General features: G+C 35.5%; 1 protein-coding gene, 1 long non-coding RNA gene and 1 pseudogene across 2 annotated transcripts; 1 reads left to right on the top strand and 2 right to left on the bottom strand.

Annotated features, from left to right (window-relative positions):
• Positions 1–59,125: 59,125 nt before the first annotated feature.
• On the bottom strand, positions 59,126–64,143 carry LOC136209767 (uncharacterized). Its single transcript, XM_066001350.1, has 3 exons — positions 63,955–64,143; positions 59,311–59,856; positions 59,126–59,204 (listed from the first exon to the last, which is right to left on the bottom strand). Exons 2-3 carry the CDS (start codon positions 59,846–59,848, stop codon positions 59,140–59,142), a joined length of 603 nt encoding a protein of 200 aa, XP_065857422.1. The 5' UTR covers positions 59,849–59,856; positions 63,955–64,143; the 3' UTR covers positions 59,126–59,139.
• Positions 64,144–66,540: 2,397 nt separating this feature from the next.
• On the bottom strand, positions 66,541–71,614 carry LOC136209332 (uncharacterized; annotated as a pseudogene).
• A 28,434-nt stretch (positions 71,615–100,048) lies between these two features.
• On the top strand, positions 100,049–101,526 carry LOC136208642 (uncharacterized). The gene is made up of 3 exons (XR_010677215.1): positions 100,049–100,233; positions 100,331–100,452; positions 101,418–101,526. It is a non-coding gene; the product is annotated as an uncharacterized lncRNA (long non-coding RNA).
• The last annotated feature ends 42,653 nt before the right edge of the window (positions 101,527–144,179 follow it).

Here is a 144,179-nt window from a genome sequence, read left to right as displayed (position 1 = left end):
ACGTCCTGTAAGGGCGATTCGACATATTGTTGTGGACAAATAAAAATACGAGTTTCTCGACTAAACAAGATAGAAAGTAAAAAGTAAAAAGAAATTATAGAAATCAATTTTCAGTATGTTCTTCCAAACTCAGTCTTCTCCTCTCACATTTCGCGATTTGCAGCATCAGAATCGTCAAATCGATCTTCTCCCTTAATACCAAAATCCATTTCCAGTAGGTTCTTCCAAGCTCGATTTCCAGCTTGGAAAAACCTACTAGAAATCAATTTTTATCCGTAACGAAATCAACGATCAATAGCTCAATATGGAAAAATAATTAATCATGGATTTAATCCTTAAAACATGTAAATTTCAGCGGCTTAATTGGCCTTATTCAATAGATGGTACTGTCTATAGTATATAGATTAAATGTATATATTGATAGTTTAACCATAAAATGGCTTAATACATTAAACCTTTCTGTTCAAAAAGTTTGATTGACCTCCTGAATTTACATATTGTCTCGTTGGTCACCTGAATTTGTTTAAAGTGACTTATTTACCCCTTAACTTGCTTATAATGATCCATTTGGCATTGAACTTGTTTAAAATGATATATAAGCAATTTGTCTAAATTTGTAAAAAAAATCAAAACTTAAAAAATAAAGGGTAAAGTACAAAAAAAGAACCATGTGGTTTCCGACTTTTGCAAACAAGGTCCCGTGTTTTAAAAGCGTACAAACGAGGGTCTGTGGTACCAGCCGTTAACAAAGAAGGTATTTTTTTAGTGTTTGTTGAAATGTCTAAATGAGATAATAATGTAGCTTTTTTCATTGGTGGCATTTTCCTCTTTTCACAGCAAATACGTTCACAAGGCCAAAATTTTACTTGACAAATTTAGTTCAGTGCATATAAAATTGAGAAAGAACTTTCCCAAGCATTAGCAATCCAACAAAGCCTACCAACTCAATACTTAGAACCATTATAAATACTTAAAGACATATCACAATGAACTGCAATCCTGGAAATTTTGAACCAGAGGCTGTATGGACCAAAAAAGAAGAGGAAGAGCGAATTTGGGGGATGAAATTTCTCAAGCCTTTTATACCACAATTGGGATGCGAAAGGACGAAATTGCCTTTTGTGCAATTTTCAGTCAAAGTGCCAGGTCAGCCCAACTTAACGGCATCCATAAAAAATCTCTTCTTTGTTAACGGCTGGTACCACAGACCCCGTTTGTACGCTTTTAAAACACGGGACTTTGTTTGCAAAAGTCGGAAACCACAAGGTTTTTTTTTGTACTTTACCCAAAAATAAAAGCATAATTCGTGATTCTAAGTCTTTAAAACAAATTAACTTTCTATTTTGTACATCTTTACAAGATTTTTATAGATTTAAGGGCATAATCATGACATTTTAAGTAAGCTTAGGGGGCTAATATGACAACATGTAAGTTTAGAGGTCAATCAAGCTTTTTGAACAAGTTCAGAGAGCAGTCAGCCCCATAAAACCCTTGAAATTTAAATCCACAACTAATAGTTGTATTATCTAATTATTAATATTTTTTAAGCCCCGTGGGTTACCCTTATCCATTATAATCAATAAACAAACAAAAAATATTACAAATTTAACGAAGTATGAATTTAATAAATCATCCATTTAACCATTAAGAAAATTGAACAAATTGAATATTAATCAATAAGAATAAAATAACTTACTTACTGATATCACTAAATGATTGAAAAACAAAAGGTAGAGGTCTAAATCTCACATCTTACATCTCAAAAAAAAATATTTTTTAATTTATAAAAGAGTTCTGGCGGGTAACGAGTAACTGTATTCTAGGGGTATTCTCATACCCGTCCTATTACCCTAATAGGTAATGCTTTTGATCTCATACCCATCTCATAGCTTTTTTATTCAGGATACGGGTAGTTCCATTAAAATTGGATAGTACCTGCTTACTCTCCCTAATAGCGAAGGAAAAGGGCAGGGCCAGAATTCAAACCAAACCAAACTCTTACTCACGGATATAGTACCCGTTATTATCCCTAGTTTGGACCACAAATTGTTCAAATATTTATATCAAGTTACAAATTTGATTTAATATTAATAAACACAGGAATTATGCAATTTGGTAATGGCCCTTTGCCATTATCCAAATAGTTTATTCTCTTATTGTAGATTTTACAAAAATAAACTTTAAGAATTGGTAGATTTACAAAAACAGTCTATGTGGTTTAAAAGTTTGCAAATAGAAGTTCGTACTTTATAAATTTTATAGTTAAAGAATATGTGAGTCAATTTTTCGACCAAATAATACTTTTGGTTTAGTTAATTTGCAAAGTTAGACATTAAGTTTTGGATAATTTGCAAAGTCGGTCTTTTAATTTGCTCCAAATCGCTCCATTTTGAAATAAATACTCCCGATAACAATTTTTAAAGGAATTATTGAATTTGTAAACTGCAAAAAAAAAAAAAATATAGACTCTTATTTACAAACTTTTACACCATGTAAATTATCTTTGTAAATCGGTCAAACTATAAAGTATGTTTTTATACGTTTCCCTTGTTTCTATTTATGCTTTTATCTGTAAAAAAAAAAACTATGTTTTATCCATGTGATTTATAGGAGAAAATACTATATATATATATATATGTGATAACACGGGGAAAAATCCTTGATCAGAGCACGTCCCTGTGAGGCGCCGTTGGGATCGGCCGGGGACACTCCGATGCCAAAGTCAGTAAGGAAGATCAAGAGAGCAAACTGAATTGACAAAGAATAAGTGAATGTGTGTACCTTGATAGCCTAGGGATGTAGGCTATATATAGTTGGGGAATTCGTAACCTCTAGGTAACTAGAAAGTCTCCATTAATGCTCATTTAATGGCGGTTACAAGTTACTCTTAACCTGGTGGTTTAAGACTATTAATGATTCGTTTAATGACCTTTATGGCCGAGTTGGCGGTTAGCCGTTACTGTGATGAATCAGGTGAAAGAGGAGATTCGCCTCATAGGTTCGCCAGCGGATCTCACTGTGCTGAACCGTGGAGATCCGCCATCTGGTTCTTCTTGCGGCGTTCTCAAGGTGAATATCCCTTTTGGTCCTTGGGATAATATTCTTTGATCCGTCAAGGCGTATGTACGCTCTCCTTGAGAGCTATGGCGGGTCTCCGCTACTTGCTCTCATCGGGCGTATCTCGTTATGGCGTATCTCACCATGGTCCACGTGGCGTGGCATAATGCTAGAGACTCCTTCATTTTCCTTATTATTTGCATATTCTCCCCTGCATTAATTATCATTAATGCCACATTAATCATGTATAAATATCTCTTTTAGAAGGAATAATGGTTTGCCATTATTTCTATTAATTTTCCCTTATTCTTTATTCAAGAATAATTTGGGTTGTTATCAGAAGCCCCCCTAAAGGTATAAAAAGCTCTTTAGGGCTGTCTAATCGTATTCCATGCTATTGATCTTTTAAGTGTTCAAACTTCTTCTGAATTTTCTCAAGGTTTCAAACTTGTTATGTCTCGAGGTAGGTGGCCAACCATATCCCTAGAGGCTTATGATAAGCTTTATGGATTTCTTTCCCTAGGATCCAATGTATGGAGATTTTTACGTTGTCTGTGAACTCTGACCGTTTATAAGGAGATTCGCCTTAGAGATCCGCCCGTGGATCTCATATGGCTTAGTCTTGATGATCAACTTGCTACCTATCTTTGAGTGATCTGTCCAAGGCAACTTAGAGTAGGTGGCCAGCCATACCCTTGTATGAAAACCTTTGTGAAGGCTTGAACCTTGGTGAAGGTTTGTGTGTTTGGTATTCCTTTTGAGGGAATCAAGCTACCGTAAGCATTTGATCTGCATCCTCTCTTTGAGGTGGATCAATCTGCCATAGGTGTAGAAAACTCCTCTTTTTGAGAGAAGTTTTGAAGGATGTAAAGATCTCACGTCTGAGAAATGTTTTAATCCTGGCGGTGATCAGGGCTTGATCCGCCGTGTTTTATTTTTCTATCTTGGAGGAAAGTGGACCCGCCCTAGATGGGGCCATTTGTTCCTACCGCATAGGATTATGATTCGCCTTAGGGACTTCTTTTCTTCAGTTCTGCCATATTGAGGAGAATGACCCGCCCTTAGGGATCAGTGAGAATGATCAGCCATTTAGGGACTTTTGTGCATTTTGTGGAGGTGAGACTTTGTTATTTCTATGATGAAGATGCGGATTAATTTTGATGAAAACAAGACTTCATTAATTGGATAAAGACGAGGCTTTATGAATTGGATGAAGACGAGGCTTTATTACTTGGAGATGAAGACGAGGCTTCATTACTTGGAGATGAAGACGAGGCTTCATTACTTGGAGATGAAGATGAGGCTTCATTACTTGGAGATGAAGACGAGGCTTCATTACTTGGAGATGAAGACGAGGCTTCATTACTTGGAGATGAAGACGAGGCTTCATTATTTGGAGATGAAGACGAGGCTTCATTATTTGGAGATGAATCCCTTAGCATGTAATTTTCTAGAATCTGGTTTACGATTTCTCCGATTGTTTAGGGTAGGTGGCCAGCCGTACCCCAATGTGTGAACCTTTGTGAAGGTTTAGAAGCTGTTCTATTCCTTCTAGAGGAAGTAAAGCTGCCCAGGGGATTAACTTGCTACCTATCTTTGAGGTGAAGCGATCCGCCCGTAGGACTTTGTGAACCCTTCTTTGGGAAGGGAGTGAGAGAGTGTAAAGTCCTTGCGTCCAAGGAATGTTTTAACTCGTTTATGGTGTCCAACAGAATGGTGTCCGACCGAATGGTGATCATCTAAAGATGGATCCGCCCATGAGAGTGTTCTCCTATCTTTGAGGAGAGAGTTGAGCTTATTTGAAAGCTCCTGAGGGTCTGTGCTTCTTACCTTTATGGAAAGGGGATCCGCCCGTGATGGGATCAATTGTCCTATCTTTGAGGTAATTGATCCACCTGTGGAACTTATGATTCGCCAGCCACTGGACGTATATCAGCACTAAAAGCTAGGCAAGTGAATATAAGAAGTATGGCGAGAAAGAATAAATTATAAAATATAGGATACTATAACAGTTTAATGCACATATAAGAATATGTAAAAATACTGATTTTTAGGCCCATGGTTCCGTCTTTTCTGAGCAACTAGAACCACATCCTTAATGATGTTTAACTTACGAGTGATCACATCTGGGCTTATTCCTGTACGGATCTCATTCTCCTATGCAAATAGGCTTTCAGACTCAATGATGTTTAATCCTTTGGCGATTCGTACCCGCTTTCCATCAGCAATAAGGAGTGTTTCTGTGTCGCCCAAAGCTGTAGTGACAAGTTAATATTTCTCACCTTCGTCCTCTTTGGATTATGGGCGAATTGATAGTGACGCTGAGTAGTTCTCTTGAACCGTCTTTTGGTTCCCGCTAATCATTACTCCTCCTTTGTTGGTGAGAATGTACCTACGGTGATGATATTGCAAGAACTGCCCGTGTCTACCATTATCCGCCTCATTTCATCTTCCATCCTTCAATTGTCAACGCATCTGTATGTGGAGAGATTACTGGACCTGTTTCTGCAAAAGGAGCAGTGGAGGGATGTTTTATCTAGAGCGGATATTTTTGCTTTTTCCACGGGTGGCTGATACCCTGGTCCATCCGCCATGACATTAATGACACTTTTGAATTTATTTTTGGGATCTGTCTTCTGCTTGTCATCTTGTTATTTGTTATTCTGGACAAAGCTATCTAGTTTGCCAGCTCCCAGCAAGCTTCAGTGTGGTGGCCAACCAAAGGGTGGTAATAATCTTAGATTGGGTACCCCCTCAAATTTGACCACTGGAATATTTATATTACTTGTACTAAAGTCCTGTTTATGGAGGAAGAACCCCGATTTTTGTCTTTCTCACGATCTCGATTGTGAGATTCGCCTTTGGTTTTATGTGATGGAGATAACGATTCGCGGCATATGTCATCTACCTCCCTGAATGCTTTTGCATCGTTCAATTAGATTCGCCATATTACGGGGTTTTCTCCGGATCAGATCCTCCTGTAAGCTTTTACATGTTGTATTTTTGGCCAATGCTTCTGCAGCTGATCCACCGCCGCCTGAACCGCCTATATGTAATCGGTCATGACCTCCTTGGTTTCCTACGGGGACATGACCAATGTCTCCTGGTCGGGAGGATGATGGTGGTGGGCCGGTACTCCGGGGTGTATCAATAGGCCTCTTACTACGTCAGCGTATTGGAGAGGGAGGTGACCTACCTCTGCGAGAAGAGCCCTGTCTTCGTGGCGAAGATGTTTTACGATGCTTCTCATTCGAAACTGACATTTGCACAGTTTTGTAGTTAGCTCAAGACATGAAAGTTTTGTTTATCCAATTTGGCAATCAACCCATAATGGCCTTAATAGTTAGGGACAGTTACATGATGATCACAAATTGATTTAATATGTTCAATTCTCTTACGTCGGTAAAAGAAATTCTAATAATGTCAGATAAACAGTTTTTATATGAATAAACACATCCTTGTAAAAAAAGGAATGAAATAACTGTTTGACAAAACGATATTCAAAAATATGAATTTTTGATATTAAAAGTACTAAATAGGAGAAAAGCCATATATAGATGATGAATTTTACAAGGAAAACCAAATATGATTTTTTGCAATTTCTTCTAATAGTTATATGCTTGTTCACCCAAAAGACCGACTAGATCTAAATCCTTTGCAATTACATGAGCAATTTTATGATATTTTAATATCAAATGACAAAATCACATCGAATGGATGATTTTTTCCTTTTGTAAATCCCAAGATCACGGGTCTTATACATGCGTTTGTACTGGTTCAATGATAATATCATATTACACTTGTCATGCATAAAAATATGAGGGCATAGTAAGCATGCAAGGTTTAATGAAAGATTTGCGTCTATGACTTCATCTTTTACAATTTATTAGATTTATCATAATAACATGTAACGATATTCATAGCACTTTATAAGAGTGAGGGATCTCAATTTTCTTTAATCAAAAATGGAATAAGAAATGAGAGGAAACTTATCTTTTTCATCATAAAATTCCAGATTTAATGTAGAAAACTCTTTCCCACCAATATATGGAGAACCGTATCTTTGGATAGATTTGTTGTACTGATTGAGCCAAAGTTGGAGATTGTGATTTCTATTCTGTTGACTTCATTGTTTTGTTCTTTGTGAAACTCTATACAATCAAGATTTTGTGATCTTCTGTTTGTTAGAGATCCACGTTCACCGCACCAATTGATAACAAGGGGAAAAATCCTTGATCAGAGCACGTCCCTGTGAGGCGCCGTTGGGATCGGCCGGGGACACTCCGATGCCAAAGTCAGTAAGGAAGATCAAGAGAGCAAACTGAATTGACAAAGAATAAGTGAATGTGAGTACCTTGATAGCCTAGGGATGTAGGCTATATATAGTTGGGGAATTCGTAACCTCTAGGTAACTAGAAAGTCTCCATTAATGCTCATTGAATGGCGGTTACTCTTAACCTGGTGGTTTAAGACTATTAATGATTCATTTAATGATCTTTATGGCCGAGTTGGCGGTTAGCCGTTACTGTGATGAATCAGGTGAAAGAGGAGATTCGCCTCATAGGTTCGCCAGCGGATCTCACTGTGCTGAACCGTGGAGATCCGCCATCTGGTTCTTCTTGCGGCGTTCTCAAGGTGAATATCCCTTTTGGTCCTTGGGATAATATTCTTTGATCCGTCAAGGCGTATGTACGCTCTCCTTGAGAGCTATGGCGGGTCTCCGCTACTTGCTCTCATCGAGCGTATCTCGTTATGGCGTATCTCACCATGGTCCACGTGGCGTGGCATAATGCTAGAGACTCCTTCATTTTCCTTATTATTTGCATATTCTCCCCTGCATTAATTATCATTAATGCCACATTAATCATGTATAAATATCTCTTTTAGAAGGAATAATGGTTTGCCATTATTTCTATTAATTTTCCCTTATTCTTTATTCAAGAATAATTTGGGTTGTTATCAATATGGGTGAGCGTGGTCCGGTTCGGTCCAAAAACCGAACCAAACCAAATTGAACCGAACCAAATTACCTCTATTTTTTAGGACCAAACCAAACCAAATTATAATTCGGTTTGCTCTGGATCAAACCGAATTTTTTCGGTCAGGTCCGATTTGGTTCATGTTTGGACCAAACAAAGCACTAGAGACCTACAACTACTTGTGCTTTCACTAACTAAACAATTATATAAAGACAATAATCATCCGTTACAAATAATCGGTAGCTAGCTAGCTTCCGATTAGCGACGGACAATCATAAATTCATAGGTGATTACTAGGGTGTTTGTTTCTGCTTTTCAGATAAGCGTTTAGCGTTTCACTTCAAACCGCATGAAATATATCGTTTGATTAGGTTTATATAACCGCATCGTTTAGCATTTTCTCTAGAAACTGCAGTGTTTTGTGAGCTTTTCATAAACAGATATTTGTACTTATTTGTTATTGAAAAAAATTACATTTCTTATTTCCATAAAATATGTTTCTTCTTTAACATTATTTCTATTTCTATAACATAATTACCGAAAGAACAAGTTTTTATTGCGTTCAATAATTCTTTTATTATTATTTTATTTTTTATTTAAATTATTTTTATTAATTTATTAATTTATGTAATATATTTTTTATTTTATAATTTATTTGTTGATTAATTTAAAACATGTCTATATTATATAGGGAAAAGTACAAAAACAAACCTTGTGGTTATACTTATTTTCGAACAACACTCATGTGGTTTAAAAGTTTGCAAAGTGGTACCATGTACTTCATTCCGTTAGCAAACACATACCAAATTGACTAACGGTGTTAAAAGTCAATGGAAAAAGAGTTAATTTGGTGATTATATTTATTTATTTTTATAAATTGACCCTATTATTATCTAATTATCATAAATAAACCCCAAAATAAAAAATAAAAATCAAATATATCATCTTCTCAATCTCTCTTTAATTTTTTTTCTTATTTCTCTCTCCCCTCTGTTAATTTCTCTCTCTAAAATCAATTAGAATTCAAATTCCGCATCGCCGCCATTACTTTCCTTCATTTTCTTATCTTAATTGAACTCAAACGGAAATTATCAGATGAAGAAGAAAAGCAGCTTCCGACTTGATTTTCTAAGCAAATCGATGATGACGACCTCATCAATCTCACGCTGCCCCAATTCATACTGTCTTTCTTTCTTCTTCCAGCGGCGGCCGGAGACAAATATATAAGAAAAAGATTGTGATGAACGGAAAAGGACAAAGTGACCTCTGGAATATGAAATGAACCACACACGCACACTTGTTCGTCCAATAATGCACCACTTTACTCTTTCCCTCTTCTACTACTACTGCTCATCGTCTTGTCACGTGCCCCTACCCACGTGCATAGTCAAATTCTACATTACTCAGCTCTAGCTCTAGCTCTAGCTCAGTTAGTAATGGAAATGGAGTTTTATGTAAATATATAATTTATAAATGGTAAATTAACTTAATTTTGATTAAATCGGGAATAAGATTAGTTTAATGAAGTCATTTCTGATTAGATCGAAAACTAATTAAGAGATGTTACATAATGCATTTTGGTGGGGTTGTTGTCTAGATGTATAGATGGACCGATTGAGTCAAATGATCACAGCAAGAGTAAGAGATGGGGCATGGAAGGGAATACAGATTTCCAAGGAAAGTCCACGTATTTCTCATTTATTCTTCGCGGATGATTTGATCCTCTTTGCAGAAGCAAATCAGAGCCAAATGACAGTAATTAAAGACTGTTTAGATTCATTTTGCACCCTTTCAGGTCAAAAAGTGAGCTTATCCAAGTCAAAGATATATTTCTCCAAAAACATTACCAGCAGCGTGGCACGAGCCTTGAGTTCCCAATGTGGGATTCCTCTCACGTCTTGCCTAGGAAAACACTTGGGGGTAAACATCCTTCACAAAAGGGCAGGAAAAGCAGATTTTCAGGAAAATGTGGAGAAGGTTAGCAGAAGACTTGATGGGTGGAAAAGTTCCACGCTATCTTTAGCAGGAAGAGCCACTTTAATCCAATCAGTTACGAACGCCATGCCTTCTCACCAAATGAATACAAATTTGCTTCCCAAATCCATAAGCAGAAAACTGGATAGTTTGAACAGATGTTTCCTATGGGGAGGACAGCCTAATGCACGAAAGATACACCTGGTTCCTTGGGATCAAGTTTGTCAACCAAAAGAGAATGGAGGACTAGGAATCAGACAAACAAAGGATCAAAATAGAGCCTTGTTGATGAAAATAATTTGGAGAATTATTCGAGAACCAGATTCACTGTGGGTCAAAGTTTTAAAAGGTAAATACTACCCAAATTCATATTTCTTCTCCTCCACGCAATTGTCAAAACGGTGCTCTTATGTTTGGCGAAGCCTTCGGGCGGTAACTGAAAACTTTCAGCTGGGAACAAGCTGGAGCATAGGTAATGAAAAACACGTCTCATTTTGGAATGACAAGTGGCTAGGAGATGTGGTGCTGAAGGATCATTGCTCGAACATCCCGATCGATCAGTTGATGTTGCGAGTAGCTGACTATGTCAACAAAGAAGGTAACTGGGTTTGGGAAAAATTTGAAAACCTCATCCCTCTAGAAATGTGTCTATATATTGCAGCTATCAAGGTAGATATATCAGGCAGCCAGAATGATGAATTAATTTGGGAACCCACTTCTAATGGGAAATTCTCTACCAAAACTGCACACGCAATAGTAGCAGGGGGGGACTCGCAGAGGAATTCTTGGGCTTGGAGCTTTATATGGAAAATCGATATTCCCTATCGAATAAAATGCTTTCTATGGCTAGTGGTACACAATCGATTACTTACCCAACTGGAAAGACAGAGAAGACACCTCAGTGATTCAGCGATTTGCAGTTGCTATAAGCAGTGCGAGGAATCAACTCTTCATCTTTTTCGAGATTGCCCAAAGACTTTTTCCTTCTGGATAGCCATCAGCAGGTCCATGGGAAACTCAACATTCTTTAATCAGAACTGGTCAGATTGGTTACATACAAATTTGAGAAATTCAAATTCCCTCTTTTGGGAGTCCAATTGGAACTCTATTTTTGCAGTGAGTCTATGGAGTATCTGGAGGTGGAGAAACAAGTTGATCTTTGGGAACGAGAGCGACATCCCACGAGACAAGGTTAATTTCATCAGAAATTATGTTATTAACTGTGTGGAGGCTGGGGTGGATACTGCAGATGTGTCTAGAGCACCTAATCAAGAGATATGGGTTAGTTGGCAAAAACCAAACAATCCCTGGGTTAAATTGAACACGGATGGGTCGTGCAATTCGGTTTCGAAAGTAATTGGAGCAGGGGGTCTTCTAAGGGACTCAAACGGAAGGTGGATAATAGGATTTACACACAACATAGGGAAAGGAGACAGTTTTGTAGCTGAGCTATGGGGAATATACAATGGCCTGAAGATCTCAGTTGAACAAGGATATGAATTTATAATTGTGGAATCAGATTGTCTAGAGGTTATTCAATTTCTCAATGGACGCTTTCAACAACACCAACTCCACCCACAAAGAGTTCTTATCCAGGACATCCTCTCTTTCAAGAGTAAGTGCACTGTTATTTTCAACCACATTTACAGGGAAGCGAACAAATGTGCAGATTGGCTTGCCAAATCGGCTCTAGATGCTAGCAAAGGAGTAACTTCCTTCAGATGCCCTCCAAGCGAGATTCAACAATTACTACAATTAGATTGTAGGAGCATAGGGGATTGCATATTGATTTCTGTAAATCCGCATTGATTTTCTGTTGTTTGCTTTTAGTAGCTTTCAATTCAAACCAAAAAAAAAAAAAAAGATGGATAGGATACCAGTGACGAAAATGGAAAATAATGTGCAAACGAAAATAAGAAAAAAAATAGGGGAGATTTAATTGAAAACATGGAAATTTAATTGATTTTAGAGAAAGAAATTAATAGAGGAGAGAGATGGGAGAGAGAAATAAGAAAAAAAATTAAAGAGAGATTGAGAAGATGGTATATTTGATTTTTATTTTTTATTTTGGGGTTTGTTTATGATAATTATATAATAAGGGGATCAATTTATAAAAATAAATAAATATAAGGACCAAATTAACTCTTTTTCTTTTGACTTTTAACCCCGTTAGTCAATTTGGTATGTGTTTGCTAACGGAATGAAGTACATGGTACCACTTTGCAAACTTTTAAACCACATTGGTGTTGTTCGAAAATGAGTGTAACCACTAGGTTTATTTTTATACTTTTCCCTATTATATATTTTAAATAATAACAGCAACAGTTCAATATTTTTAACAAACACTAATAATTAAACAACAAACAACTTACTGCAATCGTAAACAGCTAACAGCAACAACAACAACTATTAGCTAACAGATGAACCAAACAGGCTCTACAATACAAATCCATAATTAAATGAGTGTCCTTTATTCGGATGCTTCATAGAAATTAAAGTTGCATCAATCTTTAAAGTGCTGCCAGTAGTGGTTCCTGGAGAAGATCTTCAGCTCCGATAGAATTGTTGTGATTTTCAAACATTCGGGGTCCATTATAGTGCAACAATCCCATATCAGGTCTAACTTGTGCAACCGTGGACACAATCCTAAAACACTAAGCCTATATGTAGCAAAATATTAGGATTTCATCAACCTTACAATTCCAGATAAAATTTGCACTACAAGAAAAATGAGTTTTAATGATCAAAATTTAATGTGGGTATAATTTCCACTCATTAAAAATATGTTTTTAATACATTTAATGAGTGGAAATTACACAACCCTATTATTAAGGACTATAAAGTATATTTTGGCTCAAATTCACTCTGATTCCGCTCATTAATAATGAAATAAAAATCATTCCTTAATTATACCAAAAAAAAACCACTCATTAGTAACCTTACCGCCCATTGCTATCCATTCCAATTATTTCATTCCCCCTTAAAATCAGACATAAACTTCACGCTTTGGCCGAAAGATAAAAATCCCTAATTCCTGTTCGACCTAGGTTTTCTCCCATCTTCTCACGCTTTCAGCCAAAAATCCATCTTCATGTTCGGCCTAGGTTTGCTCCCATCTTCTGGAAATTAGGATCGATTGAACTTCTCTATTCAATCTTTAGTAGATTTTGGGTATTTTTCTCCTTCCCGTTGGTGGTATCTCTTATCCTCTCTTGTTAATTCTTTTTTCCTGTTTTCTTTCTTGTTCTCATGTTTTCGTCTTTATGGATTTAGATTCAATGTATGCTCTTATATATAATTTAACTGGTTGATCTTTATGGATTTATTATCCTTTATAAATAATTGGTAGCTAGCTAGCCTCCGAGTAGCGACGAACAATCATAAATTCATAGGTGATTATTAAGGTGTTTGTTTCAGCTTTTCAGATAAGCGTTAATCGTTTCACTCCAAACCGCATAAAATATATCGTTTGGTTAGATTTATATAATTGCATCGTTTAACATTTTCTCTAAAAACTGCAGTGTTTTGAAGCTTTTCACAAAAAGCTCTCTTTTTTAGAGCTTTTCATAAACAAATGTTTGTACTTATTTGTTATTGAAAAAATTATATTTCTTATTTCCACAAAATGTTTCTTCTTTAACATTATTTCTATTTCTATAACATAATTAACGAAAGGACAAGGTTTTATTGCGTTCAATAAATTTTTTTTTTTTTTTATTTAGATTATTTTTATTAATTTGTGTAATACATTTTTTATTTTATAATTTATTTGTTGATTAATTTAAAACATGTATTTTAAATACTAACAGAGTTCAGTATTTTTAACAAACACTAATAATTAAACAACAAACAACTTACTGTATTCGCAAACAGCTAACAGTAATAGTAACAACTATTAGCTAATAGATGAACCAAACAGGCTCTACAATACACATCCATAATTAAATGAGTGTCCTTTATTTGGATACTTGATAGAAATTAAAGTTGCATCAATCTTTAAAGTGCTGCCAGTAGCGGTTCCTGGAGAAGATCTTCAGCTCCGATAGAATTGTTGTGATTTTCAAACATTCGGGGTCCATTATAGTGCAACAATCCCATATCAGGTCTAACTTGTGCAACCGTGGACACAATCCTAGGTGTAAAATTTTCATTTTGCAATTGAACCGGAGTTCTAAATCTTCCATCTGCTCCGGCGAGCTGAACTTGTTCCGATACCGCATCCCACGAATTCTGATAGCTAATAACAACACCTCTTGGTCTAAATGCATCATTAACATTACCCTCAATCCCTCTCTGAAGAACTCTAAATATTGCGGTCTCTGAAACAACTTGTATAAGAACTAAAACACTTTCACGAATATTGGTGGTCACAACACCATTAAATAGTCGGAGATGATTGATTGCAGTCCTAATCGGAGTTGAAATTCCTAATGGAATTCTTGTTCTATCTCCTAAATTCGTATAATGAGTATCAAGTCCTTGCACTCTCACTTTCGTTGTTCCGTCAAAAAGTCCACTGTTTGGTGCTTCAACATTCGGTGGAGAATCTCTGAAGAAGAAAGAGCGACGAGCATCGGCTAGGTAGCCAATAAAATAAGCATTCTCCATATTTAATGCCATTGTGATTGTTTCACTGGAATTTGCGCCAGTCAACTGAACCAAAAGATACCGATTCTGGTTTGTAATGGTGGAGGGTCTCCGAGTTACTAGAATATCGTGGCTTGTAATTCCACTTGATAATTCTCGTCGGAGAGAGGTAATGAATAATTGGTAACTACCGACACTGGCACTGTTCGTCGTGTACCGAATAGTCGTGAAACTAGAAGTCATTGCAATACTGAAACATAACCATGTTGTAAACACAATCCAAGTTTTCATCTTTTCAACTCAGTGGTTCTCAAATTTTCTTCTCCTGAACAACAGAAAATTAGTAACAAATTTAAATTAACCCTTATTCCTAATAATATTAAACTTCTATTTATTTATTTTCTAAAAAAAATCCACATAAATAAACTCAACGTTGAATATAATATTGGTTTAATTTAAAATAAAACCTTATGGTTTGACTTTTTCGGATCGGTACTTTGGTAAAATTTTATTTTTCTAAATTTGATTGATAACGATTTTAAAATTAAAGTTTTTAAGAATTAAAATTGTTTAGCATCATATTTACTATGAAATCACATTTTTTATTTTTCAAAATCATCATTTTTAGAATTTTCTCTCACTAAACATTAAATTTCTCTCTCATAAAAAAAGCAACACTTCAAACCTAAAAAGTTGAAAAATTAAAATTGCTTAAAATATTATTTAATTCTTGAAAAGTTTCATTTTGAAATCGTTATTAACCAAATTTAGAAAAATAAAATTTTACCAACCATAAATACTGGCCTGTAAATAATATGAAACTACTGAGTTTTATTTAAAATCAACCCTGCAATACTATTAATTAATAATTAAGTATATCTCTATAACAGGGATCGAATCTTATGGGTTCAAAACTCAACCTTTTAATATTTTATTAAACAAAATATATAATACTATTAGCTAAAAAAATATAATACTATTAATTTCTTTCAAAGCAATTGAATATATATATATATATAATGGTAGATAAAAAAAACAAAAAAACAATTTTAATAACTTAAGGGTTAATTTCAAATAAAACTTTTTACAGATATCTGTATTTTTTTTTGTTACAAAATAAATCATGTGGTTGGCATCCATTAGCCATTTTGAGTTGACTTTACAAATTTGACCGATAATAACTTCAAAATAAAATTTTTGAAGAATTAAAGTTGTTTAGTATCATATCTATTATGAAACCATATTTTTTATTTTTCAAAATCATCATTTTTGGAGTTTTCACACTCTAAATATTAACTTTCTCTCTTATAAAAAAAACAAGATCTATATGATATCAGTTGAAGAATTAAAGTTGTTTAAAATACAATTTAATTTAAAAAAAAAAAATCATTTTGAGGTCGTTATCTGCCAACTTTGGTAAAGTCAATCCAAACTAGCTAACGATTCTAACTACATAGTTTGTTTTGTAACAAAAATACCATAAATACCGACCTGCAAAAACGTGAAACCACATAAAATTTTATTTAAAATTAACCCTAAACGTAACCAAATATTATAGAATTTTTTAATCAATAAATATTAAATGAAAATAAACCTTAAAATATGAAAGAAAGAAGAGAGAGATTTTGATGTACTTACAGAATTAGGAAGTGAGGAAAGAGATGATTTTTAGAGTTTGATATCTATTCCTTTTATAGAGAAAAATAATTCTACCTACTTTGTCTTATATTCATTTCTTAATTCTTTAAGGATAAGGATAAACACTAAATTTAAGGGTTAATTATAAATAACTACTCTATAATTTGGTCGATTTGCAGACCGGTACTTGTGGTATTTTTTTTTTGCAAACACAACCATGTGGTTGAAATATTTTACATGTTTTTCTACTTTGCCAAATTTGGCCGATAACGACTTCAAAATAAAAAAATTCAAGAATTAAAGTTGTTTCGTATCATATTTACTATGTAACCATATTTTTAATTTTTCAAAATCATCATTTTTGAAGTTTTCTCTCTGTAAACATTATATTTCTCTCTCATAAAAAAAACAACACGTAAATAACCTCAAACCTAAAAAGTTGAAGAATTAAAGTTGCTTAAAATATCATTTAACTCTTGAAAATTTTCATTTCGAGGTCGTTATCGACCAAATTCTGACAAAGTGAGCTCAAATGCAAAATTTTGCAAACCACAGGGTTGTGTTTGTAAAAAAAATTCCACAGGTACCGGTCTGCAAATCAGCTAAAACCACAGGGTAGTTATTTATAATTAACCCTAAATTTAATCCTAAAATTTGGAGGGACATGCATATTTAACCTTAACGTATATATAAAAATGGTTAAATTTAACTCTAACGTTTCCAAATAATATCAATTTTAGCTCTACGTTATCGAAAATTAGAAAAAAATTGGTTTGATTAGTATTTAACTGTCACTTTAGATCTTCCAAATATTAATTATGTCTAAAATATTTAATGTATTACAAATATTATGTGAAAATGCTAAAAAAACTAAATTTGCTACATATAAGTTAATCATAATATTTTAGTCAAACTGTCTAAAATATTTACCGTGTTGTTAATATAGTTACAAAAAAAACCAATCAAAATGTATGCTTCAATTTATCGACGACCTTATTTGACATGTCATATATGACTGTTAAATAACAGTCAAATCAGTCTTTTCAAAATTTTAATAGTGAAAGGCTAAAATTGATATTGCTTGGAAACATTAAAGTTAAATTTGTACCATTTTATATGTTAGAGCTAAATCTGCACTTCGGTTGAAAATATTTTTATAATAATCTAAATTTGCTAAAATGAAAATGAATAATAATAATATTGCTAAAATGAAATTGAATAATAATATGTAAAAAATAATAATATAATTTGCTAAAATGAAATTGAATAATAATAATAGTAAAGACTGGGGTTTTTTTTTTCCTAATCACTTCCTTTTAACAATAATAATACAGTAGAGTGGCTTTTTAAATTTATTTTACAATTTTTTTTTTAACAATATATAAAAAAATCCATGGCTTATCTAATTTGCAAATATTGTCTTATGATTTAAAAACTTGTAAACAAGCAGGGACGAATTCAGAGGGAGGTTTGAGCATCCACTAGTCGTGGAAAATACTAAAAATTATACGTGAACGGTGTACATGGCTTATATCTTGTAGGTAAGAACATCCAAAAAATATCAATTTAGCATCCTTAAATCACAAGAGACAACCAAAAGCTCCCTCTACCAGTAAATACTGGATCCGTTACTGCAAACAAGATTTGTGGTTTGTGCAGTTTGCAGTTAAAGGATTTGTATGTTATTTTTTTTTCAAAATATATTTATGATTTAATTATTAATTTGCAAAAGTAGAACTTATGTATGGGTAATTTATAAAGTTAGAAGTTTTAAATGCTTCGAATGGCCCTTTAAGTGTAAATTATGACAATATTTTTTTTCAGGGAAAATCTAAATTTACAAATTGCATAACTGAACTGCTATATACCGTAAAGGTTATACTTTGCACCGCACCCTTTTGACATTTATGCCCTCCTAACAATTTCAAACCAATAACCAAAAATTCTCAAATTCTCTCTACCTTTTGAAGCTTTTCATAAAACCCGACCTAAAACGACATGCCGCCAAAGAAAGGAAGGGGAAAAGGCTTAATGAATCTTCCAATAAGTTTTTTTTTTAAAATATGTCCAAAATCACGGGTTCCGCCTCACGAAATCGGAGGCGGAACCCGTTTTTTTTTGCCTAAACGGAACTCCGACGCCGTTGCCACCAAGGGCGGAACGGACGAACTGTTCGTTCCACCGTGGTGGCAACGGCGTCAGCTATGCTTTCCACCGTAAGGTGGAAAGCATGGCGCACTCGTTCCACCATCAAGTGGAACGAGTGGCGCACCCGTTCCACCGTAAGGTGGAACTGGGTTCCGCGCTCGTTCCACCTGATGGTGGAACGAGCGGCGCATCCGTTTAGGCTTATTCCTTAAAAAAATCAAAATTTAAAAAACGAATTTTTAATTTAAATTTATATCGTAAGATTACTTCGTGTTCGAAATCATGGTCTTCGGGAATACTCGGGTCCATTTTCGTCAAATTCGGGTTTTTAGGCTTGGTAGAGAAAGAGAGAAAAAAAATTTGAGTTTTTGAAAAAAATAAAATGAGAAGGGCATAAATGTCAAAATGGTGCGGTGGATGAAAAAAAAGTTGCGGTATATAGCAATACCCTTGCATAAACCATAAACTTTTGAATTTATAAGGGTTGTTTTATATTTTACCATAATAATAATATAGTGTTAATTATTTCATTCTGCAAATTCTCCAAAAGTTTAATTTTTATTCTAATTTTCTTTATCTCATGAAAGGTTAATTAAATTTTATATTTATTAAATTTAAATTTATAAACGAAAAGTTAGGCCTAGTGCCTCTAAAAAATTTTAAGAGTTAAATGATATTTTAAGCAACTTTAATTCTTCAACTTTTTAGGTTTGATGTCATTTAGGTGTGTCTAGAGAGAGAAAACTCCAAAAATAATGATTTTGAAAAATTAAAAATATAGTTATATAGTAAATATGATACTAAACAACTTTAATTCTTAAAAAATTTCATTTTGAGGTCGTTATCAACCTAAATTGACAAAGTAAAAAAAAATGCAAAAATTTTCAACGAAACTATAAGATATTAACCCTTATTTATATTATTTTTATAGTGTATAAATGTTTCAAAGATGCTCTCAAAACGAATAAATAATTATAATTTCAAAAAAAAACGAATAAATAATTATATGTATTTAAAAAAAATAAAAAGAGAAATTGGCACGTGTTCTTCTCATTGGGAAGTGTAGAAACGAAGATGCTTTTCTTTTAAAAACGTGATAATTATTTGAATAAATTAAATAAATGGCACTTGATAATTATTTGAATAAATTAAATAAATGGCAAGTGTAGAAATATATTTAAATCAAATTTGTAACTTGTTAAATATATTTGATTTGATTAATTTGTGGTCCAACCCAATACGTCCAATAGTGTCCTAAAAAAAAGGAGATGCTTTGCATATAAAAACATGATAATGATAAGGATTGAGAGTCTGTTTGGTCCAACAACCTTCTAGTTTTGCTTTAAGGGAGTGTTTGGTAGCTGCTTTTTCGACCTCTTGTTTACCTTTTCACTTTGAAAAGGAGAGTTTAAGGTGTTTGGTTAGACACCTCCTGTTTGCCTTTTGTAGTCGAAAAGTAGCTTTTTATAAAAGCAGGGAATCCCTGCTTTTTGGAACAGCAGCCTTTTCAAACAGCAAACAGCAAACCGTAACAGGAAACAGCAAACAGCAGCAGCAAACAGCAGATAAAACAAACGGACCCTAAGTTAAAATTTGACAACGTAGAGTTAAAAATTAACTGAACATTTTATGTAAGTTCAGGAGGCTATCGGAACACTTTAAAAGTTTAGGGGGCCAATTAAGTTTTTTGGACAAGTTGACAAATGATGTATTAAGCCATAAAACAATCTATTTAAATTTTATGTTAGGTAAGGATAAAATTGACATTTTTTGACAATGTTAGGGGTAAAATTTATCCTTCTTTTTTACAACATTAAGGGTAAAATTGTATCATTTCATATGTTAGAGGTAAATATGCACTTCACTAAAAACGTTAAGGGCACAGTTGCATCTTATCCCTTTTATTTTTTATACAAAGTACACATATATAATTAAAGGATAATAGTCAAATTTAACCCTAACTTTTCAACCCAAGTGCAGATTTAGCCAATAGCATATGCAATGATGCAAATGTAACCATAATATTTTCAATTAAGATCAATTTTAGACATGCGCTATCAGAAGTTTGAAAAGATAGGTTTGACAGTTATTTAACTGTCAAATTGGACTTTCTAAATGAACTTATCGATAAATTGAAACAGTTTCATACATTTATCGATAAATTGAAGCAGTTTCATACATTTTTTGTAACTACATTAATGACGATTGGTTTGCAACTGCTTTCATTCGAATTTGTATTCAAGAGAAGTATGAGATTTGTTGTCCTTTTATTTTAGTTGTACCTGTTATGACATTTTTTGTTTTTTTTGTAGTCTTTATGTTCCCTTTGTGGATCTTTTATTAAGCTTTAGCTTATATTTGGGTAAGGTTTTAGTCCTTACTATTTTCATGGTGTACTTGTATCTGCTTATCTAATGAAATATATGCATTTTTATATATATAAAAAAAATTATATACTTCCCCTCTATATGCAGAAAATAATTAGACCATAATAATTAGACTGTAATTTGTGTACTTGTCTCACTTTTAAATCTTATTTACATTTATTTATTTATATATATATATATATATATATATATATATAATTATATAGAAATTTGCCGTGTCCGACCGCGCCAGTATGTCATATTTTTTTAAAAATGTCGTTTGTTGCGCCCATATCTGCATCTTTGTCTGCACTCGAGTCGGTGCTTGATAGATGATAGTATGTTTAGGCCCTTCATTGCACAATTTTCTCACTTTAGAGATCTAACAGAACTTTATGTTTTTGCGTATTATGCTAAGCTTTTATATGTAAACCTCAAGTTTAAGTGCATCATTTAGTTTTTCAGTACCTTTTGGTTTGTTCCTAATAGATTTGTTCATGAGTTGGACCGGACCGGATCAGGTTTTGTATATATTTATATTGTTCAAGCCCAGCTCAGCCCGCACTATATTTATATCAGGTTCGGGCCGAGCTGAGCCTGTCCTACTAATATTTATTTTTATAAATTAATTTGTCTTTTTATTTATATCATTAAATGTTTAAATTTAGCTTAGCATAAAATATACGTGTCAAATTATTTCAAAAGAAAGTATATAGTTTCCCACTAATCTGATTCTGGTTTATTTTCTGTTTTCTGTTTTCTTTCATTTGATTTTCTTTATTTTTTTTATGTTTTTTTTTGTGAGTATCAATTAACAAAAGGGTAAAGTTTAAATAAAACCTATGTGGTTTCACTAATTTTCAGATAAAGAACTATAATTTACTTTTTGTCAAAACGAGGATTGAAGTTTCACACTTTTAATAATGCTATTAAAACTATCTTTAACGCCCTGAAAATGAAAATTTTGAAGAATTAAAGTTGTTCAATGCCATATTTTCTATGGAACTACATTTTCGATTTTAGAAAATCATCTTTTTTGGAGCTTTCTCTCTCTAAACATTAACTTTCTCTCTCTTTACCAAATATCATCTAAATAATCTGGAAATAAAAAATTTGAAGAATTAAAGTTGCTTAGAATATTAGTAGTTTTTAAAATATGTCATTTTTGAAGTCGTCAAGGGTGATTTTAATAGTATCAATCGAAAAAGTCCTTATTTTGCTAAATTTGAAAACCTCAATCCTCGTTTTGACAAAAAGTAAACCACAGTCCTTTATCTGAAAATTAGTGAAACCACAGGAGTTTTATTTGAACTTTACCCTTAACAAAATGTTGAAATGTTGAAGTGTGAGATAATAATTGATGTATCCATAATTAAATTAATGATTACAAAGAGTTGCCAAAAAAAATTTAAGCTTAGTTTCACTTTTCTGTGTTGTAATTTCATAATTTTGGTTTATCTATGTAATTGTTTTTTTTTTTTTTTTTTGTATCAATGTCTGTGCAATTGCTAATTGATGGGTATTGAGATGTAAGTAAAAAGAATATCAAATATTATGATTTTAATTATTGGAACATTTTGTGTTATTTATAGTATAATATAAAGCCGGGTCTGGCCGGGTCAAGTCGGGCTTTTGAGATAAATCCCAAACGCAACCTATTTTATGTGCGGGCTTGTGTGGGCTCGGGCCGGGCTGGACTTAATATCAAATAAATATGTCCAACGTCAACCCATAAAAGACGAGCTTGGACGGGCTGGGCAGGCAAACAGGCTCGTGAACATGTCTAGTTCCCAAGCGTCAAATATGTTTATCCAACACTGTTTTTGAAAGTTATTTCAGTAGTTTAATACTTAGTTACGTAGACATGTCCATAGGCCGGGCTCGGACCAGGCCTATCGGGTTTTTAGGTAAAAATGCTCACTCCAAGCCAGTCCAGCCGACTATTAATTTAGTTGGATTGAGCTCGGGCTTAAAAATCAAATCCCAAACCCAATCCATATAAACCCACCTAAGTATTTATATAAAATTGTTTAGGCCCATCTAACACTCTTTTTGGAACCTATTTCAGTAATTTAATACTTGGTTATGAGTTTTATCATAACTTATTATTATTGAATGAAAATAACAATCCACATGGTTACAAATTTGTTTTGTTACAGCTTATTGCAACCTACATTGGTACTTAAAAGCAACACATTAGACTTCGTATAATGTAAAATACATTATACGTTTTATCTACCATATCATCTTGCTCCTGGGCGGACCAACACTATGGCTGGGAGGGACCTTGCCCTCTACACAGTCTAAAAATACATTTTAGTATGGTGGATGAAAGATTTTGATCCCCAACTTCCCCCTAGTCTAGCAGCAACTCCTTTTAAAATTTTAATCTCCATGTAATTTTATTCTGCGTTCGCTCGTAATCTTGATGAACCAAATTGACCAAATTTGTTGCTATGATCTTAGATTTCCTTATTCCTATTGATACCTTCATTAAATTAATGTTGGATTGAGTAATTAAAAGTTACAAGCGGCTTAGACTAGAGATCTCAAATTTACATCTTAGTGTGCACTTGACGAGCCTCAGAATCATTGATAAATTATACAGAGGATCATATATGTTAAGACCAATATTTTAATAAAATAACATAAGTTGATTTTGTCTCAATAATATAACATATTTTTATTACTATACGAGGATAAAGTATCAAAAATTTTAAAGTTTTTTTTGCAGAATGTATGTACAAAATCATAATTTAAGTTTGAGAGAATGTATGTACAAAATCGCATAATTTCAATCCCAAGTTTATCAAATGGTGCAATTAAAAGTTTTAGTAATAAAAAATGACACATTTAACAACATAATTTCAATCCCAACAAGGTAATGAGTTACGCAAAATACTTCCATGTGTTGATTGGAAAGAGGGATGGAATTGTGCATGTGGTTCTATTGTATTTAATTATTTATATTGATCCAAGCCTGAAACAAATTCATAAATTGTCTTGTTCGTTTAGTGAATAATCTTGAAGAGGTGTTACCTAGTGTAAACCTTTCATGTCTAGAGTTTTCTTACTGTGTGAATAGTAATAAAATTGAACATTGAGCTTAAATTAATACCATCATTTTGAACTGTTAATATAACTATGCTGACATTTTTCTAATTGCACATAGCAATAATTAGCTCATACCTAGAATCGTGCAAGCCACAGTTCCCAAGTATAATATAAAGATTGAGATAATACATGTTTTCCATTTAATATATTGATACATGTTTTATTTTATAGGTATAAAAAAATTGAAATGATACAAGTGTTCCATTTAATATACTGATCCATGTTTTATTGTCAAAATCAAATTTGGTTACACAATAATTTCAATCCTCTAATAATATGCTTTCTAGGTTTCGCAACAAATCAAAACTAACTGCACCCAACCTCACCTCGTATTGATCTCTTGCTTTTGCTTTGAAATCTTTTATAGCCACTTCACCCTCTTCAGTTTCTGCTTTGTAAAAACAAGAGTGCATCCCTTTGCTAATATGTGACAGACATATTAACAAAAGGATGCACTCTCATGTTTATAAAACAGAGACTGAAAAGTGTGGAGTGGCTATAAAAGATTTCAAAGCAAAAACAAGAGATCAATATAAGGTGAAGTGAGGTGCAGTTAGTTTTGGTTTTTTTACAAAACCTAGAAAGCATATGATTAGAGGATTTTTGCAGGAGATGACATCGTCGGTGGCGGAGACTATGTGTTTCTTTTGAGAAAGATAAGAGAGAAAGGGAGAAAATGAATTATAATTGATGAATTTTCACCAACTAACTCTTTGCATTTCTTGAGGTAGACAAGTGCCCTTCTTTTAAGCCGACTATTATGTAGATATATTAGTCACTGTTGAACAAGTAAAAGTCAATCCAATGAGATGTCAGGTTGGTTCTCTGTTTCTTCCAGAAGTTTCTCCACACCACTAAGATCATCTCTTGCAGCACAATAAGTCATGCACATTCTATAGCTGTAATTCTCAGGGGAAATATCAAATCTTGCTATTCATCAACTCAGAAACCTGCAGGCTCCCACAACGCAATTCCACAATACTAAAAAAAAGAAATGCAGAACAAAAACAAAATTTGTTGGAGATAAAAGAAGAATATACAAAATGAAAAAAAAGGATGAAGCTTTTCTTAATTTTGTTTCTTTTTAATTCACGCTTCTTCACTTTTAGCTTATACAAGATAAGCTATTTATAGTACATGAAAATGTAACTATTACAAAACTAATAAATAAGCTTAATGACTCTTAATTACTAATTAAGAATTTAACTTAACTTAACATCACATAACTTTTTATAAGTTATTCTAAAGTAACTTAAGTAACTCTAATAGTTATAAGTTAACTTAATTTTGCTAACCATCAAAATAAAGATTATTAATTATAAATTTATTATTTCAAAAAAATTATCAATAGAATGAGATTTCATGCGGATATTTCAAGAAACCATATCATCCATGTATCAACAAGAACAATTAGATGAATATGGTAAAAGAATCTCATAGATAAATAACTTTTACAGTATGAATTAGAAGTTCTTTTCCATGTACAGCTAATAGGGGTCATTATAGGGGTCATTTTCAATTTCCGTGATTTGAAAAACCTTAAAAGAACAAGGAAATCAATATCCATAAGCATCAAGTATATCTGCTAATAAGTCAGATATTGGTTTAGTCCCTTTTAGGTTTGTAATTGGCTGATACAATTCTAACACTGCATAGAGAATCATTGCTTACCTACACAACACTCAATTTTCAAAGCAAGATTATATATAACTGACAAAAGAGCCTGAACTGAATTTTCTTTTTTAAGTTGTAACATAAAGACGCCATATTAAAGCATTTTTCCTGTATGCAATAAAAATCAGGAAAATCCTTTACTCAGGAGGAGTAGAGCAAAGACCTAAAAGGAATTCTGCAAAGGGAGCATCTATAGTCAAAACTATTACTTAAGTTAACTAAAAGTCCACGTTAAGCGAGTGTCCGGGGAAGACTTAAGTTAACTAAAGGATCATTGAATTTTATTATTGTCTCAAAATGGTCGCTCAACTTTAATTTTTTTCATTAAAATCATTCAACTTTGAATTTTTTTCTTAAATTATTCTGGGGACTTCAAGAGTTAAAGGACACCGGAGATATGACGTGACTTCCACGTCAGCACTATTCAAGTTTCACTGTTGATCGAAACGACATGCGGCTGATACTTAGGTGATCGAAACGACACGTGACTTTCACCTAACTAATACGTGTCGCTTCAATCAGCGATGAAAAGTTGATTATTGTTGATGTGACAATCACGTCACTTTTCCAGTGTGTTTTTGTTCTTGAAGTCACCAGAGTGACTTTATTGAGATAAAATTCAAAACTTATTAATTTTATTGAGATAAATTGAAGAAGAGTGACCATTTTAAAACAACTATAAAAATTTAATGATCAACTGTGTATTTAACTCAAGCTTAACAGGTAGTTGTTGATCCATGTGCATTTCGTATCTCTATTCATATGGACTTGGATGACTTACTTTGATCTTTTGGTTTTGGCCTAATATATTACCAGCTCCCTGAACTTGTCCAAAATAGTAGATTGGCTCCCTGAATTTTGCAAGTGTCTCACCAGCTCCTTAAACTTGCTTATTTCGTATCACCAGCTCCCTAAACTTGTCTATAAAAGTAGATTAGCTCCCTGAACTTTGCAAGTGTCTCACTAACTCTTTAAACTTACTTATTCTGTAACAACTAAATATAAAAACTTATTAAACCTAAATTCTAAAAATACGTCTTCATCAATTCGAGAGATATTTTTTTCACTTCTCCTACCTTTCAATCTATTATAAGAGTTAGTATTGCAGGTTTGAGGTGAGGATCGAGAGTTAGTATTATGGTTTTTGTATTTAGTTGTTACAGAATAAGCAAGTTTGGGGAGTTGGTGAGACACTTGCAAAGTTCAGGGAGCCAATCTACTATTTTGGACTAGTTAAAGGAGCTGGTGATTTATTAGGCCTTTGGTTTTATATCCTTTGATAAGTAAGGATGACAACGGGTAAGGTACCCGCAAGTAATGTTAATCCTATTTACTTACCCAGTTATTCTTTAATTACTTATACGCGTTTCATTACTCTAATAAGTATACTTCTTAAATTCCATACTCGTCCAATTTAAATCACGGGTACCCACAAGTATCTTCATTCGTTAAGAAGCAACACATAAAATAAATAAATTATAAATCCAACCAAATATAAATTTGATAAACCATTCACAAATTTAATAAACATTTAAATTCAATATTCAATATGCTTAATGGCTCAAATTATCAAGAAACTATAAGACATTAAAAACAATCATTAAGAAGTCCATTATGATACAATGATAATATTCATGTTTTCTCTCATTTGGTGTCTACATTCATCAACCTTCAAAAACTAAAATTTATGTGTTCAAATACATGACGGGTATCGGGTACCCTAGAGGTAATCCCATACCCACACTGTACCCGCCACAGTTAATTTTTTGGATCCCAAACCTTTTTGTACAAGGTTCGAATACTCCCATTAACATCAAGTGATGTCGGGTTGACGTGAACACATAATCGTTACCGTTCCTATTGAGTGGCTAACTAATGCATTATACTTGAATTCAATTTTTTCTTTTTTCTCTATTTGCTTGTTTCATATTCATATGGTTTTTAATGTCAAATTTCTGCAACAACTTAACTATTTAATACTAACTTAAGCACATTGGTAAAAGAAAGTGTTTTTCATTAATTATTTTTTTTTATGAAACTTTAACTAATTCGAATTTGTGTCGCTGACACGACTTGATTTCACGGTTTTATATGATGGTTCATTTTAGCCGACCTCGAATCATTTCGGGACTAAGACTTTGTTGTTGTTGTTGTATGAAACTTTAATTAATTAAATTAAAAGGGTTTTTGGTTTTTTTTTTTTTGTGCTTTTATTTATCTTTTATTGGGTAAATTACACCAATGGTATTTGAACTTTACCTAGTTTACACTTCGGTACCTAAATTACATTTTGTCCCAAAAATATACCTGAAGTAATAATGATCGGACAATTTAGTATATTTTACTGGTTAATGACCGGTCAATGCGAGTTTCATGAGTTAATTATATCAATGGTACTTGAATTTTACCATAATTCACACTTCGGCACCAAGATTTTATTTTACCCTAAAAAGATAACACAAGTAAAGGTGACTGAAAAATTTAGTTCATTTGATCGGTTAGTGACCGGGTAACGTGAACTAAACATTGGAACTCACCATACACTCAATTACCAATGACAGTATTGTAATTTTATGTTAATTGAGCGTATGATGGGTCTCAATTTTTAATTTAAAATGGTCAAACTCACGTCGGCCAAATGTACAAAAATGTTGAGTCATTTTTACTTTAGGTGTATTTTTTGGACAAAATGAAATCTAGATACCAAAGTGTGAATTAGAGTAAAGTTCATGTACAATCAGTGTAATTTACTCATCAAAATCGCATTGACCGACCATTGACCGATAAAATATACTAAATTGTCCGATAATCGTTATTTCAGGTATATTTTTGAGACAAAATATAATTTAAATACCAAAGTGTGAATTAGGATAAAGTTCAGATATCATTGATATAATTTACCCATCTTTTATTAATGGAAAGTTGTTGTTTTTTTTTTCTTAAAACAGCAATAACACTTAGACAAACTAGCCCTAAAACCTCAAAAGAAAGGAAAGTCCCTTGGCTGATATAAAAGGAGGAGAAGCTATTCATCAATTATAATTCATTTTCTCCTTTTCTCTTTTTCTTTCTCAAAAGAAACATAGTCTCCACCGCCGACCTTGCAACAATTATGATTCATCTTCTCCCTGTTTCCACCGCCGGCTTCATCTCCTGCAACCAGTCTCCACCGCCGACCTTGCTTCATCGTTGTGGAAGAAACACAGTAGTCTCCACCGCCGACCTTGCTTCCTCTTTGTAGATCTACTCAAACCGCCAGCCTCGCATCTTCCGCTTCAATGATTCTGTCGCCATCGTCGGTGCAAGAGGATGATTCCGATCTGAACATCTGTAGGTGAACTACTTTCCCGAACTCCCTCTTTCCGATTTAAATCAGATTTATGTGTGAAACTCGTTTTGTATCTTAAATTTCTGAAATACTTTGTTTTCTTGCCGTGGTTCGAAATTATTTTAGGGCTATCTAAATTCAGTCGGTTTAATTGTCTCCGTTGATATCTCTGCTGGAAATAAAGGTCTTGTTCTGCTTTATTCACTCTAGGTTACGTATTACTGGTTAAAAATTGTGTGTTTTATGTGTTAAATCTGTTCAATAATTGGTTGAAAGAGGCAAAACTAGCTCCTGCCTTTAATATTGATGATGCCCTCAAATAGAAGAGAAAATGTTATGGGATCAGTAAAAGTGGTAGTATCTAGAACACTGAAGGTATGTGGAGTTGCAGGAATTGGATACAACTTCCAAATTCCTAGTCTTATTTGCTTTGTGGAAAGTTAATGGCCTAAGTTATGGTTACATACACTTGAACATTTTTGTTTGAAGCATATATTCTCAAGCGGTGACCTGAACAATGAATCCTTAATGAACTTGATTCTTCATTAGGAATTGTGTTAGTACAGCTTTTAGTTAAGTAATAGTTTTGACCATATGCGTTATGCTCCCTTTGCAGAATTCCTTTTAGGTCTTTGCTTTACTTCTGAGTAAAGGATTTGCCTGATTTTTATTGCATACACGAAAAATGCTCTAATATGGTGTCTTTATGTTACAACTTAAAAAAGAAAATTCAGTTCAGGCTCTTTTGTCAGTTATATATAATCTTGCTTGAAAATTGAGTGTTGTGTAGGTAGACCTGGCAATTTCGTGTTCAAGTCGTGTTCGTGTCGTACTATTTTTGGATTCGTGTTGAAAAGAGTAAACCCAAACCCAACCCAACCCAAAATCTTTCGTGTCACAATCGTGTTAACCTGTTTAGGTCAGTGTCGATTTCGTACTATGTTTTCGGGTTACTATAACTTTTAAAAATATAATAAGATATGATAATATTTTTAAATACTTTACATCATTTTTATATTAGCATGTCAACACTAACCATCGAAAAGTCCGCTAATATCATGTTAAGAGGTCATCTAATGTGTTTCTAAAATTTAGAAGGTTGAAATCATAATAATTATAGTTTTATTATCTTTATTAATAAAATGACATATAAAAATATGAGAATATAACAATAATTTTAAATATTCGTGTTATTTTGTGTCGTTTTCGGGTTAGCATATCAATCCTAACCCCATCCAAAAATTTACGTGTCAGTTTCATGTCAAACCAAAAATGACACATTACCTACTAAGCTAAATCCAAACATTAAAATTGCGTGTTGATTTTGTGTCGTGTAATCAGGGCGTGTGTACTTTTGCAACCTCTATTTGTAGGTAAGCAATGATTCTCTATGCAGTATTAGATTAGATTTGTATCAACCAATTACAAACCAAAAAGGGACTAAACTAATATCTGACTAGCAGATATACTTCATACTTATAGATATTGATTTCCTTGTTCTTTTAAGGTTTTGCAAATCAACAGGAAATTGAAAATGACCCCTGTTACATGTACATGGAAAAGAACTTCTAATCCATGCTGTAAAAGTTCTTTATCTATGTGATTCTTTTACCCTATTCATCTAGTTATTCTTATTGATACATGGATGATATGGTTTCTTGAAATATCTGCATGAGACGAATGCAAGAGGCGAATCACATTCTGAGCGGATGAATAGCAAGAGACGAATCACATTCTCACCACCAGCTCATTGGGCTATGCAGTTGGATCTGATTGGTAGGGTTCATGGGGTGGAATGTGTAAAGAGCAGTGTTGTAAAAATCAGTCAAGTCGGCGACTAATCGGTCGATATATCGGTGATTTTTACAACACCGCCTGTTTTGTATAAGTGGTCGGCATAAGTTGGATGAACTAAAAGAGAGGCCACTTGTCTACCTGAAGAATGCGAAGAGTTAGTCGGTGAAAATTCACCAATTATAATTCATCTTCTCCCTTTCTCTGTCGGCTTCGTATCTCTGGCTTCAATGATTCTATTGCATGAAGTTTCGTCCAAACTTCCTTAGCAGTGGTTGAACCCATCAAATGCGGCAATAAGTTATTAGATATGGATGAGTATAGCTAAGCAAGAATTTTGAGGTCCAGTTGTTTCCAATCATGGAATTAGGCACTATCATGTGAGGGTGGGATCGTATCATCAATGTGATTTTGAAGGCGGCAGCTGTGCAAAACCATATCCATGTTTTATTGTCAAAATTAGGTTTGGTTACACAATAATTTCAATTCTCTAATCATATGCCATCTAGGTTTTGCAAAAATCAAAATTAATTGCATCTCACCTCGTATTGATCTCTTGCTTTTGCTTTGAAATCTTTTATGGCCACTTCACCTTCTTCAGTTTCTGCTTTGTAAACACGAGAGTGCATCCCATTGATAATATGTCTGTCATTGTGGAAATTAAAACCCTAGAATTAAAACCACAAGGACAGACATATTAGCAATGAATGCACTCTCGTGTTTACAAAGCATAAACTGAAGAGGATGAAGTGGCCATAAACGATTTCAAAGCAAAAACAAGAGATCGAGAGGTGAGGTTTAATTAGTTTTGATTTTTGCAAAACCTAGAGGACATATGATTAGAGGATTGGAATTATTGTGTAACCAAACCTAATTTTAACAATAAAACATGGATTAGTATATTAAATGGAACACATACTTATAAAATATGGATTATTAATCTTTATGTTATACTATATTTGGAAAATATGGATTATTAATCTTTATGTTATACTATACTTATAAAATATGTTTTGATTCCAGGTGTTATACACCAACTAAACAACACAATCTCTAAAAAAATTTCAGACTTGGATCACTATAAATAGTTAAATACAATAGAACTACAGATTCTATTTCTCTTTCCAATCAACACATGGAAATGTTTTACATAACTTACTATCTCGGTGGAACTGAAATTATGTTGTTAACAATAAAATCATTTGATGTGTCAATTTCTATTATTGAAATTTTTAATTGCACTATTTGATAAATTGGGATTGAAATTATGCGATTTTGTACATAAAACCTAAATTAGCTTCTCCAAAAAACTTTTAAGAATTTTGATACATTATCCTCATATAATAATAAAAATGTTATATTATTTAGACAATCGATTTATGTTATCTTATTAAAATATTGGTCTACCATATATAATTACGAACGATTTCGAGGCTCATCAAGTGCATACTACGAGATGAACTTGAGATCTCTAGCCTAAGCGACTTTCCCTCAATCCAACTTCAATTTGACGAGGATATCAATAGGAATAAGGAAATCTGAGATTATTGTAACAAATTTGGTCAATGTGGTTCAGCAAGATTAGGGGCGAACGCATAATAAAGTTACAGAGAGATCAAAATTTTAAAAAAAGTTGTTGCTGAGTTGAGGGAAACTGGAGATTTTGACGGGAGGTTAAAATCTGTCACCCACTATACTAAAATGTATTTTTAGGCTGGGTGGGGGACAAGCTCCTCCCAAGACGTAGAATGTGTTTGCATTACTTTTAAGTACTAATGTAAGTTGCAATAAGTTGTATTAAAACATATTTGTAACAATCTGGATTATTATTTCAATTCAGTAGTAATAAGCTAGGACAAATCCGTAACTAAGTATTAAATTACTGAAATAGCTTCCAAAAACAATGTTTGGACCTTTCAAAAAGAAAAACAGTGTTTGGATAAATATATTTGACGCTTAGGAACAAACCAAAAGGTACTGAAAAACTAATTTATGCACTTAAACTTGAGGTTTACACATAAAAGTTTAGCAAAATACGCAAAATCATAAAGTTCTGTTAAGTCGCTAAAGTGAGAAAATAATAAAATGAAGGGCCTAAATATACTATCATCACTAAAGCACCGACTCGAGTACAGACACGGGTTTAGGTGCAGGTGCGGCAAACGATAATTTTAAAAAATATGAGACACGTCACGATGGGACACGACAAATTATATATATATATATATATATATATATATATGGGGTTGTTTTCAATGGTGAGCACTAAATTATCACCATGGGTGGTGAGCGATTAATATCCATTGGATCAAGATCTAATGGTCCATAATTTAAGTTGGCATTTAATATAAAAAAGGTTTAACCTGCTGACATGTAGGTTGTAATTTAAAACCTTGTGCATTTAAAAAAACGAATTCTCTCTCATCAACTAATATCATCTTCTCTTTCTCTTTCCAAATTAATGCATATCGTTGAATTGTGGAAAGAAGGAATAAGGTTTCTCAACCATGGCAGCCATTGACAACGCTAAATGAACCTCAGACACACTATTTTCGACCGGAATCAATCTCAGGCAGTCTGAAAGTGATCGGAATTAACCTCGGGCAGTCTCAAAGTGATCGGAATTAATCTCAGACAGACTTTATTCGACCAGAATTAATCTTCGTATTAGATTAATCGTTTTCCACTCTATTTTAATACTCATTGATAAATAAATAGATTGAAAATGCAATGTTAAAAATATAATCGATATCATATTAAAGAAACATTATGGTTATTTTATGGTTGAAGTGTTAGATTTTGATGAAATCTTAAAGTTGGAATATACATAAGAGGTTGTCTTATTATCAATCAAATACGAAGCATAAATAAAATTCCAATTGTCTGTGTCAATTTGATATGAGTAAATATTTGTGATAAGTAAATAATATAAAACACAAACATGATGTATTCTAATTTGGTATTACCTTCAAGCTTATAGAATATGTTATCCAATTAAAACATCATCTTAAAGAAGATGTCTTCTTATGTGTTATTTACTACATATGATTTAATCTCAAATAAAACACTATATTAAAGAAGATGTCTTCTTATGTGTTATTAATACATACAAACTGTTATATATTTGGGTTTAACACAGATTGTCGAAATTGAAACAACCAAATGATAATTAAACAAACATAAATTTTCAACACAGATTGATTGCGAAAACAATTGTTTTCATACAGTTTCTCAAAATATCTATTTACAGTTTGTCAAAGTACTTCGTTACACAAAATGTACCAACAGTTCACAAATTGTACTTAAAAAATTTACAAACAGTACACCAAAAGACTTGGTTATACAATCATCTTCCACATCTCATTGCATAATCTATAGCTGGCTGCAATTTAGCCATTCGCCAATCATCCTGTCTAATGGGATCTTGACCGAATCGCTCCATCTCGATGAATTCCGCAACGTCATGTGCACTTGATAGTCTTTCCAAATAGTTTACAAAACCTCCATTTGGGTCTGCAAATTGCATTATTATAGTTAGATGAACATTTTGGTAATCAATTTACATATATATTGACACAAAGCTTTACCTAGATAATTGTCCCATCTGTTGCTTGAATCAAACGTTGTGGGGAAGATGAAATTGTTTGCCTACATAATCCAACAAAATGAAATTATAATGCATCATAATACAGGGTAATTACAATAAAGACAATACACTTACATAATTCAATAATGACTTGTAAGGTGTATCATCTATTAACACAGTATTTGAAGCATTGAACTGTGGATAGGCATTCCAAACTTTCTCCAAATTTTTAAACATTACAAATTTTTGTTCATTGGAGCCTAATCTGAAACTCCGCCTGTGAGGGTCACTTGGTGGCCTTTACAGCCGGTCCCAAGCCCGGACAAAGGAGGAGGGTTGCGGTAGGTTTGTGGCGGCCAACGTAAAACTTAGTCACATCTTATGACATGAACCATAATATAAATACCGTTGGGGCGTTCCCTACTCAGCGACGCGCTGCACTTCCTAGACCCAGGTGTAGTGATAAATGTGCAAGGGTTGCTAGGTCGTCGCCCCGAAGCGGCGCGCCACCCCAGGACCCGGGGGTGGTGTCAAATATGCAAGGGTTGCGGGTAAATAAGCTAGTCCACGGTAATGGTAGGGGTAGGGGTAAGGGTAGTAGGTTACGCTTTGGGACATGGAACATAGGTTCTTTGACAGGAAGATTAGCTGAAATTGTAGATGTTATGAAGAGGAGGAGAATAAATATATTATGCCTACAAGAAACCAAGTGGGTTGGAGCTAAGGCTAGAGAGATAGCTCCTTGGGGTTATAAGCTTTGGTACTCAGGAAAGGATAAGGGTTGAAATGGAGTAGGTATTCTTATTGATAGGGAGTATATTGATGAGGTAGTAGCGGTGTCTAGGAAGAGCGATAGAATTATGAGTGTTAAGCTAGTGATAGGGGATGAGGTTGTGAATGTCATTAGTGCATATGCGCCACAAATAGGATTAGATGTGTCTATAAGACAAGCTTTTTGGGATGACTTAGAGGAAGTGGTGCAACATGTTCCTAGGGATGAAAAAATGGTACTAGGGGGTGATCTCAATGGACACGTGGGTTCTAGGCGAGATGGGTTTGAGAGTGTTCATGGAGGGTATGGTTTTGGAGATAAGAATGAAGCAGGAAATGATATTTTGGAATTCGCATCAGCCTATGACTTGAGTATCATGAACACATGGTTTATGAAGAGAACATCCCACTTAGTGACTTATCGGAGTGGCGGTAATGCGAGCCAAATTGACTTCTTCTTAGTAAGGAGTGCTTGGAGAAAGAGTTATATTGATTGTAAGGTGATCCCTGGTGAGAGTACGACAACCCAACATAGAGTAGTGGTGCTAGATTTTCGAAGTAGGAAATGTATAAGAAAACAAACACCTCAAGTAGAGACTAAGATTAAGTGGTGGAAATTGCAAGGGGAGAATCAACAAAAATTTGTGGATGAGATGACCAAAAAAGATATTTGGACTTGTAATATGGATTCAGATATAGATTCGATATGGAATAAGATGGAGCATAGTATAAGGGAAGTAGCGAAGGAAGTTCTAGGGGAATCTAAAGGTAGCATGCCACCGGGTAAGGACACATCTTGGTGGACAGAAGAAGTACGACAAGCAGTAAAGAGTAAGAGAGAATCCTATAAACTATTGGGGAAATGTAGGAGTGACGAGAACTACGAAAAATACAAAGAGGCTAAAAGGGAAGTAAAGAAGGTCATACGAGATGCTAGAGCAAAGGTGAATCGGGATCTGTATACAAGATTGGATACGAAAGAAGGGGAAAGAGACATATATAGAATTGCTCGGATGAGAGATAGGAAGATGCGAGATCTCGAAAAAGTTAAATGTGTGAAGGATGTGGACCAGAAAGTCCTAGTTGGAGATAAGGATATCAAGGAACGATGGAGGTCCTATTTTGATGACTTATTTAATGGAGATCGCCAACAAGATGTTGGAGATATAAGTATCCATCACGATATGATAAATCATGAATGCCTGCGGAGAATTCAAAAGGGTGAAGTCAAAATGGCATTAAGTAAGATGAAGTTGAAGAAAGCAGTAGGACCTGATGGCATCCCTATTGAGATTTGGAGATGTTTGGGAGAAAGAGGAATCGAATGGTTGACGACGTTCTTCAACAAAATTTGGAGAAACAATAAGATGCCATCAGAATGGAGGAAAAGTACCTTAATCCCTTTGTATAAGAACAAAGGCGATGTCCAAGATTGTGCCAACTATCGGGGAATCAAATTAATGAGTCACACTATGAAACTTTGGGAGCGAGTGATTGAACAAAGGCTAAGGAGGACGGTGAAGATCTCGGAAAACCAGTTTGGCTTTATGCCGGGAAGATCAACTATGGAAGCCATCCATCTAATGAGACAATTAATGGAGCACTATCGAAATAAGAAGAAAGACTTGCATATGGTTTTCATTGACTTGGAGAAAGCATATGATAAGGTACCAAGGGAAGTACTTTGGTGGGCCTTGATAAGGAAAGGCATTTCGCGGAAATATATTGACATCATAAAGGACATGTATGAGGGAGTATGCACGAGTGTACGTACTAGTGTTGGGAAGACTGAAGAGTTTCCTATTACGATTGGAGTGCATCAAGGTTCCGCACTAAGCCCATTTCTTTTTGCCATCATTATGGATGAACTAACAAGTTCACTTCAAGATGGTATACCATGGTGCATGCTGTTTGCAGATGATATTGTGTTGGTTGAGGAGACGAAAGAAGGAGTGGAGATGAAGTTGGAACTATGGAGGCAAACTCTAGAATCTAGAGGCTTTAAGTTGAGTCGAAGTAAGACAGAATATTTGGAGTGTAAGTTTAGCAGCTGTAGGAGTAGGGAGGCAGGGACAATCATCCTAGATGGGAGAGTTGTTCAGGCCTCGGATTGCTTCCGGTATTTAGGATCTATTATCCAAACGGATGGAGAAGTAGATGGAGATGTTGCTCATAGGATTAAAGCTGGTTGGTCGAAGTGGAAGAGTGCTACGGGTTTCCTTTGTGATCCCGGCATGCCTAATAGATTGAAGGGAAAATTCTACCGGACGGCAATTAGACCAGCATTGTTATATGGTACGGAGTGTTGGGCAGTGAAACACTGCCACATCCATAAGATGTCGGTGGCGGAGATGCGTATGTTGAGATGGATGTGTGGTCACACGAGAAAGGACCGGGTGCGTAATGAAATAATTAGGACAAAAGTAGGGGTCACATCTATTGAGAATAAAATGAGAGAAAACCGACTAAGGTGGTTTGGCCATGTGAGACGTAGAGCGCTTGATGCGCCGGTTAGGAGAACCGAAGAGTGGCAAAGGGATGTAGTGGTGAGGGGTAGGGGAAGACCTAAGCAAACTTGGAGGAGGGTGATCGAGAGTGATATGAGTTTATTGGGAATTGAGGAAAATATGGTAGTGGATAGGACGGAGTGGAGGGAGCGAATCTGTGTCGCTGACACGACTTGATTTTCACGGTTTTATATGATGGTTCATGTTAGCCGACCCCGAATCATTTCGGGACTAAGGCTTTGTTGTTGTTGTTGTTGGAGCCTAATCTGACTCTTGTTAGAACACAATTCTCTTGACCCTGACAATCAAACAGTGTAGTAAACATTAATATAAGAAAACTGAATATTTAAATAATTGATTATGGAACGGAAAAGAATCCTAAAAGCTGGAAACAATTGTCTAACCCAAACAAACAACATTTGAACTTCATCAGGCAATGATCTTCTAATTTTCGGAAGAATCTTCTCAATATTTTTCCTGGAAAACAAATAAGAAGACACTAAAATTATCAAAAAAAATCAATGAACTTTAGAAGAATGTAAAAACAGAATCATATGTGAAGAATTCAATGAACCTAAAATACCTCATCTTTGATGACCAAATTGCAACCGTAAAATGATCAAAACAGAATTTCATGAATGGAGTGATATGTGGGCGACAGAGACCGGTTCTCGAGCATATAAGTACACCATTCAAGTCTAAAATCAGAAGCTTCTTCATTGGACAAGAGGGTGTCGGTAGTTCATCTCCAACGTAAACTACCAACTCCCTAACATTGCTGCCATCATAATATGAGCCAAGCGTATAAGTACGCCATCATAACATTGCTGCCATGTCGTACAAATGGCAGGACAAGTCTTGGCTTCAAATATGAGCCAAGCGGCTGGGGATCGAATGATTAGTTTGTTAACCGCAATGGCCGATTATAATATCGCCGTGGCGGCTGCTCCTCAACAACCTGTTGTTGTCTCCACATAACCATCGACTACTGCCGCCATATCTGCGCTTCCGCAGCCATCTCGAGAGCTAACCCAGATAGGTCAGAGTAGTCGCATGAACCCACGCAGCCATCCAAGCAACTACTCGTACCACGATCCTAGTATGACGATCCATCCGACCTGGCAAACATCCCAACCGACATCGGGAATGCCAGGAATCCTTCCCCTACAACACACGGAACCCTTGGTTAACGGGCATTCAGAATTAATGACGTCTGGGGCGAATACGTTTGGGCAGGAACACACCTGGAACTTTGATCCTATAACCGGACGACGGCTAGAACCACGGCGAGAACAAATCTCAACATCAATTGGCGGGTGGATGCCACATAGAGTTCACCAGCAGCGGATGGAAGAGGTTCTGCGAATACCCAATCTTGAGTTGGAAGATCAACTACGGAACATGATGGAGCGAATGGGGTACATGCCTAGGGCGAGAGCAGAGGTGCAGAGTGATTCGCCTTTTGCTCCGTCGTTGCGAGAATTTATACCGGATCACAGGATAAAGGCCCCGGCGATACCTAAATACTATGGGGATCCTAATTCTGATCCTGAGGCTCATGTCAGGAACTACAGAGAATTAATGGATGTTGCGGGAGCGAGTGAAAGTATAATTTGCAGATTATTCTCGACCACTTTGGGCGGAGCGGCATCTGATTGGTTTCGGTCTTTACCTGCTGAATCTATTCACAACTGGAATCAATATAGTCGTGATTTCTGTGCCAAGTTCATGGGCTGTAAAGCGGCAGATGTGACGGATAGGCAGCTGAAGGAGATCAAACAGAGGAACTATAATTCCCTAAGGGAATTTGTTGTCGCATTCAACGATATTCTGGTGCGGTTGCAGAACCCGGATATCGTGAGCATCCGCAACATCATGGCGGATGGAACCACGGATTGGAGCATGCGGGAGGAAATCATCCGCAACAAGCCGCGCACAGTGGCCGAACTCATGAAGATAGCCAAGGAATTCATGGAAGTGGACGATGTCAACAGAGAACATAGAGCTCAAACCCGGAGGGAGAGAGATGCTGCTAGATCCACTTCGGACAATCGACGCCAGACCTAGTCCAAGGGTAATTTTGTTCGCAGAGGCGATCGCTCCTTTCAAGGGGGAGGATATCAAACACCATTGAATACGACTCGCCATGAGGGGTTACTTTGGATCGAAAAGAACCCCCTGAAGAAGGATGTGCGGTTCCCCGAGGAGAAAGGCCGAACTAGTTTGGGGCGATATCCTAACAAATATTGCAGGTTCCACAGATTGAATGGCCATGACACGAACGATTGCTATGAACTGAAGAAGGAAATAGAAAAGCTGATTGAGAGGGGCAAGCTAGGCCAATTCGTAAGAAAAGAAACGATTGATGAGAAAACAACGCTCCCGCATGAGGGAGAAGCAAGGCCCGAAAAGAAACAGAAGAAAGGGGTGATAAACATGATAGCTGGCGGGATCTATGAGCCGCCAACAAAAAGGGCTCGCCGTGAACAGCGAAAAAGCAACACGCATAGGGGGGATGCCCTCAATTACTCATTTGCGCGAATCACGGAGCCGCATGCGGATGCTTTGGTGATTACGATGGCTGTAGAAGGATGGGACGTCAAGCGGGTCCTTATTGATACTGGCAGTTCTTGTAATGTTATTACTCGGACTGCATTCAACAAGTTGGGAATTAATGACGAGCGAGTGGAACATACATTCATGGATGTAACTGGTTTTGGAGGTCAATCGTCTCAAACAAGTGGACAAGTGGTGTTGGAAGCAGAAATGGGCGATAAGAATCTAAAATGGCGAGGTGATCTAGAATTCGCAATTGTTGATCTCCCGTTGGCCTACAACATAATTCTGGGGCGTCCGTTCCTATCGGAAACGGAATCGCTCATCTCAATGAAGCACTTGACATTACATTTGCCAACACACCAAGGGCGAGTCATAGTTGAAGGTGATCAACTTGTATCTCAACAAGCCTATACATTGTCACTTGAACCAAAGCCAGGTGAAGAGGATAAAGTTGATGAGAAGTTGCCGGCAGAAGCATTAGGAGAAATAGAACTATTCGCCATCTCAAATGATAAGAATGTACGAATAGCGGCAGGACTCCCCGAGGAAACGAAGAAAGCCATTACCGAGGTGTTGATCCAATGCGAGTCGGCATTCGCCGCTCCAAATGAAGTGCTGAAAGGAATAAGTCCAGATATAGCAACCCATCGTTTGAATGTGGACAAAGGTGCAACCCCAGTGCGACAGAAAAAGAGAGGACACGCTCCAGAGCGGCAGAAGGCGATTGAAAAAGCTGTGGCGGATTTGCTAAAATCAGATGCAATTCGAGAAGTCACCTATCCGGAGTGGCTAGCCAATGTGGTGCTAGTCAAAAAGCCAAATGGAACGTACAGAATGTGTGTCGACTTCAAGGATCTGAATAAAGCTTGTCCGAAGGATATGTATCCGCTACCTAACATTGATATATTGGTAGATGGAACTGCAGGATTTGAAGCTTTGTCGTTCACCGACGTGAAATCCAGTTACCACCAGATACCCATGGAGAAGGCGGATGAAATCAAAACATCATTCATAACTCATCAGTCAACTTATTGCTTCAAGGTGATGCCCTTCGGATTGAAAAACGCAGGAGCAACATACCAGAGGATGATGAACAAGATATTTTCAAACAAGTCAGGCGAGAACTTCTCAATCTACGTAGATGACATGATCATCAAAAGCAAGAAGATGCGAGACCACACGCAGGATATCAAAGAAATCCTGGAAGTGCTAATCAAATATGGCCTCAAGTTGAACCCAGAAAAATGCACGTTCGGAGCAAGGGCAGGAAAATTCCTGGGTTTCATTGTTAGTGGCAAGGGAGTTGAGGCGAATCCTGAGAAGGTTAAAGCAGTAATGGAGATGAAAACTCCGAGGAACGTAAGAGAAGTACAAAGACTAAATGGGCGGTTGGTGGCATTAGGGCGATTCATATCATGCTCGGCTAGAAGATGTCTACCTTTCTACAATGCCATCAAAAAATCTAAGTCCTTTGAATGGACGCCGGATTGTCAAGAGGCATTTGAGGGTATAAAGTGACTGTTATGCTATCCGCCCTTAATGAGCAGGCCGGAGGACGGAGAAGATTTATTTCTTTACGTATCCGTCACCAGTATGGCGATATGCACTGTAATGGTGCGAGAAGAAGAGGGCCAACAATATCCAGTGTACTATGTGAGCAAGGTCTTGAAGGATGCAGAACTTCGGTATTCGAAGTTGGACAAAATGGCTCTCGCGGTGATAACCATGGCGGCTAGACTAAAACCATACTTTCAGGCGCATACTATCATTGTGAGAACCAGAATTCCAATACGGAAGGTACTGCAGAAACCTGACGCATCCGGCCGATTAATGGAATGGTCAATTCGCCTGGGGGAATTCGATATTCGCTACGAAGGAAGACCAGCACTAAAGGGTCAAGTACTTGCCGATTTCGTGAATGAATTCACGTGGGATGAAGATGAACGTCCAAAGGCACAAAAAGAAGAGTGGAGCATGTTCACAGATGGGGCATTATCCACAGATGGGGCTGGACTGGGAGTCGTCATCAAAGGCCCGGAGGTTATTCGCCTGTACTATGCGGCAAAGTTAACTTTCAAAACTACCAATAATGCCGCAGAGTATGAAGCAATGATATGCGGATTGAAGCTGCTTAATGAACTTACGCCAGAAAGAGTGGTGATCTACAGCGATTCTAAACTCATGATAAATCAGATCACAAAAAACTATCTGGTGAAACAAGAAGATCTGGTCAAATACCATCAGATAGTCGGCAGATTGACGCATGAGTTAACACACAAGGGAGTCGTCTGGGAAATGGTGCATGTTCCAAGAGGCCAAAACACAAAGGCTGATGAACTGGCAAAAGCAGCGGCGAGTAGAGAACCATGGAATCAAAAAGCATGCAATTTGGAGATAAGATCCGCACCGGCATTTGAAGTCGATCAGATTATGGTCATTGAAGAGCTGGAAGATGATGAAGATTGGCGGATACCTATCCGCCAATATCTGGAGCAGGGAGATTTGCCAGATGACAAAAGCCTAGCCAGAAAGCTAATTGGACAATCAGCGAGATACTCAATTCGAGATGGAACTTTGTATCGAAAATCATACACATGTCCATGGTTGAAATGTGTTAGCCGCAATGAAGGAGACTACGTACTGCGAGAACTCCATGAAGGAATGTGCGGCGCACATGAAGCATCCGCGGCGTTGGCAAGAAAGGTCAAGTTAATGGGATACTATTGGCCAAAGGTGATGGAGGATTCCCAGAAGATGGTAGCGGAATGTCACAGCTGTCAAATCCATGCGAATGAAAAGCACGTTCCCGGAGCCGAACAAATCTCTATAATGACGGCATGGCCATTCGCAACATGGGGAATCGATATAGTGGGTCCATTCCTAGAAACGACAAAGAAAAGGAAGTACTTGGTAGTCGCAGTTGACCACTTCAGCAAATGGGTAGAAGCGGAGGCAGTAACCGCTCAAACACCTGAACGAATGATCGAGTTCTTACGAGAGAACATCATCATGCGATTTGGAATCCCGCAAAAGCTTATAACTGACAACGGCACCCAGTTCAACTGTGTCAAGTTCAAAGCATACTGCGAAAGCATGGGGATCAAGAATCATTTCTCTTCCGTAAACCATCCCCAATCGAATGGTATGACAGAGGTTACCAACAGGGCCATGATTCAAGGTATCAAGAAGCGGCTAGGTGATAAAAAAACAGGTTGGGCGGATGAGATACCCCATATGTTATGGGCATACAGAACTTCTGTAAAAGCAGCAACTGGCGAAACACCTTTCTCGCTGGTTTATGGAGCCGAAGCAGTCCTACCTGTTGAAATCAAGTCGCCTACAGATCGAATAATTTATTATTGCGACACACAAAATCCTATCAACATTAGAGATGCATTGGATTCTGTTGAAGAACGAAGAGAAAAAGCTCACATGCGAATGGCAGTGTACCGCAATAGAATCAAGAAATATCATGACAGAAGGGTGCGAAAAGTGATAATCAACGAGAACGACTTGGTCTTGAAAAAAGCGGACAAAATACAATCCAGAGATGGCAAAGGCAAATTAGGCGTCAACTGGATCGGACCATACAGAGTATCCAAGAAGCTGGGACCATCAACTTTTGAAATAGAAGAAATGAACGGAAAAAAGCTCCCGCGCACCTGGAATCTAGAAAATCTGCGCCTATATAAACGGGCCGGGTAGTTCAGGGAAATGACGAGTACTCTTTTTCCTTTTATGAGTTTTTTCCCACTGGGTTTTCTGATAAAAGGTTTTAATGAGGCTTTGATCCCGCACATTTCATATACCAATGTAACAAAAAGTCTTTTCTTTTATCAATAAAGATATTCAATTGTTGCATACGGCGTTTGAGTGCGGATCCTTTTTAGGACAACCACTTTAGTGTGTTATCCACAAACAAAAGGCGGGTAAATCGCGCAAAAACCTTATGGTTGAACTTAAAAACACATAAATGTGTTGCCTCTTAAAGAAAGGCGGATGCATGATTACGCATCACTCGCAAAACCTTATGATTATATTATTTTCGAAAGAAAAATTAATAGATAAGGCATAAAATTAAGCGAATTAACGAGTACTCAAAAAATTGCAAAAAGGGTCTGGCCACCCTAGCGGAAACGAAACTAAACTACGAGGAAATACAAATATGGAGTCGGCAAAAGGGCAAGGGTCACGTATGAAAACAAAGGGCAATAAGGAATAAAGCAACAATCGCACGTATAGGTAAAGCGGCAAGCAAAAGAAAATATATATATACGGGCAGTTTGTTACATACAACAGTCCAGATATAAATCAAACTATGCTACAGCTTCCTCTCCTTCACCACTATGGCCCTCCTCGCCTTCAGCGGCTCCCTCATCTCCTCCAGTGGGCGGATCTGCTTCAAGCGAATCCTCAACCCTCGAATCAGTAACCACTTCAGAGGGCGGTACCTCTTACTCAGGCTGAGAAAGGTCTTGTGGTGCCTCTTTTTCCGCGTTCTGAGTAGGGATCTCGCAGCTAATTGGAGGGTTCTGAAAACTCTGCCAATCTAAGAAGAGTACCTCATCCATATCAGCATCCTCGGCTTCCAGCTTGTCCCACTTCTCAGTTAGATCCTTTTCGGGGATGGGAACCTTGGGGCGGCTAAGTACTCGATCTGGATGCCCATGCTCATAAGCAGCATGAATTCGCTCCCCATACCAATAGATGCGAGCACCATCTTCGGCTAGAATCTCCTCAGCTTTCTTCTTTTGCATCTCCAGAGCCTCCTTGGATGAATTTAGATCATCAAGGACCTTTTGCAGCTCGTCGGACTTAGCCTGGAGGGATCTGAGAGCTTCCTCCTTCTCGCTCATAACCTTCTGACAAGCGCCTTCAAGAGCCTTTACCTTCCCTTGGACATCATCATAAAGCGACTTCTGAGTCGCCAATTCAGTACCAAGGTTCTCCAACTCTTTAGCGCGTTCAGCGTCCCTTAGGAGAGCACCCTCCGCGAAGTTAATAATCTGCATAAAAGATGATTCGCAGATAATAAGAGCGGATAGAAATGTGCGGTTACTACAAATGCAAGATCCTTGAAAGAGAATATCACAAGTAACAATATACCTCTATGGCCCGCTTCTCAATCCCCTCCATAGCAGTAGGAAGCGGCACTTGCTCTCGCACGCGGGAAGCAGAGGGGAGTCGCCCAAGGACATTACATATGGAAGAAACAATGTCCCTACACGAGAAGCTCACAGCCATGCCAAAGGTCCTAGTCCACCACCCGCTGATATCGGGAATTGGCTGCGAATGCATAAGGAGAAAGATCAGGAGAACAGCAGATAACTCATAAGGAAAAATTAACAACATAAAAAAGGGGAATAGATCAATATACCTCGTGGATTGGTGTACTGCTTTTTCCTTTGGACGAGGCGGATACAGGTGTACCGCCAACAGTGAGGGACACAGAAGCGTTTTTCTTTCTGGGACGAGAAGACTCTGTATCCGCAGTATTCTTCCGCTTCCTAGTTAAGGGAAGGTCCTCGGAAGCAGAAGCTGGACCTTGTGAAACGGAGGCCCTTGCAGGAGAAGCCGCCTCGATAGAAGTAATCGCCCCTCCAGGAGAATTCGCCCCTGCGACTGAAGTGTTTCCCTCCATTCGCCTCTTCCTTCTCGCTAGGGCTTTAGCCTCCCGATCTGCAGCGATTTGAGATAAAGGATCACCCCTGCAAAGGGTTAAAAGAAATCATCAACTTGGAAATAAAAAGTACCTTGTACAAAAACGCGATAAGGGATATAGACAACGTGATCCCCCTCGCGATAGGCAATCGCCACTCGGCTCCTTAGCATGTGGAAAGCCTGATCATACGTCCATACAAAGGGAGGAGTACCCTTCAAAAACTTGATCACAGCGGATTCTTCCTCGCTGGGGTAACCGAAGTTCAAACTCTTTACATTTGGTCGGCCCCAACGGCGAAGGAAGTTCGGATTCCCTTCGTGAAACTTGATGAAGAAATAAGATCGGTCCCACTCGCGGATTTTGTTCAGCTTCTCGTCAAAACCATAGTAACCGCTCTGCCGGATGAAAGTAAAATACCCCGCCGAACTTTTGAAATGATGAAGCTTGGAGAAAATTTTGAGCGAGAAGGGAACCTCCAGACACTCCGCCAGAAATTTGTCCAGAGTTAAATCGGCCCATCCATTGGGATGCAACTGACCGGGTGCGATTCCGTAACCGCCAAGGACGGAGGCAACCTCATCCGCCAGCGGATACGTGAAGCCGCAGATGATCTGGGCGACGAAAATGGTGAAATACCCCTTTGGGTAGTCGCCCGGTCCTTTATCCTCCCCAGGAATAAGGGTTTCGAGGCCTTGGATCCAAGGATACTGCTCCCGCAAATCGTCAATTGTCTCTTGACAAACTAGACTTCTCGACCTGTCCTTCTTCGGTAATAAACGGGGGGTTGGGACAGGTCTTTTTAGGGTCAAAACCTAGGCCCTCATCGGTTGTATTCGCCAGGTGGAGGAAGTCGGCGGGATGAGAATCAGACCCAGGAGAGCTGGTTGAAGCTTCATCAACCATCTCCTCGACCTCATGGGAGACCTCGCGGACGTAATTTTCATCGAATGGTGCGAAGTCGAGGTCAGGGTTCGACATATTGATGAAGGAAAATGAACAGAAGTAAAGAATCGAGCGAGGTACAAATTCTGGAAAGGAACACTTACATATGGAAGACGACACAGAGAAGAACGGACGCAAAAAGGTTGATGCCGGAAGAGAAACGACGCAAAAGGTGGATGCCGGAAAAGAAACGACGGGAAAGGGAAAGTCACAATTTTTGAATTTTGAAAATCCAGACAAAAACGAAGAGTCTCCTATAAAAAAGACCCTAAAGGGCTCTTGCCAAACTAAGGGGGAGGCATGTGATGATCCGCGAAGCCAAACCGGGCCGAATTCATTACACGGGCCCAGCCCATACTTAGATCCATGGTCTAAGATGGGATGGGACCCGAATAGAGGAAGCGGGTGAAGTGAGTAACCGCCCCGAATTCCTAAATGGAGCATTAAAACTCCCACTCAGGACAAACGATACCACGTTTGTTGCCACGAAAGCCACGAGAGGGGGCATGACCTAAAAAGGAGTAACCGCCCTCGGAACATGGCCTGGAAGGGGTAACCGCCCTCGGCGGTTACTTAAGAACACTTATAAAAAGCCCTAAGGCCAAAGGGGGAAAGGTACATTCACATTTTTCCCACAATACTATTGTCAATTTACCAACCCTCCTACAAAAACTGACTTGATCGTCGGAGAGTTTTCCCGGAGATCCTGTCTCCGGTTCTGTTTTGCAGGTAACTACGGCGGAGATCATCAAATCGGATCCAGCAAGTTATCAGTAGTGAAATCGTGATTATCACTTAATTAATACTTTACGGTACGTTACATTACGTCTGGTGGTGTAAGCTTATAATAAGGTTTCACGACCTTAAAACGATAAACAATATTATTATACGATAAGGTTATTCACAGTGACTAAATTCCAATTGTTATTTTTGATATATATATCATGATTTATTAGAAACGATTTACGAATGTATACTATAACCGCTTAAATAACTAAACTTAGAATGTAATCATGTATATTCAGAACACTATTGTCATTGTTAATTAATTAGTCACATTACGATATGAAATAATAATCCATATCGTCAAAGATTTATGCAAAATTTATTAATATAAGATAGGCTATGAAATAATAATACCCATAATAATAATAGAAATAAAAAAAAACATTTTACCATAATTTTTATTGATTCAACCTAATATATTTCTTATTGTACGTATGAAGTTTTTTCTCACGCTTGAATGCAACTTAATCAGTACGTTACGATCGTGAAATATAAGATAATGTGAAATAATAATATTATCAAAGATGATGCAACTTTTATAATTTGGACAACCATATTGTCAAAGATGTACACAAACTTTTATAATATTAGATACTGTGAAATAATAATATTAGTAGTAAAAAAATATGGAACATTAATTGTAATTGAATCAATGTAATTTATTTCTACTTGTATGTATGAGGTTTTTTTTTATCTTTTTATAAATATTATAGGATGCGTTACATGACAGTAATTGTTCATAGATCTGTTGGTAAAACACATCCTCTTAAATCATTGGGTCAGTGTTTTGAATCCCCAATTTGTCAATTAGAAGAAGCCTTCTTATGTGTTTTATTTTTCCAGTTATACATGTAAATTTAGGTATGGAAGCAATTAGTCACACTAATTAATTTATATACTAAGCCAAAGAAATCAAATTATTTATAATTTAATAAAACCCTAATGATTTACAATTTTTTTTATAATCATTACGATAAGGCTTGATGACATCAAATTTAAAAAAAAATATAAATTATTAGATAAATGATTGATTAAATGAATTATAGAACGTAATCGTTCAGGTAACGAGCTGAGAAACCCTGGGGACTTATGTATTGAGATCGTGATAATTACTTAAGTTGTACATTACAGTACGTTAAGTCGGACGACGTTTGGTTACAATAAGGCTTCATGACATCAAATTAAAGAAAAATATATAAATTATTAGATAAATGATTGATTAAATGAATTATAGAACGTAATCGTTCAGATAACGAGCTGAGAAACTTTGAGGACTTATGTATTGAGATCGTGATAATTGCTTAAGTTGTACATTACAGTACGTTAAGTCAGACGACGTTTGGTTACAATAAGGCTTCATGACATCAAATTTCAAAAAAAATATATAAATTATTAGATAAATGAATGATTAAATGAATTATAGAACATAATCATTTAGATAACGAGCTGAGAAACCTTGAGGACTTATGTATTGAGATCGTGATACTTACTTAAGTTGTACATTACAGTACGTTAAGTCAGACGACGTTTGGTTACAATAAGGCTTCATGACATCAAATTAAAGAAAAATATATAAATTATTAGATAAATGAATTATAGAACGTAATCGTTCAGATAACGAGCTGAGAAACCTTGAGGACTTATGTATTGAGATCGTGATAATTGCTTAAGTTGTACATTACAGTACGTTAAGTCAGACGACGTTAGGTTACAATAAGGCTTCATGACATCAAATTTAAAAAAAATATAAATTATTAGATAAATGATTGATTAAATGAATTATAGAACGTAATCGTTCAGATAATGAGCTGAGAAACCCTGGGGACTTATGTATTGAGATTGTGATAATTACTTAAGTTGTACATTACAGTACGTTAAGTCAGACGACGTTAGGTTACAATAAGGCTTCATGACATCAAATTTAAAAAAATATATAAATTATTAGATAAATGATTGATTAAATGAATTATAGAACGTAATCGTTCAGGTAACGAGCTGAGAAACCCTGGGGACTTATGTATTGAGATCGTGATAATTACTTAAGTTGTACATTACAGTACGTTAAGTCAGACGACGTTAGGTTACAATAAGGCTTCATGACATCAAATTAAAAAAAATATATATATAAATTATTAGATAAATGATTGATTACATGAATTATAGAACGTAATCGTTCAGATAACGAGCTGAGAAACCCTTGTGACTTATGTATTGAGATCGTGATAATTACTTAAGTTGTACATTGCAGTACGTTAAGTCATACGACGTTAGGTTACAATAAGGCTTCATGACATCAAATTAAAAATATATATATAAATTATTAGATAAATGATTGATTACATGAATTATAGAACGTTAATATGAATAACGTGTCACATTTTATTATCGAGATTTAGATTGATAGGTATTTTTTAAACGTTAAGTTTATATTTGTACTACTTTATACGTGGAGCCTAAATTAATAATTCTACAAAATCTATAAGTCTATTTAATAATTTAATAAATAATTAGTCATACAATAATTTTAATTTATTTCATGATAATAATTTATTTAATTATTTAATTTTATTAAAATAATAATTCGTATTGAATTAATTATTACATTAGATAAATATTTTTTGTATTAATAATTAGTATTGAATTAAATATATATATGTTAATTAAGTAAATATAGAGTGTTCCATGACAAGTGGGGTCTACTAAACAATGAAACAACAATGTATTATAATGGTATGTAACTTTAGAGTGTTATTTTTGATGATGTGTAGGTACAAATTAACTAGTTTTGTTACTTTGCACTAAGCATGCTCTTAGATAACTCGGTGTCATACAATAACAGTAATAGCTCCTTGCCCTGTTGGTGAAGTGACTCCCCTTCAATCTTATAGTCACGTGTTCGATTCCCCTTTTAAGCAAATTTTTAGTTTAATGATTTTGATTAAATTTAAAAATTCTATATTGTTAAAGATGTATTCAACTTTTTTTAATATAAGATATGATATGAATTAATAATAGTAATTGATTAAACCTAGCATATTTCTTATTGTATGTATGAAGTTGTTTTCCTGTTCTATAAAATTCGCGTGACTTATGTGACAGTAATTGTTCATAGATTTGTTGGTAAAACATCCCCTTACGAATCCTTAGGTCACTGTTTCGAGTCCCGTTTTTTGCAAATAATTTTGCTCAGTTTTCTTCCATTTTAATCCTTAAGAAAATACGTATGCCTTGTATGTCCTGATTGGAAAAATCAATACTAGTGAGTAAAACATAGCATTAAATAGACGCCTTCTAATGTATTTGTGAAATCCAAGCTGTATTTATTTATCTATATTGTGGATTCGGATTTAAGGTAAAGAAATCCAAATATTTATAAGTTAATAAAACCCTAATTGTTTTCTACCAAAAAAAAAACCCTAATTGTTTGTGAATTGTTACTATAATTCTTAGACCTAATACACAAATAACCCCCTGAACTTGTCCAAATGTTGCAACTTCCCCCTTCAACTTTCAATTGTAACAACTTACCCCTTAAACTTGTCCAATTATAAAACATAACCCCAAATTGGAAATTTTTTTACCCCGTACTTGAAGAAACCGTAAAAACGTTTTCTCGGATTCGTATCACGCCAAAGATCTGATTATCACACTTCACGAGCGTTTCCAATTTTGTATTTCACGTGTTTCTTCAATTGCGGTCCATGTCAGCAATTTGGGGTTATATTTTACAATTGGACAAGTTTGAGGGGTTATGTTTTACAATTGAACAAGTTTGATGGATAAGTTGTTACAATTGAAAGTTGGAGGGGGCAGTTGCAACATTTGAACAAGTTCAAGGGGTTATTTGTATATTAGGCCTAATTCTTATGATATGTTACGTCCGAATGCGTTGGGTTACCATAAGATTATGTGACCTTAAAATTAAAAAAAAATATTATTAAATAAATGGCTGATTGAATAATTACAGAACATAATCATTCAACTAACGAGCTGAGAAACCATATGAGTATTATTGAGATCATTATTTATATAAGGGAGCAAGTAGTCACACTAATTAATTTATATAATAAGCAAAATAAATCCAAATATTTATAATTTAATAAAACCCTAATTTTTTGTGAATTGTATTCTTATGATATGTTACGTCCGAATGTGTTTGGGTTACGATAAGGTTACGTGACCTTAAAATAAAAAAATATTATTAAATAAATGGCTAATTGAATAATTACATAACATAATCGTTCAAATACCAAGCTGAGAGCTCAAAATATAAAATATTATGAGAGTAACCTTTTTATTAATTAATTAGTCGCGTTACGATACGTTATGTCCGACGAAGTTAGGTCATGATAAGGCAACGTGGCATTAAAACAATTGTTCAAATAACGAGCTGAGAAACCCTGTGGTTTTTAGTACGTTACATTAATGTTAAAAATCCAAACACTAATTATATTATCTTAAACTTAATTACATTACTTTGTTTCAATTGTGTTTTATATGTAGTATTGTATCTTATCTTTATTATTATTCAATGAAACTTGAACAGTAATTATTCCCAGTTTAGCTGTTAATACATAATCTCACAACATGTGAGATCATGAGTTCGAGTCACTCGTTTATCAAATATTTTTTTCCAAATAATATCTTCTATTTTGACTGAACATTATTTTATGAATGCCGTTTTTTTTTGTGTGCCATAAATGCACTAGAAGACGCCTTCTTTTCGGTAAGTGTGAATATTTATAAAGCTGTACACCAATTTTCAAATACTATTCGTTTTTTTTATTCCCAAATTATAAACATAAAAAACGAAGAGTCACATTTTTTTTAAAAAAAGGGCTGTATTTAACTCATATATAGGAAGGTGTGCATTTTTTTTATTCAATCAATACTTTATCAATTAAAACCTTCTTATTTTTAAAATAACAAGGAATCAAACTCTATACAATACCAAAACATATAGATTCAGACTTATTCATCCACATAATCCATACAAACCTATTTGTTAGAATTCGAAAATGGGTAGTGACAAGAAATGGTAAAGTTCAGTTGAAAGGAGGGTGTCACCTTCAAATAGGCGAATCCAAGGTACAAGTAACTGTAAGAAAGAATTACTTTGTACAAGATGTGGTTCTCAAATATATGGAGTTACTAATGAACCTGTGAACAACAATATATCGACAGAAGTTCCTAGAGCGGTAACATTTTCAGAATTTAAGTTAAAACAAAAACCATCTCCTAAAGAAATACCTTTGTTGGAATACATTTTCTCAAATGCAAGTTCCAGGTATAATTTTAAAACTCTTTTTGAAATTTCTCTTTACATTAATTGTTGGAGTTGTTATTGTTTTCTAAAAAAAACGATTGTATTTCATCTAATACAGCGAAGTTATAGCTCAAACCGATAATTGTTCACTACGTCGGTATGATTTTCGTTTTCTTGGACCAAATGAAGAATTAGAATTGGAGGTATTATTTGTAAATAAATATCTAAAATATTGAATACTTTTTTTTGGTAACTCTAAAATATTGAATATAATATATGGTGTTGATCTTTTTACATATTAACAGGTTGTTACAATGGTGTCATCATTATTGACGGACCATGCAAGGTCAACAGCAGGAAAAGGTGGAAAAAGAAACTGGTATCTACCGACAAGAATTACAGTAGACTTTTTTTTATAATTTTTGTTTTGATACACTTATATGTCATTGTGAGTACCAACCTTTTATATTTCTCCAAACACAGCAACCACACTTGCCTAATTACAATATACCATTGTCCAAAACATGGGAACGTTTGAAATATTTCGAGCGCTACATGGGGGAACTTCATGAATGCAATGAAGTAAGCATCTAGATAGAAATAACTTCAAGTTTTGTATATAATTCTAATGCTCAAATTCTAATGTTGAAGACGTCTTTCAGATTTATATCCCTATTTTACATAGCAGTCACTTCATTCTAGCCCGAATTTTAATAGACAAGAGAGTAGTAGATGTTTGGGATTCGTTGGCTCTTCCCGATAGACCAATATTTCAAAAGAATTTGATTGTTGACATTGTAAGTTTTATTTGTTTTTTTAATGCTACTCCAGTTCACAAAATAATTATTATCTTGATATAAAATAATGTATATGAATAAATGCAGTTACGTGCTTTAGACATGGGCTTTAAGGAACAACTAAAAAGCAAACCCGCAGATTACAACTTCGCTAGCTTTAAAGTTGTCCGTGGAAAAAATGTTCCTAGACAACCAAATAATTTCGACTGTGGAGTGTTTGTCATTTTATTTATGATCAAGTATTGTCAGTTTGATTCAAGCACTTTTCAGGTAATATTTATAATATCAATTGAGAATTCAGTTTTTTTTAGTACATACATTACACTTTATTAATTATATTTTTCTTCCGTTTGTTTTGTAGTTCAATTCTAATAAAGAAAGGTGTCGAATAGCTTGGTGGATTGCGAAGTCCGACTACAATAAGATAAAAACCGAACTATTAGAAAAAGTACAATCATTTATTTGAATTACAATCGTTATTGTGTTTTTTTGAAAACTATTGTGAACGAATTACTACGTGCGGATTAATTGGTTGTACGTACCATTAGAATCGTTTTGATATATGTATTTTTTTTTGTTGTTAATATTTATTCTTAATGCTTCACAAATTGCCAATTCTTAATTCTCTAATACTTAAATAATTCAATTATGTTAGAATAATTGCACTTATTTGATAATTAAAAATATTTAACATAAACATTGTAACGACTTGCTCCGTTCTTTTCGTTATGCTAATACAATATTAGTGATACTAATAACATGAATAATTTACCACATTAATTTTATACAAAACAACATGTAAAAAAACACAAATTAATATTTCTAAAACGTCATATAATACCAAATGGATGGATTACTGTTTCATATCATTTTTAAAAAGTGAAGTTCAATCATATAGTACCAAAGGGAGTGATTAATATTTCATATTCAATCATATAGTACCAAAGGGTGGGACTAATATTTCATATTCTTTTTAAAAATTATAAGTTCAAAAAAATATAAATAGGGAGTGATTAATATTTCATATTCTCACTAAAAATTATAAGTTTAAACAAATATAAATTACTCAAAAAATAAAAATGAGATTTTTGGGGTTCGAAACACCAACCTCTCTATTTTAAATGAAACGTCCAAACCAACTCTTCCAATTCAATTCATTGCAAGGATTCTACATAATCTAAAAATAAAGGTGTTTTGGGGGTTACAAAAAGTAATTAATCTTGACTAAACTGTCCATTATTATCGTTGGGGATACGAAAATTTCAATTTAAATTAAACACAAACCCTATATCGGATTATTGTAAACATATTATCAACAAATTTCACTTCCACTACCATTGTTTTCATATCTCAAAGAATTCAAAGAACTGCCATTGTTTAAAGGATATGGAGAGCTCCAAACAGCCTGTTGATTATGAAGACGCTGAGGGAGACATGAGGAAGGGACAACCGAGGTCATCGAAGATGAGTTGATTGTAGAAACTGGGGCTGATGGAAAATGGATCGAACCAGATATTGCAGAATGGAACAGCCTCCTTGCTTTTCTGCAAATCGACAAAGATCCAATGAACATACAGTTATCGGACTTCGATAATAAAAGATTTGTAAGTGTTAACCAAGCTGAATCTTTTTACACGTTATATGCAAAGCTTGTGGGATTTAGTGTTAGGAAAAAGTTAAAAAGGAAAGACAAAAACAATGATATAATTGTTAGAAGTTGGGTTTGCTCTTGCGAAGGTAAACGAGAAGCAAAATATTGTAATACAGAAAATAGGACTCGGGAAGTACGTCCTGTAACAAGATTGATGTGTGAAGCGCAGTTCAGAATTAATATGGATAAAAAAGAAAAAAATTGGATAGTTAAATGCTTCGAGACTAGCCATACACACAAACTAGCAGAAGAGAGCGAAAAAATATTTCTGAGGTCTCACAGAAAAACCGATGATTCTACCAAGGAGCATGCATTTTCAATGAAAAAAGCCGGAATTAATACATTTCAATGTTACAATTACTTTGTAGAACAAACTGGTCATTGGAAAGATGTAGGATTCCTGAAAAAAGACCTGTACAGGGCAATTGCAAAAGATAATTCAAATTTGGATGATACGGACACAAATAGAGCTATGTGTTTACTTGAATAAAAAAAAAAGGATCAGATGATAAGTTTTTCTACAAGTTCGAAGTAGATGAGGATAGACGACTAAGAAATTTATTCTGGTCTGAAGGGAGTTGCCAAATCGATTACAAATTGTTTGGCAATTGTTTGTCTTTTGATGCTACGTACAAGACTAACAGGTATGTTTTCATAACCCCTTTTTTATTTACAATAAAATCTAATAAGTTTTTATTATTGGATCTCTTCTTTGTATCTGATTCATAATACGCCTTGCAGGTACGGAAAACCTTTGGTTATTCTACTTAGATCAAACAATCATGACAAGACATGTGTGGCTATTGGAAACATTTTTAGGGTGTATGGATGGCAAGATGTCGAATACAGTGCTAACGGATGGTTGCAGATCAATGAGTAAGGCACTAGAATCTATAATGTCGGGAATTCCACGTCGTATTTGCTCGTGGCACATATTGAAAAATGCAGTTGCACATATTAAAGCCTCAGGTTTCAATACAGAATTTAGAAAGTTTATTTTCAGGTAATAAATTGTATATATGGTTTTAAGTTTACGATCCCTTAGATACTAATTTAATTACTGATTTCAATACTGATTAAGTCGTTTATATTTTTTTGTAACATACTAGATACTACGAAGAGGTCGAATGGGAGATTAAATGGAATGAGATGGTAGAAGGATACAATTTGGAAGATAATGCATGGATAGAAGCACAATATGCAACAAGAAAGCAATGGGCAGACACTTTTCTTCGTGGTCATTATTTTGGCGGTGCAAAAGCTACGGGCCGATGCGAGTCAATGAACTCTTTGTTGAAAAAAGACTTGGATAACAGAGTATCATTGTGGAAGTTCTTCAGACATTTTGAGTTATCTCTGTCAATGTTGCACTTCAACGAGATGGAAGAGCACTACATAACCAATATGACCGAAACATTGCCCAACCAAAATTCGATGCCAAGTGTGGAGGATGATGTTTCTTCAATTTTTACGAGGGAAATTTATAAAAGGATAAAGCGGGAGATGCAACGCTCAGACAAATATATTACCATCATTGCCCGTGAGGAGAATCAAACTGTTTGTAAGTTAAAAACATTCGGGAGTAAAGGGGCAAAGCGCACGGTTAGGATTTCTGATGATCGAGCAAAAGTCTAATGCGATTGCTATTCATTTGAGACGAAAGGAATTCCATGCAGACATGTTTTTGCTTGTATGAAGAATTTGGAGATACTGAATTTCCCTGAATGTTTGGTGAATCGTCGTTGGCTGAAAGATGCTAAACATTTTGATTATTTAAACAACCATTCGGAAAGAAAGTACCCTCATCCAGAATCAGCTAGAAATTTGAGGTACGGAACACTATCAAAGAATTGTGGTATAACTTCATACCTTGCTTCAAGATCAGACGAATCTTTTGAACGGGCTATGAAAGTTATAACTGATTTGAATGTGGAATTGTCCAAATACCCCCCAGAGGACGACAGCCAACATCGTCAAAATGCTGAAGGAACGTTTCATGATGATGTTTTGGACTCCAATCTTAGCAAACCAAAGGGTCGACCTACCAATGCTACGTCGCTTAAATCAAAGAAGGTTGCTTCTTCATCAAATCCCTAGAACAAAGGCCAGACCAAAAGAAAAAGAAGTACTCCTAACCATTGTAATACGTGTGGTCGGACTGGTCATGATTCAAGGAATTGTCATAAATTTAAGCAAGACGATTCGGGAGAGAACTCTGATAGCCATTGATTAGTTCATCAAATGTTATTATTAACTTTTTGTACCTTTTTATTGCTCATTTAATATTAGTTACAACATAATTTAACAATGTTATATGTCATGGTTGTTATTTTTAGTTACAACATAAGATCTATAATGTTATATCTCGTGGTTGTTATATCTTTCATTTAATTAAACAATTTTTAACTCATACTGGAGTTAGAAATAATTGTGAACAATTGAGTTAGACATATTACATAAGGAGATTACAAGTCTAAATAGTATAGATTTTAGTAATAGTTATACGCTTTTGATATGTATTGCATAAGAAGACATCTTCTTCTTACTTATGTTTCAAATTTCTGCAAAATATGTATAGATAATAGTTATACGCTTTTGATATGTATTGCATAAGAAGACATCTTCTTCTTACTTATGTTTCAAATTTCTGCAAAATATGCATACATCTTCTTGATCATATTCCTGGTTACAAATTGTTGCATTTCACATAATTGAAGCATCCACACCTTCATATATCCATAGTTTTATCACTTCCATAGTTTTATCACTTCCATGTAGACATCTTCTTGATCATACTCCAATCCCAAATTTCCAATTCTACTTGTATATCCCAAATCAGAAATTAATCGACTACAGAATTATATAAATCAACTTAAACCCATAAGGACATGAATGAAATCAGAAATATAAATATTGGTCGAAATCGGAATCCAAAATCGATTTATAAATCAATGATAAATATCAAATGAAATCGAAATACCTTCCATATGTATTTCGAACCAGAAAAATTTAACGATATGGATTTCGAATCAGCCAGAAAAAATTAACAAGAGGGATATGTATTAATTATAACGATATGGATCTCAAATCAACCGGAAAAATTAACATAAAAAGACCGTAAAGAAAGAAATGGATTTAGTATCCATGAGTAAGATTAATACTCGAATTATTAAAGAACCAGACACCATAGCCATATCGATGGATGGTGAAGAAGAAGAATTTATTGTGGTGAGAGAAACCTTTATTAAAAAACGTAATAGTATTTATCATGGAGAGAGACATATGCATCTAGGTAACTTGGTAACCTGCTATAGCAGGTTACCTAATTAGTCCCCATGGGTGGAGAGTCACCATTGAGAACTCCTCCATATATATATATATATATATATATACAAATTACAGTCTAATTATTTCCCTCCATATAGAGGGTAAATATGTCATACAGTCTAATTCTGCTAGGCTCCTTACTCGATAGGGATAATCTCTTTGGTTTTTTTTTCTTTTAAAAAAAAGGACACGGGGGACACGTTTTTTCTGTGTCGAGTGCGATTCCAACCATGTTCCCGACGAGTCCGACACCGGCACTCTAACCCCTCGGAAAAGTCGCTGCTTCATAGACTATCATAAATAAAAAGAACCTAAAACATAGTTGTAATAGCAAGAAAAAAGTGCTCTTATCATATGAATCAGATATGGCTGTTAAATAGAAAATGCCATTTAGTCCTTGAAATTTGAAAACCTTGAAAAAGAGGAGTTAAGCTTTATTATTAGCAAGATTATCTAAATTGATCTAAAAAGTTATCTACTGATTATATATGCTAATTGACTTCAAACTCTTTTTGTACCCTCAATATCAAATCGTGACTCAAACTCCTGAAAAAAAAAAAAAAAAAAAAAATCTACGTAGTTACTAATCGTCTTTTAATATGTCTAAATACCATAAAATTCTAATCTTAAATTGAAACCGAATACTCCCATAAGTTGACATCATACTTTGAGATGAAATCATCCTTGCATCCTACAAATTAAAAAGAAAGATTCCATAAGACAAATATACTAAAAGAATTAACATATAAAATAGCAACAATATTAAATAAGATCTGAGTTGATTGAGTTATTAATACCTCTTTTTAAGGCATATCCATCAATTGAAACATCATTGTCGCTTTCATATTTACTTGCAACAACAGAACGATCAAACCCGATTCGTAAAGGACATGTTGTTTTAGTATGTCCTGGTATTCTGCAAGTACCACACTTTTTTGCTTGTCTACTTTTAGTTCTCACACGTTTTGGATCATGAACTCCTTCAAACTGTCCACTAGGCATACGCAAATGGTTTTCTTCTTCCAAACGCCTAATCATTTTTGTCACCTCACTCATAACTTCGTTGAACCTTGTAGTGGATTTGCAGGCAAGTTGGCACATTCTCTTACAAATAAAAGTCAAAGCATCGTATCGCATCAAACACAATGCATCATCAGAAATAGCATCTTTAGCAGCTGTATCTAACGAATCAAATATTTTTTTGCTAATTTCATCAATATTTTGGTTTCCTACACTTGGTGAACAACAAGTACTTGCATTTCCAGCAAAATTTTCTTGGGTAGACTGAAAATCTCCGGTACATTCTTCTCCATTATGCATATTGTCAACATCCATCGATTTATCTGAATCATAAGTTAGGCCACTTTTAACTGTATCTCCCATCAATTTGCATACGTAAATGAAATGATTAATCAACAACCTAAGTAAATCAACTAAGAAATTGATAGCTAGTCTTTTTTCTAAACAATTAAATCAACAATAACTACAAACATATATGAAAAATAATATATATATATTTCACAATATAATGGAAACCCATAGACCAAATATGCAAGGAAAACAAGTATCCTAAGACCGAGGCCTGTGATGGTTTGAAGATTGTTTAAAAGATGTTTAAAAGATGTTTTGATGTGTAAAAGATTAGTATAGATTTGAATTTCATTAGCTTGAGTGATGCAGAATGTATTTTACTTGAGAAATTGATTGGGATTAGGATTGTAAATGAGCCGAGTCGCTTATGAGCGGCTTGGTGGTCGACTCGATAAAAGCTAGGTTCGACTCGGCTCGATTTGTAAACGAGCCGTTCGTGAGCACGATTGGCTTGCTCAGTTCGTAAACAAGCCGAGTTTGAGTAAGCCAAAGCTCGTGAGCAAGCTCGATTAGAACATTTATGAACAAATTTTAGTTTTGTAGAAAACTATATAGCTTTGTGTTAGTTCACAAATATCTAAACTTAATATTGTTTCATTTGCTATTAGATGAGTTTGTTCACTAACATAATAAATGAGAAATAGACGAACTATTTGTAAGCATCTTGTTTATTTATTCATGAACTTTACTTGTAAGTTTGTTTATGTACATATTTAAGGAGCTATTTGCAAACAATTCATGGATAGATAATTTTCTTAATGAACCTAGTTCAAAGAGGAAGCTATTTGCATATGGTTTTCATTGACTTGGAGAAAGCATATGATACAGAGTGTTGGGCAGTGAAACACTGCCACATCCATAAGATGTCGGTGGCGGAGATGCGTATGTTGAGATGGATGTGTGGTCATACGAGAAAGGACCGGGTGCGTAATGAAAGAATTAGGACAAAAGTAGGGGTCACATCTATTGAGAATAAAATGAGAGAAAACCGACTAAGGTGGTTTGGCCATGTGAGACGTAGAGCGCTTGATGCGCCGGTTAGGAGAACCGAAGAGTGGCAAAGGGATGTAGTGGTGAGGGGTAGGGGAAGACCTAAGCAAACTTGGAGGAGGGTGATCGAGAGTGATATGAGTTTACTGGGAATTGAGGAAAATATGGTAGTGGATAGGACGGAGTGGAGGGAGCGAATCTGTGTCGCTGACACAACTTGATTTTCACGGTTTTATATGATGGTTCATGTTAGCCGACCCCGAATCATTTCGGGACTAAGGCTTTGTTGTTGTTGGAGAAAGCATATGATAAGGTACCAAGGGAAGTACTTTGGTGGGCCTTGATAAGGAAAGGCATTTCGCGGAAATATATTGACATCATAAAGGACATGTATGAGGGAGCATGCACGAGTGTGCGTACTAGTGTTGGGATGACTGAAGAGTTCCCTATTACGATTGGAGTGCATCAAGGTTCCGCACTAAACCCATTTCTTTTTGCCATCGTTATGGATGAACTAACAAGTTCACTTCAAGATGGTATACCATGGTGCATGCTGTTTGCAGATGATATTGTGTTGGTTGATGAGACAAAAGAAGGAGTGGAGAGGAAGTTGGAACTATGGAGACAAACTCTAGAATCTAGAGGCTTTAAGTTAAGCCGAAGTAAAACAGAATATTTGGAGTGTAAGTTTAGCGGCCATAGGAGTAGAGAGGCAGGGACAATCACCCTAGATGGGAGAGTTGCTCAGGCCTCAGATTGCTTCCGGTATTTAGGATCTATTATCCAAACGGATGGAGAAGTAGATGGAGATGTTGCTCATAGGATTTAAGCTGGTTGGTCGAAGTAGAAGAGTGCTACGAGTTTCCTTTGTGACCCCGGCATGCCTAATAGATTGAAGGGAAAATTCTACCACACGGCAATTAGACCAACATTGTTATATGGTACGGAGTGTTGGGCAGTGAAACACTGTCACATCCATAAGATGTCGGTGGCGGAGATGCGTATGTTGAGATGGATGTGTGGTCATACGAGAAAGGATCGGGTGAGTAACGAAATAATTAGGACAAAAGTAGGGGTCACATCTATTGAGAATAAAATGAGAGAAAACCGACTAAGGTGGTTTGCCCATGTGAGACGTAGAGCGCTTGATGCGCCGGTTAGGAGAACCGAAGAGTGGCAAAGGAATGTAGTGGTGAGGGGTAGGGGAAGACCTAAGCAAACTTGGAGGAGGGTGATCGAGAGTGATATGAGTTTACTGGGAATTGAGGAAAATATGGTAGTGGATAGGACGGAGTGGAGGGGGCAAATTTGTGTCGCTGACACGACTTGATTTCACGGTTTTATATGATGGTTCATGTTAGCCGACCCCGAATCATTTCGGGACTAAGGCTTTGTTGTTGTTGTTGTTGTTGTAACCTAGTTCAAAGAGGATTTTGGGTCCGAAACAAGCTCGAAGCTCGGTTCGAACTCATTTATTTTCTAATGAGCTGAGCCGAAAGCTCGGCTCGGTCTCGAGCTCGTTAATTTTATAGCAAACCAAGTTTGAACAGGCCAAACCTCGGCTCGGCTGATAATAGCCCTAATTGAGATAGTGATGACATGGTCATCAAACAGTAGCATTTCTTTGATTTTAGTTATCTAATAAGTTGAGTGGAATTTTCAGAAAAATCATGCTTTCTATATATATTTTTGACATTGCAATTAAACTATGGATGAAATCTATTTTTGAATTTCACTTGGACATTAGACATTTATTCAGAGGTTTTAAACATTCAGCAGGTTGCAGGTTATAATTTAGGACACCATTGAATATAGATTCTAACTAGCCGATGGGGTAATTAACATGACGCTTTAATGTTCGCAAATGTTCTAATAAATTAAATGAAAATCTATAGCTTAGAATTCCATATTAATCATGAATGATAGTGTTTGCACCATAATTAAAAGATATTTAAGCTTCATTCTGAATATCCTAAATCGTCTAATTTTGGATGACATATAAACTATGTTGCACAGAAACTCTTTGTCACTAGCGATTTCACGTTTTTTGTCCGTTTCCATTTCCGTTTTCTAACTATATTTTTATAGAAACAATGTTTCCCGGTATCCGTTTCTGTGTCAGTTTCCGCACAACATAGCATATAAATAAAACATCATCTCCTTTATAGATGTGCTGAAATATTGAAACTTAAATTTTAAGTCGAGAATCATATAACATGGCTCCCAAGTTCTATGTTTAACAAATGAAGAAAAAGAAAAAAATATTAACTACAATTACCCTGTATTTGCTTTCTTACTCATAATTAATCATCAATTAGAAAAACTGCCAATAAAATATTAAAGAACTTTCCTCTAAACTTATCATCATTAAGCAACTAATAAGTTCTGGTTAAACTTAAATTTTAATCTAATCTAATCTTGTAAGGATCTAATCTAATCTTGTAAGGAAATGCAGATTTAACCTTAATGTATGAAATAGTGCAAATCTAAACCTAACGTTTCAAACAAAATTAAAAAAAAACTGGTTTGCCTATTATTTCATAGTCAATTCAGACTTCCAAATATAAATTATGTCTGCGATATTTAATGTATAATAAAATTACAAAAATTCTGTTACGAAAATGCTTCGACAAACTTGTTTGGAAGTTTAGATATGTCCTTTCGAATTTTTCACAAAAATTGGTTATATTTACATCATTTCAAACATTACAACTACATCTACACTTCGCTTGAGTAATCATGCCATTTCAGAATATATATTTTTGACGAATAAGAAACACCAAAATCTTATAATTTTCAAATGTTATTTCACAGAATCATGACTTCTGCAGCAATTTGGTTGGTTATATGAAACTCAAAGTCAAATTGATTCTAAAATTGGTTAGGTCAAATCGTAAAACCACCAAATCAAAACTCAATTTCAACATTTAAACTCAATTTGAAAGAAAGAACTTGCAAGCTTCAACAGTTAGGGATTGGGAAGAAATTATACATTTCAAGTGAATTTGATTAACTGATGCAACAATGTAATTGAAAAGTTCATTCACAAAACAAAATGGAGAGGAGAGCAAATCACAAACCTGCAAAACAACTCAGAATCTGTTTGCCTCAGTCGACGGTGAGAGAAGCGGCAGTAGTGAGGAACCACCGGTGGAGTCTGAGTCCTAGGACCAGCGATGAACAGACGACCGTTTAGGTTTGGGATTTCTGAATCGGTGAAATAAGATTTGGATTTGATGAATCGGTGAAATCGCGTAGATAGGATTTGAAAGACAATCCTATAGAAAAATTTCTCTGTTTCTGTTTAACAAAACCGCCCAATTTTCGTTTAAAATGAGAAGGGATAAGTTGCAAATTAACCCTATCATTTTTTAGGAAGTACAGATTTACCCTAATAAACTAAATACAATTTTATATTTTTATTAGGGATAAGTTATCAAAATAGGTCTATGGTTTTTGAGAAAATATCAATTTAGCCTTTACATACGAAATTTAACATTTAAAAATAGTATCAATTTAAGACTCGATAACATCATATTACTTCGTTAAGTTCTGTCAATTGTACGTAAAGAGAGAAATTACAACTTAACGGAATAATATGAATGATGTTTCACATTTCGTTATCAAGGTCTAAATATGTACATTTTTTTAAACGTTAAGTCTACATTTATGTTATTTTGTACGTAGAACCTATATTGATACTTTTCGAAAAACCGTAGATCTATTTTGATACCTTATCCCTTAATATTATCAAGCAAAATCAATTTTACCTACATCTATCATAAAATTTAAATTGAATGATTTACTATTATTTGACTAGCTATTTAATTGTTGTAAAGTGAGACTTAATTTAGGTAAACTTGTTATTTTATAAAAAAAACGTCAACTTTATGGGAAAAAAAAGAGTTTTACATTGGGTAAATTACATACGTGGTGTACAACTTTTACCCATTTTCATACTTTGATGTACAACCTTCTAGTGACATTCCACTAAAGTGTACAACAGGTAAAAATGACCGGTCAACCCTGTTAACTACTTGGTCAACGTAACACCTCATCAATTTTCACAACTTAAAAATTAAATATGGTCCCCACATATTATTAAATTACTTTTATACCCTTAATAAAAAAAGAATTCCCTAATTCTATCTTTTCTATTTTTTCACATTTTCTATCTCTAAATTTTATTTTATTCAAATCCATTTTTTCCACTGATATCTCTCTCTAAAACCTCTCTCTCTCCTCTCTCTCTCTCCTGCTTATCTCTTATATGCTCTGCTCTCCTCTCCTTGTTAAATATACCAGCTTCGTTCTTTTTTTTTTTCAAATGCGTTCTAAAATTTATTAGTTACCTATAAATACATTTTAATTTCAAAACAAAAAGAAAGGAAGAAAAAAAAAAGGAAAAAAGAAAAACCGACAGCCATTGAAGTTGAATCACACGCATCGCAGCTTGTTGAAGCCTTCCCCGTTTCGATTTCGGATGCGAATTCTTTCAAACCTGCAATTGAATTACGAGTACTAATTTCCCTCACTGCTGATCTCCATGTATTGCTGCTTTCCCATGCCCTCACCTCCACCGCCGTTGAGATTGCTCCCTCATCTTCTTGTTCTTCGTGTTCAAGTCTCACTACTGATCTCCACGTAGTGCAGATTTTGGAAGAAATGATTCCAAGAGTCAAGATGTGGACCATAAGAGAGAAGGAAATGAGAGGAAAGGCCACAATGATTTTTCTTCGGTTCCTGACTATGAAAAAAAGGAGAGTATATAAAAGTAATTTAATAATACGTGGAAACCATTTTTAATTTGTAAGAATTTAAAATTAATGAGGTGTCACCTTGACCAAGTGGTTAACATGGTTGACCGGTTATTTTAAACTGGTGTACACTTTAGTGGGAGATCACTAGAAGGTTGTATACTTTAATGTGTAAAATTGAAGGTTGTACACCAAAATGTGAAAATAGGTAAAGGTTGTACACTACATAGACCTCTTGATAATTGAATTTAAGGGTTAAGGGTAGATGGAAAGGGTAAAATTGAATTTTACCTTTTAATCATTGTATATTGTTTCTTTTACATAAAGTTGTTAATGGTAAAATTATATTATTTTAGACGTTAAGGGTAAAATTGTTCCCGTCTATAAACGTAGACAATTTTACACCTTATTATCCCTTCTTTTAATTTGGTAAATATGGATAATGTAGATGCATAATAATTGAAGTAATTTTAGATGAATACATGTGTCCGTAAAAGTTATTTTTGCTAAATCAATTTTTTTTTTTTTTTTAATTATATACACATATTATCATCTGAGTGATGAAAAACCAATTTTTACGTACCACTATAAAACTTTTCAAAATTAAACTTAGATTTAAACTATAAACCTAAAATTGAATCATTTTTATTGTCTATCGTATATTAATGAAGTTAAATTTTGTAACTAGATACAAACTCAAAGTTTTAATTAACCATCATAAACTTTAATTTATTGGAAACAAGACTACTCCAACTAACTCAAAAGAATCCTCATTAGTAGCAGCAGACCACCGAAAAAAGAAATCTCTGGAAAGCCAAAAGGGTAAAGAGGCGCGCCATTTCTCTTCTCTCTTTTTACGGTCCACTCTAGACCATGAGATACGTCAAGGGGCACCAACTGTGCTGATGACCAAGGTAGGCTACCTTAAATAGCCCACCTTGAGAGGCAAGAGGGGAGCTTCCTGCCCCTAAGGAAGAGGAGCCGAAACCATCAATGGTAGGGGTCCCCCCCTTGTTTATAGGTATTGCAATCGAGATAGCGTTTGAGATTATTTATGCGTTGAGGTATTTTAATCAAGATGCATGCACTCTTCCCTTGTATCACTTGAATGTTATTTTCCTCTACAAATTATGTTACCTGATGCAACGAGTGTGTATTCTAGAATGTATAATCTTGTTAAGGTACTAGAGTTGAATATTTGACGGAAAAGAATGCCCGTAATTGTAAGAAATGAAGAGAAGGTATAATCTTGCTCAGGTACTAGAGTTGAGTATTTGACAGAAAAGAATGTCCGTAATTGTAAGAAATGAAGAGAATGAGCTACCGTGCAGACATGTTTGAATCCTGATGCATGGAAAACTTAATTAGATCTCACAAAAACGGACTAAAATCATGCGTGAATTTCTCTCCCTATATGTACAATGTGAGGTTGTTTGAGGCTCAGACAAAGGAGCATATCAACAGATATACCGAACCATGGTAAATGCGTACCACCGTACCGTAAGCGTGAGTATAGAAGTAGAAAAAGCAGCAACTTCATGATTAATCAAGCTTTTCGGGGAGACGGTCAAGTCGTTGACTACCAGATACTCGGGGCCATGATGTATACAAGTGTGGTGTGGACCGTAAATTGTCAAATGGCACTCTCAATAAATTACTTCACGTGGATCCAACACTTCTTTATTATCCACCCCATTGACAAGCCTACTTTCAAAAGTTTACCGATTCTTCTTAAGATTGGAAGTGAAACTCGATGGTTTTGCATCCTGTCTCCGAGAAGTTGTAATGATGAAAAGGAAAGTTTCTACGAGCATTCCACCCACTAATCCAAGTATACCTCCAGCTGCACTCTGGATTTAAAAACGTGTAATAATCAACAAATCCAAATACTCTCTGAAACTCCATATTGTCATACATGGATAGATTTCGGTAAGAATATATATCGAAAGTGTCTTACCATTGCAGGACTGCGGCCAAATAATGCCCTGAATGCTGCATATCCCACCAGGTACCCAGTAAACATGATAATGGCAACATGTAATCCTGCACAGATTCATAAAAGCACTCGAAATTAGAAGAAAAATGAGACACAGCAACATTGTGATTTCTGGAATTGAGTCCCAGGACCGATCATGAGATTTTGGAGGCGTAGGGGCAAAGTAGCAAATAAAGGTCCTAATGAATAAATACAAGTAAAAAATAAATTGAAAAATCAATTATAGAAAAGAATAATAACTTAAAAATGATATATTTTTATTACAGATAACAAGGAATCTAAATACATCCAATTTCATATAAAAAAATATTTTTTTTTCTTTTGCATTCAGTACCGAGTTGCTCATACAAAAGTTTATCTACGAGCATTTCTAGATGAAAAGCTGTAACATATTTCTCTCAATAAAAAATTGTTAAACCATTTAACATTTCTTGTAAGGCTGATAATCTCAAATAGTTTTTCAATAATCTAAACTTTGAAAAATTTATTTCAGCAGATACAATAATGGTCACGGGCATAGTTAGGAGTATTTGAAAAGCAATTGAAATATTTCGATAATAATATACTGGTTTGACAAACTCAAAAATTTCAATTGCAACCCTTTCGTTTCTGAAAAAAAATAAAAATCATCCCCATCAACTTGCGAAAAGTTATTATAAGAAAATGTAATCATAATTATTTTTGGTGCATCTTTTGGAATTTTAATTTGTGTACTTTATTTTACAAAAATTTATTTTTGGACCCATCTCCCCCTTGTTTCTAGAGGTCTGCTGCTATTTGTTTAGATTTAGAATTATGTTTATAGCCATTACATCTTTTAAGATTTAATTTTTGTATTGTTATTTTAAAAATATGTTTTTGGGCCCCTCCCTCCCTTGGGCCCTGGGCAGCCGCTCCTCCTGCCCATGCCCAGGAACGGCCCTGTTGAGTCCTAACAACTCCTAATATGAAGACCCCTGGCGAAAGTTCTAAGGGGTGTAAAAGCATCACGTCAGTCTAAAAATGAATTTTAAGCTATGAAACAAAATCAAGTATTCAAGTGCAAAATGTAGATGCATAAATGACAATATGGGGAAAAAATTTCTCTTCCCACATTGTTGATATCAAAACATCTAAATCACAGGCATAGTTATTAATGGCGCGCACAAGGCTCAAGGCCTAGCGCCTCACCACCCTCCATGGCACGCACTAGGCGCGCCTTTGTGCACCAAGGCACGGAGATCAGAGGCGTGCCATGGTGCGCCTCGGTGGCATATGTATGTATTTAGGGTTTTTTAAAGTGTTTTATTGTAGGTTTATGTTCACCCTTGGATTAGATACATCTAAGGGTAAAAAATAAACAAAGAAAGGAAACAAAAAAGATACACGTCAACACAATGATCTAATAAACTTCCGCTTTTTTTACTGTTTAGTTCTAGTGCTATGTGCTCTGATTCTTAATTGATATTTGATTTATTCCACTGTGTTTGTACTTAGAATTGTGTTTGCATTCAATTATTATGCACGTGCACAAACAGAATTGAGATTGATATTTAGTTGATTCCACAACGTCTGCACTTTGTACTTTGTTCATACAAACAGAATTATCTTCGCCTATGCACACAATCATTATGCTAATGCAGATGTACAAACACTTAAACAAACGTTACAATTATGTTATGCATGTGTACAAACAGAATATTGTCATGGTTTACTTAGTATTTATAACATTTTGATTTAGAATTTAGAATTTCTTATAGTTTAAATATTATCATTTATAGTTTTATAAATTTTATTTTTGTTAATGCGCCTTCTGTCGCTTTGGCGCACGCCATGGCTCCAGGACCCCTTGTACCTTAGTGTGCCATGTGCCTTTACATGATTGAGAATTAGGTTTGTGTCTATTTAGAAGACATCAACAAATTAATTACAAGTCACAAACACTATATTGCACTTCAAACACATGACAAACGAAGTTTGAACACTCACTGAAGCGATGAAACAAATACTTATATATCAGGATTGGATAGGATTGAAATTATCAAGAGTTCTTCGATATCAATTCATAAGGTTATACAGAAGCCAAATTATACTCTCAAGTATTAAATTAGCTTTTTGTGAGTTAGTAATGGATTGAACTTTTAAGACCTATCCTCACTGTTGTTAGAATCGTACAATTCACGATTCGAGTCGAGTCAGCTCCATTTCAAGCCGACTCTATAGGCAGAATTGGAAATCATCAAGAATCGGTGGTGAATCGGACAACTCGGTTCATGAGTCACGATTCACAAAATGAGGATTTCGATTCACGAGTCGAATCTCGATTTGACAACTATGCCCGTCTTACATATGATCATACAATACAAAACAATAAGGACTCTCCTTACCCACGCTCACACCATGCCCTCAGCAATCAGAGGACTAATGCAATGATCCAACTAAGTATGTTTTATACAAACTGAGGATTTGATTGAGCTAGGAGGATAGATAGTCATGGTATGTAAACTAGGAACACTCTAAAATTATGTGAAATGAGAACATTTACGACAACATAAAGCATTTTCCATAATGAAACCAAAACTAAAATTTAGCTAAATAATAAGTATGAATTCAAATGATACTAAAATATTTAAAATAATCAACGTGAGTATAGTAACAGTTACCAAAACCAAGCTGATCCTTATAAGAGGAGAAAGGCTCGTTGTCATCTTTCCTGGGTGTAATATCCTTTACAAGCTCTTGATATGCTTTCCTCTCTGCCAATTCCTCAAGTTTCCTAAGTCTAGCTTTTAACTCTTCACTCTAAACCAATCCCAAAAGAGAGAAAAGAAATTACTGTTAGACAAGAATTAAGAATAAAACTGCTGACAGCTAGACAAGAATAAATATGACAAATTATTTACGTAATTTACACTAAGTACCACTGTTATTAGAATCTGACGATTCGATTCGATTCGATTCAGCTCTATTTCGAGCCGAATCTATAGTGTGAATCTAAATTAGAACAACAAAATCTTACTATTCGCGATTCGAATCATCCGATTCGATTCAATTCAGCTCTATTTCGAACCGGATTTTCATCATTGTTCATCAAAACTTCAACAACACTAACTACTAAACCCACTTCCCTCTAGTCCGATTGTTATTTATCAAATTATCAACTCAAACTAGTTTCATTCTATCATTATCAAGAGTGAGAAGCTCAAACTCTAAATATCCACTAAGCTATAAACAGAGTTCGGTTTGTGAATTAGTTTTATTAGGATTGCATTTGCATTAGATTTGAAGTTTAAGTAATTGGTTATATGATTTCTTTTTTGACTTTAAAATTGTATTTCTAGTCTAAAATTTGATAATATTTTGAGTTCAACATGATAAATATTTTTTTTTATAATATTATGAATTTGAACCAATCTTAAGATTCGATTCAATTCACGAGTCACGATTCACAAAATGTGGATTTCGATTTGACAACTATGCTATGTACAAGTATTTTCTGTTCCATTTTTTGTTAGTGAAAAATGGAGGAAAAGTTTAGATTGTAAAATAGCAAAAACATTATTGACAAGCATTATAATACCTCTGAATTTTAAATGAAAACAGATAGTACATATTTTAATTGCAATTTTCGACATAGCCCTCCATTTTCAGGAAACCAAACAGAAAGCATTGATAGCATATACGTATATAAGAAACAATATAACGATTACTAAGGCTAACCTTTTCTCTGGGCTTTGGACTGATAAAAATGAGTTCAGATCCAGATAAAAGAGAGGTCAAGTGAGGTCTTGTTGACGGCTGAGACGCTATCCATATAGTACGGAGAGAGTTATAAGGCAGTTTAGTTTGAGGGATGAGGTCAGAAGCAAGATCTCGTAGTTGCAGAGAGAGTTTCTTCTTTGGTAGCTGAGAGAAGAAAGGAACGAATAGGTTCGGTGGATGATATGGTCAGTCCAACTGGGTTTACGGGCTCTTTCATTTCGTATGCTCCTGGTTTTCAGCGAGAGACAACCTAGAAACTCAGAGAAGATAATGAATTAAACATTAAATATCAATCCATTCAATTAAATTAATACATTTAATTTTATAGGGATAAGGTCCAAATTTGCTTCCAATAGATTATAAAATGATAAAATTTTGTCCTCAAATTTTCCAACATAGAGCAATTTTGAGCAACCATTGACTGCTTGTTGAAGTGCAAAAAATACAGCCGATATGAGTTGGGTTAAAAATTCTTCTGCCCTTACCCAGGCCAAAGATGATGCTGTTTTGGCCTGGGCTGGGGTAAAAGAAACTGCAAAGCGTTTCATCTGCTGAAGTGCAATCAACAACCCGCAGATGAAGATGGAAGGGGTATTTACTGAACCACCCTTATAAAGGGTGGTTCCCGATGGTTGAGAATGCTCGGACACCCCATGCCCCTGCCTCCACCTATAGGCCCCAGGTAAGAATCCCGTTTTATAAAATCTATTATTTGGGCCAAAATTGCACTGTTTACCATTATCTACGCCAAAATTGCTCCAAGTTAGAAACTTTAAGGATAAAAAGTTTACTGTTTCTTACGTATATATGCACATCCCCAAAAATATTAAAGGGAAATTCAGACCTTATCCCAATTTCAAATTGAGATTTGAGATATTAACAAAAAAAAAAAGTGGTTGTGCTTGTCATAAATAATTCACAAGTATATAGAGACTGAAAATAATTGGACAGCAATCAACCAACAAGTATACTAAAAAGTAGAAACTAAAAAGATTTGGAAAGTTTGAATATCGAATTTATATCTATCAATCTAACATGAGACGTCACTCATATTACTCCAGTTTAACTATCACCTATTTGTAATTGTTGCTTCAAGTTCTGAAAAAACCACCCGCAATTGCATGAACGACGTGTCAAGTTCCGTTATCAAGACCTAAAGTGGTACTATTTTGTACGCAGAGCCTAAATTGATACTCCCAAAAACCTTAGTACTATTTTGGTATCTTATCCCTAGTATAATATTAAAACAACCAATTTAGCATAGGTGTCAAATTAGCATAGTAGAATCTACATTAGAATACCAACATTCATTTTCCCATTCCTTTTCAATTTCCTCTTTAACTCGTATCTTAAATTCAGTATTGATTGTGTAAGAAACCCTTCCTCTTCCTTTTCCTTCCTACTCACATCTTAAATTTAGTATTGATTATCTTAGAAACCCTTTCTCTTCTTTTTCCTTCCTACTTAAATTCTGATATCACCCATTCTAAACCAAGATACAAAATTCCCTTTTCACTGAACCATTTCCATTACTGAATCAAACTTGAACTTTTGGCCACACAAATTGATGAAACCTCAGATTGTAATCTATCAAACAAAGAAACTAGGCTTAATATATTATTTGCCCCCTGAAACTTTCCAAAAAACTTCATTGACCCCTTGCACTTTCAAAGTGTTCCGATAGCTCCTCAGCTTGCTTAAAATATCGACATAGCTTCCCCAACTTGGTTAAAAGTGTAGTCCATTAATAACTTGGTTGTAAGTTGCATGCATAATACACATAATAGATTAAAAAATTCTCTCATATTAGACCCCATACACTGACCTTAGTCGTTTTCCAAGGTACGTTTTCCGGGTGCAACTTACTTTTTTGCCAGCTAGTGATAAATTGACTACATTTAAGCAAAGTTGAGGTACATTTTAAGCCAGTTGAAGGGCTATTGGGGGCCAATCAAGGACAAGTTCAAAGCCAGATGATGTATTAAGCCAACAAACTAAATACACCGAAATTATCGATTGAACCTCTGTCAATGAATAATATTACTGATTTAATTGTGTTTCAAGTTCATCCTCACATATCACAGATAAGTACTGAACTATACTTCAGGAATTTCTGCTTAGTCAACAGAATTCAAACCCCTAACTCCATATTTATGCAAAATCTAAAATCAAAAATCACATGATGCAACCATAACTAAACCAAAGATATTTAGGGATTACTATTAGTACCTTAAACCAAAATTGATCTACTCTAGTGATGCAGATGCTGATGAAGGAGTCAGGACTCTTCGGCGATGGAGGTTCAGTTGACGAGTGACTAAATCGATCAAAGATGAATCGCTGCCTGTAACTGTGATCTGCTTGCCAGAAACGAGGGGTCTCCACGAACGATCGTCGTTTTTCTGATGGTTTTTCCGCTTCTCACAGCTGCTCTTTTCACACCTTTCTGGATATCTTTGGTTAATCGGATTGAAAGAGAAAAGTAATTTGAAACTGTGAGTCGGCTTGTTAGAGCATCTCCAGTGACGATGGTCAAAACTTAGCCTTTGTTTAGGTGTTTGGAGGTTAATGGATGTGAGAGCTAAAAGAGCTAATGGAAAGGCAAGAGAACTGATGGGATGGAAAGTTAAAAATTAACTTGTTTGGAAGTTTATAGGATATAAATGGGGTTAAATATTTAACCTTGTTTAGAAGTTTAAACATGGAAGAGATGGAAGGTTAAATTTACTCTGCAGAGATAAGAAATTTTAAAAAAGTTTACGTTATTCCCATTAACCCCTAATTTGGAGGTTAGAGTTTGGAGGTTAGAGGGAGTAAATATTTAACCTCATTAACCTCCATTTACTCTCAAAAATTAACTCACAAACAAAGTTAACTTAATACTTAACCTTCCATTACTCTCATTTACTCTCATTAACCTCCTCCCAAACAAGGGCTTAACCCCTAATTCTAAAATATAACTAGTATTATGCCCGCGCGTTGTGCGGGTGGATAAATTTTTTGTACAATTATTTAAGATTGTTTAATTTTTTTTAATTTTATATCATTTACATATAATGATATTAATATTATTTTTAAAATAATCGAAATTTATAAAGATACCTTTATAATTGTTTGATAATTGTTTGAAAGTTGTTGAAGTTGTAATCTATTGCCCATGTTAACATATTTGCAATTTCTTTTTCCATTCTTATATAATGTTTTTTCGAAAAAATCTTGCAATTCTTAAAATTGTAAGTATCATTAAAATTGAGGAATATTTTTGTAAGTATCGTTAAAATTGATGATAATATCTAAAATTGAAAATGAAATTATAATTTTTCATTTTTTATCGTGCTTGAAAATTAAATTACAAATTCCCAAACATAAATTATATTATTGTAATTGTAAATGATAAATGATAACTGAAACCAAACCAAATAACTTAAATTGTAAAAACACACAAACTTTTCATCAAAAAAAAAAAAAACACAAACTTCAAATTGTCTTATTAAAACTATAAAGTAGTAATTCAATTGAAATCCCCTAAAGTTGAGACCAAACTTAAAGCTTCTCACGAAAATAATTTCATTGAAAAGCTAAGTTTGCTTATTGCCGACTTTGAAATGTCATTCCTTCTCTTTTTTTCGCATTTGAATTGTTTTCATCTTCTGATACCTGATTCCTTCATTTGAATCTTTTGGCTCTTTCTCTTCTCCATGCTCCTAATATAAAATAAAGAACAAAATATGTCATGTTTGAAAGTAACTTTAGATACAATAAAATAATTGATTATTAGTGTAATTTTACTTGTTCATAATTTCTTCGACTTCGAGAATGTTGAAATTCAAATATATCTTGGTTGATGTAGTCGAAGATACTGTATATTGACCTCCAATTAAAAAATATTTTATTTATTACATACATATATATTTGTATCTATTTAGTAATTGTGCTTACCCAAATACTTCTTTACGGTCATTGATGTTAAAATAAATAACCAATGGTTGATCTTTTGTGGAAATTGACATTCCATCAAAATCTATGGCTACTTTCCCTCACATTGTGGCTCTAATCATTTTTCCTCTATAATTAAGCAACCAAGTATAAATATATAGACTTATTTTGATAAAAATAAGGAAAATTAAATTAAATTACAAAAAATTTAATTACATATCGTACTCATAATTCATCCGCCCGAGATCTACTTTTTTTTCTTTTCACTAACATCAATTTCATTGATCGAGATTATTGCTTTGATTCTTCCAACAATATCTGCAAAATTAGCATCGTAAAATCAATTGAAATTAATATTTAAATTGAAACTGAATTAAATCATAAAACTATATTTCAAATATCTCACCAGTTAGAACAAAATGATTTTCACATCTATCAATAAGCTTGTGGGGATCTAAGTTTGTGAAGAAAAAAACAATTCATAAAAAAATCATATAACTCTAACAAAATTTATCATAGCCATACCTGAAGATTTAAGTTTGTTGGGATGTAAATTTGTGAAGAAAAAAAATCACAAACTCCTTACATTATATAGTACAATAAATTATAACAGTTAATGTAATAATAATACCTATTAAATACAATTAATTAATACAATATCTTTTCATCTACCCTGAATTATTATATGATTAAATTTATTATTATTACTTAATTAATTAAATATTTTTTTATTATTATTATGTTCAATTTTTTAAACCATGGAATATTATTACTTATTATTTTTATTAGATTTGCTATAATAAAAATGATTTCAATTTAAAGAGAATACAATAATTTGTGTTCCAAATGAAAAAAAAATATATATCCAACAATGTCTACACCAAGCGTTTACAAATTCTTTATTATTATTAACTAATACATCCACTTGAATTTTCATTTATCATCTACTTTCATGTTTTATTATCATTAATTAATGCATATCCACTTAATTTTCATTGATCATCTACCTACATTAACTCATTCGAAATTTTCATCAAATTTAATTATATTATTTTATTTTATTAAATATAAAATTTTAATTAATTAAAATCATTTTTAATCTTGATTTTTAATTATTTGACAACTCATAAAATAAGCCTCTAAAACGCTTCTCTCATTTTCTCTCTGCTTCCGCAATTATATATAGTATAAATATTTTATTGTCTCTTTCCTTCACAGCACTTTTGGTAATCTTTATTTAAAAAAATACTCATAGTTGTTTGAAAAGTTATCATTATAATCCTACAAATTATTATCTATACTTACTATATATAATTACGGAAGCAGAGAGAAATGAAAAGAAGTGTTTTAGATGTTTTTTTGATGTCAGATTAAAAATATTTAATTAATTAAAAATAACAAATTTATATTTATAATATATTAAATAATTACTATCCTATTAATTAAAATAATAAAAGAAAGCAAGAGTTACGGAAAGATGAAAAAACACAAAGCAAAGTAAATCCAAAAGTCACAAATAAACTTCAATATAAAGCATGATAGATAACATTCCACCATTATATTCATTGGTCACAATAGATAATATTATATTTCTGAAGGTAAATATTCAATTTTTTTCATATGTTGTAGTTATTTTGTTCTTAATTATGTTGTTACCAATGTTCTATACCTCTCGCTATCTTATCCATATTTTCTTTTTTATTTGTCTTTTTTTTTCCAAACTGATAGCTTCAATTGAAGAAATCCGACAGAAATAGAAGATGCATAAACAACTAAAACCAGAAAACACAAAAGTGTCAAAAATTACAAGAAATTCTTATGTTTCTCAAGGTAATTATTCGATTTTTTTTTCATATGTTGTAGTTATTTCTGTTCTCAATTGTGTTGTTGTTTTCTTTTTATTAAACAATAGTTGTTATAGTTTCATTTTTCAAAGATGAAATTCCATTTGTGTCGTTACCCAGGTTCCATACCCCTCGCTACCTTATCTATGTTTTCTTTTTTATTTGTCTTTTTTTTTCAAAATGACTAAAATAAAGATTTTGTAAATTTGTATTCTTTTTTAGTATATGTTGCTAGGTGTTATCGTTTCGATTGCTAACTCTTAACTAAAATTTAGATTTTCGGCTTTATATGAACTCAATTTTTGGCTTTCTCAATTGTGCTGTTGTTTTATTTTTATTAAACAATTGTTGTTATAATTTCATCTTTCAGAGATGAAATTCCATTTTTATAGTTATCCAGATTCCATACCTCTCGCTACCTTATCCATGTTTTCTTTTTTATTTATTTATTTTTCAAAATGACTAAAATAAAGATTTTGTATATTTGCATTTTTTTAGTATATGTTCCAAGGTGTTATCGTTTTGATTGTTAATTCTAACTAAAATTTAGATTTTCGACTTTTTATGAACTCAATTTTTAGTTTTAATTGAAGTTAGATTAATTTTTCTAATTCGGAACATGTTGAAATCCACTCATTTTTTTAGTTTGAGTTTAGCTAATTGATATGTATTGTATTTTTTATTTTTATGCATTTTGGTACAAATAGGTATAAAGTTTCACACGATAGTTGTTCATTGAAGTTTGAGACATATTAAATAAAATATTAAAGAGATATTGGAATATTATACTTACAATGGAGTTTATTTCAATATAAATTATGTTATATTATTATTATTATTATAAGCGTCTAATACGCTTGATAAGATGTTTATTCTTGAAGAATGTGGATTATGCTAGATAGGAATTCAAAATCAAGGTAAATAAAAATAAATTTTGATGCTAAAAATCCTAAAAATGTACATTAATTATGGATATTGAGATAATTACTTTTGCAACATTGGCTTATATAATTTTTAACTATTATACTATGGTTCGTACAAAATTGTTAGTATTTCAAGAGTTTTTAACAGATGAAAATGAAATATGATCATAGGACAAATTATTGAAAAATATTAATTAAGAAAATATTATTATTTGAATCTCTTCAAATTCTCAAATGTTGAGCATAATATTCTAATTAATATAATTAATAATTAATTTCACATATTAATTATAAAACATTTTTTTTTTGTACTGAGTGGTTACAATTGCGATTTAATTCTATTTAACTAAAATTAATTTATGGACTTAATACTTCATTAACAAAAAATAAAATATTTAATTAATGGGCAAAAAATATTTTCACTCTCCTCTTTATACGCTTATGCCTCGACATTCTCTCTTATTTTCAAAAAAAAAACCCGAGAGGAAGATGGTTCTCTCCTAATTATCTTTTTCGTCCCTTCGTTTTTTTCCAATTCTTTTGTTTGTTTTTCTTACTTACAAAATTCAAGAATATATAATTACTAGCGTGAACACCCGTGCAATACACGAGATATATTAATTTTTTTAAAAAGTAATTACTTTAAGTTTTTCATCTTTAAATTAAGTGTTTTTATTCTTTTAGGTGTACCAGTTGCGGGGTATATTTAATTAAAATAAGTAGAGAATAAAAAATTTAAAATTTTAATGCAAAAATATTAGTACAGTAACATGATCAACAAAATATTTTTTAAAGTGTATAGTTTATAAGATTTAATAAAAAAAATACAAAACTATGCAAATGTGATTTTAACACTAAGGGCCCGTTTGGTAAGATGTAATGGGCTTTGTAATGGAATGCCCATTACATTGAAGGGTCATTACCATAATTTGGTTGCACTTTAAAATTTTGTTGTAATGGAATGAGAAATCCATAGATTAAATTTTGTTTAACAACTATTGTAATCCCCATTACATAAAAAAAAAAATGGATTGAATTCTCATTACATCCAACAAGTAATCCTAATTTCTATCTTTAAAGTTCCATCTAGCCTCTCATTTGTCAAATCTCACTTTTCATCATTCTCAAAAACTAGAAAACGAAAAAAACGAAAAAAAAGCAAAAAAAAAAATGAAAAATGAGAAAATAGAAAAAAACGGTGAAAATGGAAAACGAAAAACGAGAAAAATGTAAAAAAAAAACTATGAAAACACGAAAAATTATATACTAATTTCACGATTTCATGTTTTTTTTGTTGATTTTAATTATGTAAATAAAATTTTGCGATTATATTTAACTATGCAAACATAAGTAATGTAATGCTAATTATATTTCATCATTTTTTAACCAAACATGGTAATGGAATCACCATTCCATTCCATTACATTACAAGTTTGATTATATTACAACTTTGATTACATTACATTGCATTACATCATACCAAACGCACCCTAACAGTTTTTAGGCCTTCAAATGCAATATACTTATGATTTATCACTTACTTTAATTTAATTTATATGTGGGACTAAAGTCTCAATTTTGTATCTACTGTAACTATATATAAAATTATTAAAGTATTATTGAGTATATAAATTGGAAATTGTATTCATAATACTAATTTTTGGAAAGCATCGGTTTATAGCAATAGAGTTTGAGGATGGAATACTTATGGATCATTAAAATATTTGAAACTCTACTCAATTAATTACAATTTTTTAACATATTAAGCACCTAATATTTTAAATGGATAAATTAAATTCTGATCAATTATTATTTTAACATATTAAGCTCATTTCAAACTTTATTTAGCGTATATAAAACTGTTAATTATTCCGTGATAAAATCTATGTCAATTGACATGTTAAAACAATGACATGTTGATAATTCGTTTGCTCCAAATGAAAATTGAATCACATGTAGGGGCATAGACAGGGGACCTGGGGGACCTGGTCTCTCCGGCCGCCATAACCATAAATTGGCTATTATGTGTTAGGTTTGTCCAAAATTCAAAATTTCAATATTTTCGATCTATTAGGTACTTCCTAAATCCAAATTTCTATTTTTTGGTCTGTTAGGCTTCTATAGATCCAAATTTCTAACTTTTTTGGTCTGTTAGGGATCTCTAAATTCAAATTTCTAGTTTTTTTTGCTGTTAAGCCTTACTAAATCCAAATTTCTAATTTGTTTTTTTGTCTGTTAGGCCTCTTTAAATCCAAATTATTATTTTTTTTGGCATGGTAAGCCCTCCAAAATCAAATTTTTTAATTTTTTTTTACATGTTCAGCTCTCTCTAATTCCAATTTTTTTTACATGTTAGGACTATAAAACGAAATCTAGCTTAATTTTGAAAAATTGTATATTAATACTTAAAAATTGGTTATTGCTCATTCAAATTATAAAACACATATATACAAAAAAAAATTGAGCAAGTTCGATTTAGTAGATTTTTTTTTTGCAAACCCACGTGTAAAATCGTCCCCCAACCATATAATTTTGTATTAGCCACTGATCACATGCATTAATGGATCGTCCAATAGAGGTTGAATGTGTGTTAAAAAAAAATGACCAAAAGTTAATTTTTCTATTTAAAAAGATTATGGTGTTCAAAATTAATATCTTAATATATATATCCATTAAAAATATCAAAAAGCTCAATAAAAAAAATCTAAAATCATAAGAAATTAACCAATTTTGTTATCTTTGTAATTCATTGGATTCTTCACGAACCTATTTAGAATGGATCATGCATCTTTCCTTTTTCTTTAAATATAACATTTTTTTAAACAATAAATATAACATTTTGAATCTCACATTTCTTATTCTTAATGTTTATCAGCCCCATAACGAATTTTGATGAGTTTTTTTTATAATAGGGAGGCAGACGCCTTAGATAATGGTTCGTGTCATCTGGGGAAGACATGTGCCATTGATATCAGAACCTAAAATAACCTGGATGCCCACAGAAAATTCTTCACACTCGTGAAGATCTAAAGACAATTGTCCCGTATATCCGGGGAAGACATGTGCCATTGATATCAGAACCTAAAATAACCTGGATACCCACAGAAAATTCCTCACACTCGTGAAGATCTAAAAACAATTGTCCCGTGTAGTTTGGCATCCAATCAGCAGCCCTATTCCCCTCTGCATGTACATCTTACGACATTGTTCAATAAACCAATAGAATATGTGACGACTGACCCCTCCTCATTTATCATCCTAATAACAATCAAAGAGTCAAGTTCAATAATAATTCACCGATCCTCCATCCCAAGCAAACCGTAATCCAAATACAAGATTAAAAAGAGCACGTAAAATGTTAAACTTTCTGGAGTCATTGTCCATTATATATGTCAATAATCATATCTTCATTCATATATTATTAGTTCAAGCTCACTTTTGATTAGAATCGTTCTGCAACGTGAAATTAAACAATTTATAATTTACTAAACAATTACTTTTAGTAGGATAGTTGCTTTACATTATTTAATATATATTTATCTGGGCTTTAATTCATTCTGTACTTTAATAGTAAGTTAGTCAACGTGAAATAATATAGGAAATTATATCTCATGGATCTTGTAAATGACAACCACCTTGGCCTCAACACTCTTTCAAATGTCCTTTCTCATTTCACTTGCAGGTGTGCATTTCGTCTCTTAGAGAGATAAACAGTCCCTTTTTATCAACCAAAAGAACCTATCAAGAGAGCAATCAACAAAGAAATATATCATACTTAGCCTAATGTTTTATTGCACAAACAAAAAACAAATGGAGAAGTAAAACCTAATCCTACCAATGAATAAGAAGATCAAAATAGGAACTAAATGAATTTACAACCATTTAATTATCAAATTAATAAAGGGTTATACTAATATTAATCAAGCAAATAAATCCATGACAATAACAATTTCATAAGATAAAAATAAAGCTACAATTTAGCACGCAAATTGAGTTTCAAGCCCTTCATTTAAAAAATAAACATTTCAGTTGACAACTTGACATATGACTTCTCCATAAATTTATATACCTCGTTCAAACAAACATGAAGTATCAAATCTAGAAAATCTGATATATACTTAGAAGTAAACATAAGTCAGTGAGTCATAAGGTTTGCCAATATAATTGATGCTGTAATTTTGAAAACCAAAGAAAACACAAATCAATAATGAAAAAACCATATATGAAAAGGAATGGAATTTGAGAATTATAACAAAAATTCAGCAATGACAATGATGATTCAAGGAACAGGTTCATATAAAAGAAGAATCAATATGATGATTCCAAATAAAGCAATATCTAGATGTAAAAACAAACACAGTAATGGGAAAAATTAAAATTTGGATAAAGTTATTGACAAAGAAGTGAAGAAGGAAAGTGACAATTAAATAGAAGAGTCTGAGAGATAAAACATTACTGTAACAACCAAGACTAAGAGGATGTGCAGAAATTAAAGAATTTGAAAAGGGAATAAATCAAGCATCTCGTCATTTTTCTTCATCCCCTCTTATATCTGCATATGATGATGAAACTGATTAAGAGAAAGATTATTGAATATTGAATAAAAGAGCAAGAGGAATACATAGTACCGGGAAATGGAAACAGTTGGTGACTTCGAGAATGACATAAGAAGTTGGCGGGTGACTAAGGCTGGAGAAAACTCATCACATTGTTGAATAACCTTCAAATAAGAAAATCAGTTAAGTAAGCCATTATAATTGTTACTAACTAACAGTGCAACAAAAGAATAGAGGGAGAGGATCACAGAAACAGGGAAACCTACAACAAACCAAAAGAATCAATAACAAAATGAAAACCTAAATCACTGAAAAAAGAGATAGCAAGGACATATCAAAAGGATACTCACCAGTGAAAGATCGATAAAAAAAATTGTGGAAGAGGAAACCGTCTAACACAGAGGAAGGGTGTATGCGATTTTCTACAAACATAGAGGGAGGAGTCAGGAAGACGGTACTTTGAGGGAGGAGATGAGAAGCGGGTTAGGGTAAGAAAAGATAAAAGTGAGAATCAGTTTTTCAAAACATAGCATTTGAAAGCAAACAACAGTTGATGTAGAGGTTGAGGGGGGCGAAGATTGAGGAATTAGTGGGGAAGCAGTTTGTGTAATTTTCGGAGAAAGTAATTAAAAATCTTAAAATTCTACAAATTTTACACATCAGCAGTGAGTATCCTGCTTTAAGTATAGTTATAGATAGATAGATTAGAAAATATTAATGAAGTCAAATAAGTGATATCTGCGAGTATGGCTGATATTCTATATAGTGAAAGAATGAAGAACAAATTGATTGAATGTCTTGATGAGATATTACGAGATGAAAATAGGAGAAATCATCATCTTAAACTGATTCAATTAGATATATTGGGTTATTGTAGCAGAATGAAAAATTGAATTCGAATACTTGGTGATCATGAAATTCCATCAACCAAAATAATTATCATCAAGATGAATTTGTGACTAATTCTTACGAATTTTATTTTTTTTATATGTAACATATTGAATTGATAAAGTTTCTTCATATGCAACATTAGAAAAGTATTGATTGTAATAGTTTATAGAATAATATATTGATGTTGCTACCATTTTAACATAGATTGTAATTCTTTTGTATCGTAGATATAAATATTTAATTTTAATTGTAGTTTAATTCAATTTTTGTTTAACCTATATATTGTAATTCTTTTGTTTTGAGTTCTACCATCCATGGGAACGGGATAGGGTAATTCAGGGTGGACCTTGGGCTTTTGAACAACAATTGTCGATGCTAAAAAGGCTAGAGGATGATCAAAATCCTTTGGATATTCACTTGTCTCACACTGATTTTTGGATGCAGGTTTATGATCTCCCTGTCGGTTTTATGTCTGAAAAGGTGGCTGTCAGTATAGGTAACTATGTGGGTGTTTTTGTGGAAGCTGACCCGAATAACTTCACTGTGGCCTCTCGTACCTACCTACGAATTCGTGTTTCAATTAATGTACTTGCTCCACTTAAGAGGAAAATGCAAATAAGTGTTTAGGGAGGAAATATTTTTTGGGTAAACTTTAAATATGAACGACTTCCAACCTTTTGCTTTGTCCGTGGACATATAGGGCACGTAGATAAATTCTGTGACGCTCTATTACAAGTGGCTGATCCGATGAAAGTAGAGAGAGTATATGGGCTCTGGCTTAGAGCCCCTACTCGTCGTTCCCAAGTCCCTAAGCAATCAAGGTTTCTGTTTAGCCGACCTCTCCAGAACCTCACTCAAACAAACAGTGTCACTTCAGGGTTTGCCCTAGGGGCCGGTCCAGGTGAATGGGAGGTTAGTATTCCAAAAATTGCTACAGTCGTTCCTCCGGGTTTTAAGACACTATATAAGGGTAAGGCAACTTCTGAACACAAGGAGTATATCCATCAGACGCTAGAAGATATTGGTGTTGAAATTTCTGACCCGAAACGCAAGCGCTCAGGATCATTAGCTGAAGATACACAAGGAAGCTTAGAAAATCTTATGGATTGTGAGGAAAACAATACAGAGAGATTGTAGGCAGGTTTTGAAAATATCCCAGAAGCGAGTCGTGGTAGCCCGACTCGTAAGATAGCATGAGTATATTGTCCTGGAACTACCGGGGGATCGGGAACGCCCGGACAGTTCGTCAGCTGGTGGATTTATCTGCCAATTTACATCCCGAGTTCATCTTTCTAATGGAGGTTAAATGCAGTCGACTTAAGGTGGAAGCTTTGAAACAAAAGCTTTCCTTTGAAGGTCTGTTTTTTGTTGATCCAATTAATAATGGAGGGGGCTTAGCACTCTTATAGAGAACTGTTAATTCGGTTCAGTTGCTTGGTTATTCTTCTAATTTCATTGACTTCAGGGTCACTTTATTAGGTTTGCCGGAGTATCGATTAACCAGTTTTTATGGCTTCCCCGAACGGTCGCGTCGGGCTGATTCTTGGCAATTATTGAGGAGTCTTAGCTTGAATAATTCTGATCCCTGGGTTATTATTGGGGACTTTAATGATATGCTCTCTCAATCTGAGAAGAGAGGAGGTAACAGACACCTCCCTGCCTTGCTAAGGGGCTTTAGTGATGCTGTTACAGATTGTGGATTGTCAGAAGTTAGTATGAAGGGTTATCCATTCACGTGGGAAAGAGGCCGTTGTTCAATAAATGCTATAGAAGAGAAACTTGATCGGGCCCTTGCTAATAACAGTTGGTTTTCGCAGTTCAGTTCGACATTGGTCTTGAATAAAGATGCTCAATGCAGTGATCATACGGTACTCTTCTTGTCTCTAATTAACACTACAGATACTGTGTCTCGCCGCTTTCGGTTCGAAAATGCGTGGATAAAAGAAACTGATTGCAAAGACCAGATAACTTTGGCCTGGCAACATTCAAATGCTAGAGGACTTCTAGTTAAACATAAAAAATGTGGCGAAATACTTGCAGCTTGGGGAAACAACATTCGCAGTCGGTTTAAGAAAGAAATTCATTGCTTCAGATCAGAAATTAGAAGACTGAAATCTCATACTGATAGGCTGGCGGTCGAAGCACTATTGGCTGCTAGGAATCGCCTAGATGAGCTTCTCCTCCAACAAGAAGCCTATTGGAAGCACAGAAGCAAGACCTTTTGGCTCAAAGCTGGTGATCAGAACTCAAAATTTTTTCACTCTGCTGCTAACAGTAGGCACAAAAGGAATGAAATTCGGCGACTGAAAGATGAGGACGGGAACTGGGTCGACTGGGAGACAGGGTTACCTTCTCTAATTTCAGACTATTTTACAGAAATCTTCACTTCTTCAGGGTGTCGCTCTGAATCTATTTTGAACAATATTTAGTCAAAAATCTCAATAGAACTAAATGCTGAACTTCTCCAACCGTATACTGCAGATGAGATAAAGCGGGCGGTTTTCTCAATGCATCCTGATAAAAGTCCCGGTCCTGATGGCTTTAATCCATGCTTCTACCAACAATATTGGGACTTGGTAGGCCCTGATGTGATTCAATCATGCATTCAATGGTTGAATGAAGGGATGTTTCCAGAGAGTATTCATGATACAAATATTGTTCTAATCCCAAAGAAATCTTCTCCAGAAAAAGTATCAGATCTCAGGCCCATAGCTTTATGCAATGTTATCTACAAGATTTTGGCAAAAACAGTTGCTAATAGGTTGAAGAAGGTTTTGGATATTATTATCTCGCCTACACAGAGCGCTTTCATTCCCAGACGGCTTATTATGGACAATATTATGCTTGCGTTTGAAGTAAACCATTTCCTGGAGCATAGAACTCGAGGTAAACAAGGGTATGTTTCTCTTAAACTTTATATGGCTAAGGCTTATGATCGGGTTGAGTGGGCGTTTTTGGCACAAATGATGCAGAGGTTAGGCTTTGCTGACAGGTGGATATCTCTAGTAATGCAGTGTTACAAAGGTCAGATACAATGTTACTCACAATAATCATGTGATTGGACCAATTCTGCCACAACGTGGTCTACGTCAGGGTGATCCTATCTCTCCCTATCTTTTTTTAATTTGTGCAGAAGGTTTATCAGCATCTTTGCAAAGTTTAGAAGCTTAGGGTCAGATCCATGGTTGCCAGATAGTTCAATCAGCCCCGTCAATCTCTCATCTCTTCTTTGCAGATGACAGCTACTTGTTCTTCAAAGCGACAAAGGAAGAGTGCTTAGCGGTTCAGGAGTGTTTGCACGAATATGAAGCAGCTTCTGGGCAGAAGGTAAACTTCTCCAAATCCTCAATCTCATTCAGCAAAAATTGTAGCGCGAGTCTCCGTTTGACCTTGAGTTCAGTTTTTGGAGTACCAATGGGGCTGGGCACTGTAACATATCTTGGTCTCCCAGCTTTAGTTGGAAGAAGTAAAACACAAGTGTTCCAATACATTGTAGACAGAGTTAGAGCAAGGGTCACATCATGGAAGGAAAAAATGTTATCTCGAGCCGGTAAGGAGATTCTGTTAAAATCTATTATCCAAGCCCTCCCCTCCTATTCTATGAGTCTATTCCTCTTACCTCAACTTCTGTGTGATGATTTGGAAAGAATGATGAACTCATTTTAGTGGGGAACTGGTTCTGAGGAGAGAGGCCTGCATTGGAAGTCATGGGAGAAACTGTGTGCCCCAAAGAGCTTAGGAGGATTGGGTTTTCGAAAGTTACACCTATTTAATCTTGCTCTCCTAGCTAAACAAGGCTGGAGGATTCTAACTAACCTAGATTCATTACTTGCACGAGTATATAAGGCTAAGTACTTTCCCTCTTCTTCCTTCCTTGAGGCTGATCTTTGCAATCAGCCCAGCTTTATATGGAGAAGTATACATGCTGCACAGTCACTTGTTATTTCTGGTGCTAGACGCGTTGTTGGGACAGGGGAGTCTATTAACATCTGGGAAGACCATTGGCTACCTGACCCTGACCATCCTTTTGTCGAAAGTGAGCGCCTGCCGGGCCTAGAAGTGGAAACTGTGAATAACATCCGACAGCCTTTGGGAGAGTGGAACTTGGAATTAATCAATGGGATCTTTGTGGATCGGGATATAGAACTTATACGGAGGATTCCTCTAAGTCTCCGTCTGGTGTCTGATGCGTGGGAATGGTACTGGGGAAAGAGAGGCAAGTTTTGCGTGAAAAGTTCCTATAAACACCTGTGGGCTGAAAAATATGGTAATAATTCTTCATTGACAAATGCCGGTGTAAACTGGGATTCGGTGTGGGCACTTCAGGTTCCGCCCAAGGTAAAAAATCTAATTTGGAGAACTTTGGCTGGCTGTTTACCATCGTTGTGCGCTTTATCTGCTCGAAAGGTTCCGATCAATAACCTGTGTCCGACATGCCTACAATCAGAGGAGGACGACTTTCATGCTTTAGTTGGCTGTCGTCAGGCTCGGCTTTTCTGGGGTCTGACTAGCGTTGCAGGACTGGGAGATTCTTGCTCTTCATTTAGGGAGTTCTGGGAGAAGCTGGGATTATTGTTCCCGTCAGAAACTGGTACGGTGGCGGTCTGCTGTTGGTTCTTATGGCTCAATCGGAACAATAAAGTATGGTCAAAACAAGTCATGCCGCCTACCATACTCTTCTCCGCTGCCATGCAGTTCATTTCAAGCTGGAAAGCTGCTCAGAGTCAGGGACGTGATGCGGTTGTGACGACTACTGATGTAACTCAGAAATGGTGCAAACCCCGCCAGGTATGATTAAACTCAATATTGATGGGGCTATATTTTCTGCCTTGGGTACTGCCGGTTACGGATTCATCTTGCGCGGCAGCAGTGGTGGGTTCCAGGCTGCAGGTAACGGTGCTATTTACTGCTCTCTAGACCCTTTTTTAGTGGAGGCGATCTCATATCGTGAAGCGTTGAGTTGGTTGAAGGAGTCTGGCAGGCAAAACGTGTTGGTGGAATCGGATTCACAATTGCTAGTGTATGCTATTCAGCGAGAAACTAGTGGCAATTCGGCTCTGGATCTAGTTATTGAAGACTGCAAAATCCTTATTAAGGATATAGTTAATGTGTCAATTTCATTTATTCGTAAGTCAGCGAATTCCGCTGCTCACTCTTTAGCCCGTGCAGCTACACCTGCTTTTGAGAGGATGGTCTGGATTTCAGAACCTCCTCCTTATGTCTGTACTGCTCTTGTTACTGATATTTAATAAAGATGACTCTTCCTTGTCAAAAAAAAAAAATTCAATTTTTGGTTTTTTATTATATTCTAATATATTTTTTAATTAATCTGCTATTTTATTATTATTGTTTCACAGAATATTTGGAATATGAAAATGTATTAAAATTCCTAAAAAGTACAAATCATTGAATTTTGTAAAAATAAATAAATCATTCATCTTTAGTTAAAATTCTATAAAAAAAGTAGTCAATTATTTTTAAAATTAATTTAATTTGAATTATCATTAAAATATATATATTAATTTCTAATATACATAATATAAATTTTTTTCATAGCATGATATAAAAGTATTTAAAAGTAAGTTTGTCAATTTATTTATTTATCTAAATTATATAAAAGTTTCATACCCACGGATTTTCGACTAGTTTTATTATAAATATTAAAAATAAAAGGTTACAGATTTTATTTTTTCTAGAAGAGGACTGCATATTTTATATTAAAAAATAATAAACAAGGTTGCTAAGAGGTTGCCAAAAATTGGCAACTTTCCTTGACACCCACAATTACTCTAATAGTGTGTACCTTTTAAAAGTTGCCAAACCTGATGCCACATCAGCTGACACTCTTTTGGGCACCATCTATTGGAAATGCTCTTAGAGCTTGTTTGGATGGAGATCAATGAAAGTAAGATAAAGTAAGTGTATTGAGATTACCTTATTTGTTTTGAGGGTAAATTGAAAAGTAAGGTAAATAAAGGTATGTGAGAGTAAATATTTTCTTATTTTCTTTGCATCCCAATTTGAAAGTGAAGCATGGTTAAGTATTTTCTTTTACAAAGTTACCCATATTTCTTTTATGTTTCATCCATGGAAAGGCTAATTATGTTTGATGTATATGAAATTTTTCTTCTTTTTCTTTTTTGTTTTTGCTGTCCTCTTTTTTCCTAATTGTAATAATAAAAAAAAAAAAAATCTTATGTACCTCAATAAAAAAAAAAAACTAAATTCCATAGATTTCATTAAGGTTGATGCTTAATTTAAAAAAAAAAAACTAAATTAAGGTTGATGCTTAATTTCATAAAAAAAAACTAAATTAAGGTTGATGTTTAATTTCAAAACTAATTAATTAACGTTTAAAAATAGTACTAATTTAAATTTTAGTAACAGAATGAGACACTTCATTAATATTATTCTATTAAGTTCTGTCAATTGTACGTAGAAAGAGAAATCAGAGTAATTTGGTATATAACCTTACCTTACTTTACCTTCAAACCAAACACAATTACATTATTTAACCATCACCAGGGCCGTCTTAAACATTTTTGGGGCCCTATGCTAAATGGAAAAAAATGGACCCTATTTATTAAAAAATTTAACACTTTCATATGATAACTAGAAAGATACCCTTGCTTCGCTTCGGGAAAAAATAAGTTGATAATTTTTATTAAATTGATTTAGGTTTCTTCTCTAGATTGAGAGGGGATATTTTCTTTGTTCGTCGTCTCGATCTACTTCACCTTTATGCTTAACACATGTAGTGACGTATCTAGGATTGTTTATCGTGATTTATGAGTGTTAAATTAATATTTCTTTAGTGTTTTTACATAAAAAAAAGTTAAATCTTTGTTTACAGTTTCCATAGAATTTTTAACGTTTTTCGGTAATCAGTGGGTGCCAAAGCCTCCAAAACTCCCTTGACCCTGTCCCTGAACACACGCTAATTCGAATAGAATTTTTTTTTTTTGGATAAGGTGCCAAAACGGTCTATTGTTTTTGGGAAAGTATTAATTTAGGCTACATGTACAAAATAACACCAATATAGGCTTAACGTTAAAAAAGATATCAATTTAAGCTTTGATAACAGATTGGACACGTCGTTCCTATTACTTCATTAAGTTCTGATTTATTCTTCCACGCATAATTGACAGAACTTAATGGAATATTATCAATTAGCAAGGTCTAAATTGGTACCATTTTTTAAAACGTTAATCATATATTAGTAATATTTTGTACACGGAGCCTAAATTGATATTTTTCCAAAAACCATAGGTCTATATTAATAATATTTTATACGTGAAACCTAAATTGATATTTTTCTAAAAATCATAAATCTATTTTAATACAATATCTCTTTTGAATCTATTATTTTTATAGATGTTTTTGTCCTTTGAAAAACTCAATTTATTTCTTCCATTTTGAAAGACAAAGAAAAATTAAAGATTTAGTGTGTTGAGAAGTGTGTTGAAAAAATTAAAAAAAAAATTAAACATTCTGTGGCAGGGATAGCCAAAAGAAAATAAAGAGTAAAACAAAATAAACAAACCCAAAAGAAATGTGGAGGAAAGAAAGAAATGGCATGGGACAGTTTGAAATTCGCATAGAGGAGGAAAGTGTAGAAGGTGGAGAACGACGCCGTTTTACTTCTAGGCAGCTGAGGTTTTCAAGTGATTTGGAGAGGCAAAATTGTAATCTGCCTTAAGGATGAGATGGGAAAGACTTCAAAAGGGTAAGATTGTCAAATTTTGGAATAAATTTGAAATTGATACTATTCCAATCTTTCAATTTTATATATATATAGATAATTATGTTTCTACAAAATGAAACACCAAAATACTTGTAACTTGATTTTTAGCATTATAAATATAATAAAATAATAAAATTAGATATTGTATAATAACTTCTACCAAAAAAAATATTGTATAATAACAATAAAAAAAATTGGGCCCCTTAAAACACTTAGAGTGTTAATTTTCTCGATAAATTAACATTCACTTAATTTTTTATTTAATAACTAATAACAATAATTTAATTAGATTTGTATAATAATAAAAATTGGGCCCTTTTAAATTTGGGGCTCTGTGCGGAAGAACTTTTTGTACACCCTTCTCCTACTCCCCTGACCATCACTTACCTTACCTTCCATCCAAACACAATAAGTTATTTTTATAAACCTCACTTACCTTACCTTACCTTACCTTACCTTACTTTACCTCACTTTAATTAATCTCCATCTAAACAAGCCCTTAAAGTAGGGGAGGGAATTTGAGTAAAAAGGTGATCCTGAGTTGTTAAAGCAATCTCTAATTAAAGTTATTACTAATTTTATAGTATTGAAATTGTTTTTTTTTTTTTACGCACGGATAAGGTACCAAAATAGACCTATGGTTGTTTTTGGAAGTAACCATTTTACTCTAACGTTTAAAATGGTACAATTTTATCATTAACTTGAACAATTTTACCCTAACATTTAAATGACTTGAACATTAAAGGTATTTTTCGGGGAAGTATCAATTTGGACATGTCATTGATATTACTCCGTTAAATTCTGATTTCTCCCTTCACGTACAATTGACAGAACTTAACAGAGTAATATCAATGGCGTGTCTCGTTCCGTTATCGAGATCTAAATTGGTACATTTTTTTCAACGTTAAGCCTATATTAGTGTTATTTTGTACATGAAACCTAAACTGATACTTCCCCAAAAATCATAAACCTATTTTGGTACCTTATCCTTTTTTAAGGATAAAGCGTAAAAATACACCGTTATAAATAATTTAGCCAAAGTTAATGATAAAATTGCACCATTTTAAACGTTAGGGATAAATTTGCTCCTAAATGTAAATATTAGAGGTACTTTTAAACCTTATCCCGGCTTTTTAAAGATTTTTTTTAACACCAATTTAAACTCCATCTAACCTTGAAAAAATATTGAAGTACACAAAACTTTTGAACCGCGATGACCTATAAAAATCAATAGTTCATGACAATAGTTCATTTACACATGACATCTTTTTGTGTTCTCTAACCAAATTGCTTCTTTACTAAGACAAAGAAGCAATGAATTCCACATCAAATAATTAGGAACTATACCTTTTTCTACCATTTCAAAAAAAAGACATGAAGCCTTTTGAAGATTCCCTTTCCTACAAAGAACATCAATTACATCACTATAACTTCCTCTATCAACCAAGCAACCTCTACTAACCATCTCATCAAGTAGCTTCAAAGCAGTCCCATCGTTTCCTTGCTCACAAAATCCCCGAATAAGACTATTAAATGTCGAAGCTATGGGAACATAACCGCGCTCAATCATCTCGTTCATCAACTTGAATGCTTCTCGAAGACGCCCTTCTTCACATAATGCGCGAATCAAGCTATCGTAAGCAAGAACGTTCGGATTTCCACCTTCACTGAAAACTATCTTTGCACTATCAATGTCACCTATTTCGCATAAGTTTAATACCCTTAAGCTCCGATCAACGGCTTTAGTAAACAAATTTCTCATCTTTATTAGAAATTCAAGTGCTTCATCCCACATATTTTTCTTATAGAGACCATATAATACGCTATTGTAAGGACTAATTCGACCTGTAGAGCCTTCTTTAGATTCCTCCATTAGTTCTAGGATCTTAAACCCTTCTTCAATCCTTCCTCCGGAAAACAAGCCCTTGATTAACGTATCAAACGTATCGAAATTCGAGGTAATCCCGTCTGATTTCATGTCATTGAACATATCAAGAGCTAAATCGAGCATCCCCTCATTGCAGAAACCGAAAATCAATGTATTGTAAGTGTCTACATTAGGAAAACATCCTTTTCTCTCCATCACCTTCAACAAACCATACCCAACTTTCACTTTTCCTAAGCTACAAAAGCCCTTTAATAATGTGTTATGAGCAACAACATCAACCTTACCCCCCTTGCTTTCTACTCTATCGAAAGCCTCAACGGCCTCCGGTAACCGACCTGCATTGCAAAGAGTTTCAATCAATTTCGTAACCGTTATAACATCCGGCACGAATCCGGATTCGAAACACTTCTCAAGCATCACAAGAGCTTGTACAAAATTGCCTTCTTTACAATATGCAGACATCAAAATATTGAAAGTAACATCATTAGGCTCATCTATCTCATCCATCAAGCTCCTTGCTCGTCCGATTTTCCCATTCTTACATAGGGCATGAAGCAAAGTGTTGTAAACAACAACATTAGGGTTTATATCTCTGGTTTTCATCACCTGCAATAGCTTAAATCCATCCCCAATTCTATTCGTTAAACAAAGACCTTTCATTAAAATTCCATAAGTATAATCATCACCATGAACACCACTTCCCATCATTTTCATTCTGTAAAACTTTCTAGCCAGATCAATATCTTCCTTAACAAGAACATCGAGAATTGAATTGAATATTTTCAGAGATGGTTTCTCACCGAAGTTAGAAATCAGGTCAAGAACTTTAATAACATCTCGGATCCTTCGTGCTCGTCCAAGACCTCTAATGATTGTTAGAAAAATATGTTCATTTGGGGAAGAGTTGATTGAGTGAGGCATTTCGTCGAGCATCTGGTGTACAATATCAAAACGACGGAAGGAACATAGTTTTTGAATTATAGCTTGATATGTGGATTGGGAATGAGTGAAATTGGGAAGATTTGAGGCCCAATTGAAGGTTTGTAGAGCTTGATCGACTGATTTTTGGTCTAGAATTAACTGGATTATGTGTTGATGAGATGGAACAAAATGGGATTGTGTTGATAATGAAGAACAGCTTCTAATTTTGGAAATGAAATGCAATTTACGAGAGATTAAGCTTGTACATACCTTAATCTCCATGTAATTGCAGAACCAGTAATAGGATCAAGAGTATATTGAGAATGAGGAAGGTTTTCAAGTCGTGAAAGAGGATCAATATCTTCTATACACCTTAACCTGCATATAGATAAGTTCAGGAATTTCTGCTTAACCAACAGAATTCAAACCCCTAACTCCATATTTATGCAAAATCTAAAATCACAAACCACATAATGCAACAATAGGCAAAGATATTTAGGGATTAGTCTAGTGATGCAGGTGCTGATGAAGGAGTCAAGACTCGTCGGCGATGGAGGTTCAGTTGACGAGTGACTAAATCCGTCGAAGATGAATCGCTACCTGTACCCGTGATCTGCTTGCCATAAACGAGGGGTCTCCGCAAACGATCGTCGTTTTACTGATGGTTTTTCTGCTTCTCACAGCTGCTCTTTTCACACCGTTCTGGATATCTTTGGTTAATCGGATTGAAAGAAAAAAGTAATTTGAAATTGTAAGTGGGCTTCTCCAACTCGTACTTAAATAAAGGGAAAATTACAAAACTTTGCATTTACTCAATCTACTATATATCTAGACAGTTTTTATGTGATTTTTCTATAATACTTTTAATATTTACGGTGCGGCCGTCTTCCTCCCGTCTGACTTCGCAGATTCCAGCATATGCGAAACCTGCGAAGCTAATGTTTGATTTAGTTGATGATTTTAATTAGCATATGTGAAGTATGGTTGTGTTTTAAACAAAATTCGCTAGTATATAGCAAAAAATGTCAAACAACAACGAATTCTAACATTAAAATCATAACATTATCAAAATTTACAACAAGATTGCCACAATAAACTCCTAACAAATTACTTCATAATACATGGACTCTTATTCACCACCGATGGATGGATGGATGTGTCTCACGGTACAGGCTCTTATTCACCACTAATGGATGGATGTGTCCCACGGTACAAGCTCTTATTCACCACCGATGGGTGTAAGTCCAGACCTTTTGGTATATGGATGTCTCTCATGGCACCCCAGTACGCCGCCTTCCAGAAATGAATGTTATGTATTCAACCACCTTCAGAAAAAATTAATCGTGTTAGGCAGAAAAAAGAAAGATTTGGCTTCGCCTAAGTATGCGAAAATAAATGTGTAAGGAAGAGGGTGATTTTACTTAGCGAAACGATGATTTCGCGATGTCTGCGAGGAGAAATGTGACGCTCTGACTTCGCGAAACGATGATTACGCGGAGTCTGTGGGAGAAATTTATCGAATTACCTCGCAAACTTCGCGTAATCATCCTTTCGCGAAGTTAAATCGATAAATTTCTCCCCGAAGAATTCACGAAAACGGCATATGCTAATGAATTTATGGGAAAAAACGCAGAGAAAATAGTATATACTTACATTTTTCGACGAAAACAATATAATAAACTGGGAAAAACGATGAAAATAACGTAGAATCATCATTTCTTCGATGGTCACAAGAAGAAAGAAACAAAAAAACGAGCAGGAAATGGAAGATGAAGAACCATGGCTTCATTTTCTAGGATTAGAAAGATGAATAATCAAGAGATGAAAAGAGGAAGAAAAGAAATACATGGTGATTTGGAGAAATTATGCAGATTTCGTGCAATTTAAAGGAAGATAGGAAGATCAAAAGTCTAGGAATCATTAATGGAAGAGTTACCAACCGTTTCGCGTAACCAATGAGAAGGGGGGCGTGACCGTTCGCGTAAGGGAGAAGAGGAAATGTTAGGGGTATTATGGAAAAGTCACACAAAAACAGTCTAGATATGTAGTAGGTTGAGTAAATGAGTTAAATATGCAAATAGGCCTCTCATTTGACCTAGTTTTATAATTTTTCCTTAAACAAATTGGTTTTGTAAATAATAATAATAATAATAATAATAATAATAATAGGTGATTCAAAAAATAATAATAATAATAATAATAGGATGAAAGTTAACTCTGACGTTTTAAGAAAAACGTAAATTTATCTTAAACTTATGAAATTATGTAAATTTAATCCTAACACCAGTACAATATTTAAAATTAGAAAATTGATTTGATTGGTTTTTAACGGTTACGTTATACCTTCTAAATATCAATTATGTCTCCACGCGGCATTGCTCCGTCAGGCTTTCGTCCATTGCGGAAAATTCCCCACTGCTGCCTCCCGTAGGAGTCTGGGCCGTGTCTCAATCCCAGTGTGGCTGATCATCCTCTCGGACCAGCTACTGATCATCGCCTTGGTAAGCTATTGCCTCACCAACTAGCTAATCAGACGCGAGCCCCTCCTCGGGCGGATTCCCCCTTTTGCTCCTCAGCCTACGGGGTATTAGCAGCCGTTTCCAGCTGTTGTTCCCCTCCCAAGGTTATTGATAAAAACCTTTAAATACAAAATATAATCTAATATAATTTTCAACAAAATAATAATAATAATAATAATATAATATATAATATAAAGGTGGGTTGGGTTGGGCTGGGCCGGGCTTGGGATTCTGAGGCAAATCTCAAGCCCAACCCATTGATGTGCGGGCTTGAACAGATTTGGACCGGACCGGGCCAAACATAAAATATACATGTCCAAGCCCAACCTATACAATACGGGTTTGGACGGATTGGGCGGACTAGCGGGCTCTTGAACAGGTCTAACCTTCGTGGATATTTACATCAAACCAAATTTTATACTACCTAACATTTTTTTTATACTACCTAACATTAATACTATAACTTCGTGTTAAATATAACACAAGGTAAAAATATTAATTGTGTTCTAAGTAATTACATTTTTCTTAATGAAAGAATAAATTTAATAAATGAATCGATCATATGCCTATGGGAATAATGTCTGTTATCATTAGCTCAGTAGAAGATTATTCTAGTTTAGCTGTCTCGTTAGTCACTTGATTTTCCGGACCTTATGATGAATTGAAACTCACAATGCGGAATTGATTCAGTGATAGTACGACAATCAGCTAACACTAGCTCGATATTTGAAAAATCGTCTTCTGGTTCTTGACATAACGCGTTGATAATAATTTGGACATCCCTCTCCACACATACCATATCATCCCCTCTTTCTTTAATCCAACTTAGAGCTTTCCGGCACGAGATTGCTCCTGTCATTGTTGGCGATTCTCGGCCTTGCACTTCATGGAATAATTACATTGTATGCCCTATTTGACAACTTTATTTAATAAATTCTACACTTGCTTATTTTAAATTTATTTGAAAATTGTAATTCTTTAACTTAAATTATCCAATTAAGTATCATTTGCGAAAATAAATCAGAACATTTAATTTAAAATTTAAAATTGATATTATCAAATAGTCCCTTCATTTCAAAATAATTGTCACATTTGACCAAATCACACGTATTAAGGAAATGATTGATTTGCATTAAATTTATGTAATATGGACTAGAATACCCCCTATTTCTCTTCATTAATAATTCTCATTTTTTGTGTCACTCATTAAATTGAACCACTGTACATACACTGAAAATCTAAAATAGCAAAAAGTGTAATTAATATTAAGCTCGTTAATAAGGGTAAAATAGGAAAAAGTTGCATTGAAAACTAAACCTGACAAATAATAGGAAATGAAAAAATTTGATCAAAAGTGACAATTATTTTAAAATGGAGGGAGTAACATTTTTATATTCATTATTTATTTTCTATATTTAACAAACAGTTACGTCATTTACTATTTCTGACATTCAAAATATTTAACACTTAAAATTTAATACTTATTTTATCGGCGTTTTAATTTTTAAATTTATCAAATAACACTGTATCAAAGGGCCAAGGTGTAGGTGTGTGTCTAAGTGATATAATATAAAACGCACCGAATAAAAACAACATTTAAAATCATAAGTAACTACAATTTTAGAATGCGACATATAAAACCACAATAATTACAATTAATATTTCTAAAGTGCAAAGAAATAAATAAATACTAAAGTATTCAATTACCATAATTTTAAAGCAAATGATACATACAACCGTAAAAGTCGTATATAAGAATTAATTCTCCATATATTTTCAATAAAATAAAATCTTAATTCTAAAGCATTTATTTGTATTGGAAATATAATTAATTTACTAGTTTTTATAAGTATTTAATAATTTAATTTTTAAATAACAAGAAACTTTATTATAAGATTATCTTGGAAAACTAAATTAACACTAATAATAGTAATTTGTGGGTTTTATTTACAGTTCTTAGGACTGTTGTTAGATAAGGTGCCGAACGGCCTCGCCCGGGCGGACCGGGAGGTGGACACCTCATGGCGACGTAAGCGGTAATTGGCGCCGAAAGCAACCAATCGTGGAATCAAGCTGCTCGGCAGGACCGGAGCTCGGAGTATGGAAGAGTCGCCACCCACGAATGGGAAAATGAACACCGATCCCTTGCGGGAGACCGGTGAGGGTTCGGGAAACTTAGGTACGAGCCGAGAAGGCTAGCTCCTTTCCGGAGAAAGGCTACTAGACACCCCGACATCGCCCGGTTATGAACCACCGGCCTCCTACTCAGCGTGTTAGGCGATAACGGACTAATCACATATTTCTTTAAGTTTAAAATTCATTTGAAACCTTTTCTTTCTCGCTTTGAAAACCGTTTTGAGCATGTTATTGAAAGTCATTTTAATAAAGAATCACCCATTTTGCATAACGGATTTATAATATGAAGCTAGCTGGCTACCAATTATTTACAACGGATAATAAGTAAGATATCAAATTTTATAAGGTTGATGAAATTCTAAATTTGTCCAAAAAGCTTGATTAGCTTCCTGAACTTACATGGTGTCTCGTTAGCTTCCTATAAAGTGTTATAATTAAGTTCCTAAATCTATAAAAACGCCATAAAGATGTACAAAATAGAAAGTTAATTTTTTAAAGACTTAAAATCACGAATTAACCCTTTATTTTGTAAGTTTTGATTTTTTTATAAAATTAGACAAATTGCAATGTATATCAATTTAAATAAGTTCAAGGGGAAAATAATCACAGTAAACAAGTCCAGGGAGCAATAACTTTAAACAAACTCAGGTGGCTAATAGATTATTTTAAATAAGTTGGGGAGGCTAATGAAACATCATGTAAGTTCAGGAGGTCAATTAAATTTTTTAGATAAGTTCACAAGGCTTTTGATATATTAAGCTATATATATATATATTGTATTTTCTCCTATAAATCACATGGATAAGACATAATTTTTTACTTTTTTGTTTGTTTGTTATAGATAAAGCATAAATAAAAATAAGAGATAAGTACAAATTTTTTTTTATCATTTAGTGGATTTACAAAGATAATTCTCGTGGCTTAAAAATTTGTAAATAAGAGTTGTGTGTGTGTGTTTTTTTCTTTTTATTGTAGTGAGTATTTATTTCAAAATACAGTAAAACCTCTATAAATTAATAAGGGTTAATACACATATTTGCCCTTATATTTGTCCGTTTTAGCACATATGCCCCTATATCAAATAAAAGCACAAATATATCCTTATATTTTTCAAATTGCAGCAAAATTACCCTAATCTAAACGGTTTGCTTATTTAGTATGACACCGTTAGTCTAGTCATACATTACTGATAAAAACTAATAAAATATTGATGATGTGGAAATGATTATTAAATTATTTAAACATTTAATTACCCAAACCCTAATTTATCCCTCGAATCAAAATGACCTTTCACTTTCCTAGATGAAGAACGAAGACGGCTGGGAAATGACGAGGAGAACGATGGCGACCATGAAAGACGATACTTTCTTCTCTAAGAAACAACCGGCAAAGTGGAGGAGACTTGAAGCTTTCTCCGATCCAGACTATCTCAGTAAATTAGCCCGACCGTCGGATCTAGCATTGGAGATTGCCCAAACTCTGAAAATCCGTCTGGTTTCTGACAGTGGTGAGGTATTTGCTGCATACACTTCTCTCTTTCTTTCCGTAGTACTTCTTCTTCAACCATTTTCCAGTCACCTTGCTGATTATATTTTGCTGAATAGTCTCTCTTCAGATTTTACCCATGAAGCTGCTTCCTGTTTACTCCTCAAATCTCAACATGACAAAACCCTAATCTTAAAGCTAATCAATTGGGCAAAGTCCCGTCCATTCTTCAACCCTCCCTGTAAGTGGCTTGCCTTTCACATTTTGACTAAATATAATCTCTTTAAAACTGCACAAACTCTTGCCCAGGACTTGGCTGTCGATACACCCAATGATTCTGGCACTTTCATCTTTCAGTGTCTTAAAGATACATATCATATGTGTGGTTCCAGCTCTGCGGTTTTTGATTTAGTGGGAAAATCATATTCCATTTGAATTTTACTAATAAGGCTTTAAATATTGTTAATTTAGCTAAAGTCGATAGTTTTATGCCTGGTGTTTTATCCTGTAATGCCATTATTGATTCCTTAATTAGGTGCAGAAAACCCAATTAGATTAGCTGAGCAAGTGTACAAAGAAATGATAGCTAGTGGTATTTCTTTAAATGTGTTTAGTTACAATATTTTTATTAGAGGATTATGCGGGGCTGGAATTTTGGATATGGGTTTAAGGTTTTTCAAGGAAAGGGATGTTTGCCTAATGTGGTTAGGTATAACACTATGCTTGACGGATATTGTAAGTTGAAAAGAGTTGATGAAGTAAGGATGAAGGAGTCGAGTGAGATTCTTGCAGAAATAAATAGGAAGGGTTATGTTTTCTGATAATTGTTCATTAATTTTTGTTCAAAAGGATCATAGGATCATTGGTAAAGCTCTAATTAGGCCCATTCAAGCAATATACTAAAAGTGCTAGATAGTGCTTAAGCATTTGATATAAATCAAACCACAATAGTTCAAGTGCCATATCTTATAACACACAGTACTTTTTGTATACTATTGCCAAAGTCCATTCAAGCAATATAATAAAAGTCCATAATTCCACTTAAGATAATTCAAGTCCATAAGTCTATAATTCCACTTAAGATAATTCAAAGCCTTCAACTGGGTATATTTTTATCCCCATTTGAATTTGTTCTCTCATTTTCTCTTGCTTTACAATCCTGTGAATGGAATAGTTAATTGTGTAATCTGTGATTTTTTTGTGCAGGTCCCAACCCTACATGCAGAAAACGGAACAACTTCATAGCTGAAAGCTCTTGAAAAATGTGTCTCGAACTGCAATTTCATGTCAGATGATCTCCTCTGGCTCTTCTGATGGTAATGAGAGATATGCTTCGTTAAATGCCTCACAGAGGTTGAAGCTGTTGAATTTTCTATGTGATGAACCTCTTAACACCAAGTAAGAAAGGATGTGTATATTTTTTTCTAAATCCATGTTGATTTCTCTCTTGATTATTCTAGAATTAGAAAATCCCTGATCTCTTTGATATATTTGTAGCAATTTGCGGAGTTGGATTGATGATGAAGATTCAAAATTTGTTGACAGAAAAAGAAAGCAAAAGAGAAAGTTCTTGCTGCAAAGGATAAGGTATATAAGTATATTCAAATTTTTGCTACCAAGTAACCTCAAACCAGATAGACATTGAATTCCTAGTTAATGATAACAAGGTTGAAAAAGTTGAAACAATGAGTTGTAGAGAAGAAAGACACAGAAAATTTGAAATCCTACAAATGCTATTATCCATCTTAGTTTTGATTTATTTCATCTCTTTTCCATCTTAGTTTTGATTTATTTCATCTCTTTTTCAATGCAGGAACCTCAGTAGGAGGCATATAACGATGATCATGACGACATGCCTAGTGGTGCATAGAGTGTTTAATGTGCTCAGCAGTGATTCCAAACAATGCATGGCAAAATGTATATTTGTCAAATGGAGACAAATATATATTTAGAAATCAATTTTATCACTTTTGTAATTTTAGAAATAAAACTTGTAATATATTTTTTTGGATCCATTTATAAAATTTCTTAAATTTAGAAATTTATCAAAATTTGAAAATTTTGATATTTTATTCTCTTTTCCAAATGATTTGAAAGTTGTTGATTTAAATTTAAGTAATTGGTCAATTATTATTACTAGGTATAAAATTTATCTATAAAATATAAAATAAAAACAAATAAATTATTAAGAAGGGCGCTTAAAATCGTCCCTACAACTAAAGCGGCAAATTCTGAATTATTATAGAGGACGAATTTTGTCGCTAATTAGTAGATATGGTCTCATTTGGCAACAAATTTTGAGTGATTGTTGTGTAAAATTTTGTCGCCTAAATATTTGTCGCGAAAAAGTTTTTGCCGCAAATTGTTTTGTCGTTAAAGATCTAATGTGATATTTTTTAGTTGATGTGGCAGGGGATGTGGAGGCTGACGTGTTGCACCGTTAGTGCCACATCATTAGTCTGTTAGATTATGGTATTTTTGCTGTAATTTGAAAAATATAAGGATATATTTGTGCGTTTATTTGATATAGGGGCATATGTGCTAAAACGAACAAATATAAGGGCAAATATGTGTATTAACCCAATTAATAATGTTGGGACCATGGAATTTTATTAATTTACAGAAATATTAATTTAATGAACAGACCCAAGTAGGGACAAAAAAAAATTATTATTTTAAAGAAGTTATTAATTTATCGAGTATTAATTTATGAAGGTTTTACTGTATAGTGATTTGAAGCAAATAAAAAGATCGACTTTGCAAGATATCCAGAACTCAATGTCTAAAAAAAGTCTGGTCTAGTTTGAATTCTGGCCATGCCCTTTTCCTTCACTACTAGGGAGAGTAAGCCGGCACTATCCGATTTTAATGGGACTATCTGTACCCTGAATAAAATGTATGAGACGTGTATGAGATAAAAAAAACCATTATCCGTTAGGATAATGTAACAGGTATGAGAATACCCTTAAAGTACAGTTACCCGTCATAACTTTTTATATATTAAAAATTATTATTATTTTTTTAGATATATGATGTGAGATTTGGACTCCAACCTTTTATTTGAGGAAGGATTCTTGCCTCCGAGTCTGGCGTATGAGGCAGCTTCCAGCTCATTTCCTTCCTTTACCTCGCACGAGGATGCAAATCAAGTGGTGCGGAGCATGGGGTCCATCCTGGATGTGAGCATTGATGTCGGATTGGAGCTAGATATTCCAGCTAGCCATCTGGGGTGCGATGAGAAGGGAAATGCTTTAGTGGAGCCCGTGATGGAGACCGCCAAGGACGAGGGCGAAAGGATCGACGAGGTGTAAGAAAGATTATTTTTAAGGCTAAAATTGATTATTTTTCTTAAAACGTTAGAGTTAAATTTACACCATTTGGTACGTTAAGATTAAATATACTTCCCCTAATTTTAAGGTTAAATTTTTTCTTTATATATATAAAAAAATTAATCCAGGCTAACAATTTTTTTAATTCTAAAGCTGACATCTCCACATGATGCTTCAGTTACATCCAGTTTATTAATTTAGATAAATTAACAAATTATTTAGTATTAATGCATCCGTACTAGTCAAAAAGAGGAGGCTGATAAGATCCAAATTTATCCCTAATGTTTTCGGGGAAATGCAAATTTACCCATAACAAATAAAATAGTACAATTTTATCCCTAATATTGTCATGCAAGTTCAATTCTACCCCTACACAACAAAACTTTTAAACTGGCTGATTCGATAGTTATTCGACTATCACATCGTATTTCCGAAAAAGTTTGTCAATAAAATAAAGCAGTTATGTATATTTTGATGGGTTATTTATATCTATTTTAATAATATGTAAGCATTTTATGCACTTTTGCGATTAATTTGTATCTGGCAGATTTAAATATTGTTATTTCGACAGATTGTTTGTAACTATATTAGTAACATAATCAATATTTTAAACATAATTGATGTTTGGAAAGTCTGATGTGATAATTAAAAAATGAGTTAAATAACAATAAAACAATCTATTGATCTTGTTTGACAATGTTAGGGGTAATATTGATTTTTCTTTTATAACGTTAATGTAAAATTGCATCATTTCATATGTTAGGGGTAAATCTGCACTTCACCAAAAACGTTAAGGGCACATTTTCATCTTATCCCTTTTATTTTTTTTATACAAAGTAAACATATATAATTAAAGGATAATAGTCAAATTTAACCCTAACTTTTCAACCCAAGTGCTGATTTAGCCAATAGTGTATGCAATGATGCAAATGTAACCATAATATTTCCAATTAAGATTAATTTTAGCCATGGGCTATTAGAAGTTTGAAAAGATAGGTTTGGCAGTTATTTAACAGTCAAATTGAACTTTCCAAATGAACTTATCGATAAATTGAAGCAGTTTCATACATTTATCGATAAATTGAAGCAGTTTCATACATTTTTTATAACTACATTAATGACGATTGGTTTGCAGCTGCTTTCATTCGGATTTGGATTCAAGAGAAGTATGAGATTTGTTATCCTTTTATTTTAGTTGAACTACCTTTTATGATATTTTTTGCTTTTTGTAGTCTTTATGTTTCCTCTGTGGATCTTTTATTAGGCTTTAGCCTAAACAGTAAAACCTCTATAAATTAATAATATTAGGACATTTTATTAATTTATAGATATATTAATTTATCGAGTATAAATTTACTGAACTGGTCCAAGTCGAGACTATAAGAAATTATTATTTTAAATAGATTATTAGTCTATCGAGTATTAATTTATGAAGGTTTTACTTATTTTTATGAATCTGAAGCATAACGAGATGACAGTAGCTGAGTATGAGAACCGTTTTGCTGCATTATCCCGGCATGCATCACTTATGACTGAAGATGAACGATGTAGAAGATTTGAGCGCGGCCTGACCCCTAAAATCAAAGCTTGCGTAGCCAATTGTGTCAAAAATTATCGTATCCTCCATGAGACAGCTGCTAAAGTTGAGAAGGATTTTAATGAAGGGGAGACACTGTCATCTAAGAGAGCTAGATCTGAGAGTCAGGGAGAGCAAGGTCGACCAACCAAGAGAAGTGGATCGCAGTCCTTCTCTAATGGAAGGGGCAGTTTTTCACAGAGTGGTAGTAGCTATCGAGGAGGAGGTAGATTTGGGGGTAGCAGATCAGCGAATTCTGGCCAAGTTTTAGGTGGACAGAGCACTTATAGCTCACCATCTGTGGGGAGCAACAGAGAGCCTGGTAGTGGATTAGGGCGTGGTTTTAGAGGAGGTACAAGATCATATTCTGTTCCGGCTTGTGAGATATGTGGACGACATCATAGAGGAGAGTGTTGGGAGCTTCAAAAGATCACTTGTTTTGGGTGTGGCGAGTTAGGCTATTATAAAAACAAGTGCCCATATGTCATAGGGACTGGTGGTGCAACTTCATCTGGAATAGCAGGTCGAGGCAACATAGTTGACAACATAGTTGACAACATAGTTGGTGCTGGAAGAGGTCGAGGTAGAGGTCGTGAATCCGATGTTGGTGGTGGACAAAATGGTGTGGCAAGCACTCAGGCTCAGACACAAGGTACCCCGAGTGCATTCAAGATGACTAGAAATGAAGCGACCATTTCACCTGATGTGATATCTGGTACCATTACTATCTTTGATACTCCTGCTTTTGTATTGATAGATTCTTGGTCAACCCATTAATACATAACATCTATTTTTACTTTGAAAGTGTCTGGGAAAGTAGAGCCTCTAGGTTATGATTTGAGGGTACAAATGCCAACTGGGGATAGTGTAGTAGTGAATAAGGTTGTAAAAGATTGTCCTATAAGAGTGAGTGAAAGAGAATTTCCAGCTAATTTAACTGTTTTAGATTTTAACGAGTTTGATGTGATCTTGGGTATGGATTGGCTTTCACAATATAGGGCAATAGTGGACTGTTATTCTAAGGAGGTAGCATTGGGTACCGATGAGGGTAACAGGGTACTATTTGTAGGAGAAATGTCAGTAGTACCTTCGTGTTTAGTGTCAGCAGTTCAGGCTTTTAGGTGGATTAGAGAGGGGAGTGTAGCCTTTTTGGCACACATTATTGATACAAGTGTCGAGGATACGAAATTAGAAGTTATCCGTGTAGTGAGGGAGTTTCTAGAGGTATTCTTAGATGATCTTCCTGGATTACCACCTAATAGGGAGGTTGACTTCACCATTGAGACCATACCGGGGGTTCCCCCTATATCCATTGCACCATATCGAATGGCACCGGTGGAGTTACAGGAGTTGAAGAAGCAATTGGAGGAGCTATTGCAGAAAGGATTTGTGAGACCTAGCACTTCACCTTGGGGTGCACCGGTCTTGTCTGTCAAGAAGAAGGATGGAAGCATGAGGTTATGCATTGACTATAGGCAGCTAAATCGGGTAACAATTAAAAACAAGTATCCTTTGCCCCGAATAGATGACCTTATAGATCAGTTGAAGGGAGCTCGCTACTTCTCTAAGATTGACCTGAGATCAGGCTATTGGCAGTTGAGAGTGGCAGATTCTGATATCCCAAAAACTGCTTTTTGCACGAGGTACGGTCACTTTGAATTTCTTGTAATGCCTTTTGGACTTACAAATGCTCCTACATTTTTTATGGCAATGATGAATAAGACCTTTCAGCCATACTTAGACCAGTTTGTTTTCGTTTTCATTGATGATATATTGGTTTACTCGCGAACGACAGAAGAACATGAGCATCATTTGAGGATAGTGCTGCAAATCCTAAAAGAACAACAGATGTATGAAAAGCTCAGTAAGTGTGAATTCTGGATGGAGCAAGTGGTATTCTTAGGCCATGTGGTATCCGGTGAAGGTGTTAGGCCGGACCCCTCTAAGGTAAAGGCAGTTATGGAGTGGGAAGCACCACAGAATGTGATAGAGGTGAGAAGTTTTCTTGGTTTGGCTGGTTACTATAGAAGGTTTGTGGAAGGTTTTTCATTAATTGCGGCGCCTTTAACTAAACTGCTGAAAAAGGGAGCTGTATTTCAGTGGAATGAGAAGTGTCAAGAGAGTTTTGATGGGCTGAAGAAGAGTCTGACATCAAATCCAGTTCTTGTGCTACCATCTGAGGGTGGAGGATTTGTTGTGTATACAGATGCTTCAGGACAAGGGTTAGGATGTGTTCTGATGCAAAATAGGAAGGTGATAGCTTATGCTTCTAGGAAATTGAGGCCTCGTGAGAAGAATTATCCTACATATGATTTGGAGTTAGCAGCAATCACTACACCAAAACCCTCTTCAGATGACGGTTAAAAACCATCGTCCCGTATGATATAAATCTATCACAGGGCTCGCTGCCGTTTGTTAAGGCATAAGACGACGGTCACGTTCTGTCATCCGTAATAGCCTCACATGACAGCGACCAAATAGTGACCTATCATCTGACCACTAATTATATGACGGTTTATCTAATAACAATTGTCACCGAATATATGTTCTCATGACACCATTTTTTAAATAATCTGTCAAAATATTAAGTTAAAATGGAGGTGTTATGTTAATGTTATGACAGTTTTTGTTTTCTCGACTGTCATCATAACGTAATTCACATGATATAATTTGTATTAAATTCTGTCATTGGAGCGTAATTAGTATGGCAGTTTGTTATCAGTTCTGTATCGTTAGATAGAAAGTAAGATGACATTTTCTTATAAGAATTTTGTCATTGTTTTTTTTTTTGGTTTTTACCTCTTCCATGAACCTGTATATATAACCAAAGTAGATTGCAAATAATGTGCAAATAACCTTTATATATAACAATAAACTTGTACATATATGAAGATCACAATCCTAACCAAAGGTTTCTCATTACAAAACTAACATTTAACTATATAAGAAGCCTAAACACCTAAACCTTGAATCTCCTGACTTGTTATGCCCATTCTTTGCATGTTTCCTTCCATCCCTTTGCTCTCTGCAACATAAAATACACAAGTTAATTGAGTGATGAACTTAATACCAAGTGCCTCTATTGTGCCACACACTTTAATAGCGTTATTAGAGCCATTATAGGTAATTCATATTGACATAAACTGAGGGTAAAAGAAACGGCTCACTAGAGATGCATGAAATTCTGATAGCACATAATCCTTAGTTTATTGAAAATAGTCCAATCCGTTCTCAATGCCTAAATTGATACTCTTTTTTAAACGTGAAGCCTATATCGGTGTTATTTTGTACGTGGAGCCTAAATTGATACTTCCCCAAAAACCATAAACCTATTTTAGTACAAATTGGGAAAAGCATGCAGTAATTGCAAGGTAAACTCAGCTGAGTAAAGCATAGAATTCTGAAACTACACTAACTGACAAGGCAATATTAGCTCGATCTAATTTTTTCTTAGACTACAAATGTACCTTTCAGATTCATTGATCGACCAAATATTAACCTAATGATGTATCATGTATGGTATTAATTGTATAATACAAAACTATCATCATAATAGAGTTGAATCAGATCATCTGCAAACAAAAGGAAATAGTAGTAGTGCAAGATAATTTATGATCAACTGTATGGTGTATGGAAAATATTACAGTATTTAGGAGTTGCAAAAGGTACTATAGGGATAAAATGGAAACTAAAGGAAATAGTAGTAGTGCAAGATAATTTAAGCAAATGAGCAAAAGTAGGAATTGGAATAATGCTTGAGATTCGAGAACCTTGAGGCATGATTCTAAATTCTAGAAGGTAAAGGATAGTTATAATTACCTCAACGTTTTGGAATTCTCTAATATCCAGCTTTGTCCTATACCACAACCCCAATTAAGATTTCACAAATACATAATTGTTTTTTTTTGAAGACAAATACATAATTGTTTAGTCAACTACATTTCACAAATAAACATGACTCAACATATAAGAAATAAACTAACAGGTCAGGTTCAAAAATTCTGTACTTTAAAGAAACAGAACATTCCCAAAAAAATGAAATCAACTTGAATTGCAGTGGTTGTTTGATGCATTAACTCTTGAAAGCTACCTTTGCTTCATTAACTCTTGAATTTCAGAACATTCCCATAGAACATATTCTTGTTTTATGATGCCAAAGATATATAAAGGAAACCAACATATTCATGTAGTGAACAATTTGACAATAAAGCTTGATCAGTCAACCTATTACCAGAATTTCATTTACATAAGGCATGTTTGGTTGACCAATTTGTGGGTACAAGTTAGTTGAATTTCTTCCAAAATAGCTATAAGAAGATGTTTCTTAATACTAACCAAACACTTTTATTCTGCGGTTTTGACTCAAAAAGTAAAAAGGAGCTACAAAAAGAAGAACCGAACAGACACATAGATCAATCATACAAACCCAAGACAACTGAATCAAGTAACACGATAGAGAATCTAATAACATTGAGACCTAAATTGGTACCTTTTTTAAACGTTAAGCCTATATTGGTGCTATTTTGTACGTTGAGCCTAAATTGATACTTCCCTAAAAACCATAGGCCTATTTTGGCACCTTATCCCTTTAAACATATGAGCTCTTTGATTCAGCCCCTGATTCGTTGATGTCTCCAACTACAATACACCATCCAAAAATAGCAAAAATTTCAAAATCTCACCCAAATTCATAGCAAATCCATTAATAGAAACCAGACCCAAATTCATTTGGGGAACAAGAACAAAGGTAGAATTTATTTGGGGAACATGATCTCTACCAACAAGAAATAAACTCATATGGACAAAAACATGACAAACACAATTTAGGATAAAATGGATCTTATGTTATTTTAAGTTTAAAAAATTATTCCGATCATTGTGCATATAAATATAAAGAAGCAAAAGGGTTGCTTCTCTTACACCATTTTTCATTTCTTGTAAAGAAACATTTCATATAATCAAACCCTCTATTAACATAGCCAAATGTGAAAGAACATTGACACAAACTGAAATCACATATCAGGATGAAACTGAAGCAATCAGCAAGCACAAATATTATGATGAACATATCTGCAGCATGTACTAGGAAACTTCAATATATGTTATACATATTGCTGCATCAAGTTCAATGACTGATCAAACAGAGATCGAAAAATATGGTTCGAGATCAAACAGGGAGTGAAAAATAAAATTATCCGGACTAACAAACAACAAAGCCACATAATTAGTGCATTAAATACCTGGCCAGGTCTTAATTACTCTCCATAATAGTATACCATGACAATTGTTAGACGAGGTGCCGCGGCCTAATCTCCCGGGCGGACCGGGGGGTGGACACCTCATGGCGACGTAAGCAGTGATTGGCGCCGAAAGCAACCAATCGTGGAATCAAGCTGCTCGGCAGGACCGGAGCTCGGAGATATGGAAGAGTCGCCACCCACGAATGGGAAAATGAACACCGATCCCTTGCGGGAGACCGGTGTGGGTTCGGGAAACTTAGGTACGAGCCGAGAAGGCTAGCTCCTTTCTGGAGAAAGGCTACTAGGCACCCCGACATCGCCCGGTTATGAACCACCGGCCTCCTACTCAGCATGTTAGGCGATAACGGACTAATCGTATACTTCTTTAAGTTTAAAATTCATTTGAAACCTTTTCTTTCTCATTTTGGAAACCGTTTTGAGCATATATTATTGAAAAGCCACTTTAGTAAAGAATCACCCATTTACATCAGTTCAATATACATATAAAAGAGAGGGGAAGAAGGAAGAATTGATTTATTTACCACGTGATTTACATTTCGTGTTGCATGTTAATTCTATACTAACTCATTTCCCCAAAACGAGTTTATTTACATGGTTCGCACCTTAATCGCCGTTGGAACGATTTAGGTGCGTTTTTAAAACCCCGTTTGATGAAGTTCACCCAAATCGCCGTTGGAACGACTCAAGTGTTTGAAAACGTTAAGGCAAAAATCTTTAATAAGAAAACGTGGTTAAGCATACAAGTCAATTTATTTTGTATAAATCATTTAAGAAAACGATTCAAAAACTCTATTATTCACAATGAAAACGATTTTAATTACAAGGTTCGCTTAATCCATCGTTGGAACGGACTAAGGTTTTAAAATGTGGTGTTTTAAGAAACGATTTGAAATGTCAAGAAAACACTATTTATTTACATTAGGAACTTCTAAAAACTCATTAGTTTAAATAATTAAATTGAAAACTCTTTTTGTGATTTATTTTCCCCTTTTTCCTTAGTGGATTCTCTACTTGTTATAATTACAATAATAAACATATTTAAACCAAAATTCACTCCCAAATAAAGCCCATTTGAAACATGGACCCCTAAATGGCCCAAAAGAATAAAGAAAATAATATAAGCATATATATATACATTTTAATCCAAAAACGAAATATGAAATAAAAGTTAATGAAAAGAGACTATATAATACATATATGAAAATACTAAATATAATACATTTATACTTTAAACGTGTGAAAATAGTAAATAAAACTCCTAGATAAGAAAATAACATTTGTCACCAAAATAGTTTTATTTAATAATAACTAATATAGCCCCAATATCCCAAAACTATATATATACATAACTAATGTAATTTTAAATGTCAAAAATAATATATATTTATCCACTAATATTTACTAATTATCTCCAAAGTCAAAAATAATATATATTTATCCACTAATATTTACTAATTATCTCCAAAATGCTCAAGTAAATAACATTTAAAATAAAATCCAATATAACTCAAATGAATGAAAAAGGAAATATATATACATATACTTATAATAGATCAAATTAATGAAAAATAATATATAGACATTCTAAATAACTATAGGTACCGAATATCTAAAAAATAGTTTAAAAGTATATATTACATAACTATATATATGTATACCAAGGATCAAAAACTTAAAAGTTGAGAAAGAGGGACTAAAACAGCATTTTTTACATTCCAGCAGATTTACCGACGGAAAATCCGTCGGTAAACAGCAATTAGTGACAGAAATGGCAAATTACAGCAGCACTCCAATTATTTCCAGATTTATTCAAAAGCTTTAAATTAAATCTAATTCAATCGTTTTGGATTTCCGAACTACCAAAAATGGATCATAGTCAATAACGGACGTTCCTAAAACGACGTTTTTATTTTCAAACGTTATTTGGAAATTCTTTAAATTACAACTTATAATTACAATGTCTTTAATACCCGAACTACATTTTTATCGGATCACGGTTCGTATTGGGATATCAAAACGAGGTTTTTTATTTTAAAACAAAACCAAATTTTATTCAACACGAGACAAAAATTAAATAAATACGCTAAATTAAATAAAACGTGATAAAATAAATGAATAACTAAATAAATAAAAACTATAACATAAAAATAAATAGAAGAAGGAAATAAATTAAATAAAATAAAAGAGTCTAGTCCTCGGATAATACCTTAAATTCGGTATCTGACAGTCGAAGCCGATTGATTCCACGAGTCGTGATTTTCCGGTTTTTTGTGTTTTTTAGTAAAAATTTAACTTTGGGAAAATTTGGATTTTTTTGGGAAAAAAAATATTTTCTCCAAAAAATTGACTTTCTCTCTCTAAAAATGTTTAGAGTGAGAAAGCTCCAAAGAATCTCCTCCCTCCCCTCAAATGCATGGGGATCCGTGCCTTTTATAGGCAAACGGGTCCCCGGACAAATGGGCGACGCCCGAGTAAAATCGAGCGTCGCCCAAGGGGGTTCGGCGGCCGCCTAACCTTGCGTTGGGCTACCGCCCAACAATTGTTGGGCGATAGCCCAACAGCGTTGTGCGGTCGCCCCCTGCGGCCGTCGAGCTCACGTTCCGCGCCGTCGAGCGTCCACGCGTCGTGACCGCCGAACGTGTGTTCCGCGCTGCCGGGCGCACACGCCCCGTGGCCAACGAGCGCGCGTCTCGCGCTGCCAAACTCGTGCATTGCTCGGACGTCGAGTGCGTGCTATTCCTGATTGGATGCGTGCGTCCGACGGGCGTCGAGCGCGCGCTTTGCGTCGTCGAGCGGGTGTCCGACTGTCGTCGAACGCGCACCGACCGCCGCTAAGTACTCGCACCATGCCGCTAAGCATTCGCGAGCCATCCAATCAACAACAGCGACCCACCGTAACTTATTTATTTTATTATTTTTTTTCGAAACTTCCGGAATCAATCGCTTCCACCGTCTAGTTTTCAGGTTTTCGTCACAGGTCCTCCGATTCGGTGTCTATAGTTGCCCCTACTTTGCTATTTTGACAGTGATGTGTATGTTTTGAAAACGTTTTTTTGCTAACGCACACATGCAATGTAAAACATATAAAAAGTAAAAGACACGTAAAGAGTAGGAGGGAGAATACATGGCCTTCGCGCTGCGCGCTCTGGTGTTGTTCTCCGATTCTTTCCATCCTCGCCTCTGAAGCGGCCGTCGGTGGATGTTCTTTTCTCAGAATCTAGCGCATGTTGACTATGGGTAAGAATGGCTCAAAAGCAATTTCGGTGCACGATCGTGGGTAAGAGGGCTCGAAAGCGATTCCGGCCTACGAACGGGGGAAAATGGCTCAAAAGCAGCTCTGGTCTATGACCGCGGGTAAAGTGGCTCAAAAGCAACTCTGGTCTACGACCGTGAGTAAGATGGCTCAAAAGCGACCCTGGTCCGCGACCGCGGGTAAAATGGCTCAAAAGCTACTCCGGTCTGCAACCGTGAGTCAGATGGCTCAAAAGCAACTCCGGTCTGCGACCGTGAGTCAGATGGCTCAAAAGCGACCCTGGTCTACGACCGCGGGTAAAGTGGCTCAAAAGCAACTCCGGTCTGCGACCGTGAGTCAGATGGCTCAAAAGCGACCCTGGTCTACGACCGCGGGTAAAGTGGCTCAAAAGCAATTCTGGTCTACGACCGTGAGTAAGATGGCTCAAAAGCGACCCTGGTCCACGACCGCGGGTAAAATGGCTCAAAAGCAACTCTGGTCTACGACCGTGAGTAAGATGGCTCAAAAGCGACCCTGGTCCACGACCGCGGCTAAAATGGCTCAAAAGCGAGGATTGTCTCTGGATTCTTCTACAACACTGTCGCCTGTATTTTCTCACTGGAGCTAGCGTCTCGGAGGTTTAACGGAAACATGTTTTAGTCTAGAATGATATAGACTAACGATTATTTTTCTGTTGACTGTCGTCTGTATTTTGACTGGTGTCACTGTTCTGTAAAAATTGGCTGTTGTCTGGAGTTCATATCTTGACAGTATTGGTTGCTGTTTGGGAGAAATGCAGGCTGAAACGGACTGCAAATCAGAGGTCTGTGCATCTGGTAAATAATTATTTACTTTTTACCTTTATGTCACATCGTACTTTTTTCACTATTTACGGGAATGCCATTCCCTCTTCCTATATAAGGTGGTGGGGTTTCATTTCAACCCCACACCTTCTCTCTCTTCTTTCTCTCTCTGGACTTTGATTTGGATTATCCTCGGGATGGATTTGGATGAATGCGATGGCACGAGAGGCATGGATGAGGTTTACGTGAACCTGGATAGGGTGGACCCTTTCCACGACCATGAGACGCATCTGAGCCGGACACGCTGCAACGAGGTAAGTGATTTCTCACTTTCGTTTGATTCAAATGCTAGGCTTTAGTATTCCTATCCGAACATGATTTGCATGCTAACTTTTAGATTGCCTTAGAGGACTTTAGATAGAAAACATGAATTTCTTCACTTACAAGTAACACTTGTTTGTTTCTGTGTACGAACGCGCGTTATATGCATGTGAGTAGTAACCTTGCGAATTCCTGCATGCTAACAGTAAAAATAACGTGAATAGTAAAAACGTGAATAGTGCACGTGAATAGTGACAACTTAACTAATGCACGTGAATAGTGAAAACTTAACTAATGCATGTGAATAGTAAAACTTAACTAATGCACGTGAATAGTAAAAACGTGAATAGTGAACATGAATAGTAAAAAACGTGAATAGTGAATGTGAATAGTGAAAACGTGAATAGTGAAAACTTAAGTAATGTACGTGAATAGTGCACGTGAATAGTAAAAACGTGAATAGTGAAAACTTAACTAATGCATGTGAATAGTAAACGTGAATAGTGCACGTGAATAGTAAAAAAATATGAATAGTGAAAAGTTAACTAATGCACGTGAATGGTAAACTTAACATATGCTCCTTGTCAATGCGGACGAGAGTGGACTAAAGAATTAACTAAACCTTACATGAGCGACCCTAAAGGAGAGACTTTTATAGAAAGTTGGCCCTAATTGACCAGATGTCTCTAGGTTAGATAATGAAAGAATACCTAGTCTTAACGCGTTTTCATCAATCGTACGCTTTAGGAATCGTATTTAAATTTTCCTGTCTTGTTCTTTCTAGTTCATCGAGATTTCCGGGACAACGGTCGAGATTCATTCGTGGTATGCTAGGCTAGGCGCCGCGGCGAGAGCCCGTGTGCGCGAGTTGGGCTTCGAGCCTTTTATTTCAGCGCTGCCCCGCACCAACGGGGTGTGTGATCGTTTTGGCCTACGTGCCTTATGCGAGCGGTGGGTTGACTCGACCCACACCTTCCATCTTTCCTTTGGGGAGATGACCATCTCGCCCAGAGATTTCTCTTTGTTGACGGGGCTGCGGGGGAGCAGCACTCCAGTTCCCTTTCATTTTGACCTGATGCGACCGCGGGTTGACCTCGCTAGGCTTGCTGCTTTGATTGGGCCGGGAGTTTGCCCAGGCGCCAGATCTACTCCGCCGAAGTTTGTTTCTACTGCGAGCCTTTTGAGTCGCCGGGATTTTTGCGAGACAGACGATACTGACTTGGCAGTTCGTAGTTTCTTAGTGTATACTCTGAGCGAGACGATTTTCCGCACCAAGGGCGGAAAGGTACACGCGGGTCTTATTCAGGCACTCAGTGATTTGGATACGGCGGCTTCCTATGATTGGGCGGGGGCAGGTCTAGCCTTTCTATATAAATTTTTGGATCTGAACGCGGAAGCGCAAGGACTTCGGTGGTTACACCTTTGCCCTGCTAGTACGTGACGCGCCCTTGACTCGCCCATTTTATCTTTTTCGCGCTTTTCACACTTATTATCTTTGTTTTTACCGCAGGTTTGGGCGTATGAGAGGCGGATTCTTCCCAGTCAGTCTCGGCCTCGGCCACGAGTACCGAGGCTCCCTCTCATGACCCGATGGAGAGATTTTGACCTAGGTGCTGAGAGGAGACGGACGGTGGCGCGGCTCCTAGATTGGATTGACTCGCGGACCCTGGGACAGGTAGATGTCGTCTAGTCGTGCTAGATTCTTGTTTGAACCGTTCTGACTTTCTCTTTGTGTTTTTTTTTATAGATTAAGTTCAGGTGGGACGACCTCGACTTCGGTCCCGATTACATGTATGTATCTGTGATCCAGGAGCAGCAGTGCGTGCTCACCGGCCCCTGCGTGTGGGCATGGTATTTGGGGGACCGAGGCATCATCGGGGTTAGTGACGCACACTGGACACCGGGCGAGATTCCCGTTTCTATGTTCGCGGTGCGGACCATGCCCCTGTCGGTCATCCATCCGGACTTGACCCGTCGGTTTGTCGGTAGAGAGGTGTGGGTTCATGTCGGGGGCCGTGATCCCTACCTATCGACTCTGTTGAGCGCGAGGGATGCCCCGACGGCAGCGATGGAGGTGGATCCGGTGGCAGACGTATTTTCGAGGGAGGCTGTCGCGACAGTCTTTGGTCAGGAGGAGGTCCCGGTAAGTGATTCCGCTTTTTACCTTTTATTCATGAGATGGTTAGCGGTATTTATTGTGTTTTTATTTGCAGGAGGGGTCCTGGAGGAGTGCTCATTTGTCGGACTTCTTTGATGGTACTCGAGCTCAGACATCCGTAGACGAGCCACCCTACTATGTCGGCGAGTCCTCTAGTGCCGCCCAACCGGAGAGGTCTTCCCTAGGCGTGCCCGTACCAGACTACGGGAGAGATTTTGCCACGGTTTGTTACGATGAGTCCGGGGCAGCTTATGCGGGGGTCGAGGCGGCTCCTTCTATCTTTACCTCGAGGGTCCTATTTGATCCTTCAGACGCTTCTCTGACCACGAGAGAGACCTGTACAGATTATGTGGGACTGTCCGGTTACCTCCGAGACCGCCTCAGCTTGCGTTGCGCCGATCACCTGGTATGTATCTTTATTTTATTTCAGTGTAGTGGAATGCATGCATGTATGTATGATTTCTGTTCTTGCCTATACTGCTTCTTATTTATTTTTCCATCTGTTTTTCTTTTTTTTATAGAGATCTTCATGCCCATGAGCGGAGACAGAGTGAGTTGGTGCGAGAGGCTGACGCCAGGGTTGGCTAGGTGTACCAAGAGCGGAACGACCACTGGTCGGAGGTGATGCGGAGGGAGACTGCTGGACGTCTTATCGTTGAGGAGAGGGCGCGTGATGAGACAATTGGACGCCTCGCTGCCGAGGAGAGGGTGCATGTTGAGACCACAGGACGCCTCGCTGCCGAGGAGAGAGCACGAGTTGCTGAGGAGAGGCTCCGAGTTACCGAGGAGACCTTATCTGCGGAGCGGGCATCGCATTTGAGGGGGTTTAAGGCCTACTGGGACTTCCCTCCATATTAGGCTTATTATGTATTGCCTTGTAGTTTTCATTAGAGTTACCCCGATGTATAGCTGATGTATAGGGAGTGGGGTGGATAGTAGGTAGGTTTTTTTTTTGTTTTTTTTTTTTTGTGAACAATAAGATAGGAAATGTATAACTCATGATTCATATTCCCATACATTCAGTAGATTATGATGATTCCAATCATTCTCGTCAAATATGTTCACGCCTTTATTTATTTACAAACAACAGAAATACTTAGCCTCTTATACATTGTTTTTGTAACTGCTCAAGTTATAACTATTGTTACCAGGACCCGCCTTTCGGTTTTCGGATCCCGGCGATTTTTCTCCTCTCCTTTTACTATCCCGGAATTTTTAAATGAGTGCCCTTTTGGGTTTTCACCCATTGGGATTTCCCTTATTGTTGCATAGGTCGCCCTTTGCGGGTTTTCAACCTATCGGGAATTTTTCTTTCTTTTTCTCTTTTTTTTTTTTTTTACGAAAAGTATTTCTTAAGCCTATCCAGGTTGGTAGGTTCGGAGAATTCCATGCCGTCCATGGTAGTTAACTTCACCGCTCCTTTGCTTAGTATCTTCTTCACGACGAATGGCCCTTCCCAGTTAGGTTTAAACTTGCCCCTAGGGTCGGTGTGCGTCACACGAATCTGTTTCAGCACCAAATCTCCTTCTTTGACCTTTTTATTGAAAGCTCGAGCCATCCTTCTTTGATATAACTGTACATGGTAAAGGGCTTCCATCCTTTTCTCGTCAACCAAAGCCAACTGCTCATATCGCTTCTTCACCCATCCCGTCTCGGAGATTTCTGCTTCCACTGCGATTCTCAACGGTCGCTTTTCGATCTCAATCGGCAGGACTGCTTCTGTTCCGTATACCAAGGAGAACGGCGTTGCCCCAGTCGAGGTTCTGACTGTCGTGCGATAAGCCTATAATGCGAGCGGGAGCTGCTCATGCCAATTTCGATGTGATTCCACCGTTTTTACGAGAATCCTCTTAAAATTCTTATTAGCTGCTTCTACTGCCCCATTAGCTTGTGGACGGTACGGAGAAGACCTGTGATGTTCAATGTCATATTCTCGGAAGAGACTTCTTACTTCCCCCTGAAACTGAACCCCATTATCCGTGATCATGTGATGAGGCACTCTGAAGCTGGTGACCAAGTGTTTCTCAATGAACTTTCTCATCTGCTTGGATCCCAATTTGCTAAACGACCCTGCCTCTACCCACTTGGTGAAATAATCGATGGCGACTGCAATAAACTTGTGCCCGTTCGAAGCATTAGGCCTTACCTCCCCAATGATGTCAATGCCCCAAGCCGCGAATGGCCAAATAGGTGCTAACACATGTAATTCCATGGCTGGAAGATGACTACAATCGCCGTGGATTTGACAATCGTGGCATTTCTTCGCATACTCGCTACAATCTCTTTCCATGGTGAGCCGATAGAAGCCTTGTCTGATGATTTTCTTGGCTAACACTGCTCCTCCCATATGGGCCCCGCAAATTCCCGAGTGTACTGATTCCATTGCTTCGCGGGCTTCTTCCGCATCCAAGCACCTCAGTTGTAACCCATCGGTGTGCCTTTTATAAAGCAAGTCGTTGTGGATGACGAACTGCCGAGCTAACCTTCTAATCACAGCTTGATCCCTCGGTTCTGACTCTACCGGCTTCTCCCATTAAGGTTTCCGAAAAATGTTCATGTAATTCACACTGCGGGAATCCGGCGTCATACATATGATTGCGGAATAACCTCGCATGCTCAACAGGATCCTGGTATCCACCATACCTAGGCATCGCTAACACCGCATCAGGTGTTTGGTAAGACGGGGAATCCGGGGTTTGCTCTGCCAGCATCCATACTGTGTACTCCTTGATAAATCTTTTCGTCATTGCCGCCCAATCGGTCTTAACATACATCGGCAACGACATGTACCACATTAATGGTTCACCCATCAACGAATTACAAAACAAGCTAGTGATCTCTTCTTCTTTAAAACCCAAGGGCGCCATGGCCGATAAGTAGAAGTGAAGGTGCTCCATAGGGTCCTTGTTGCCATTATATTTGCTAACCTTCGGCAACGGACGCTTGATAGGTCCAATCTACATTGCAAAGCGCTCCGCGGCCCTGTCCTCAGCCCTTTGATACTTTTCTAGAAATAGATCTGACAATTGATCCCAATCATACTTGCAAGAGTCGGGTAATGAGTGAAACCACCCCAAAGGTTCGCCTATCAGAGAATGGTGGAACCACTGAGCAATCTCATCCACTCCGAAGGATTCAACAAACATATCGCGCATATATTCACGCAAGTGCACCTCGGGATTTCCCCCTCCACTAAACAGACCCAAATTAGGCACAATAGTTCGAGACGACCCTTCTCCGGTCTCTTTGGCACTATCTTCATCATACGGTGCTCCATGACGGGTGTCGAATCCACCAAAAATAATTAATACTTTACTTGACCGAAATATGGATTTGTAACAAGGGTAAGCAAAGGTCAAACCCAAGAGAATATTACTGACTCAAAATAATAATGACTTGATAAATAAACAAAGTAAATAAACAGGGGGTTTTGATTTGTGAGATTTAACCAATTGAGAATTTCAAATAAAATAAAATTAGCAAGAGTAAATACGATTTGTAAACAACGTTTTAGAGAAATCCGATCAAGGGGGTTCGCAGGTAGGTAATTCACTCAGTATCGATCACAGACAGATAAAATAGACTCTCATACATATACCAGATCAGTTTGGAGTATTCTTCTTTAATATTAAACTGGTCAAGCACGCGCTTATAACCAGTTCCTAATCAATAAATAATCCTGCCTTAGCGGTCAAGATTTAATCTATTGACAGCCTGATGAATTAGAAAAACCCGACCTTAGCCAACCGACACTCAGCGTAGACGATTCAGAAACTAAATTACTTGTTCATTCGACTCAAATAAACCTAATTAATTTTGTATTAATGTCACATGAAAGACAATCTCAGGTTGTCAAATCTGAATCTATTCTTTCAAATACAAAACTAACTCAATTTATATTATCGATTGCTACTATGATTGGTTCATTTAGGTAAAACTCTAACTTTACCAATTCAGCCGTATGACAATCCAATTCAAAGAACGACCTGCAGTTATCATTCGAAGATTGAATAATCAATCGAGAATAAATCCCTAAATGCAATGAACAAATAAACGGTAGATTAATAAGAATAATTAAAGCACAGCAATCTCACGATAATGAAGAAAAACCTCCTTTGGATTAACCCTTAACCGAATATAGAAGTTTAGCTACGAATAGCCATGGAAGAACACATGTTTCTGTTTCAAAAAGAGAACAAAAATGATACTCAGAAAATAAAGCCTAAAAAGAACCTCTTTTAAGAACGTAAATTAGGCTTTTTATAGAGAAAAGCCTCTCCTAAAAATTAGCTAACCAAATAATCTTTTTCCTAATCACAAATCTTTTCTAATCTGTCATATCTCCTAATTTCGTGCATGCTTAGTCATTCCCAACTGTCCAGGTTCATTCTTGATAGAATAAGGGAGAGTCCTGATCAATTCTGGAATCTGCAATTCCCGAAATCCTTAGTCTTGGGCAAGACTAACTCCATTTTCGTTTCAGCTCCTCTGAATCAGCTCCAAATTCCCTTTTAGTCCAAATTTGCTTCAATTAAGTCCAATTCTGCTCCTTTTAATCATTTGAGTCATGTGGAGGCAAATCAAACCAAAACAAGCAATAATACCCAAAATAACACCAAATTAATTAAATAACCTAGCATTAAAGTGGACATTTGAACGTTGAATTGGACACTTATCAAATACCCCACACTTACCCAATGCTTGTCCCTAAGCATATCAGATCATGTCAACAGCTCTTTTACTCTTATGATTTCGTGTTAACCAACCATTCCCAATCCCCCCTCATAATGTGAAGATTATCAGCCATCAACTCTCAAAGGCAAGACATTATTCATGTTTGAACATACAATGTAACTACTTGAAGAATCTCAGCAATTGAGCTTTTGACCATGTACATAAGGTATGAATTAAAATTCACAACACCCTCACGGAAGCCACTCATTGCACTCAAGTGTTTAGGCTATGATTAGTTTTCAAGGAATCACTCAAGTCACAACCTAGAATGAAATTACCATAAGCTTGCCAATATATCAAATCTCCACCACTTAGTATGAATTCAAGACACTAAATCAAATGGGCTTAAAATAGGGTGTAACATAGGCTAGGATAAATGTTTGGAAAGGAAATGAGGAGAAAGGGAAACCGATGATAGTGAAAATGGCCAAAATGAAAACCAAAACACGATTATGTACAAACTACTTACAGTTCTCAAACTTCAGGATGAATGAATGAGATGATCTTAATTAATTATAAACAAATTGAAATGAACAAACTAACAAGAATTTTTTTGTTTTTTTTTTTGTTTTTTTTTTCTTTTTCTTTCCTTTGCCTCTGATATATATTTTTTCTTTTATAAGGCTCCCTTTTTTTCATACTTGAAGAAGATAATACTAGAACAAAGAAGCTACGCTTTTTTTTGCGAGCTAATGTCCATTTAAACACCTTTGAAGCACAACCACATATTCAGTTGAATCCTCGTACTTTTGATGAACTTGTGGTTAATTTGAATATGGAAATTGCTCAAAGCAACAACTAAACATAGAAATAAATGAAAGAATGTAAATACTCTGATGGCTAGAACGTCCCTGGCCAAGGGACTCGAACAAAGGTATGTCAAGAATGGGAAAAGGCTCAAATGTGGCTAACTAAGGGCTGGTACTATTATTTTTGTTAGTCTTGAGCAAGACTAAGGGTTCGAATTTTATTTGAAATGGCTAAGAAAAGAAACCTACTGCCCTTATCATTTTTAATGCTTGATTACATCAGTGTGGTCTCGAAATGCATAACATGGCAAGTTCTAGAATTCCAAACTAGAATTGGATAACTCTCAAAAAGAATAGAACAAAGTGTAATGTTTTTGTTCTTGCATTTAGGCTCAAAAACTTTCCAAGAATTGGCGTAAATTGGTGTTGTTTCATTCAAAACGTCTGTCATGTAATGGGAAATTAATCAAGTGGTTCATATGCATGCTCAAGACAATTGTGCAACCCTGACTTTTTGAAATCGACAACTTTACTCAAAACAAGACTTAGGGGTTTCAATACTAAGTTGGCAACCTAGTTTCAACCGAGTCCAAGACTGAGAGCTAGCATTGTTATTTCCAGGGACAAAACAAAGGGTGGACACCCCACACTAGACTCGAGCATATTTTTCGGTTTTTTTTTCACTTGAGGTGGACACCTCACACTAATTTAGCACATATTCCATGAAATTAAACCCAAAAAATTGCAGCAGTAAAATAAGGAAATTTCAGCAGCATTAAATTATCAAAACAGTCAGCAGCCTTTCAACAAATTAACCATCACAATCAGCCAATTAACCATGAAATCAAACACTTCTATAGCAAAGATCCCTCCCCCACTTTTCTCCTTGCATTGTCCTCAATGCGGAATTCAAACAATCAGGGGCAAAGGACAGCAAACAAGAGGAAAGAAATAAATTGAAAAATAGAAATTCACTTACTGCCCTATTTGGAGGAACCTGTCCTTAAGCCCACTTAACAAGAAACTAAAGCTTATTCCACCATTTTTAAGCTCTTTGACACCTGCAAATTAAATCAAAAGGAAACACATGCCTATTGAAGAAGATGATGGCAGTTAAGTCAGTTATTAAAAAAAACAAAAAAAACAAAATAAAATAAAACAAAAACAAAACATAAAGGATAACTTGGATCTTTGAGCAAGACCAACTTGGGCTGCCTCCCAATAGCGCCGCTAGTTAACGTCTTTGGCTAGACACTCTTGAACTCTAAGACTAGTCTCCTGGGTCAAGATATTGAACTTCTCCAGAGACTCCAATTGGGATATTCTTGTAAAATGGCTTGAGTCTGTGGCCATTTACTTTTTGCACTTTCCCATTCTCCAAGCTCTTAATTTCTACAGCACCTTGAGGGTAAATCTTCATGACCATGAAAGGTCCTATCCATTTGGACTTTAATTTCCTGGAAAACAATCTCAATCGATAATGGTGTAGTAATACCTTCTGTCCTATTTGAAATTGTTTCTAGACAATTATGTCATCATGAAATTTCTTGGTCTTCAGCTTATTGATTCTCGAGCTTTCGCAAGCTTCATTTTTCAACTCTTCAAGCTCATGTACTTGTGGCTTCCTAACACTTTCAATTTCGATGCTCTTTTCAACAACCACCTGTAATTCATCTTCCCTATAAAACTCAGAATCATGTCGTGTTATGGGTTCAATAATATCTATGCCACAAACAGAAGACACTTCATTAGGAATTTCTATGGCCTTATAAACATCAAATTGAACAATTTTACCATCAAACTCCATAGTCATTGTTCCTTTGTGGACATCGATTTTTGTCCGGGCAGTTGTTAGGAATGGTCTACCTAACAGGATTCCCGATGAATCCGAAGAGCGATCTTCATCTTCCATGTCTACGACATAGAAATCAGCTGGAAAAATTAAACCATCAACCTGCACCAAAACATCTTCCAACAACCCTTCAGGGTAAATAATAGATCGGTTAGCAAGTTGAAGCACTACTCCCGTTTTCTCAAGAGGTCCAGCATTTAAAGATGAATAAATTGATTTAGGCATGACATTAATTGACGCTCCTAGATCACACATTGCTCTTTTAATACTAGTATTTCCGATTTGGCAGGAAATAGCAAACATACCTCTGTCCTTGCACTGTTGGGGCATTTTTCCTTGTAGGACAGCAGACACATTCTCACCCATTGTTATCTTTTCATACCCAATTTTTTTAATCTTGTTAGCACACAATTCTTTGAGGAATTTAGCATATCGAGGGATTTGTCTAATAGCTTTAAGCAAAGGAATATTTACCTCCACCTTGCGGAATGTCTCAAAGATGTCTTTCTCCTCTTTTTCTTTCTTTGATTTGGCCAAACGACTAGGGAAAGGTGGTCTAATTACCAAAGGTGTGTCTTGATTTGTGGCTTTTTCTCCAGATGACTCACCAACTGAACCTTCTGTCTCTTTTTCTGTCACCCCCTATTTGATTGCAGATTTCTCTGACACAGGCTGTTCTGATTCGGAAATAGACTTAGTCTTGGGCAAGACTAATGCTTTTCCGCTGCAAAGTGAGATTGCACTCACATTCTGTCTCGGATTCACCTCAGTTTGTAAAGGTAACTTCCCCTGGGATTGTATTGCACTTAGAGTGGTCGCTATCTGACTCATTTGCTTCTCTAAATTTTGTAAGGTGGCTTGAAAATTGGCATTGACCTTGCCTTGTTCTTCCTGAAATTTCAGCAGATTAGACATTACAAACTGATCATTAGAATTTGACAACATACCTGAATTTGGATCTGTTTGAACATGTCTATATTGTTGAGGTCTTTGCTGATATTGTTGGGTTACATTCTGTTGAAGCACATTATTTTGCTGCTTGTAGCTGAGGTATGGATCATACTTCTGTGGGGGCTGCCCTTGATATCCAAAGACGGCATTGATCTGCTCTAGTGTACCTTCGTGCACTGTGGGACATTCATCCGAGGCATGTCCGATAACTGAGCATATCCCGCATGTTTTCACTTGAGCTACCTTCCCTACAACCAAATTTTGTACAAGAGATGTCAAAGTATTTAATTTTTCTTGAATGGAAGAAGTACCTACCTCATACGCTTTTCGTGGAGCATCTTGTTGTTTACCAAATTGTTGGGAAGTTGCTGCCATGCTTTGGATCAATTCTTTAGCAGCAGATGGTGTTTTATCAATGAGGCTTCCCCCACTTGCAGCATCTACCATTTTTCTTTCCATTCCTAACATTCCCTCATAAAAATATTGAATAAGAGAATGTTCAGTTATACCATGTTGGGGACAGCTTGCACATAACCTTTTGAACCTCTCCCAATAGTCATGGAGTGTCTCAATATCTTTTTGCCTTATCCCACTAATCTCCCTTCGAATCATTGCTGCTCGAGAAGCTGGAAAATACTTTTCTAAGAATGCTTGTGCCATACCCATCCATGTTGTGATGGATCCAGATGGCAGGTTGAGAAACCAGTCTTTAGCCACATCCTGCAAAGAAAAGGGAAAAGCTCTTAATTTCACTTGTTCCTCGGTTATTCCTTATGGACTCATACCTGAGCAGACCGCGTGAAATTCTTTGAGATGATTATGTGGATTTTCACTTTCCACTCCATGAAACTTAGGCAAATAATGAATCAGTCCCGATTTAAGTTCAAAAGCCGCATTTAGGACTGGGTATGTGACGCATAAGGGCTGTTGATCAGTCTGAGGTGCATGAAGTTGTCTTAAAGTTCTGGCTGCCATCGTCTCCTCTTCAGATTGTTCACTTTCTTCACTGAAAATTTCTTCTTCTTCACTAGAACTTGAAGTTTCAACACCTTGAAGTTTCTACAGCTTTGCTTCTTTTCGGAGTTTCCTTGCTGTTTTTTCTATTTCTGATTCAACAAGAAGTTGTTCCACATTTTCAGACCTGGTCATAAATTGCTTTAAATCAAGTTAGAATATTCCCCGGCAACAGCGCCAAAATTTGACGGGTGTCGAATCCACCAAAAATAATTAATACTTTACTTGACCGAAATATGGATTTGTAACAAGGGTAAGCAAATGTCGAACCCAAGAGAATATTACTGACTCAAAACAATAATGACTTGATAAATAAACAAAGTAAATAAACAGGGGGTTTTGATTTGTGAGATTTAACCAATTGAGAATTTCAAATAAAATAAAATTAGCAAGAGTAAATACGATTTGTAAACAACGTTCTAGAGAAATCCGATCAAGGGGGGTTCGCAGGTAGGTAATTCACTCAGTATCGATCACAGACAGATAAAATAGACTCTTATACATATACCAGATCGGTTTGGAGTATTCTTCCTTAATATTAAACTGGTCAAGCACGCGCTTATAACCAGTTCCTAATTAATAAATAATCCTGCCTTAGCGGTCAAGATTTAATCTATTGACAGCCTGATGAATTAGAAAAACCCGACCTTAGCCAACCGACACTCAGCGTAGACGATTCAGAAACTAAATTACTTGTTCATTCGACTCAAATAAACCTAATTAATTTTGTATTAATGTCACATGAAAGACAATCTCAGGTTGTCAAATCTGAATCTATTCTTTCAAATACAAAACTAACTCAATTTATATTATCGATTGCTACTATGATTGGTTCATTTAGGTAAAACTCTAACTTTACCCATTCAGCCGTATGACAATCCAATTCAAAGAACGACCTGCAGTTATCATTCGAAGATTGAATAATCAATCGAGAATAAATCCCTAAATGCAATGAACAAATAAACGGTAGATTAATAAGAATAATTAAAGCACAGCAATCTCACGATAATGAAGAAAAACCTCCTTTGGATTAACCCTTAACCGAATATAGAAGTTTAGCTACGAATAGCCATGGAAGAACACATGTTTCTGTTTCAAAAAGAGAACAAAAATGATACTCAGAAAATAAAGCCTAAAAAGAACCTCTTTTAAGAACGTAAATTAGGCTTTTTATAGAGAAAAGCCTCTCCTAAAAATTAGCTAACCAAACAATCTTTTTCCTAATCACAAATCTTTTCTAATCTGTCATATCTCCTAATTTTGTGCATGCTTAGTCATTCCCAACTGTCCAGGTTCATTCTTGATAGAATAAGGGAGAGTCCTGATCAATTCTGGAATCTGCAATTCCCGAAATCCTTAGTTTTGGGCAAGACTAACTCCATTTTCGTTTCAGCTCCTCTGAATCAGCTCCAAATTCCCTTTTAGTCCAAATTTGCTTCAATTAAGTCCAATTCTGCTCCTTTTAATCATTTGAGTCCTGTGGAGGCAAATCAAACCAAAACAAGCAATAATACCCAAAATAACACCAAATTAATTAAATAACCTAGCATTAAAGTGGACATTTGAACGTTGAATTGGAAACTTATCACTCCACCATCCAATCCCTCTCCCATCGGTTCATCCTCTTGTTCCTCGCCAAGGAAGGACACACATAGACCATTTCCTACATTGTTCCTTTCGTCGGAATCCAGCAACTCCTCTATGTTCTCCTCGAAGGATTCCATCACTACGCATTCTGTCAAACCAACTCCGATCATGCTCACCCTATGATTAGGCAATGGATTACGCCTAGTGGAAGGGTTTGCTGACGAAGGATCAGCTATCTTTTTCTCCTCGATTAAATCCTAGATTTCGTGTTTCAGCCTCTCACAATTCTCAATTGTATGCCCATAACTGCTGTGGAACTCACAATACCGTCTAGCCTGTATCTGCGGAGTAGGTGGAGCTTTGTTATAAGGGGTAAGGGCTTTCAATTGTCCTTTCTTCTGCAAACGTTCGAAAAACTTTGCGTAAGTCTGATCAAATTTGGCGAACCGCCTCTTTTTGATAGCATTAAGATCAAGCACTTTCACTGCTGCAGATTCTGCACTCGCACTCGGCCCTCCGGCACTATACCCAGACTTCGTCCATTTAGTGTACGCCTTTTTTGGTTCTCCATCCCCCTCAACAGTTAAGGCACAACTATACATCTGATTGAAATCGGTAAAAGGCATATACCGCAACTCATTCTTAATATACGGCAATGTGTTACCGACTACCATTCGGATCTGATCCTGCTCAAGCGGCTTCTGCTTCATAACCGCGGCCTTGGCCCTCCATCTTTTCACAAAATCGGAGAAGAATTCCCCAGTCTGCTGCTTAGTGCTCTCAAGCTCCTTCAAAGTGACCTCAAGCATGGTGTTGAAGCTATACTGAGCGATGAATGACTTCGCTAACTCTTTCCAATCCCTCTTCGTCACCATCGGCAATGCATGAAACCATGTGAGGGCAGCCCCCTCGAGATAGGTGTTAAACAGCCCCAGGACTTGATCCTCAGTCAGGATCGTGTGCTTCATTACAGCGACATACTGATTCATGTGGGCAGTGGGATCCCCAGTTCCATCGAACTTTTTCATGTCAGGGAGCCGGAATTTCAAAGGCAAAGCCATTGCCGATAAATAATTCTTCAAGTTATAAAAGTCCTGACTCCCGGAACTTCCCCCATGTAGATCCTGCACCTCCTGCGTGATGTGTTGCTTCCACTCCTCTTCCTTAGCTTTCTCTTTCTCAAGCTGCTTCCGGATATAATCCTGATAGTCATCCTCATTCCCAAAGCGAGGTCCATCGTTCACCTCATTCTCAGCGTGTTTACTGCCACTCTTATCATCTTTCATCGCCAGTTTAGCTATCTGGGCCGCTATTATTGCTAATTGCTCATTAATGTTGTTCACAGAGTTTTCCAATCCGGCCACTTTTTTGTCGGTCGCAGACATACTGGCTGAAGACTGAGTATACTCGGACGAAGATGATTCCAAAGCCACAACTGCTGATTCAGAACTGTCAATTTGTAACTGGTCAAACTGCCTAACTAGCCGACTGCTCTCTCGGTACCACAATCGCTTAATGATGACGTCTGCGCGAACGGTATCCATTAGTATGTATGCATGATTCGTGGTGTGTGCATTTATTTATTTACGGATATATAAGATAAGAAGAACAAACGTTAGTCTAATTACACGTATCACAACATCTCTCTTCCACCCTTATTCCTCCACACACTCGTTGGTCCAGGTCTCTTTCCTAGGATTTTGGTTTGGGGCTCACATTGCGGTCCAGGGGACGCGTGATGCCGTCGATTATTACGGAAAAGTAGATCAGTCATCAGACAATACAGTTCGTTTTGACGTATCAACGTTCAGTGACTAGGAAATCGACCAAGTTGGATTGTCCTTTCGGAATAACTCGTCTTTCGTCCTTTCGTGAGACGCATTAGTTCGGGTTTTGACTCCTTTTGAGCGCATCTCAGTTTTTTAGATGTGGTACGAGTTATTCTTCTAGTCCAATCGTTCGTTATTATCAATGACTCGTTCCCTTTTGTTCGCGCGGGTTCGTGTCTCGATTTTTGGATTACAACGGGATCTTTTGGATCTATCGAGAGACGTAACCACGTGTTTATTTAGTGATGGAATCACTTTTGGATTTTATTTTAGGGAACGGACTCATCGCGTAAGGCGTTTGTTCTTAGCGTCGAGGATCCGTTTGCTCATTTTAGCTACGTGAAAAGACGGCGAGTCTTATTTTGAGCGCACGGTAACCTTTCGGCTAGCAACAGTTCGTTGTTCTTCCCAATCCACGGGATATATCATCTTAGTGTGGTTATAGAAAATCAACGTTTCGTTGAATCGCATGCTTATTCAAAGCGAGGATACCACCGTTCTCTTTCCTTTAGGCACGACTTAAGCAAACACTTATATCGGGCCATATTTCTTACAGTTTTGGTAACGGTCGAAATGATCGAGTCGTTAGTCAAAACCCGCAGTCTCGTCCATATGGCGCAATTATATGGTTTGGCTTAATCCGGCTTCGAGATTTTAAACGGGGTATACACTCGTTCGAGGCACGCATTCAACGGCATTGGTTTATTTTCTTTAACTACGCTCGGGATTGACATATATCGTAAATTCAGAATGATTTTGGTCATTTAGTTCATTTTTTGCTTTTCTTTTCTTAGTCACTTCTGCGGACACGTCCATTTCTCTTAAGAACGACACGGGGCATAACGTAAAAGCTCGTCTTTTATTCGGAAGGGACGGGCTACTTGTGCGAAACTTTTCACGTTACGATATGGTCGTTCGAAACAGAAATGTTCTTCGTTTTCATTTCGTTATGATCTCGTTTCATCCCAATTTATTTAAAGAATGTGAATAACGGCTACTGTTAATATAGTCTTTTGAATCGAAGTATAACTATTCTTAACACCAAACCGATTCATACTAATACGTGCTTACGTCATAACGCATTTCCTGAACGTGTGCCTTCGTCGGGACATAGAAAGGGACAAGGCGGGCCGCACATGTTCATTCATACCAGATGACTAAGTCGTCTTTAGTTTAAATCGTTTCGATGTTTTAGGCTAATTAGTATGTCGACTCAAGAGTATATATTAATGCATCATTTCATTTTCTTTACATACTTTAGGATTTAGACACGTATCATGGCGATTTGGAAACATGAACTGATCCATTTATCACATCAAAAATAGTAACGGGTAATCCTATGGCAACTTCTAAGGCTACTATATGCTGACACGGCTGATCGCGGGACCTCACAGGACCGCACAAATTCGCCCCCAACGAATGGATGGGGACCCTTTGGCGCCTTACTGTAAGGGGGAACTTACACTAGCCTCTTTCGAGCGACGAATGGACTCTCGCTAGAGGTTTCGCGGAAATTACCCAAAAGGTTTGCAATAATTCACATGAATGCATACGAAAAGAAATAATACGATCCGTCCCCGTTAAGGGCTTAATACACGCCTTCCGGAATCAAATTTCTCGCTTCCCCAGCAGAGTCGCCACTTGTTAGACGAGGTACCGCGGCCTAATCTCCCGGGCGGACCGGGGGGTGGACACCTCATGGCGACGTAAGCGGTGATTGGCGCCGAAAGCAACCAATCGTGGAATCAAGCTGCTCGGTAGGACCGGAGCTCGGAGATATGGAAGAGTCGCCACCCACGAATGGGAAAATGAACACCGATCCCTTGCGGGAGACCGGTGTGGGTTCGGGAAACTTAGGTACGAGCCGAGAAGGCTAGCTCCTTTCCGGAGAAAGGCTACTAGGCACCCCGACATCGCCCGGTTATGAACCACCGGCCTCCTACTCAGCATGTTAGGCGATAATGGACTAATCGTATACTTCTTTAAGTTTAAAATTCATTTGAAACCTTTTCTTTCTCATTTTGGAAACCGTTTTGAGCATATATTATTGAAAAGCCACTTTAGTAAAGAAACACCCATTTACATCAGTTCAATATACATATAAAAGAGAGGGGAAGAAGGAAGAATTGATTTATTTACCACGTGATTTACATTTCGTGTTGCATGTTAATTCTATACTAACTCATTTCCCCAAAACGAGTTTATTTACATGGTTCGCACCTTAATCGCCATTGGAATGATTTAGGCGCGTTTTTAAAACCCCGTTTGATGAAGTTCACCCGAATCGCCGTTGGAACGACTCAAGTGTTTGAAAACGTTAAGGCAAAAATCTTTAATAAGAAAACGTGGTTAAGCATACAAGTCAATTTATTTTGTATAAATCATTTAAGAAAACGATTCAAAAACTCTATTATTCACAATGAAAACGATTTTAATTACAAGGTTCGCTTAATCCATCGTTGGAACGGACTAAGGTTTTAAAACGTGGTGTTTTAAGAAACGATTTGAAATGTCAAGAAAACACTATTTATTTACATTAGGAACTTCTAAAAACTCATTAGTTTAAATAATTAAATTGAAAACTCTTTTTGTGATTTATTTTCCCCTTTTTCCTTAGTGATTCTCTACTTGTTATAATTATAATAATAAACATATTTAAACCAAAATTCACTCCCAAATAAAGCCCATTTGAAACATGGACCCCTAAATGGCCCAAAAGAATAAAGAAAATAATATAAGCATATATATATACATTTTAATCCAAAAAGGAAATATGAAATAAAAGTTAATGAAAAGAGAATATATAATACATATATGAAAATACTAAATATAATACATTTATACTTTAAATGTGTGAAAATAGTAAATAAAACTCCTAGATAAGAAAATAACATTTGTCACCAAAATAGTTTTATTTAATAATAACTAATATAGCCCCAATATCCCAAAACTATATATATACATAACTAATGTAATTTTAAATGTAAAAAATAATATATATTTATCCACTAATATTTACTAATTATTTCCAAAATGCTCAAGTAAATAACATTTAAAATAAAATCCAATATAACTCAAAGGAATGAAAAAGGAAATATATATATACATATACTTATAATAGATCAAATTAATGAAAAATAATATATAGACATTCTAAATAACTATAGGTACCAAATATCTAAAAATAGTTTAAAAGTATATATTACATAACTATATATATGTATACCAAGGATCAAAAACTTAAAAGTTGAGAAAGAGGGACTAAAACAGCATTTTTTACATTCCAGCAGATTTACCGACGGAAAATCCGTCGGTAAACAGCAATTAATGACAGAAATGGCAAATTACAGCAGCACTCCAAATATTTCCAGATTTATTCAAAAGCTTTAAATTAAATCTAATTCAATCGTTTTGGATTTCCGAACTACCAAAAATGGATCATAGTCAATAACGGACGTTCCTAAAACGACGTTTTTATTTTAAAACGTTATTTGGAAATTCTTTAAATTACAACTTATAATTACAACGTCTTTAATACCCGAACTACCTTTTTATCGGATCACGGTTCGTATTGGGATATCAAAACGAGGTTTTTATTTTAAAACAAAACCAAATTTTATTCAACACGAGACAAAAATTAAATAAATACGCTAAATTAAATAAGACGTGATAAAATAAATGAATAACTAAATAAATAAAAACTATAACATAAAAATAAATAGAAGAAGGAAATAAATTAAATAAAATAAAAGAGTCTAGTCCTCGGATAATACCTTAAATTCGGTATCTGACAGTCGAAGCCGATTGATTCCACGAGTCGTGATTTTCCGGTTTTTTGTGTTTTTTAGTAAAAATTTAACTTTGGGAAAATTTGGATTTTTTTGGGAAAAAAAATATTTTCTCCAAAAAAATTGACTTTCTCTCTCTAAAAATGTTTAGAGTGAGAAAGCTCCAAAGAATCTCCTCCCTCCCCTCAAATGCATGGGGATCCGTGCCTTTTATAGGCAAACGGGTCCCCGGACAAATGGGCGACGCCTGAGTAAAATCGGGCGTCGCCCAAGGGGGTTGGGCGGCCGCCCAAAGCATGTTCGGCGGCCGCCCAACCTTGCGTTGGGCTACCGCCCAACAATTGTTGGGCGATCGCCCAACAATTGTTGGGCAGTCGCCCAACAGCGTTGGGTGAGCGCCCAACGCGAGGTTGGGCGTGCGCGCCCAACTGCCGTTGGGCGTCCGCCCGACACGGTTGGGCGCTCGCCCAACGGCCGCCGGGGCGCGTCTCGCGCCGCCGGGCGTGCACGCCCCCTGCTGCCGTCGAGCTCACGTTCCACGCCGTCGGGCGTCCACGCGTCGTGACCGCCGAACGTGTGTTCCGCGCTGCCGGGCGCACACGCCCCGTGGCCCACGAGCGCGCACCTCGCGCTGCCAAGCTCGTGCATTGCTCGGACGTCGAGCGCGTGCTATTCCTGGTTGGATGCGTGCGTCCGACGGGCGTCGAGCGTGCGCTTTGCGTCGTCGAGCGGGTGTCCGACTGTCGTTGAACGCGCGCCGGCCGCCGCTAAGTACTCGCACCATGCCGCTAAGCATTCGCGAGCCATCCAATCAACAACAGCGACCCACCGTAACTTATTTATTTTATTATTTTTTTCGAAACTTCCGGAATCAATCGCTTCCACCGTCTTGTTTTCAGGTTTTCATCACAGGTCCTCCGACTCGGTGTCTACAACAATCCTATCAACATAATCCGCAAAAAGCTTTCCTTCCCAATACACCAAACAGCTCACAACAGAACTACTTGTTATTGATCTGATCGGTCTGGTATCTACTTCAAAATCTGATTACATATATAGTGAGAACAAACTCTAATTTCACAACTTTAATTGTAAAATTGGGAAATAATTAGATTGGTGTGATTAAGGGGCAAAAAAGCAAAGAAGGGTATTTATACATGTACTAGTATTTATACATGTTACCCATATGATTATCATCTCCACTTTTTTCTATATATAAGACATATATCTTCTTACAAACCAAAAAACAAACTTCTTTTGAATTTGAACTTACAGCAAAATATATATAATTCCAAACTATCCTAATTAAAGAGAGGATAATCATTTTGTCTTTGTATAGATTAGAAATGGGTGAAGTGAATTATTAAAGTTACAGAGGAAACATATTGATAGGTAGTCTTTGCTAGTTGTGTCTCCTTTCGACTGCATGCTTCTCTAAATAACATAACATGCTTTCATCAAAACATGTATATTTGCTTAATTACATAGCCAAAATCTGAATTTACTGATCTTCATCAGCATTTGATAGTAACCACATAAAGCAAACATCTTTGAGCCATGGCAACACATGCCATTAGTTATGCAAATTAGAAGGATTCACCAAAAGCACATGCTAGCAAGGTCAAATTAGCAAATCCTAGAAATAGGGGAATATATCATAACGGAACATCAAAAGGGATCGTTTATAAGAGATGAAGATGAAGGTCACAATAACCAATTATACACAAACATACACGCATACATACATGTTTTGTTGGCCTGTCTGTTGTAGAAAAGTTTAGTTAGTCATAAAAACAAACACTTGATGTGCATTTCAGAGTGCGAAAAGTTACCTGAAGCAATTATCTAAAATCATCTCTGTGAAACAATTTGAAGGAATTGACAAATCACAAGACCCAAACTGCCTAGTTCAACAATAATAAAAAAACTCCTTCACAAGATCAATCACCAATTTATGCACAAAAATGCATAATAGATGACATAAATTTATTATAGCCCAAAAATTCAGATCGAACTTACCAGAACTTGAATTCAAGAAGGCCATGAACAAATGGACAGAACTTGTTAGATCCACAAGTAATGAGACTAATGCCATCTTGGATCTCCAGATCAGCCTGGAGAGAGAGAAAAAGACAACAAAAAGATTAAACATGTAGATATTGTAGATTATGTATAAACCCTATAGGAAATATACATAAATTAGGGCCACAACAAGACAGGTAAACCATCGATTCAAAATATGGTGAACCTTAACTCCAACTTTAAAATCGATCCTCTAAGAGCTGAAGAAAATGAAGGAACAAAGACAACATATAAAGTAAAGTAGGAAAAGGGAGACCATGGCTGCTCTAAGGTGTTGCCATCAACGCTTTGTTGAGAGGAGGAAAGAGAGAGAAGCTATTTGGAGATCTTTAGTTTGAGGAAGAAAGATGTGGAGATAGAAAAAGAGGATATGAAATTAGAAATGAGAAGAGGGGGAATCGATTTTAGGTTTTGAGTTTTGAGCGCGCGTTAAATTTTTTGCTCCCCCGCTTTTCTAAGTTCTGGTTGTCGCTTTTTTATTTTCGTACAACAATGCCAGTCATTTATTCGAAGTGTCGTCTGATGCTTAAGTGACTTTTCCATCAAAATCGCATTCTTTTGGGATGACAACATACTGTAACCATAACGTCATCTAAGACGCGAGCACATTTTTTATTTCGCCTTCCGATGACATAGAATTAAAATACTGTCATGAAACATATTCAGATGACACGAAAACAAATGTCTGTCATGTATCTTATGTCATGTGAAAGGGAAAATGGCATAGTGAATAGTTCATGCTTTAAAGATATGGAGACACTATTTATATGGAGAGACGTTTCAGATTCTGACCGATCATAAGAGTTTGAAATATATCCTCACCTAGAGGGAGTTGAATTTGAGACAGAGAAGATGGATTGAGCTGTTAAAAGATTATGATTGCATGATAGATTTCCATCCGGGAAAGGCTAATGTAGTTGCAGACGCCTTAAGTAGGAAGAATTCTGATACGTTGAAAAAAATGAATCCCTTACAAGAAATGTGATCCATGGATGTTCAACTGAAAGTCGATGAGGTGACTGGACTTATAGCTAAGCTTACAACTGAAACTAGACTTGATAGAGAGAATTAGATTGGCACAGATGCAAGATCCCTTCTTACAGAGAATGTATGAGAAAGTGAAACAAAGAAAGAAACCAAACATTATAGTTGAGGAAAATGGATTAATGGTGATGGGAAACCGAATTTGTGTCCCAGATGTGGATAATTTGAGAATAGAGATTATGAAGGAAGGACACAATGATCCCTATGTTATGCATCCTGGTATGACTAAGATGTATAGGAATTTAAGATCCTATTATTAGTGGCCTGCCTTAAAGAAAGATGCGGTAGAATTCGTTTCCAAGTGTCTGACTTGTCAACAAGTCAAGATTGAACACCAAGATCCTGCTGGAAAGCTGAAGCCTTTAGCTATTCCAGAATGGAAGTGGGAACGGATTACTATGGACTTTGTAGTTGGCTTACCGAGGACTAAAAGGAAGCACGATAGTATGTAGGTGATTGTGGACCGATTGACAAAGTCTGCTCATTTTATACCGACGTGAAAGACTGATCCAATGGACAAATTGACCAAGATGTACGTAGCTGAGATAGTGAGGCTGCATGGCATACCTATCTCTATTGTGTCAAACAGATATCCCTGATTTACCTCTAGATTCTGGGTTAGTTTATAGTTAGCTATGGGAACAAAGCTAAATTTCAGTACTGCTTTTCATCCTCAGACTGATGGGCAGTCCGAGAGGACCATTCAAACTTTGGAGGATATGATGCGAGCCTGTGTACTTAATTTTCAAGGAGATTGGGACATGTACTTGCTATTGATTGAATTTGCTTATAACAATAGCTTCCATAGTAGTATTGGTATGACACTATTAAGCCCAAAATATACCTAAAATATCATATATAAATACGTTAAATTTACATTGAAATCGTGCTAATTATATTCATTTAGAATACTTTTACGTCTTTATTTACTTCTTTGATGCAAGGTACTTAATTATTTGGTTAAATCCAAATCGGAGCTAAAACGGAGCTAAAACGGAGGAAAAACCTAAATTACGTGCCAAGAATACGTATCAATCAGGAGACTGACTCAAGGAGACGAGAAACAGTCGAGAGACGGGGAAGAAAGCCCCTGTCGCGACTGAGATTTTTAGAATCTCAGTCGCGACATACGAACACCAGTCACGGAAATTTGATGTTTTCAGCTCGCCCCTTCACCCCCTGTCGCGACTGAGTTTCTCGGAATCTCATATGAGACAGCGAAGAATTCTGCACAGTTTTCACATGTTTAAATCTAAGAAACGCGTCTGTTCGTTTGGATAAAAGCGACCCTTCACCAACGGACACGACCCATCAATTACAACCCTTCACCAACTATAAATAAGTGATTCATTTCAGAAATCAATGTTGGAAAATAGTTAGAGAAATTAGAGAGTTGTTATGTTGAAGAAACTCTGACTCAGAAATGAGTTAGATTAGTTTACATTTCTGTAAAAGCAAACTTGCTGTACACAAGTTGTTATTAGATTAGTTATAAACACAGTAGTATTAGTTTAGTTTCAAAGGTTGATCAGAGACAGGTTTTCATTCTGGTAGAGGACGTAGCGGTCTCTATTCCGAAGATTCAGCGAGAAGAACTAACGGCTGAAGCGCAAAGAGGTCTGACAAGCCTACGGAGTTTGAGGGAAAGATTGATAACCCGGATCTCAAAGTTTTTGTTAAAATGCTATCCATGTTTCTTCTTCTCTGTTAACTTGTGAAGATTCACAATTCGCTAATAATATATTTATTTTATTCAATACATTCTTCATGTTGTTATTTTGATATTGTTCTGACAAAATGATTTTCAAAGTGATAAATTGGTGTTTTTATTAAAACATTTTATACAATCATATTTATATAGAAACTTTGTTGAACACTTGAAAGAATTAGTTTTTATGGATGATATGATCGTTAGCGCGGCTTATCGAATATAAAATACTAATTTGATTAAGGTAGAAATCTGCTCCGATCCAGAGAGATTTCTACGGTTCAAAGCCATTTAATTGCATAAATTCTTGTATTATTACATGTTCATAATCTTACCAAAGTTATAGTTGCTTTCTTTGCTTAATGAAAATAAGTTTTATACCTTCTATTTATTCCAACTACGGAAGCATCTGTCTTGTAATCAAAATCTCAAGACAGAATTGTTCTCTAAATTCAATATAATATTCTCATCTAATCCTAATTTATCCGAACCAATACAATCAATTAAACGATTTTCTTTAGTTAAACCTAAAGACGTGAATAAAACTAAATTAAATATGTTTTTAGTTAAAAAGCGTTCACTGTGGGTTCGATATCTTTTATTACTACAAGCGTATACCGTGCACTTGCGGAAATCGCTCAACAAGTTTTTGGCGCCGTTGCCGGGGAACGCCAAATTTTTAACAAAAATTTATGTTTTTCATGTTTTATTCCGAACCTTGGTTTATAATATATGTATTTATTCATTTTATAGTTTTTATTATTTATTGAGGATGGTCACTAGGACTAAATCCTCGTTGTTATTTAACGTTTGCAATTAGATGTTTGCAGATAAAAAATTCAAGTTTTTTCAAAGATAACCTGGAGATTTGATTATCAATGAAATTCACAGAAGGAGTCTACAGAAAAGAAATTCGGCTAGCAGATACATCATAGAAGAGAAAATTCTTGAAAAGCTTGTCAGGAACATAACAGATGGTTTTACCATAAAATTTTTAATCTCTTCTGAAACACATTTACCTCTTTTCTATACACTTAACCCTTCACCAAAACATCATTTCTCTTTGTAAAAAATTTATTCAATTCCTACATTACACCCAAATAATTTCTTCTTTTATCCTATCATTTCCTTAAACACCTACATATATCGGAATTGTATACTTTTAATATAGTTTTGAAAGTTACGGTTCATGTGCGTAGTTTTTGTTCGAGGCCAGAACCAGAAGTTCGGGCATTCTACAGAAATCATTAGATCCTTAAATTGAGAAAACGCTAAAAAGAAAGCACTAAAAAAATACTAAAAAAAAGGAAAAAAAAAGAGAAAAAAATATATATATAATAATGATTTCAAGTTGGGGGTACATTTCTACTTTCTTTTATTCCTGCTTGAAATTATTCCCAGGTAAGTAAACAGAACCATTATTTAGAACCGGTCTAAGTAATTGATTCTGTCTATGAAAATTAATTTATTTAGTTTTCATATTTTTAATTTTTAGTTTTTCTTGTCTTTTGTTCATAACTTTTATTTATATTTATTTTTATTTTTAATTTCATTTTTTTATTATTATTTATTTTATTAGTTATATAATTAATCTTTATTTTTAGTTTTGTGTACAAATAAGTTTTGTAAAATAAAATTCTAATTTAGTCATGTTTTGAAATTTATTTCATAAAGTATTAAGTGTTTTTGAAAAATTTTTAGAAATCACTGTAGAGATTCCAGAAATCTCGTTTGAAAGTATTTTAACATTTAGAATTCTCAGTAGAGATTCCAGAAATCTCAGTTGAGATTTTCAGTCAGTTTTGTCCAAAAGGTATCAGTTTGACACCTTTTCATTCTCCACAGACACAACCTTTCACTTATGTAATCTATATATTCCTGTAGGTTCTGAATTCTTTCATTTCATTTCATTTCTTTCAGATTTCTGAAATTCTTATCTGGACGAGTTCCTGAATGAAGAACTCGGGGTGAGCGATGATATGAATCGCTATCTGATAAACTTAGGATGGACCAAGTTTGCATCCATGAAGTTTCCTATTATTGGAAACTGGGTACTAGCGTTTCTGTCTACCGTTCGTTTCGTCAATACGAGGCGTGTTCATCTCAGTTTTCGATGTGAGCGTAAGATATTCACTTTTGGATATCCTGAACTTCACTATTGGTTTGGTTTTCCACCACGGGACACCACTCCGCATCATCCTAGCAGAGATATGACTTTTACAGATATCTGGAGAATGTTGACGGGATTTTGGGGATTCAATCCATGTCTTGCCTACAACAAATCAATAAATTCTAACTCCATGCTGTTTTTGCACAAATTTCTCTGTCATAGCCTATTTGGTCGAGTTCGAAGCAGTGTCGTTCAGGGATACTGATTTGTATGTGCTAGGTGATATTTTCCAAGGTAACACATTTAATTCCTCAAAGATTTTGATGGAGGGATTAGTTGCCGCTTCCCGTTCGAAGAATCAGACAATAGGGTTTGGGAATATTATATGTGGAATCATTTTGGGTTCCAAGGGATCAGTTTCTGTTCCTTGGACTGATAAGGAACCATTTCCCATAATGAATTACGAGTTTCAGGAAAATGAGGGACTTGTAAAGAGAGAGTTTCGTTCTAGTCCAAAATTTCTTTCTCCTGTAGAAAGGGAAATCTTCATACAAGCGAAGATTAACAGGGCCAATGCACGACGTATTCCAATTCATAGGGATACTGTTTAAATTTATAATGTTTGATTGTAAATTCTGTACATATGATTGATGTTCATGTATATAGATCTATTTCTTGTGTATATATGTTTAATAAGTAATTCATATACATATGTCATTATGATTAATTAAGTGCATTAATTCTTTCATTTATTTCTTTTAATTAAGGAACAACCTTTGGGTTTCCTTCTATTTAATGTTTCAGTTTTGTTTTTGTAGTTTCAGGAATTAAAACTTAGCATTAATGTTACTTAATTACAAGAGGATTCGAATTAATCATGTTGATATTGTCAAAAATATCAAATTTTTAGTCAGAAATTCCAGAGTCTCAGTTGAGATTCTGAAATCTCGGTTGAGACAGCAAGAAACAAATTTTTCAGCAGCTTTTATCCTCCTGGAGTGCTTGCTGTCGCGACTGGTATGACGGGAATGGGACAGATTAATAAATTGCTGTCACCACCATATTCATCTTCTTCTTCCCTAAATCACCACCATTATCTTTTACTCTTCCTTTCATTCTTTCAAATTTCTTCATCTCTTTCACCAAATTTCACACAACAAAAATGCCTAGACAAAAAACCATTGCTAACAAAACCAAAGCCACTGAAGTCAATAGATTACGGGTTCAATATGGAGCACCGTTCGATATTGCGACAAAGGCCAAAGGACGAAAATTTCGCCGTTTTTCTAATAGCGAAGTGGTGTTCGTCGACATGCCTTTCCTTGACACCGAAACGGTAAACATATTTTCTTTTACCGACCGTATTGATGAATATCTATCCGTTCTTGGTTGGACAAGATTTGCTAGTATGCGTTTTCCTAGTAATAAATCGCATATTTTGGAATTTTTGGTCACTCTCATTTATGATAAGAAGGTATTATCTCTTTTCGAAACAATGTGATTCGTTTTGAAGTCGGGAATGCGGCAATGAACCGATGGTTTGGTTTTCCTACTCGGAATTTTTTCCAAACCAAAGACTTTTAATGCACACACGGTTTGGCACACTTTAACCGGCTTAGATGTTTTTCATCCGAAGAACACTTCTAGTAAGTTACTTAAGGATAATTGTATCTTTTTATTTCACAAATTTTTATCCTTCTCTTTATTTGGTCAGGTTGAGCGTTCAAAGGTGCAAATCCGTGACTTATTTGTGCTAGATTGCATTTTTAAGAATTTGACCATTGATAGTATTGGAATGATATTTACTAATTTGGTCCGAGCTTCCGCTTCCCTCAATAAGCAAGTGCCAATGGGTAATTTAATTACCGGCATTGTTTTGGGTGCTCGGGGTGAATTAGCGGATTATCAAAAATATGCCTCATGTTGGTTTACCTTCCTTGGATATCACGGCACTTCAAAGAGCCAATTTATTGAAGAAATTGGGACCACCCGCATTTATCTCCTATGAGGATCGTACGAGATGTGTTTTTGCTACCTTGGGTGGTGAAGCTTCAAGTTCTCATGGTTTCGGTACCCAAGATGACGTTGAAGAAGATGATGAGGGATTTGATGATGAAGAGGAGGAGGACAATGTTGATGTTAATACCAACGAGCAAGCAAATGTGGAACCAAATGTTGATGACCAAGTTGGATGGCAACGTGTGTTGACACAAATGAACGAGAATAACCGTCAAATGAATTTGCGGTTAGATGAAGTCGTTGCCAACAATATCGAAATGAGTTCGAGGATAAACACGGTGGATGCCAATATCACTACTTTGAGACGTGAGCACAAATCTACTCGTCGCCGGTTGCTATCTTTCTTCCGACGCCAAGGAGTTGAGACTACGCCATCCCCACCGGGTTCACCTTGATAGGTTTTATCCTTTCTATCTTTCACTCATTTTCGTTACACTTTTTCTCATTTTGTTTCGTACCATTATCTTTATTATTATGTTTGAATGTTCTCGTACCATATTTTTAATTCAAATTCGTATGATTTAATTTCGTACTATTTTTCGTGTTTTATCGCTTTTTGCACCAATGAGGACATGGTCCAAATTAAGTGTGGGAGGAGATATTTCATATGCTATTTATTTTAAGTACGAATGAATGCAACGAATGAGAATGAATGTTATTTATTTAAGTATAAATACATGTTGTTATTAATGTTTAAGTAAAGTATATATTGCAACATTTTCCAAACAAGAAATGCAACATTTTTATATTAAGTGCAACATTTTTAAAAAATAATGACAATTTTTCATAAACATTTTTTTTAAGTATATATATTTCATATGTTTCAAACACTTTAACTTTCAAAAATAATGTTAAGCATATTTTAAGGTTATCATTATCGTTAGAAATAATATTTCTATACGGGCAATATTTTTACAAATATTTTTACAAATCTCCGATACGATTTTATCAAAAACGTTTCGAGTAAATGTATATAAGTAAAATTTCTTTAGTTTCAAATCTCTATTTTATATCATGAATTCATGATAAATATAAATCTTATTTTCAATTTTCAATTAGGTTTATAGGCATAAATCAAACTAACAACTTTTGCTTTTTTGCTCGGTATGATTTTCGTCTTACATTAAAAACCAATTGAAGTTTTTAAGGAAACTTTAGCCATAATACATGTTGAATTTCAAGTCAATATAGGATGAATGTGCTATTTTTCTTTCCCAATTTTATTTTTACATTTTAATTAAATCAAGTAGTCGTATTCTTAACTTTTGGCCACGATTGAGACCACCCTTATCACAATCGAGGTATGAAAGGGAAGAACATTAAGTACCGTTTACTTTTGGCCACGATTGCGACCACCCTTATCACAATCGAGGTATGAAAGGAACGTTAGAAATTAAAGAAAAATTAAACGTGTTTAAAGTTTTAAGTAACGATTGTGTCCACCCATGGCATGGTCGGTACCTCTTAAACGAACACAAAAGCAAATTAATTCATATAAAGTCACGGACGAGACCACCCTTATCACGGGCGTGACTAAACAAATATATTAAACCTAAGTCCTTAATAAATCTATATTTGTAATAGTTTAGGTTTGGGAAAGGAAATTTTGTGCTTTAAATGCCTTGAGACGAAAGATTCGAAAACATGCGTGCTTACACCGTCCCGAATACTTCAATATAAAAATTGAAATACAAGACGAATGCTATATCTCTTTTACACTAGCTAGTTTGATACTTTGCGTATAAATTTACCATGGAAGTTTATCTTTCGGTTTAACTAATTTAAAGAGGAATGTATGGATATATGTTCTATTTTATAAAG

The sequence above is a fragment of the Euphorbia lathyris genome, chromosome 10 (genome assembly GCF_963576675.1).
Source record: "Euphorbia lathyris chromosome 10, ddEupLath1.1, whole genome shotgun sequence".
NCBI classification, from domain to species: domain Eukaryota; kingdom Viridiplantae; phylum Streptophyta; class Magnoliopsida; order Malpighiales; family Euphorbiaceae; genus Euphorbia; species Euphorbia lathyris.
This window is presented reverse-complemented; position numbering and strand designations above follow the sequence as displayed.

Excerpts from the sequence above, each read along its gene's own strand:
- LOC136209767 (XM_066001350.1), bottom strand. The coding sequence starts at position 59,848 with ATGGATGTTGACAATATGCATAATGGAGAAGAATGTACCGGAGATTTT. Across the intron at positions 59,205-59,310 it reads TGGATATGCCTTAAAAAGAG|GATGCAAGGATGATTTCATC; the intron begins GTATTAATAACT and ends TTTAATTTGTAG.